The 144,179-nt window shown below is 46.6% G+C and overlaps 1 protein-coding gene and 1 pseudogene across 1 annotated transcript; one reads left to right on the top strand and one right to left on the bottom strand.

Moving 5' to 3' along the window:
- The first annotated feature begins 58,161 nt into the window (after positions 1-58,161).
- On the top strand, positions 58,162-60,589 carry LOC146184870 (uncharacterized; annotated as a pseudogene).
- A 16,669-nt stretch (positions 60,590-77,258) lies between these two features.
- LOC146184869 (high-affinity choline transporter 1-like) lies at positions 77,259-132,991 on the bottom strand. Its single transcript, XM_084608638.1, has 10 exons — positions 132,873-132,991; positions 130,678-130,781; positions 128,509-128,616; positions 125,702-125,857; positions 124,827-124,975; positions 97,236-97,379; positions 94,605-94,734; positions 91,705-91,922; positions 79,654-79,855; positions 77,259-78,133 (listed from the first exon to the last, which is right to left on the bottom strand). The coding sequence occupies exons 1-10, from the start codon at positions 132,989-132,991 to the stop codon at positions 77,259-77,261; spliced, it is 2,205 nt and encodes a 734-aa protein (XP_084464764.1).
- Positions 132,992-144,179: the final 11,188 nt, after the last annotated feature.

The raw sequence follows: 144,179 nt of genomic DNA, 5'->3' as shown, positions 1-144,179 counted from the left end.
GCCTTTCGCAGTGCTGTAGATATCTTGTGAGTTGCAGTTGGCAGTTGTGCTCTTCTTGCGACTGATTAGTGGGATAGGATAATAGCGGGGCGACAATGCGCACGTGCAGAGCGCTGCGATGAATAGGCGAGGGGTGCAGCAATCACCCTGGGCATGTGCACTAGTGCCCCGCTATTACCCTGTTCCCCTAACCTATAGGGGCCCCTATCCCAATTCTCTGTTTTCTTCGGTAAAAGCTAGCCAGAGATCCAGTGCTAGCTCGGTCGCTAAGGCGAACTTTGGGTGCCTCGGCACAAAATGGTGGACAGCGCCGCCGCTAAATTTGGGTGATTGTTGGCTCCGTCCATCCGCCAAACTCTCCCGAAGGGGATATACGGCTCTGCGTGACATTAACACCGCTGCTAAATGCATGCTTGTTTGTGTGACTCGCGCTATTTCAGGTCGAATGATTTTGCTTTCAAACGCGGGCGATGTCTAAAGTAGCAATTTCTACGTCCTAGAATTAATGTGAACGTTACTTACGACGGACAACATGCACCTTAATAAATAAGGATCCTGACGCTAATAGTAAAAAAAAAACAAAACAAACTGCTCAGTATTTAATTGTCCGGCTTTAGCATATCGTAGATGTGTGCAGCTCGGCAAATATGTCGTATTAGAAATTTTGGTTCGTCTTGCGGTCCGTTCAACCTTCCGACGTTTTCAATAGGTCTTTCGCAGTAATTAAGTGATTCGAGACCTTGTAGAGCGCAGCTCTTTGGCGCTTGTTCCTGCGTTTCGCGTCGTCGCTGTCGGCGTCATTCCTCGTAATCAGCTCTGCAGCCGGGGTAGCGCGTGCTACTACCGCCCCCGTTCGCCGCATCGTGTACTCCCCCCCCCCCTCGTAATCTCCGGTTGCTGCACGCTCCTGCCGTAAACGTTCGCCGCTGGGTGTAACCCCCCCCCCCCCCCTTCTTCTTGCGTGGCAGTGGCGGTGTTCTCCGGTTGCCGAAGCGCTTCTGCGCGCAAACTACCCACAATACGCTCCCTCCTTACGCGTCTAATGGCCAATTCGAGTAGGCGAGCAGGTGCACTCGAGAGCACTTCGAAAGTGCTCTCAAACAAGCGGGCGCCCTCCAGTGGGAGACCAGGAGTAGAATCACTGGCATCCAGTGGTAGAGGAGGAGGGCTTTTACTCCGCTTAGAGCAGCCGAGTGAACTCCCGGCTGCTCTCTCGTCTAAAGCGAGTGTAGAGAGTCACATGGCATAAAGCGTCATATCCGCGCCATCTCTTTTATTGCGAAAGCAATACTACTTTCACTTTCAAGCCTTTGCGGTGCGACGGCGGTGCACATGAAATGACCTTTCGCATGACCTCTGTGTGACGTCACGCCTCAAAGCTGGGCGACCAACTCGTGCTGTCCGTGAGAGACGGCGGTGCGCATGAACGGCGGCCTAACTCCCGCTCTCTCCGCCAGGAGCGCCACAGGTGTTGTGACGTTATACAGCTGTATAAAGCGGCGACCGACTCGCGCCGTCCGTGAGAGACGGCGGTGCACATGATTACGATGCCGCCTACTGCTAAGGATGCTTTCGCAACCTACCGGGCTTAACCAAGCTAAGCCTCTGCCAACTTTTTTCTCTTGAGTCGGCAACGCTGAAAAGGGTGGCTGCAAAGCGTCGGAGCTCGGCGAGCTCTTCGGAATCAAGCGAATTTGCTCAGGAGCGGAAAGCATTGCCCAGGTGCTGTATGCATGTTTGAGTGTCGCTGCTTGCGTCGAAAAGGCCAAAGGAGGCAAATCGCCGCGCTGTGAGAACAAAGGCATACAAAACAAGCGGCTCTTCACGTAGCGTTGGCCTCTCCTCGGGTTGCAACTGCCGCCACTTCAGGCAGGCGGAGAATGCTGAGAAGTGCGGTCACGTGGTCGTAGCCCGCTGCTCTCGACACGCATAGAGCGTTCCCGTGAGAGGACAATTACACCCTCGCTCGGCGTGCTCTTGTACTGCTCTGCAATGCTCGGCGCCTCTGCTCTCGTCCCCCCAACCGAATGCGCCATAACTCACCTCTCTGCAGCATTGCCAACAACAGGCAATGCGCCCAGACTAGAAAAGCCCTGCGGAGCTTCCCACGCAGGCCCCTTACACGCACGCCAACGCCCGCGATAATATAATTTCTTTTATTCCTAATGGCCTGCACTTCGCCCTGGCTTATCACGGACAGCGCCCAGCTCTGCTTGCGCTCGCCAGTAACTTGTTTCCGGGAATAAAGAAATTCCCACCGCGTGCTTCACGGCTGCTGTCTTCGTTTCCTGCCTGCACGGAAAAACACCACATAATGGCGACGAGAATCAACGCATCGACTGCAGGACCCTGGAGCTAAGCCCTGGTGCCGATACTGCAAGATGGCCTCCCAGCTCGGACTAATGGAACCTTTTGATGACTCGACGAGTGACTGGACGTCATACGACGAACGCCTCGCATCGTACTTGAAGGCGAACAAGGTTCCGGACGACCTTCAAGTCGACGTATTCGTGAGTCTCATCGGTCCCAAAACTTACCAACTCTTAAAGTCTTTGACTGCTCCTGATAAGCCTACTTCGAAGTCACTGACCGAGTTGAGGGAAGTTTTGAGCAAGCATCTGTCACCGAAGCCATCCGTTATTGCTGAGAGAGCGAAGTTTTATCGCGCCGTGCAGCGTGAAACGCAGACGATAGCCCAGTTTGTGGAAGATATACGCAGGCTGGCTCAAACTTTCGAATTCGGCTCTTTTCTGGACGATGCGCTTCGCGACAAATTTGTCTGTGGCTTGCGGCGAATTGACATTCAGAGGCAGCTGTTTGTTGAGGACAAGCACCTAACATTTCAGAAGGCAATTGACCGTGCTTTGGCCGCCGAGGCTGCAATGAGCAATGCAGCGACAGCACATGACTTATCAGATAGCGCTGAAAACGTTCACCGGATGCAGGGTGGGAAACAGAAGCCTAAGTACGCTAGCAAAAGTGGCAAATCCCAGGCGTGTTATCGTTGTGGTTCTTTCAAGCATGATGCACAAGCATGCCCGCACGTACGAGCTACTTGCTTCGAATGCAACCGACAAGGGCACATACGAAGAATGTGCAAAGGTAGAAAGGAACAGAAGAAACAGAAGCAGTGCATGCGCACGCTTGAGTGCAAGGCTCAGCTCGACCTAACTAAGCTAAATAGTGTCGACGTGTCCAGAACGTCACCCATAATGGTTGGAGTGAATGTAGAAGGAACTACCATACGAATGGAGCTTGACACAGGAGCAGCAGTGTCAGTTATGTCGCACCATCAGGCTAAAGAGTGCTTTCCCGGTATCCGTTTGCAACGTACAACAATGCAATTGAAGACATACACAGGGGAAACTGTAAAACCTGTTGGCGTAATGGATGTGCTCGTCCGCCACAACAACCAAGAGGCACGTCTGCCGCTGTACATTCTTCCGCAAAACGGGACACCGCTCTTAGGTCGCAACTGGCTACGGCATATCAGACTAGACTGGAGCGGAATTCAAGGTCTTTGTAAGGTGTCCGCTACACCAGGCAGCCCGCCGGCAGCATTGGAAGCGCTGCTACGGAGAAGCGCAGACTTATTCAGTGACGAGCTAGGAACCATACAGGGAGAAAAGGCAAGTCTCCAGTTCAAAGATGACCAAATACCACGTTTTCTGAAAGCACGAAGTGTACCCTTCGCTCTTGTGGAACGGGTAGAGGCAGAGCTAGAAAAGCTCGAAAGGTTGAGAATCATTTCTCGCGTCGCCAGTAGCAGGTACGCTACACCAATTGTTCCTGTGATAAAGCGTGACGGATCAATTAGAATTTGTGGCGATTACAAGCTCACTTTGAATCCGATTCTAGACGTCGAGACATACCCGCTTCCTAAGTTGGATGAGCTTTTGGCAGCATTAGCCGGAGGTCAGAAATTCTCGAAAATTGATCTTAATCGGGCTTATCAACAAGTCGAGATGGACGAGGAGTCAAAAGCCTACCTAACTTGAACACGCACAAAGGCCTGTATGTTGTTAACCGGTTGCCTTTTGGCATCGCCTCAGCACCAGCGATCATTCAGAAAATCATGGACAATATATTGAAAGGATTTGAAGGCGTTACTTGCTACATCGACGACATAATGGTCACCGGAAAGACTGAAGAGGTGCATCTAAGAAATTTAGAGGCAGTATTGAAAAGATTATCTGAGAGAGGCATCAAAATAAAGAAGGAAAAATGCAAATTTTTGAAAGACAAGCTGCAGTACTCGGGACATGTCATTAGCGCGCACGGAATTGAGCCGGCTACTGACAAGCTAGAAGCTATAGCACAGGCTCCACGTCCTACAGACAAGCAGCAATTGCGTTCACTGCTGGGCTTGATCAACTACTACGGGAAGTTTGTTCCTAACCTGTCAAGAGTTGTTTTGCCCCTCAACAGGTTGCTACGCCTCAATGTTCCCTGGTCCTGGAATGACGAGTGCGAAGAAGCCTTCTCAAACATCAAGGAGCTGCTGTCCCAGCCACCAGTTCCCACTCACTTCGACCCCGGTGCGCCCCTGCAGCTGTCGTGTGATGCATCGGCATACGGTATAGGAGCTGTCATCTCTCATGTGCAGCCAAACGGTCAGTTTCATCCTGTGGCGTACGCATCTCGCACCTTATCTGCAGCAGAAGTCAATTACAGTCAGCTAGAGAAAGAGGCACTAGCTTTAGTTTTTGGCGTGAAACGCTTCCACTATTACCTCTTTGGTCGTTCTTTTGTATTAGTTACGGACCACAAGCCCTTGCAGACAATTTTTGGTCCCAAAACGGGCATACCAACTATCGCCGCAGCACGACTGCAACGCTGGGCTTTAGTTTTGTCAGCTTACAACTTCACTCTGAAGTATAAGCCGTCGTGTCAAAACGCCGCCGCAGACTGCTTATCTCGACTGCCTCTGCAACGTGAAAGCGAAGAATGCTCGGATGATCAATTTTATCTCTTACGCTTGCAGTCCTTGCCAATCAACTATCGTGACGTTGCACGCGAAACTTCCAGAGATCCGATCCTTAGACGCGTCATGCAGCACGTAATGAACGGGTGGCCTGAGCGCGTTGACAGTGAAGAAATGAAACAGTTTTTCCACAGACGCTGTGAACTTTCGCCACAGCTAGGATGTCTCGTTCTTGGTATGCGTGTCGTTATTCCTGCTCAACACCAGCCTCAGATGCTCGATGAGTTGCATCAGGGACACCCTGGAATCGTGAAAATGAAAGAGCTAGCACGCAGTTACGTCTGGTGGCCAGGAATTGATCGCGACATTGAGACTAAAGTCCGTTCGTGCAATGCTTGTTTAACGCAAAGCGCAATGCCTTGTCCTACCCCTTTGCACCCATGGGCATGGCCAACCAAACCATGGCAGCGCCTGCACATCGATTTTGCAGGACCTTTCAAGGGAACCATGTTCTTGGTGGTTATTGACGCTCACTCCAAGTGGCCGGAGGTGTGCCAGATGCGCGACACATCTGCGGAAAGCACAGTCAATCGACTCCACGAACTCTTCTGCAGGTTTGGTTACCCTGAAGTCTTGGTATCTGATAATGGGCCGCAATTTACCTCAGCGGTGTTTTCAGAGTATCTTAAGAGCATTGGCACGCGGCATGTACGAACATCAGCCTACCATCCTAGTAGTAATGGACAAGCTGAGCGATTTGTCCAAACTTTGAAAGCGGCACTACGGAAAAGTACTGCTGCAAGTTTAACCACAACATTGGGAGAGTTTTTGTTGTCTTACAGAAACACCCCACACCGGACGACGGGCGAGGCGCCGGCTACTCTTCTGCTCAACAGGCGACTGCGCACCCGGCTGGACGCAGTCAAGCCCTCGCTGCAGCAGACTGTTTCGACAAGGCAGTCTGCGCAGACAGTGCGTCGCAAGCAGCGCACACGTGAATTCTCTGTTGGTGACAGTGTCCTAGTGCGCAATTTTAGGCGGGGTGAAAAGTGGTTGCCTGCTGTCGTGTTAGAGCGAACGGGACCTGTTTCGTACCGACTTCAAGTGGAAACCGGTCAAGGAGTGTTCATCTGGAAGCGCCACCAGAACCACATCATTCAGGCCGTGGGCTTGGTCTCTCGCTACACTCCTGAAGAGCAGGGTAACTCTGAGCAGCCACGTCCAGCGACGACGCCGGTTTAGCCAACATCGTCCCGTCCTCCATCCACGACACAACGGCGGTATCCGGAAAGGCAGCGCCGCCCTCCAGACCGCTATGTGCCTTGAACTAGTCTCTGGTGATTTTTCTTTATTGACTGTATGCACCCTATTCAAATAAGACTGGGGGAGTGTAGTAGTTGCGCGCCTACTTGTCTTGCGCGCCACGCCCCTTAGTGATAACGGCTATATATGCCGCCGCGCCGCGTGCTGCTGCGCACTTCGCCCTGGCTTATCACGGACAGCGCCCAGCTCTGCTGGCGCTCGCCAGTAACTTGTTTCCGGGAATAAAGAAATTCCCACCGCGTGCTTCACGGCTGCTGTCTTCGTTTCCTGCCTGCACGGAAAAACACCACACGTCTCTTACGCAGGCCCTTCCCTCTGCGTGCCATGTACCGCATCAAAACCATTCTACCCTCCCCCGACGAGCGTCCCGCCTTTCCACACCTAACATTTTTCCTCTGACCACGACAACAACCTCCGGCGACAACGCTTTCACTTCCCCCTTTCCTACCCCTACTCCCACCACGCGGCCCCATTGCGGTGTATCCCTGCAATTTCAAGAGACAGTTATAGAGCCGCGTAAACCCCCCGTCTTCATAATCCCCCCTCAACAAGAACCTCATTAGTGCCGAAGCGCCGGCTCTGCATCAGCAGATCAGGCTGCGTGCATCCCAAGCCGAAACACAGAGCCGCGTTGACTTGACCCGCTAGCGGCGTCAGCGGCATCAGTAAGTCGCTGCTATCTATTTGCTGTGCAACGTTCCTGTGGGCCCAAGTGCCGCCTCCCGCGACTTCCCGATAACTTAATTGCTTTCTTCGTTCCTCTTCCGATGCCACCCCTGTTCGGCGGCAATCAGAGCGCCGGGCTGGTAGTGGCGGATCTCGATATGAGCACCGCTTGAGCCGAAACGCATACCTCAATCTATCGAAAAGCTGAAACAGCTGATGAGCATTAGGAAGTAATGTAATCGTCGGGAATTTTTTATGGGAACTGCTAATAAGCCCTGGGCAGACGCTTCCAGATAAGTGGTAATGAACGTTTTCTCTTTGAACAAAGAAGTGACAGCGATAGCTATTGTAGACAGCCTTTTTTAAATACATGAAATACATTCTTGTGAGCGCTTGTTGGAAATGCTGCTCCGATATGCGACCTCTAACGCTGCAGGTGCTGCTTGGAAGGCACCCTCCACCCATGCAGTACATCTACCAGCTGGTCCAAGCCCTCAAGTTCTGCCACAGCCACACAGTTATCCACCGGGACCTCACTGACGCTGAGCCAGGAAACCTAGCCCCAGACATCATGGACGAGAGCAAGATCACCGGCTTCGGCTGGTCTGGACGAGAGCAAGATCACCGGCTTCGGCTGGTCCGTGGAGTCGCCTTCGATAAGGTGGGCACATTGGCCAGCTTTATATTGATATTTTTTGTTATCTGCAGACGCAGTGTGTGTTGACAGCATCGTGGTACTTTCTTGGCTTTATTTGCTTGGTACCTTGCGTAAGCAACCGCTTTATTTGATCAAAAATTACGGAATGAAGTCAATTAATGTTTGGTGAAGAAACTGTATGGTTGCATGGGGAGTCACAACTGAGGATGGTTAATTTAAATGATAGGACTAAATTGTTGTCAAGACTGCACAGATTCTGCGAGTGCAGGTTGATCCTTCGGTTGCTCTTTGTGAAATTATTTCACCCTTCCCAACATGTATGTTATAGTGCCTCGACATAGGCGAGAAAATGAGCAATCAAGAGGCCTCAAGCTGATATTAGGTCTTCGAGTAGTGATGGATGATGCAGAGAGGGTGCAAAACCATATACCAGTAGCTAAATTCTAATTATTGATAACTTATATGCACACAGTGCATATTGTCACAAAGACAGGGATGCCACTTGACGGTTTAAGGTAGCGCTTGAAAGAAGGAGTTGTAGACTCTCGCGCGTACAGAAGGATGACAAGTTCTTAGCAAAAAGTCGAGATACTGTAGAATCAAAACCCTCCAGATGATCGATCACAGTTTTGAGGCCTGGATCAGCCCGTTGCCGGGCCTTTAAATCAGAGGAACTGATAATGCCAAGAAAATGGGCGCCTTTGTCCGTACTGTCATGGGCCAACTCCACGGCTGTCGAGACAGTGTGTCAGCATCTACATGTTTACGTCCAGATTTATAAACGATAGAGTAATCAAATTCCTGCATACGAAGACTCCATTGTGCAAGACGTCCTGATAGGTTTCGGAGACTAGCCTGCCAACACAAAGCATGATGGTCTGTCACAACTTTAAATTTACGGCCGTAGAGGTAAGGTCGGAATTTCATTGTGGCCTAAACGACGGTGAGACATTCGTTTTCAGAAGTTGAATAGTTTGATTCTGCCCGAGAAAGGGTGCAGCTGGCATAAGCGATCACTTTTTCCTCGCCTTGCTGGTGCTGGACCAGAACAGCACCCAGACCGACGTTGCTGGCGTCGGTGTGAATTTCGGTGGCGGTGCCTTCATCGAAGTGTGCAAGAAGGGGGGGGGGGTTGTGCAGCCGTTGGCGCAGCTCGGTGAATGCCTCCTGCTGCTCGGAAGACCAGACATACGGGACATCACCACGTGTCAGGCGCGTCAAAGGTTCTGCAATCTTGGCAAAATCAGCCATGAAACGGCGATAGTACACGCACAGGCCCAAGAAACGTCGGACTGCTTTCTTTGTGGTAGGAATGGGGAAGTTGACTACAGCGGCTGTTTTGTCAGGATCAGGCCGGACACCGTCAGCGCTAACCACATGACCGAGAAATTTCAGCTTCTGATATCCAAAGTGACATTTTTCCGGTTTGAGTGTCAAATCGGCCGAGCGAAGAGCGTCCAATACCGTTCGCAGCCGTTTAAGATGTTGGTCAAACGTTTCTGAAACCACGATGACGTCGTCCAAATAAACCAAACAGGTTTGCCATTTAAGACCAGCAAGTGGCGCTGGACACAGACCGAAAGGAAATACTTTAGGGAGAAAGTGGGTTCACGTGACTCCTCTTACTGCTGCTGAAGCAGACTTTCTATTGAATTTGTGCGTTTCAAAAGCTACTAGTCGCGTCTATTTATGTAGTTTCGGTTTATATAAAGTGCCATGCAGGCTTGCACTTTTTGATCTTGTATCGATTGCTGAGGCTGCTGAAGTTTATTTAAGTTCTTGCTACGGTCCGTTATTGCTCTGTACCCGAAAGTAAGTGAGGGAACCCGGTGCAAGCTCCCATTGCTACCTGAAACATAAGCTCATAGAATTCTCTTTTCTTAATTAAATTTTCAATGGGCAAATCAACGAGTGATCATTCTCATGGTGTGCGCTGCAGACATTTCAGCGAGCGAGATTTTGTCCATAGAGTTGGCGCTAAAAGTTTGGTGAGCGGCAGAAGAAGTGGCGCGCGCGTTTTAATTTGCCCTTATCACTTGTGAAGCTAACGATACTAGTGCTGGAAGGATGGAAAAGATGCTGGCTTGTTCATGGAGCAGGCCGCGCCTAGCCACACCGAAACGCAGAGTGACCGTCCGGAGCACGCGGTCCCAGAGCCTTTCCGACTGCCCTCAGCAGCACGGCGGTAGCGGTGCGGGGCTAGTAAAAGGCGCAGCAGCGCCCCTTGCGGGAGGCGAGCCGTTTTGCTTCAGCCGTTCCGCTGGCGCGCGCCTCCATTCGCGCCACTAGATGAGTATTCTAGTTCACTATAGCTACTACACTCGACCAATCTGTTAGCAGGCTGGGATCTATTCCCCACGCGTCTAACCGTGGGGCACCCTCGCCCATGTCCAGCACTGCTGACAGAGGCCGATACTTTAAATTCATATAAGCCATCGGGTGTCACAAAGGCAGTCTTTTTCCTTTCGCGCTCATCAACTTCTATCTGCCAATAACCACTTTTTAATTCGATTGAGGAAACGAACTTGTCGTTGCGAATCGTCGATACGGGGCAATGGATATACATCTTTTTTTGTGATGTCATTCAGTTTCCTGTAATCAACGGCAAAAACGCAGTGTGCCATCCTTTTTCTTAAACAACACGACTGGCGATGACCACGGGCTTTTAGACGGCTGAATACCATCATCATTAAGCATTTCCTGCACTTGTGTCCGAATCGCCTCACGTTCTTTGGCCGAAATACGGTATGGCTGGTGTCGAATAGGTCGGGCATCGTCAGACGTTAAGATGCGATGCTTGGTGATAGAAGTTTGCCGGACTTTCGATGATGAGGCAAAGCACGGGGCGAACTCCAGCAGTAAGGCACGCAGGTCACGCTGTTGACAGCCAGAAAGGTCACTGCTAACATCGATGTGGTCTAGAACACCAGGAGTATCAATAATGTCAGACGCAAAGCATCCGGAAACTTCGTATAACAGTTCGGCGAAAGCGATGACAGTAGAGCGATAGAGATGGCGAGATTCATTCGTGAAGTTCGTGACGAGAAGCTCAGAGTGACCATTGCTGAGAATAATTAAGCTTCGAGCTGCACAGATGCCATGAGAAAATAAAAGCGAACGGTTGCCTTCAGCAATTATCGGCCCGTCACGTAGCCCGTCGCACACAACACTCACAAACACTTGGAGCGGGGAGGCAATAAAATACACTCGGCTGAAACTCTTAGGGCGCATGTACGTTGGCCGTCGGTGGGGCTGGCAGCCGCTTTCTCCGTTGAGAACGAGACCGTTCGCTGTCGGAGATCGATGATGGCGCCATATTCCCGCAGAAAATCCACACCGAGAATCAAATCACGAGAACATTCCCGCAGAACGACGCAGCTGACAACAAACGTTGACGTACGAATCAGGATTCTAGCCGTGCACTGTCCAATAGGAGTAATTACATGCCCCCCAGCCGAGCGTATCTGCGTGCTACACCATGGTGTCATGACCTTCCTAAGATGCGCTGTCAGTTTCCCACTCAAAATTGAAGTCTGCTCCGGTACCCACTAAAGCGCTGACGTTATGACCATCAATGCACACAGGGATGTCCAGCGATAGCCGGTCTCGTGAATCAAATGCTGTCGTTTCTGCTCCAAAATCCATATTTGTTTTCATTGGGGGGACTTCTTTGTGCTGACATGTAGCGGCCCCTCCCCCGGAGGTTGCTCTACTGAGTTTTCCCGGCGGGGGCTTGGGGAGCGACCAGGCGGTGCTCGCGGGAAGTCACCAGTTGTTAAAGGGGATGGCCGTCATGGGGATGGAGACCTGGATTGTCGGCGTGCCATCCGAAGGTTCTCTCGTGCGAAGTTGTCTCCAATGTCACGAGGTCGTTGACCGAACGTGCGTCTAGGTGCGTTTACGTAAAAACCCTCCGGTCCGAGTTTCCGATAAGGGCACCACCGGAAAATGTGACCAGGCTACCCACAGTGGTAGCAAAGGCGGCAGCTTCCAGGGGCCCACCAGACGTTCGTTCGTCGCATGTGTGACCGCGGTGGCCGCCCGTACCGCGTTGGCTGCTGTGCAGGAATGTATTGCTTTGGCTGCTGGACGGACATGCACTGGGTTGGTGGTAATGTAGACAACGGAGCTTGGACTGGAACAGGGCGTTGGAGAATGTCAGTGTAAGTCGGATGCGGATAATCAGGAACAGAGGTACTTTGAGCTTCAGCAACATGCAGAGATGGCTGCGTGACTTGCTGAATCTCTCCGTGGATCATATGTGCGAGAGAATCACCCCTGGTTTGGAACGTGCCACGAACCTTCTGCAGTTCCTCGCGTACAATTGCACGAATAAGATCTCGGAGGTGGTCAGTGTTGCTTACAGCAGCTGTAAGAGGCTTGGCAGCAGTCGTAGACAGCCGAGCGCTGGTGCAGGATCTTTTCCATCGTGACCGCCTCTGTTAAAAATGAGGTAACTGTAGTTAGTGGGCTACGCACAAGACCAGCAAAAAGCTGTTCTTTAATCCCACGCATCAGGTGGCGCAGCTTTGTCTTCAGACATGTTGGGATCCGCATGTCGAAATAGTTTCGTCATGTCCTCAATATACATCATGACGGACTCGTTTGGCATCTGTATCCGAGATTGTAGATCACGTTCTGCTCGTTCGCGCCTATCCAGGCTGACATACGCCTTTATGATAAGACGGGGGAACTGAGGCCATGATGTTAATGTGCCTTCTCGGCTCTCATACCATGTCAAAGCATGGTCTTCCAGGCAGGAAAATGGCGTTCCGTAGCTTTAAGTTGTCGTCCCACTGATTAAAGGATGCGACTCGTTCGAACTGAGTTAGCCAGTCCTCAACGTCTTCAAGCGCAGTGCCATGGAACGATTTCGGCACTCAGGGGTTTTGAAGGGGAACAGGAGTACCTTGCATGACCGACATAGTGCTTTGCGTGGCTGGCCGGAGGCTCGTTGTTGAAGTGGACTCTAAGGGCCCGTGTTCGGGAAGAAGGCCTAGGTTCCTCCGGCTGACGCGATGAACTGGCGTGTCCACAGGCGAAAGCTCGGTGTCGTTAGGTCGCGGAGGGGTGTGCGACATTGAGAGGACAATTACCCCGCACTTCCATCAAAACTGTCACGAAGACAGGGATTTATGGGAAACGGCAACAGGGGCAGAGACACATGGTCAAGACAGGGGTTCACGGGAAACGGTAACACAGAGACACATGCTCAAGAGTCCACAGTCCTAGCTAGCCGAAGCGCGCGAGAGAGTCTACAACTTCTTCGTCTTTCAAGCGCTACCTCAAACCGCCAGGTGGCAATATACACTCATACTTTTTGTAGCAACAATGTTCTGAGATGAAAGCCAGTGTGCGGCACAGTCTTTCTTTCGCCGGAAATGGTCGTGAAGTCCGAATACGACGAGAAGGGAGACATCTGGGGGCTAGGCGACCTTATGTACGAGATGCTGATGGCAGCCCACCATTTGAGTCGGAGACTCATCGAGCGTGTCAGCTCATCATGAGGGCCAAAGTTTAGTTCCTGGAGTTAAGAAAGACGAACACAAACGCAACTAGACAACTCCTTTGGTGGGAGATCAAGGCCTGCGCCCATTGGCCGTCCGGATGAGGCTGTCAACGCCGCCCAACAGGCACCTTTCCTGTTGGACGAAGGAAGAAATGAAGACCGTAGTATGGCTGTCCAGGTTCTGGGGCATGTCAGCATCCCGGATGACGTTGTTGGCGTCCTAAAGAAGGGACCAAAGTTTAGCGTCGAGCCCAGAATCACAGGACATGAACTCCGGTCTATCAATCGAAGGATTGCCAACGAGGATGAAGCAGAGGACAAGGAAAGGTGCCTGTTGGACGGCGTTGACATCCTCATCCGGACGGCCAATGGCGCAGGCCTGGATCTCCCACCAAAAGAGTTGTCAAGTTGCGCTTGTGTTCGTCTTTATTTACTGCGTGTCGTCTGGTTTGCGCACTGTGTTTTTTTTTTCAAATCATGCACCAACTAGCCCCCCAGAGCGTATTATTTAGTTCCTAAATCATGTCCGTGGCTATGTTCGCGACGACGTCCAGAAAGTGAGCATTTGCCGATTTTGTCAAGTGGCGCACAGCTGGCAGTATATATACAGGTTACATCCATGCTTGTCCGCAAGCCATGTGGTTTTGCTTTTTCCGGTAGAGCTATCTATACCTTTTGCAAAAAGTTTGGAGCTTAAGGGGCTTTGTTTTCAGCAACACCGTGCGCCTCTTAATGCATCTCATTCCTCGGAAGGTAATATTCATTGTCCTGTTCCATTTGTCAGTTATGAACTCCATGAATTCTGAAGGAACACCGATATGCTTCAGCTTAAAATCAGAGTTCCTAGATTTTATATTTTTTTGACGTAGAGTGTATGCTCAAGTCTACTCATAGCAAACTTGACAGCCGCGGGGATCGCGTTCATTGTATCCAAGGTTTCTAGTAAGCGAACACGTATTATTATTTGGCCTGGAAGGTAAAAACACGCAAACGGGGGTTTCTCGCTTAAAGATCAGTTAATCTCGTGTGCTTCTTCGCACTCGCGGAGATTCTTTTCTGCCAGCAACCTAGTTCTCGGAGCGTGTCATTATTTGCAAATCAGTTTTCGCAGCATTTAGCGGTATGTTAGTCTCCGCGACTGCGACGTCAAATCACGTTGTGAGGATGAAGCGCCGAAGCTATATATAGTGCGATGCAAGTGAATGCAAAACGTACTAATTGCATTGCATGCATGCCCACGGCCTTCACAAAGCTGGAAGTTAACCAATTGGGCAAGCGGTTCGCTTATATCTGGCTTGTGTACCCCATTTTACTGTGGCCCTGTGTTCAAGGGTCTGATCTCGCTGCCGATATATATCACAGACCGCAACCAAATCCATCTAAAAAGTACCCAAACTCATAAACACAGCTCCCGTCGACTTTGTGGGCCATCTGTGGGCGGTTTTGCCCACGGTTTTAATGTCCTCTTCTTTTGGGGAGGTCGCAAAAGTGGCTTTTCCAGGGAGCACAGGGAGTGGCACGGAACCATTATAACTCTAATGCAACCTAAGAAACCCTTTACGATCATCCTCTGCAAGTGAAGAGCAAGCGCGGACAAGTGCAAGGCACCTCTTCGTCCTCTTAAACCTTGTGCGCTCCGGTCGTTCGTTGTAGCTCAGGAGAATTTTCACTGCCCTTGTGCATTCTTTACGGTAGTATCATCGTCGTTCGCAGTGAACAAGTTTGCGTTGTAACTGCGACTTTTATACGTGGACTCACCCGTTAATGGCCCAGCCTAGTCTCTTTCCGTCCAAATTCGTGCTGCGCTTTTCACCTAGAAAAGGTGGGACTATTGGCCTCGAGATCGAGCAGAGTCGCCACCTAGCGGCACAGCGGCGAAACCTACCTAGTGTGGATGCGTGTTCGCTTCGCGTGCCAGCCCGCAGTGATTTAAGCGCACGCGTGCGGTATGTACAAGAGTGCTTTCTGTTTGTTTCGTGGTTCCTGTGCACTTTTGTTTGGCTATCGGCCTCTTGCAAAAGAAATATGAACAGTCTATAACCCCACGCTTCATTAAAAAGAAATACTTCTCCATATCGAGTATGTCACGTTGCAAAGGACATCATCAGTCACGGTCTTCGGCGATTGAGATTATTTCACAAGCGGTGTCTCAAACGAAGCGCTAGTGTCGTTAGGCGCTGTGTCAAAGCAAAACAGGTTGCTGCCGTCAATACAACTTAATGCAAACGCTCAAAAAATCATATATTCCCATTTCTGTTTGGAATACCGCAACTACTGAAACATGCGACCGCAGACTGCTGCATAGCAAAATCAAGTGTGAACAAGCCACTCTGTGCCTTCTGTATCCATGATAGAGTTGTCTGAGTACTTTTTTTTTGTGCGGTTAAATCTCTGTCGCGGTGTCTCAGTGGTAGGGCGCTCGATTGACTGCCGATTTCGAGAACGAGGGATTCGATCCCGGCCGTTTCGAAAGGAGCTCCTTGGCTGTGGGCTTTGACTGCACGTTAAACAATCACACGTGGTCAGCGACACCGAGCCTTGCCCCTACATCATCCGTCATATAGCCGATGTCACATGGAGCGTTGAACCAATATATGCATTTAATTTCTTCTTTTTTTTTTCGGTTGAAGGATTCTATGCATCCGTAACAGTGGTATTGAACTTATTTCGCTTTAGAGAGATGCTTGAACGTTTGAGAAACAAATCTTCGCAGCACTTACACTAAATATTGCATAATACACATAGGTCAATGTACACTACTTATAGCCCATTCGAATCATTACAGCCCCTTTTCGTATGTGCTGTCTTGCGAGCAAACTGGTTGTTTCTGACGAGAGGAGCAAAATAGCTCCATACGGGCTTAACCATAGGTGTTTAGTTCGGGAATAAATGCATATCTATAGTCACATGATAAAATGAACTCTTTCAGGATAGTTTTATATCCGGCACCTGTTTTGGAAGTAAACAGCAGAACCGCCACAAGTCACTGCTCAACAATAATTGCAATGATGAAGAAATTTCAGCCTTCAAAATTCCTTGCTGGAACATGACAGCGACCAAGCGCACTTTTTACGATGTCTTCGCGGCTACTGATTCGCAGCTTGCACTTTAACGTCACTGAAAATTAATCACGGATAGTCCTAAATTTTGTCAAGCGTGTAAAAGTTCTGCCACATGGTGAAAATCATCATCATCATCATCACCATCATCACCATCATCATCATCATCATCATCATCATCATCCTGATTATACCCACTGCAGGGCGAACGCCTCTCCCATATTTCTCCACTTAACCCGGTTCTGTGCTAGCTGCATCCACTTGACCCCTGCGAACTTCTTAATCTCATCCGCCCACCTAACTTTCTGCCGCCCCCAATTACATGTAATTACATGTCATTAAAAAGACATGTAATTACACTATACTAATTTACCATTTATAAGCATCACACACATAAGAAATTCCTTATACTTCTCTCGGTTTCTGGAAATCATTTAGAGTCATTTAAGAGTGCCACACCAGATTATCTGCCGCAAAAAGCATCCGCCTTATTGGGAGCTCGGCAAACTCAATCCACTCACCGCTCTGCACGTGAGCAGTCAGCTTTCCTGTGCGGCGAGGTTTCCTGTACAGTGTCGGCGTAATCCCATTTTTGGGGAATACAATTGTGCCTGATTGTCTCGCCAGAGTTGATGTCCACTCAATGTACGGCAACCCGCTGGGCAGTACGCTGTCAGGGCTGCATTTAACCTGCTTACTCCTCGAGTCAAGTACGACATAATGAGCCAGGCTGTCTCGATTCATTCTAAAGTACTGCAGGCCAGAGCCTGAACCTTGGTCTCCATAGGCTTGACACTAAATTTCCTTGTCTCACTCGTATAAGACGCGCGCGCTGTTGAAAAGGCGATATGTCATGTTCAGGCCCAAGTATCAGGCCTGTGAGCGCCGTGCAACGCAAAAAGCGTGCAAAGCGAAGCCAGTAAATCTAAAAGACGGGTGGTTGCGTGCCTTTTTTTCCTAAAATCAGAGCATCTTTTTTTTTGTTGCTGCATTGGCTTTTTTCTCTAATATTAGAACACTATAAACAGTAAATCGCTAATGCATTGTATGGCTCCAGCAGATGGTAGTTGCAGGTGACATAGCCGGACGATGATTGGTCGGCGGACTGGCTCACTTCACGAGACCACATAACGGGACAGTAGCTGCCAACACGAGCAGATGCCTTTAGATGGGGACACAGCATACCGGGATGTTTGTATCCCGAGTCAGACACAGTACCCCTAATTCACGCATGCCCATTCACACGGCTTGGTGGAAGCGGGGCTTTAGGTGTTATTTCACATAATGAGGAGGCCTACGACTGCGTACTAATGGCATGCCTCAGATGCAGACACTAATTAAGAGATTAACGATTAAATGACTAGAAAATTGCACGTACGCGAAAGAGCTAAGTTCCACAAAAGGAGCGGTAGCCATCAATGCGGTGGCGTCAGACCGTTAAAGTCAGAATTGAATTATCCGCCAAATTGTTTTCCCGCAGGAAGAATGAACTTCGCAAAATTCTGTCTTTTCCGTGTTTTTTAAAAAACCGATATTCATGTAACTGACGGAAATCTCAGAGAAGGCATGCGTTTGCGAGGGATTGGGTGCGCGCAGGTGGTACAGGACCCGGGTAAGTGGAGAAATGTGTGGAAAGGGCATTTGCTCTGCAGAGAGAGTAAAGGAGGCTGATGATGATGAGACAAAGGTAAGCATACAGACTGGTGGACAGGATGTCAGACAGCAGTTAGTATACTGGGGCGAAAACGCAGAAAAAAACAAAATGCTCAATTTTTGGTGTTCGATCGGCTATAATTATTTTTTTCTTTCTTGTGCAGCGGCTCCAGAAACGTTGGCAGGTTGGATTTCCTTGGATGAAGTACACTGGGCTATCCAAGGGCCGTGAAGAACACTGACACCACTCTGGTGTGCACCAATTTCCGAAAACGTGTGCCCTAGTCACTCTGATTGTGCACTCGTCTGGGTACCAAACTCTAAGCATCTAAGCATGCGAATATTAATATATAGATGTATAAATCGTGCTTTTTTCTCATGCATTTTAGTACTCTACGGCTGATCATTGAACGGGGAAACATTTACTGCATTGTATGATTACGTTTTACAGCATTCCATAAAAGCAAAGTATTTCAGTGCTCTAACACTAAAAGCAGCAGTCACCACTGATAGGCGTTGAAATGCAGGATCTTAAGCTGTTGTTTGGTTAAGACGCTTCGCTATTGCACTGGAGTACCCGGGTTCGATCCCGATCGCGGCGGCCGCGTTTCCATGGAGGCGAAACGCAAAGGCGTCCTTGTGCTCGGCAATATGAGTGCACGTTAAAGATTCCAATGGTCGAATTTATCCCTGAGCCCTCCGCTACGGCATACTTCTCTTTCTTCTTTGACTCCGACCTCCCTCACCCCCACCCGTGGTCCAACATCTTGGATTTGGAGCCGCCGACTGACCGAGAAAAATCGCAAACGTGAGAAGTAAGAGCTTGCGCTCTTAAAAAAAAAAAAAAAAAAAAAAAACCAATAACAGATTCTGCCAGTGCTTGCATGTCCAAAGATTCTTTGATCTTGGAAAAAAATTATTTTACAGCCCCGTGTGTTCTGATCCCGTGGCGATGCGAACAGATGAACATCGCTGGCCACTGCACTTCAAACCACTTCGTCATCGCCGCAGCCGAATGCCCTGCGTCATCATCATCATCATCATCATCATCAGCCTGATTATACCCACTGCAGGGCGAAGGCCTCTCCCATATTTCTCCACTTAACCCGGTTCTGTGCTAGCTGCATCCACTTGACCCCTGCGAACTTCTTAATCTCATCCGCCCACCTAACTTTCTGCCGCCCCCTGCTACGCTTTCCTTCCCTTGGAATCCAGTTTGTTACCCTCAACGACCATCGGTTATCCTCTCTTCGCATACATTTCCTGCCCATGTCCATTTCTTCTTCTTAATTTCCACTAGAATGTCGGTAACTTGAGTTATTTCTATGACCCACTCTGCACGCTTTCTATCTCTTAATGTTACCCCTACCATTCTTCGTTCCATAGCCCTCTGGGTTGTCCTCAACTTAAGTAGAACTCTCTTGGTTAGCCTCCACGTTTCAGCCCCATAGGTGAGCACAGGCAAGATGCAACTGTTGTATACTTTCCTCTTGAGCGATACCGGTAAGCTGCTAGTCATAATCTGCGAGTGCTTGCCAAATGCGCTCCATCCCAATCTTATCCTTCTTGTTATTTTCTTTTCATGGTCCGGATCTGTGGTTACTACCTGTCCTAAGTAGACATATTCGCCTACTACTTCCAGTATTTCGCTACCTAATGTAAACTGCTGTTCCTTCCCGAGGCTGTTGAACATTACCTTAGTCTTCTGCATATTGATTTTCAAGCCTACCTTTCTACGTATTCTGTCTAGGTCATCAATCATTATTTGCAGTTCATCCCCCGAGTTGCTTAGCAAGGCAATGTCATCAGCAAATCGCAATTACTGAGGTATTCTCCATCTACCCTTATCCCTAACTGCTCCCATTCCAAGTCTCTGAATACTTCCTCTAAACAAGCTGTGAATAGTACTGGGGAGGTTGTGTCTCCTTGCCTAACACCTTTCTTTATGAGAATTTTGTTACTTTCTTTATGCAGAACTATGGTTGCTGTGCAGCCACTATATATATCTTCCAGCACTTTCACGTACGGCTCGTCTACCCCCTGATTTCGCAATGCCTGCATCACCGCCGAGGTTTCAACTGAGTCAAATGCTTTTTCGTAATCACTAAATGCTATGCGTACTTAACGGCAAACATCTGGCGCTGCACTTTTCATGACATCCCAATCATCTTGCATCCTCGCGGTATGGATCCACAACATACTGCTATTGCATTGCGCTTCAAAGAAAGTTAGTGCTTTGTTTGTGTGTGTCATTTCCCCAAAGAACGAGTGCGTCCAAATACAAAGCCGTTTAATTCAAAATTGGGAATATAGAGCAATGTTTCCAGCCTGGATACATCTTTGATGCGTACGATAAGCGGCCATACTAACGCTACCAGACGTATGTCCGAAATATGCTCAGTGCTTTCGGAGTTTCCGAGACTTGAGCCGAATTACGCGCCGCATCTATCCAAGAGATGGGCCGGCTGATGCTGGAAGTGCCAGGTTTCGCAGTGGCTGACCAGGGACAGAAGATTGTGCGCATGTCAATCCATAAAATGACAAACTGACTCCTGGCATCTTCCCTTCTGAGCGAGTACTACAACTGGGAGTGACCCTTTCCTCCCAAAAGCGAGGCGCAGGTGGAGAACCACACGCTGATTCGGGCTCTTGTTTACCCTACTCGGGAGTAAGGCTGCGGACGAGAAGTGCTTGCTCTAAGCCTGGGCATTTATTTATTTATTTATTTGAACATACTGCAGGCCCTTTTCGGGCCCATGCAGGAGTGTTTACAATGCATCACTGTGCTCAAACAGAGTAAAAACAAAAAATACAGAGATGTTCTCTGATCCACACACAAAGAAAGTGTAGGAAAGAATTAAACAGAAAAGTCAATTTTTTCGATATAATTAAGAAACATTTCCACGGACGTACACTTCACCGCATCTTCAGGTAATTTATTCCAATATGATGTAGCATCTGGAAACAGGGAGTACTTGTGGATATTTACACGGCTGACTGGTTGACGAAGTGCTTTACTATGGTTAGTTCTAGACGAGTGTTTGAAAGGCGGGTGTAAGTATTGTGAATTGGTTATTTTGAAGTGGCCGTGAAGAAGTTGGAACAAAAACTTTAATCTTGAAATGATTCTTCGCTGTGACAGGCTTTGTAAATTTGACTGAGTTATTAGACTGGTAGCGCTAATTTGGCGTGAATACTTTGAGTAGACAAACCTCACTGCTAGTTTTTGGATGCGCTCTAATTTGTTGATTAAATTTTTTTGATGGGGGCTCCAGACTATATCTGCATATTCTAGGGTTGGTCTTATAAGAGTTTTATAGGCATTGAGTTTAATATGGGCCGGCGTGTTACGGAGCTTTCTCCTTAAATAATGTAGTTTACCTTCAGCTTTAGAACAAATAGATTTGATGTAGGGCTCCCAGCGCAGGTGAGATGTTAGGATGAGTCCCAGATACTTCACCTGATCATATTTTTTAACCTGTGTGTCACCAAGTGTGTATGTAAAACTTAGAGGCTGCTTCTTATTAGTGAATGTGATGCTTTTGGTCTTATCTGCGTTAAGTTTCATTCCCCAGGTCATACACCAAGCGTGGATTCATTGTAGGGAATTGTTGAGGAGAATTTGATCGTCTGATTTTTTTACAGCTATATATACGACACAATCGTCTGCAAAAAGGCGAAGTTGGATCGATGAACTAACACAGGAATGAATATCATTTATATAAATGAGGAACAAAAGAGGCGCGAGAACTGATCCCTGGGGTACACCCGAATACACATCCAGGTTCTGCGAAACGTATTCACCTATTTTAACACATTGTTTTCTGTTCTGCAAATAGCAGGATATCCATGAAATAATATTGCGATCAATGCCAAAAGATAGTAATTTTGTTATAAGGTCATCGTGAGGAACAACATCAAACGCTTTAGAGAAGTCTAGGAATATAGCATCTATCTGGTTGCCTTCATTAATTGTGTTAGCAATGTCATTAGTAATTTCGGCAAGCTGCGTTACTGTTGAAAGCCCTGTTCTGAAACCATGCTGTTTTTCATAAATGAGGTTATTATTTTCTAGATATGAGATTATGGCTTTAAAAATAATGTGTTCCATCATTTTACAACTTGTGCTTGTTAATGATATCGGACGATAATTATTCAGTTCAGTTTTAGAACCTGATTTGTGTATGGGAATTATTTTGGCACAGCGCCAGTCATCGGGAACTACGAGTGTTTGTAAAGATGTTGCGTAAATTTTATGCAGGTATTTAGACACCCAGTCAGCGTATCGGGCTAAAAATGTGTTCGAGATGGAATCAGGACCCGGAGGTTTTTTTGTGTCAAGTGTTTGTAAAAGAGAAAGGATTCCTGCTTCACTAATGATTATTTCTGTCATGGGTTCCTTGATTGTGTATGCAGGTAGAGAAGCGTGAGAGGCTCTTCTGGTGAAAACGGACTGAAAAAACTTATTGAATTCATTTGCAATATCATCAGGTTTACTTATGGTGTCGCCGAAATCTGTAATGATGGAACTAGTTGACTGCTCTTCAGATAAGTACCGCCAAAACTTATGAGGGTTGTGGGCCATGAAGGAAGGCAGGGTGAAATCAAAGAAGCGAGTTTTTGCATCTCGGACTTTGGTCTTTAAGCAGTTAACAAGACTTGCAATGTCAGTTTTGTTTTCTTTTTTTCGCCGTCGTTTTATTTTTCTTTTAAGTTGAATTATCTCGCGCGTTATCCACGGGTACTCCCTGTTTATGCGTTTTTTTTTAAGCGGAACATATCTATTTTCGCAAGTATTTACAATGTTCTTGAAACAGGACCACAGTTCACGCACATCGGTCAGTGCGCTGAATTCGGCAAAGCTATTCTCAAGTGCACTTAGAATTGCAGGATCATCTGCACGCTCATACTCTTTGACAAAGGTTGGCAGTGTTTTCTTCTTTTTGCGAGTGACTGATATGGGGCATGACAGTACTAGCAGTTTGTGGTCAGATATGCCGTCTTCAATACGCACTGAACACCCTGGAAGTGTACTGCTAACAAAAATTAAATCAAGGAGTGAAGAGGAAGACGACAGAACTCGGGTCTTCTCGGTAACCAGCTGATCTAAGGAAAAACTAAATGCTGTAAATAAAAGTGTTTCCACGCTTTGGGCATCTTTTCCGTCGTGTGAAAAGTCCGCCCAATTTATCCCTGGCAAGTTAAAGTCCCCTGATAAAATCAACTTAGATCTTGAGTTAGTGTGCTGGGACAGATAATCGTTCATTTTTTCAAGATAATCTGGCTGGGCGTTTGGGGGTCGATACACGCCTCCCAGTAATATACATTTACCGGAATGTGTTATTTTGCACCACACACTTTCGTGGTCATCAATACCCTTCAGGACTGAATATTTTATGTTGTTTTTAATAGCTATAGCTACACCGCCCCCTCGTGAACCCCTATCTTTACGTAGCAATTTATATGTTGATGGGACAACTTCCGAATCACGTGCCTCTGCTTGTAACCATGTTTCTGTTATAATTATAATGTGAGGATGGTGTCCCAGAATTAGCTGCTCGAGGTGACCTAACTTATTTACTATACTTCTAGCATTGAATGACAGGATTCTTAGCGTTTTGGTTTTGGTTGGTCAGATATGATTGCTTGTCGAGCTTGCTGCTCCTGAATTCGAGTTAGGCTGGGTGTGCCCTGCATCATCGGCCCTTCTTGTTATTTCGACCCTGGCTTGTTGTGTTTCATCCCAAATGAAAACCTTGCCATTGACCTTTAGCTTGTCAAAGGACAGCGAAACCTTCGCCCCAGCCGCCCTCTCGCGCTCCGATGAGCGCCATAGCTTAGTGCGTAAGTCTCGTACCCTTTTTGAAAAATCTTCAAATATGGAAATGTTAGAGCCTTTTAGTTTGAAACAGCTTGACATAATATGCGTTTTCTCTGCGGAATTGAAGAAACGAACTATGACTGGACGTGGTGTTTTGCCTTTAGGTTTACCTATCCTGTGAATTCTTTCGGCCGATTTCACTTCCATGCCTAGCTTGTTTCTGAAGATTTCTTGCTTAACGTGTTCCTCAAGCGATTTTGCGTCTTCCTCTGGTTCCTCAGTCACACCGTAAATCACTAAGTTGTTGCGTCGACTTCGGTTTTCTAAGTCATCTATTTTTGCTGTTATACCGTGAATGTGTTTGTTCGTACTTCTGTACAGTTTTTCACTTTCATCCAGTCTTTCTTCGCATTTCTTCAACCGACCTAAGTCGTTTTCAATTGTTTCAATTCTCAACCTTCGCATTCGTGTGGTTGGTTTGGATGGTAAAGAAATTAGACGCCACACTTCCGCTCATGGACCTTCCCTGGTTAGACCACACTCGCCGCTGCCTCGTCTGACCAGAAAAGAACATAGTCGTGGCTTGGTTAAGCTTCTTTTCCCGAAAAGAAGGCATAAAGGTTTTAGTTCAGAATTTTTGGGATATGCTGATTAGTGGTGCGAAAGGCGGTCGTTGAAATTCAACACCTGAATCTACTACCCGAGATCACGCTTTTTGGTCATCGGGAAGACCTTTACGAATGTCCATTGACAGTTGATGCAACGTTGCCTGACCAACTTCATCAGACACAGGCCCGTGCAAAGCCATACATGATGCAATGACCAATTCAGTGTCTCCGAAAAATACTTCGTACTCCCTGTGCATCACTCATACCTGCGTCAGCAGTCAACTACCATGGCACAGACAGAGTGGGGGTAGATGCAGCGACACGTTGGCGAAGGTATTCCCAGGTGTCGATGCTTGCAGATGACAGGGTCTTTTTCTTGGCCTCCTATTACGCCTTATGCTCTATAGCGCAGTGGTGAGTTGTACCGTGATGACGGCTGCCAGGGCGCGCTAGGAATATATGACGAAGTTTCATTGTCACCTTCGAAAACTTTGGTGCTGGTACAATTATAAGGGGATATTTCATTTTCTCTTCGTCTACTATGGGAAGATGGCATGGAATAGGCCGCATATTTAGGAAAATCCCCCAAGGTGGAGTAGATTTGTAATAAGAGTAATTTCTCACTCTCTTGAGTGAGTAATTACTCACCGCGTTTCCGGACCACCCGGAAATGCGTTGGTCCGGGTTCTATACTCGGGCCAGGACGAATTTTTCTTAACTACAAAGAGCTTCTGAGAAAGTTGTATAGGTTTCCTCTGTAGCCGTCTGGCGGCGCTTGGGTGGACGTGTGATGACTCGAGTTACTGAGCATGAAGAGATAGAGCGTAGACTGAAGATATAATTTTAAGATATAATTTTAAACTTATTGTTACAAATAGACGTAGCAAACAGAAGAACAACCAAGCTGGCCCTTTTATGTGCACTGACATCGTACAGCAAGGCGCCCGTGTGCTGTACGATGTCAGTGTACGTTAAAGAACCCCAGGTGGTCGAAATTTCCGGAGCCCTCCACTACGGCGTCTCTCATAGCCTGAGTCGCTTTGGGACGTTAAACCCCACAAACCAAACCAAGCCAAACTTTTTATGAAGCGAAGCTCGAGACAGACCAGGACGACGCTCAGCCACGCGCCAAGACATTCGGCCACTTGGTGGCGCCAAAAGATGGACAGCGGTGAATAAACCGGCGGTGGAAACTAGCAAAAAACGTCTGGAAGATTGGTGGCTTAGCTTAAATGCAGAGAAGTGACATACTGTTAGTAATGCAGAAAAAAATTTAATAAATAGAATGATGGTTTAGTTAATCAATCTAAATCAATAATTAAGATATAAGGAGAAAAATGAGCATGATAACTACTGCTACCACCCCGTTTCAAAAGGGACGCTGCTATATTTCATCCATCCATCCATCCATCCGTCCGTCCGTCCGTCCGTCCGTCCGTCCGTCCGTCCGTCCGTCCGTCCGTCCGTCCGTCCATCCATCCATCCATCCATCCATCCATCCATCCATCCATCCATCCATCCATCCATCCATCCATCCATCCATCCATCCGTCCATCCGTCCATCCGTCCGTCCGTCCGTCCGTCCGTCCGTCCGTCCGTCCGTCCGTCCGTCCGTCCGTCCGTCCGTCCGTCCGTCCGACCGTCCGTCCGTCCGTCCGTTTTGGCATTGCCTCCCTTCAAAAAGGCATCGGCACGATGCCGCAAACGTAGGGCTCTGGTTTGGACCCTCTCTCTGGCTCTGGTTTGGACCCTAAAACGGTTTAACGATTGTAATATGGCTTCATTCTGGCGACATGACTTCGGATGCCGAGAGGAGTGGACAGCGCCTTGTGGTAGCACCTCGTAGTTCACCATGCTGAGGCGGCGGAGCACCTCGTAGGGTCAAAAGTAGCGGCGCAGAAGCTTTTCAGAGCGCCTTCGCAACCGTATCGGGCTCCAACCCAGACTAGGTCACCGGGTGTGTAAGTCACCTCTCGGTGTCGTAGGTTGTAGCGCTGGGCGTCATGTATTTGTTGGTGCTGAATTCGCTGTCGGGCAAGTTGGCGTGCGGCTTCTGCGTCACGAATAAATTGGTCAGCCCCCACGACAGTGGAGGGAGCAGAATCCGGAAGAAGCATGGCATCCAACATAGTCAAAGGTTCGCGTCCATGGACCAAATGAAATGGAGTGAAGCGTTCCTGGAGCGTAGTGTTGTATGCGGACGGTGATGTACGGCAGAATTCGGTCCCAGTTCCCATGATCATCGTCTACATACATAGAAATCATATCGGCAATTGTCTTGTTAAGCCGCTCAGTTAGTCCATTAGTTTGAGGATGATAGGCAGTTGTCTTGCGGTGGGTGGTGCCACTTAGTCGAAGGACCTCGCTCGTGAGTGCCGACGTAAACGAGGTTCCCCTGTCAGTTAAGACGACTGTTGGGGCACTGTGATGGAGTACAGTGTTGTGAATGAAGAAATGCGCTACTTCCTCTTCGGTACCACGGGGTGCCGGTTGGGTGGATGTGTGACTCGAGTTAATGAGCATGAGGAGATGGAGCATAGACTCAAGATATAATTTTAGACATATTGTCACCAACATATGTAGCAAACAGAACAACCGAGCTGGCCCTTTTTATGAAGCGAAGCTCAAGACAGAGGAGAACGACGCTCAGTCACGCGCCAAGACATTCGGCCACTTGGTGGCGCCAGAAGATGGACAGCGGTGTGGCAATATTCAATTAAAACATCTGGCTCAGTTTCGCTTATGGCTCGCCGTCCCTGGGCTGCGTCGCCTTCGTCGGTGTGGTGCGGCACAGGCTCCGAAAAAGGGCTGGATTTTCTGCAAGGCCAGGTGGTGGAATGCTGAATGCTGCCGCTGCTGCTTTCGTGGAGGCGAGATCAGAGGGACCGAACTTGAACGGCGGTTAGACCCTGGGCTCTCAGGTCGTGGCGCAGCCCCAGTCTAGTGCCCTGCTCGTCTTTCGTTCGCCTTTCTCGTTCGCTGGCTGCGATTCTTTTCCCCCGCTCTCCCGTTCGCATCCTCTTTTAAGCAATTTCGCTCCACTGTTGCGCCTTCTTTTCACGGGTTGACCGTTTTCCGCGGCCGCCGGCTGCCTTTGTTAGCTACCCGCGACTTTCACCCTTTCGCCGGTCCCGTCCCAAGAGAGTAGTTGGTGACTGCCCATATATGGTCAAGTTTTCGTGCCGCGATACCAAATATATGGGCATGCATAGAGTTTGGCCACTCGACGCTGGCATGGCGCTGTCAGCCATGTCCGGGAAATGTCGCTGACCGGTGTGCACACGCTCGAGCCATCACAGATGTCACTCTGTAATTAGTCCTGTATTATATGGGCTGGAATTTGCGCGCGCCATTGTGTTTTCCGTATTGGAGCAGATGCTAAGGTTGCGGCTTGATGTACTCGTTTTCTTGCCTTTTGGGTACAGGACTGCTAGTCAGTCTACCTACATCCTCATCATCATCAGCCTGACTATACCCACTGCAGGGCGAAGGCCTCTCCCATATTTCTTCACTTAACCCGGTTCTGTGCTAGCTGCATCCACTTGGCCCCTGCGAGCTTCTTAACCTCATCCGCCCACCTAACTTTATGCCGCCCTCTGCTACGCTTTCCTTCCCTTGGAATCCAGTTTGTTATCCTAAGCGACCATCGTTTATCCTCTCTTCGCACTACATGTCCTGCCCATGCCCATTTATTCTTAATCTCTACCTTCTTCTACCTACATCATTGACAGGTATATACCTGGATGTAGAAGGAAAAGAGACGATAGCTACTGTGAGTTCCCCTGCCCTAGCAAGCCTTTCCTATCATTTCCTACCAGCTTCTGTATTTCATAAACATTGTTTGTTTTCCGTCTACCATAGATACAAAATTGTCGTTTCTATTCGGTGAGAGCTTCAGAAAAGGAAAGAAAAATGTGCCTGGAAATGTCATGATCAGAATCGCATTCTGAATGAGAATTAGGCTCGTTTTTCTAAGTATAAAACTGTTTCTCTGTATAGCTGTATGCGTACATTAGCACCTATAGACAGTTTTGTACATCATCATTGGGTTAAGTAAAACACCAGTTCTGAGCTGTCCGTCCGCACCATTTTCACTCTACGCTATTTCGGATGGAGATTTGTCCCTTGCTCAACAATGGACATGCCTGTGCCATGCTGTTGACATTACTGCTATGCGCCAATGTGCACTGCGCAAAATTTTGCAAGCATGCTAGACCACGTTTCACAAGTGTGCATAAAATGTCGGACCTGTCACTAGTGAAGACCTCTGGACTTTTGAATCGAAGTCCGCGGCAAGAATAACTTTTTTGAGGTATCAAGGAAAGCAATTGTGGTATTTCATCACAATATTCAGCTGAGCCAGCTTCCAGAGTTTGGCGTGTTATGCCTTACGGTTAACATTTTGGCAGATTTTTTCGGCTAGCAGTTCCAGCATATGTGGTAGGCCCGGGGGTGGCTTCTTTAAGATCCACGTATATGCTATTTTGGATGCGTGGCAGGCAGCCGCGGGAATGATGCAGTCTGGGAAAAAGGTGCGCTAGTACGTACACCACGCTTATACTCAGTCGTATACTGTCGCACGGGTAAAAAGCAGTCATGCTGTGGAGTAGCCACAGCTATTATCTACATACACTCCGTTAGATTCACTGCAAAGCATCTGTCATGCACCATTAAGGCACACTCCTGCATCGGCGTAATACGCGATCGATGACAGGGAAGTTTACGCAGTACTTATTTTACTGGCTTTGCGTAAGGTGTTTTGCTATTGCTACGTCAAATAGGTATAACTACCTCCTTCGGTTTCGCGCACCTGCCTCAGTACCGAGGAGCGAAGAAGGTGGCAATAATTTGAAAGTTTAACGGTGAAATTCACCAGCAGGTGCGGCATCCGTGTGCATGTGCACTTACTGCACGCCAAAAATAGGGAGAGAAAAAAGGGAGAGAGAGAAGGAGCTAGGCCAGGATATATAGCGAAATCATGTGGGGCTGGCGTTGGGCTGCCAACTCCTCTCCAACCCAACCTAATCCCATCGAATCCAGTGTAATCCAATCCAACCCAGTCTAATCTAATCCAATCCAATTCAATCCAGTCTAATAAAATCCAGTCCAATCAACTACAGTTCATTCCAGGGAAATAAAATCCAACCAATCCTGTCCAATTCAATCCAAACCAGTCCAACCGAGTTCAATTCAATTCAGTCCTATTTAATGTAGTCGAATTCAATCCTGGCCAATGCTGAGTACACGCTAGCCTAATTTGCGCTGCTGACTAGCCCTTCATCATCATCACTACTATCATCCTCACGCTAGAGAACGAGAATTAAGATGCGCTATCTTACTATGTCTAGCTATGTTGTTTCATTACAGACGAGACATCTTCTGGTTGCATCTTGAGTGTCAGATGGCGCGCCGAGCGCAGGGCGTTCGCCAGCTGCGGCGGTTGCTAGGCAACGTCTCTGTGCCTCCCGCCACACGAAACTCCTCGTTCGTGGCCAATGTAGCTTTCGACACAAAAATGAGAGCGCATCACCTATTCGGCTTTTGACTGAAGAGCGTTAACCTCAGCCCGCCTTCGCGTCCATAGCTGTCCTTGTGATAACGCGCTCTTAGCACCTTCACTTTCTTCATTGCGAAGTGCGTCCCTCTGCGGCCACTGGTTCGGCCACTATGGTTTCCGAAGGTATACTGCGACGAAGTGGTGTAAGATCGTCGGTGCAAATTTCTCACACACGCTAGGACTTAACTCGAGTATTAACTATTAATTCTGCGCTCCATATCGTACAAAATCGTCTGCTACCATACTGAACCCTCTGCGCCAAACGGCTGGGCCACAATTTTGACAGCAAAAATAGCTTTAAGTGTACCTATCTCTATGGTCCCTTTAAAGACTTGCTAGACTTCCGTCTCGCGCCCGCAGAGGGGTCGCCTCCGTAATGCATGCAGCGGTGGCGCTGTACGCAGTCGCGATGCGGTCGGCCGGCGGGAGCGCGCGCGGGCGAGCTGCCGGCCGCGCAAGGCTCAGTTAGCACAGCTCACGGTCGTTTTCAACAGTGCGCTTTCATCGGCTTCTGTTTTTCTTAATTAAGGGGGTTTTACTGGGCTTTAACAGGAAATATATCCCTCTGTAAGCTGCACTGCGAACAACTCAAGAACACGGCCAGTCTAGGCACGCACAAGCGAGCTCGGGCAGTGCAGCGGCACTTCGTCGTTCTCATCCTCGTCTTCGTGATATACTCGCATAGTTCACTAAATGAATAATTTTCGCACATGAATAGTGTTTTAGATTACCTGAAAAGTTTGCATTTGTACATTGCTGTTAATTACGAGTTTACCACATAAACGTTTTAAATGTGGATGCAGCATTCACTTTTTTTTTTGCTTTCGTACTCTGCACGGACTGAAAAACATGCGCAGGAGCAGTCTTTTTTTTTCACATTATCTTCGTGGCGTAGATGCAATCTACGCGTGATTACAGCGCATATGTGCGAACACATTTATTTTCGCCATTTTTTACTATGCATCGTTACGCGATGTCGGTGCATCTTAAATTTGGGAAACGTAACAGTGCAAAGGCATGCAACCACAGGACACATGCAACCACAGGACACAAAAGAGCACAACGTGACACAACGGTTGTGTCACGTTGTGTTCTCTTGTGTCTTCTGGTCGTATGATTTTGTGCTGTTACATTTCCTAAATTTACTATGCATCTTTCATGTTATGTTATCTACCCTATCGATTTTATTACTTGCACAACACATCATATATACAAGGAATAAATGGCAGTTATACCCCGGGCCGCACCAACATATATTTTACTTTTTTTAGTAATAGTAAATAGCACACCCCTTACTACTATACTCTGACTGCAGTGCACTAAAATAAGTGATTACACAGCAATACAAAGACGGAGTGTTCAATGTTTTATTCAGCACATTATATGTAACATATGTACTAAAGAAAGAAAAGTAGAGTCAAGTAGAATCAAGCGGACTCAGCGGAGCAAGAAGGGAAGTATAGATTTTGTCCGCGCGCACCATAGACTATATTTCGTCTCACAAGGTGTTTGCAGCACTGCGAAAGGCAGAGTCACCCCAGTCTAATCAGGATCACGCGCACTACAATAGACAATTGTGCTTCTACCCGCCTCCTAAATTGGCGGGGGTGACAGTAGGAGCACGATTATTTATTATAGTGTACAGGGGTGAGATGCACTGACCCCCAATTTTCAGTTTCCCATTCCGCACCCTATTACGAACAATCAACTATATTCTTCATCTAACAAGCTGTTTGCATCACTGCGGAAGGCAGAGGCTCCTTAACTGGCCCAGTCAGAATAACAAGGATCGCTTGACCGAACATGTCTTCCAAGCTTTCTAACGAAGGAAAGGAGGTTCTTATGTTGGTGTGCTATTTTCAAATTTACCCCCTCCGCCCCCAAAGCCCCACTATCTAGAATTTGGAAACCCCCACTTGCCCCTAGCTGATTGCAGCGTTTTGTTTTTAACACAGCATATGTGCTTGTAGCTCTGCGTTAGTTCATTAATTTCCTCTTTTGTGAATTAGGCTTCTTTAATTGACCCTCCTTTTTTCCCATTCTTATCTGTGTACTTTTTGTTCACCTTTGCGACAGGTTTTTCTAAATGCCCACATATACGTGCATCCCTGACCTCTCAATTTGTCAATTTGCTTGTTTTCGACATGGCGACCGTTTTCTTCCCCATCCCCCCCCCCCTTCTTCAGTTTTTCATTCTCTAAATTGGATACACTCGCCGTTCATGTCGTCAGGTAGGGTTTTAATTTTCCAAGGCATCTATTTACAGCAGACGACGAGCTGAAGTTGGCCGAACATGATTTGTTTTTCTGCTGGGCTGGCTGCGGAAAGGATATTCACCTTGTTGTCGACGATAATAGGCTTGAGAAATATAAGTACCGGAAGCATAGTTTCAAGCTCTCCCGTCGCGACCAGCAGAATAAAACACGCACGAAACCGGTTCCTGAGCAACGCAGGCTGGGGGGAAGCGACCGCATCCCGACTACGTGCAGCGCCATCGCCGCATGCATTATGAGAGTGGACACCCCTCTCCATAGGGAGGTGCGCAGAGACAGAAGACTAGCAAGTCTTTCCAGGGACCATACTATCTCGTCACCCGTCCGGCTGGCTGTATGTGGCCCGGCGGCGGCGCGTGCGCGAAGGGGCAACCTGTGGTGACGTCGCAACATGGCCACCTAGTCGTGTGATACAAATAACCTAGTTACGTGAAGACATCACAAAATAGCTACCCATGACGACTACCTGTTGCGTGATGACGTCAGAACATGGCTGCTCCAGTCATGTGCTACACACACCCCAATAATGTGATTAAGTCCCAACATTATACGCGAGGTGGTCACGCGGCTACAATGACAGCACTTAGGATAAATGCCACGGTAATTTGACCCCATGGTGCATCAGACGGACGGATGTACGCGAAATGCGCGAACGAAAGTAGTAACAGCTTACGCTCTTAAAACCGAGAATTTAGCTGTCTTTTAGAAACCAGTAGCATATATGCCAGTCTTCATGGGAAAGTGATTTGAGGAGAAAAAATATGGAAAAAGAACAGTGTGGAAAACGAAAGCAATAATGAAAGGGGGAACATAAAACGATGCCAACAAATGCGTACGCTGGTGAATCGGCGATTAATTTTACAACAGGAAATGATATAGTCTGGCAAATGGGCTGATAAAGTTCACTGCATGAAGAATGCGTGAGGGTAACATGCAAGGTGTAATTAGAGCTTCTCAAGATGTCCAATCTCAATAAACTATGTAAATATTCCAAACAGGAAGCGAAAAATACCGTACATGTGGTTCCTGTGGTTCGTTACTGTGGCTGTCTGTGTTTGATATTTCCGTTTATTTAAAGCAAGTTTCTACGTTCGAAATTATTGCTATTCGAAAGTGTTCCAATTACACAGGTGCGTTCTCATCACTGGCCGATGGAAACATGCAGCGTATCGTGTAGCGTTTACAGGAAATCCAACATTTTATGAATGTGTTGTGTATTTCAGTCATTCGCGCTTCTGGTCGACGTTAATTGAACCAGCTTTAGTTAAATCTACGGCTGCACTAAACATCTCCCGCGGCGCCGGGCTCCTTTCGGTATAGAGTGCGGGGTGGTCAAAACAAGCTCCTGCTGGCGGGCGATGGGCGAAGTCAGCACTTCCGATGTATTAATTTGTCTGAAGCAATAATGCGAGCGTTCATTTTGTTGTGAAGAGCAAGATGTAAGTTCCAAGATGAAGAAAAAGCTTCCGTGCGCTGTCGCCAGCGACATCGCTATCGGTGTGTGCTCTGGACCTACTCGTACATGGACTGTTCCTGACGGGCTCCTAGCTCGCGTCCCAGTACTTCTAATAAACCCCCAGCCTACATTTGGTGGAGTCGCGGGTTAGAAACGTCGGTCCTGGAGCTTCATAGCCGCACTATTCCTACACCTGCCATGCCAGACTACGTCCTACATCGAGGCGCCGGCTCCCTTATCCAGTGGGGCCCGGCTATTTTCAGCCAGACTGATGAACACGATGTTGAAGACTGTCCACTTCTTACGAACGGGTGAGCATCTACAGTAAATGGGACGACGAGACTAAATTGAACAATGTCATATTTTATCTCACCGGCGGGGCAAAATTGTTGTATCGTAACCATGAAAGCGACATCCGTACGTTGGCTGCATTTAAAACGACGCTCGTAGAAGTCTTTGGTCGCCCAGCTGTCAGGAGATTGCGAGCCGAGCAGCACTTACGTGAACGGTTGCAGCAGGTTGGCAAAATCTTTACAAGCTATATCGAAGAAGTCGTCCACCTGTCCAAGCGTGTGGACGCCAGTATGCCAGAGGCCACAAAGATCAAACACATCTTGAAGGGTGTTGACCATGACGCCTTCCAGACGTTGTCAGCGCGCGACTTGCGTACCGTCTCAGACGTCTTCACGTTCTGCCAGAGCTTCGAGGAGCTACGCAAGCAGAGGATGTTGACGCGTTAGCCCCAAGCACAGGTTGAATCGCTCTCCGGACTGACGCCTGCAGCCGACAACCCAACTTTGCTGCAGTAAATAAAGCATTTATTCGTGAAGAGGTGGCGCGGCAGCTTTCATTGCTTCATAGCCCCCAAGAGCAGCCACACCATTTGGCCTCGGCATTGCGGCAGGCTATCCAGGAGCAGGTTGCTGAGGTGCTGCCACCTGTCCATCCGCCATCAGTTGCGCTGCTGCTCCTCTGACTTATACCGACACGTTACAAGGCCTGTCGTCGCTCTTATGATATGACGATGCCATCCCAAAGCCTGTCGCTGGTCCTTTGACTTACACCGAAATAGTTGCACGACCTCGGCCGCCAACTTGCACTGTACCGTCAGTGCCTGTACAAGCGCCAGCAACCTATTTTCGACCGACCACGCAATCCTTGGCGCACGATCGATAACCGGCCAATTTTTTACACTTGCGGGCTGGCTGGAGATATTTCCCGCTACTGCCGAAACTGTCTCCCTGTGTCAGCAGCCCCTACTAAAGGATCTAGGTACTGGTCTTCGAAGCCTCAGTATTCCGCGCCTATTGAGCCTTCAGCAAGCTGCCATTTCTTCTCAGATCGCTCGGCCATGTCCGACCGCCGTTCACCGTCGCCGCGACGCCGCTCTGTCTCTCCGACGCGACGTCGACAGAACGCTTCACGTGATGAAAACTAGAGGCCGCAGTTCCTGAGGCGAGAACTGAGGCCCCGTTGAACTTCCCAAGTCCTCATCTATAGCCAGCCAACCTTATTGAAGTTTTTGTCGAGGGTGTTGCTGTCATGGCTCTAATTGACATTGCATGGTGCTGCGATTTCGGTAATGGACGCAAAATTTTGTAGCTCTTTAAATAAAGTGAAGATGCCAATTGCAAGACTCACTGCGAACGGCCAGCGCACAGCAAATCGAGAATTTAGCAGCGTGAACTGCTCGAGTAGTGATCCAGAACTGCCTTTATACAATTCAGCTCGTCGTGCTGCCAAGTTGTCCACACGCTGTAATTTTAGGCTGGGATTTCCTGTCGCGTCAACCGCTATAATTGATTGTGCTCGCACTGAAGTAAGATTTTCTGCGCTGCCCGAGCCCGTGTTAGACAACGCTACTTCTAGTATATGCGCTAAAGCCCTCGTCGCCGAAGACATCGACATTCCTCCCTCTTCTGCCCTTCTTGTAAATATCACTCGTGACTCTGTGTGTGACGAAACTCCTCTTCACGCCAGCACACACATTTCTGCGCCGAAAGTGCCTTTCCTTGCCCTATGCTGTACTCACCATTTTCGCTGGCTCCTCTGCGCTCTGGGTCTCTAACCCGTTTAACTATCCCCCTGCTTTGCGCCGCGATGAATGTCTCGGGAGTATACATCCATCGCATATCGTCTACGTGAAAAGACTGATGACGCACCGCGCCTCGCCATGACTGCGCTAAGACCTCCACTTTCTGTACCAGCTTCCTCTTCCACAGGCCTGTTCCGCCCCTTCAGTATTCCTGAGCCTCACTGAGCGCAACTTCTTGCCCTCCTTCAACAGTCTAGCTCCTCCTTCGACTCCCATCAAAATTCTCTGGGCCAAAGTTCAACTGCCACTCATCGGATCGACACTAGAAACCACGCACCACGCGACAGCAGCCCTACCGCGTCTCTGCAACAGAGCTCCAGGTTATTGAAGTGCAAGTAGACCAGATGCTCCAGAACGGCGTCATTCAGCCCTGAAACAGCCCTTGGGCTTCAGCTGTAGTGCTCGTTAAAAAGAAGGATGGTTCCATCCGCTTCTGTGTAGATTACCGCCGACTCAAAGAAAGACGTCTATCCTCTTTCGCGCATAGACGACGCACTGGACTGCTTGCAAGGGGCTGAAGTCTTTTCCTCCATAGATTTACGTTCCGTATACTGGCAGGTCCCGATGGAAGCGGCTGACCGCTCTAAAACCGCTTTTTTTACTCAAGACGGCCTGTACGAATTTACTGTTATGCCTTTCGGCCTTTGCTATATTCCTGCGACATTTGAGAGAATGAGGGACACTATTTTCCGTGGTCTGAAATGGAAGACCTGTCTTTACTCCTGACTTCGACACTCATATCTACCGCCTGAAGCACGTTTTGACCTGATGCCGGCTCTCAGCTCAACTTAAAGAAGTGTGGTTTTGCCACCTGTCAACTGACCATTTAAGGGCACGTTGTCTCGAGATCTGGACAAACTTGTGCTGTCGCTGCCTTTCCCAAGCCGAGACTCATCAAAGACCTTCGCAGGTTCCTAGGCAGGTGCTCCTACTTTCGTCGGTTCATTCAAAACTTCGCCTCTATTGCTGCCCCTTTGACGCAGCTTCTGTCGGGCGTTTCCAACTTTTTGCTCTTGTTACCGCAATACGATGATGCCTTTAATACGTTGCGCCGCGTCCTCACAACACTGCCCGTTCTGCGTCACTTCGACCCGACGGCCCCCAGTGAAGTACACACCGACGCCAGTGGTGTCGGTCTCAGTCCTGTACTCGCTCAGCGGAAATCTGGATTTGCTGAATACGTCGTCGCCCATGCAAGTCGAACACTCACGAAGGCGGAGTCAAGTTACTCGGTCACTGAAAAAGAGTGTTTGGCAATAGTTTGGGCTCTGACCAAATTGTCCTTACCTTTATGGCCGCCTCTTTGAAGTTGTGACTGACCACCACGAGCTGTGCTGGCTTTCCTCGAAAGATCCCTCCGGCCGTCTTGCTAGGTGGGCTCCTCGTCTGCAGGAATTGGATGTAAACGTAGTATACCGCTATGGCCGCAAGCATCAAGACGCCGATGCCCAGATTCCATTTCTCGCTGCCCCCTTTCAACTGACGTCGCCAGCCTTTCCACCTTGGATGCCTCGGCAATGTCACTTCACATCAGGGACGCAAGCCTTCTGTGTAGCGGAGAAACCCCTTTTATCAGCTACTTCATCAGATCCATCGACTACTTCTCCATCACGTGCGCTTCACCACCAAGCATCATACTTCGGCATTCGCGACAATCTTCTTTATCGTCGCAACTACAGTGTCGAAGGCCACAAATGCTTACTAGTCATTCCCCGCCACCTACGCACGCCAGTCTGCGAGTGCTTTCACGCTGACCCACAATGCGGCCATGCGGGATACTACTGGAAGGGCATGTAGTACAACTTTGTCTTCAAATACGTTCGCTAATGCCTCGTCTGTCAACGTCGCAAGTTTTCTACTCATCTTTCTGCTGGCGAGTTGCAGCCATTACCTTGCCCATCACGCCCCTTTAATCGCGTCGGTATTGATTTATACGCACCGCTCCCGTACACTGCCACTGGAAATTGTTGGGCCATCGTTGTAGCTGACTACCTAACGAGATATCCAGAAACCGCTGCCCTTTTATCTTCCACAGCGTCAGACGTAGCCTCATTCATTTTGCAGCGATTCGTCCTACGCACCTCGTAAACTACTCAGTAACAGAGGAGGCGTCTTTTTATCTGACGCTGTTAAAGCTCTACTGAACAAGGGCCACATACTAGATATTGTACGTGGTACTTATAGATTACTTATAGATTATACATTATAAATATTGACAATATTCATGTCATGGAGGGGGCCCCACCGCGATCGAGCGCACGTGACGGTTCTTTAAAGCCGTCATATGCAGCGCTAATTATAGGAACAGGAAGCGAAGTCGCTGGATGCAAGCGAAGCTCTTTGACAGCGGTAACAGACCGGCGGGCTCTCTCACACGTAAATGGTGCCAGCGTCAAGGTATGTGGGAAAAGAAAACTGGCGTACTACTGCTGCACACAGAATCGATTGCAATGCAGTGGGGACACAGGCAAATGGGAGCAGGTGCATTCATGGGGGCAGGCGATGGGTGCATTAATGATATTGACAATTTTCATATCCTGGAGGGTGCTCCACCGCGATCGAGTGTACGTGACGGTTCTTTAAAGCCGTCATAAGCAGCGCCATTTACAGGAACAGGATGTGAATGGACGCCAAGTCGCTGGATGCAAGCGAAGCTGAGCCTAATCTTCTATGATGTCGCTGAGCGTTGCAATGCCAGTTCTGCGCCATCTATAGGTAGCCTTTGGGTCTAGCGACAGAATGTCAGAGATGCCATGAATTTGTGAGGTAGATATGAAAAAGGTCGCATCATTCATCAATGTAGAACCATTAATAGGTAATATCGACTAGAAAGCACTAGTAAGTCTCGGACCACACGAAAGGCTTTTTGCGACTGCAAATGTCTTAGAATGGTGCATAGCTTTCCTGTGCAGCTGCGTATAGGTTGCCCTAGAGAGTAGTTACTCCTGCTGAGAAAAATAAGCTCTCGCGTTCCCGAACCTATCTTCATCCTTACATGTTTCGGTTGCTAGAACCGGAGAACCACACAACGACGCCTGATTAGAAGATGGTTCATCTCTTTATTCGTTACCTTTCGAGCATGTGCTTACCAGCACTTCTGACAATTATTTTCCAGAACTCTAAACACTTCACAGTGCCGCGAAAAACTCATGGAATGGGTGGTAAAGCGCGTCGATCTCTTTTATAGCAAAAAACCAACACACAAGAACTGCCAGGGCCGCTGTTATGATTTTGCTCGGAGAGAAGGCGGAAAGTACCCCTGAGCGTATTCAAGAAATAGCGTGTAATTTAACGCTCTCCGACCGTACAAACGGGAAGGCACCGAAGCCAAGATTGCCACACATGGTTTAGGTTAGCTGACGTCCCTGAGAGGGCAAGGTAAGTGACTCTAGAAAATTAAGAGTAGTGCACATGGCACCCATTAGAACACTGCGACAATCAGTCCCAAAAGAGGTTCTTCGTCTTCGTCACATTTCAACCATATCTTCAGGTAATAACGAATCTGGCCATCTTTTTTCCCTGAGAAGTGCTGAGGACGTCTTTGTTACTCTTCATCTACACTGTATATAGACGTCCACACAAAGAAAATGACCACAGTGGTGAAAGTATTACCCTCGCCTCCACACATAAAGCTTTATGGTTGAACGCCACACAGTTATATATTTAATGCCAACAGCGAGGAAATAAGCCACAACAAAGTGTTGTCGTAAAGTGATCACCCCAGAGAGATTGGTCTGCGTATTTGACTTGATTCTTTCACATATCCAGGGTCGCCCATCTTCGATGCTGTTGCCTACGCCTAATATGGCAGGGCCTCGCTAAGGTTGGGCTTAAAGTAATTTTTGCTCAGGGACGAGCACTTCAGAGGGTGCAGATGGCTCACTGCAGCAGTCCCAGATATCTGGCATTGCTCTGTATCTTCCTTGATGCTACTTCTTGGGACAAATCGAGAAAAGAGTTTCCCGACCTGCATTTGAAGAATTGGCGATGCTTCATGCACGTACCACGGGCAGCGCGCACTTGGCTAAGGTATCCACCCGACGAGTAGACGAGATAAAGCGCCTCCATCTTCACAGCGGGGAAGGTGTCGATGCTTTTGATGTGTCGGTGGCTGCTAGTCTTTGAGGTGGGGGTGCGGAGGAGTATATGACGAGTGCATCGTTCAGCGTCGGGCAGCCATATGTAGACGATGCCAGCTGCTCCGAATATAGTACATGGGAGTCCTCTTCCATGTACTGCTATGTGTCCTCTATTGCGATCTTATCAACGGCAGATCAATTTCGGATGCTATTCGGGGAAGCGCTAGGCCCACTACCGAATAATCGGGCAGCCATACCCCGGAGCCAGCAGGAGTGTACTTCTTCGCTCTGGCGCTCACCCCGAACACAGAAATTTTGGGATGGCCTCAGCTGCATCACTGAGAGGGCGACTGGCGTGGCACTTTGAGGGCGGCTAGGAGCCAGGCATTACTGTCAATAAGACAGCTGACGTGTTCTGAAGGCATTGGCCAGGAGCATAGCAATGTGTACCACATGCTGAACGTCTTCCATTAAATATTGGCGTGTAATATGGGTCCCGGACCGAACAACCCCACTCGAGTTCTTTTGAATATACCTGTAATATTGCTACTTTTGCACCACTTTGGAAGACGTCTCAGAAAATATCTAAATCCTCTAATTCTCCACAAGGCCATCTATCACATTTGTATAGTCAGCTGTTTTGCATGACATGGTAACAACTGGTCAAAGAAACTGGCAAGATTATTAATGAATTGGGCGGACCTAAACGGCACTGAAATTTTAGACAAGGGCAATGTAAATACCTGTAGTTGCTTGCACTGAGGCAAATGGTTGTCAAGCAAGAAAGCTTTGTGCGCCACAGAAATGGGAGAAACCACTCCAGAAAGAGGATAAAGATGTCGGTAAAAGGTACACAATGTTAGAAGTTCAAAACAAGAGTTCGTCTCTTACACAGGTTTCTAAACAGATGACTACACTCTCTACTGATTTTGGCAAATCAAGACATAGCCGCAGAGCATGCCCTTCAAAAGGCAACAAAGCCGAAGTTCTTATCTAGGACTACCAGATTAGAGCACATCACCGAACCCCAGAATTGGTGTTACATAAATGTTTTAGAGAAAAAAAGTGTCTGCGCTTACCCACTTTCTCATTGCTAAATCGCATCTGGCGACCAAAGGTACACTCACCTTTCAAGGAATCGCATTTGATATAAGGTCGCCAGCTTTTTTGGTGGCCGTATGTTACATCCAGATAAATTAAGCACTCAACTTGTGGGATTTGGACACCTCAATGCATCAGGGAGGTATAAACAGAGTATGCCGGCTTGAAAACGATTGCGTAACATTTGTTTACAATGAGAATTATGTTTACTTTGCTGAGCTAAATTGCTACGGAATTGCCGTGGGATTGCAATAATTGATATTGAATGTTTCTCTTTCCAATATGCGAAAAACGAAGTAACTACACTTTGATGTGAGGGTCAACAGAAATATCACGCATAAGTAGGTTAAAAAGCAGTGGAGAAAGGACCGATTCTTGCGGCACACCTCTTGTTTGGTGAGAAGTTCAGAAGTAAACGATCTCTACTACTAGAGAAGAATTGTCTACTTTGAAAAAATTCTTATAACCAACCAAAATGTAAAATGGTGATTTAATTTCTCCAAGCTTGTTCATGAGAGGGGAAGGCTCCACACTGTTATATGTTTAGCGATATCGAGTCTGACGAACGTGAATACCACTTTCTTCCCCATTGCTACCCTAATTCTGTTCTTCAAGTATATATAAGCTGCCAAGATCGAGAATCCTCCACAAAGCTCAATCTGGGCATCCTTGAAGGCGTCCAGAGACATGGCATGATCTTTGAGGCGTGTGTGGACTGTGCGTTCAACAGGTTTTACTAAATTTGATGAACGGGAAATCGGCGGAATATATTACAGATCGAAACCATTTCCGGGATCTTTGAGGAGTAGAGTAATTTTGCGACTTTCCAGTCTTGAGGCAGCCAGACTTCGCTAGTGTACTTTACAATACTCAGCCACTCAGAGGTGTTATCCTGGCCTAAAGTTTGCACCATACCAACTGTGCCACCATGGCATCCGGGAGCTGCAGGTTTTAATACACACACTGTAGGATGGATGTAACTCAGGTGAGTTAACCGCGATGACGTCAACTCATTCGTCGTAAAACGGGCGGCACCCTCTTCAATATTGCGCGCCAGTTGGTGAGGGCATTTGTGCAACCGCACCTTGCTTATCAAGCCCAATTTCAACATTTGACAATGGCACACCGGGATTGCCTTGAAGCTGTAAATCGAGAGCCAATGAGGGTTATTACTGGCTGTCCACGCATCACTCCAATCGTGGCGCTCCATGAAAACGCACAGCTGAACACAATATATGAACTGGTGCAGCAACGACGTGATTCTCGCGGGCATAAGGCCACCCTCTCGTATACAACGTGCGCTCTCAGGCAGCCGTCATCGTCAGTTCTTCCTCCATGACAATTTACACAGCTTAGTGACAACAATTCAGCGAATTGGCGACTACCAAGGACACAGGAATGGGCGTCGCCACTTCGCCACCGAATTATGGAACAAGACGCCCGTTTGTCACAAGGTTCCATCGTAATTTACGTAGATAAAAGTATTCAGGCCTGCAAAGTGCCTACTGCAGTTTGCTGTCTTTTCAAGGCTGCACTGCATAATATATCAATGTTTCAGTTACCGGAACCTCCATCTACCTTTTGTGCGGAGCGGATTGCTGTTTAAGAGGAGCTTCGCTCTATGAACACCATTCCCATGCTTCCCATGGCCCGTATGCACCGATGCCATTCAGGTGAGACAGTTACTTAGACGCGTCGTAGAAGCACAGAAATCTGCCAAACTATACGCGGTCTAAGAGCTCGCATTCCGCAGCCAATTCGCAATGAGTGAATTCCGCGTGACCTTCTGAGTCAGCAAAGCCGTACGAATTTTACGACTCGCCTCTTTACCCCAGCATTTCATCGCCAGAGCTCCCAAGGAGCACCCGTGACACAGAACACGTGCTCTCATACCTCCGCGCACGGTGAGCCTCCCCCGCGGTCTAAACCGTGCAGAGGAGGTTGCGCTTCGGAGGATCTGAGTTGGGGTTGCCCTAACTCCTGCAGTGACTCAAAATGGCCTCAGTTTGGAGGTTTGTATCCCCACCCTTGGTGTTCCGTCTGCAAGTCCCGAGATGCTGAAGCCAATATCCACCACCTGGTGAGGGAATGCCGAACGATGAAGCTGTCGTGGATCCGGCACCTGGTGGCAGCTGGTCTCTCCCCTCCACAATCCGTCGTCATATCCCAGCTTGGACGCAGGGACCATACCATCGTTCGCTACTGGACTTCATTACATCAGCTAACCTTTTTTCATTCATTTGACCATACCTTTAATCCATTATTATGCCCCGAAGTAATAAATAATGCAAAAAAGTCAACATGACGTAGGCCGAAATGATGGTCGAAAGGTCGAAATTAAAACCCCCAGAGTAAGGCCCTAGGCTATCTGATTAAGTTTATATTTTGCTTCTTGGGGCGATGTCACCACTAAGTGAGAGACGGGTGAATTGTGGCTGAGTACCATATGTCTGCACAAACTTTAACAATCACTTAATCAAGACTCTGGAGAGATAGGCTTTAGAGGAGCAGTATACTACTCCTTAGCTTTACCAGTAGCCTTTTTTAAGTTAGGACACAGAAATGTGTAACTTTTTAAATTTTGAGGGATGGAGTTATAAAAAAGCATTTTCCACACTGGTTTTCTACGACAGCATGCTTTTCACATTCCTCATTCCACCATGGGGACGGCATTTTGTTATTAGCCAGTGACGACTTTGTAAACACAAAACACTGAACAGTATCCAAAAAAGAAGACAGTGCTTGATGAGCTTCCATGATCACCGAGCGAAAGGCAGCGAAAGAAAGACGGCCAGAACGCGCATCTTTCGCGAGGTAAATATGGCAGCTAGATCGTCACCAACTCGCCTTTCAATTTGCCTTGCTTGATGAGCGTGGTCTGAGTTCTCAGCAATGGAGGGGAAAGATAAATTCACAAGCGTCTTGAAGGGTTCATGGCTAACGAATTTCTATTCCGAAATGGCCTCCTGAACAGGATAGGGTGCTATTCTGAACGTTACTAAAAAGGGGCTGCTGGACGTACCTGAATACACTGTAGCCCATAAGGAGACCCTCACTCCATGCGCGATCCACGGCGGTGGTGCAGAGAGGGCGTTCTTCTTCTGTGCCCAAGGATGCGGGATCGAATCCCGGCCGTGGCGGAAACTTTTCGATGGAGGCGAAAAGCAAGGAGCCCGTGTTTTGTGCGATGTCAGTGCAGGTTAATGTAACTCAGGCGGTCGAAATTTCCGGAGTCCTCTATACTACAGCGTTTCTCATAGCCTGAATCGCTTTGGGACGTCAAACCCCGCAAACCAAACAAACCAAACTCCATCCGTTGCTAGTGTTAAATCAATGACTGAACGAGAAGGGGCAAGGTGTAGGTTATTTTTGGAATATTTACTGTTTGATTCAATGAGACACGTCTTTTATTGAAGGCCTGATTGGGGACTTCCACTTTGGGCATATGGGCGGGCGTTCCAATACAAAGAAGTTGCCCACATACTTCTGAACGATAACCCCAAAGAAGGTGATGTGAATTAAAATCGACATTAGTAACCACTCTGCTGTTAAAACGCAATAAATAGCTTAAACAATCTATCGTTCGGACACTTGTGGGAGAAAGTTTTGTTTGACACCTTTTCCTAGAGAAGGCTTTGAAGAAATCATTGTTAGCCAGTCCCGACCCCTGCCGCTGCGATCGGCTCTAAATATTGGAAATGTTTTAGGGAAGAAGACTTAGTTGGTGAAAGGCAATTTTCTTGGAGTAAAATTACATCTGGGATGAAATTGACCTGAGAATATGCAAATCATTAAAAGAAGATGCAACCGAACGGCAATCTTGCTGTAGTAATTTTGATGCCACCATGAATACTGTAAAATAGAGATGCTGCAATAGCTTCTTTAGCAGATTGGCATTATGTGGGGACCAGAAGAGCGTTTCTTGGTTCTATTATATCAGCCGACAGACTTAGACAGGGAAGAACAAGCGTGGCATTTCTTGGAAGGACATGTTATCTCTACAGCCGAAGAGCAAGTGGTATTGAGATGCGTATAGTTTGGATCCTGCACCTGACGCAGCCCATGCGTGCACGCAGAAAGAGCAGGAGACTGGTACATCCGCCAGTGATATTAGAGGCAGGGCATTCAGGCGGAACGGGTTAGTAGGGCTCTGTGATGAGTTGCTACGTGCATTTGCTGGCAAGACTGTATTTAAATGATTACTTACAATTCATTTTCTTCCGAGGCTGTCCGACTCCTGCACGAGTCATCACATCCTCTGCGGACGCATTCTGAGTGCATATATTTCATACACACATTCCGTACGCGGCGCGCATGAGCCAAGTAATGGTATACATCAAAATGCGCGCCTACTTGCGGGCTTTATGACCGAGTATATGTAATGAACCACAGATTTGAGCACTGCAGCTGCGTTGATTTTGGAGGCTATTTGCCCTGTTTGTATACGTACATCTGTTGGGCTGCGTTCGAGTGCAAGTATTGTCTGAATCTCAGTACCTGTGTAACTGTCTTATTTTCTCTCATCCGAAAAGCAGCGCTCGAGTACTCTGGCCAGGTGTGCTTAACTGTGCTCCGTAAAATGCACTACCGGTTATGCTTAGGCTTTCCTGGAAGGGCAGGAGGTTGTACAAGCTAGAGTGTCTTCAAAAGCGGCTTACCCTATGTAGATACGTCAGCGACGTGATGCACTATCTTTTCACAGTACCGGCAACACAAGTGAGCGTAGCCTCACGTACTATCTGCTCATTCTAACCGGATGTGTCGTCACGGCGTTTTGCAAAGTTCCGGCAGTACGCAAGGAGTGAACGCAAACTATCATTAACAGCGTGCATTTCTTTGATTTCCAAAAATTAGCGCTCAGTATTGTACCTACGTTGTTCGTTCATATGTTTACTTTGTGCCCTCACGTACAAGTGCAGATGACAAAACGCTTTTCCCAAGCGGTCTGTCCTCGTGCTCTTAATAGCAAGCGTGCGATCCGGCACTACGCCTGCTTCATGGAAGGCAGGAAGTGAGCATGAGCGGCCACGTAACGGAATTATCTCTTTTCTTGGTTTGTTGGACGCAGCGGCAATAAGCATTGCTTGCCGGTCCAGGGCCCGCAGCTCGAGATTATGAGCTTTGTTTTTACGCTCAAAACAAGGCGTCTGCCTTTTGCAAGCTGCGTGCTTTACGCTTAATCGGAAATTCGTAGTGGTTACATCAGCGTTCCGCGATGTTTTAATGCGAAAATGAATATTCTCCGGTTGCTTTCCTTTTTCCTGCAGATTGAGTGAAATTTGCCAACATGTTACTGAGTTCAGTGTGTTGCCGAGAAAGGAGTAAAAACACCATCAAGCACAGGTGTACTCTGTGCCCCTCCTTGGTGTGCAGTGGGTAGGGCACTCGACTGCTTTAGCCAAATATGCGGGAATCAAATCCCGGCCGTGGTGGCCGCATTTCGGTGGAGACGAAAAGCTATACGCCCGTGTCCTATGCGATGTCAGTGCACGTTAAAGAACTACAGATAGTGAAACCTTCCGAAGCCCTCCACTACCGCGTCTCTCATGCGCTGATTCGCGTTGGGACGTTAAACACCATAAACCAAACCAAACCAGATTTATTCTTCAAGAGGATAGTTGCTGTAGAAGGTATAGAACTTTCTCTACTCACTAATTACTCCTTGCGCCTGTTTTGTTGAGCACCAATATACTAATATTTTATTCATGCTGAGTATCTCACATTTTTGCATGTCATTATGTACCCTGTACAAGAAGTATGACTGGCACAGTTACATTCGCATGGCGGCTTAGTCGGTCGTGCCAATTTATTTACAGCGTACTTCATAGTATGCACAGTACAAAGCGCAGTACACAGGTAAATTGAGTAATTTTTCATGTTTATCAGGCTAATTAATACCAAGCCAGTTGCACAACTGAAGTAATATATTCTATTTTTGATTACGGCAAAAAAAAAAAAAAACTGACTCCAAGAAACCCTTCGGGGAAAATTCCATTTCCGGAACATAACATCAACAATCCCACACGGGAGAAGACTTTATGACCCTTGCCACAGTGCTCCAGTTTTCGAGGATACACCGCCGTCTGACCACCTCGGATCACCACTCTCTAGCTTTCAACGTACTCTCAGCTCTGCAGTTTTACAGGGGCTTACAGCTTCTGGATGAACAGCGCCAGATAGCATTAAATATTAGGGACCTAAAGAAAACTAGCAATAGAGAAACTACAATGTTCTTGAAGATCTGAAATGTTGCGGCGTAATAAAAGCTGCTTAATAGGCTATTGCGTTTGAACTACTTTCTTTTTCTGTGGTGAATGACTGGCAACGGAGAGAAAAATACATTCCTGCGGTGCAATGGCTTAGCGTTATATCATGGACGTGAAAAACTGCGCTTCAAATTCGCCTAGTGAATTTATTCCTTCCTTAGTCTTTTTAGCTAGTGTGGTGGAGCCAAGGTCATCGGAGTCGCAATTCGACCTCAGGTGTGGCGCGAGGAGCCTGCGCCGCGCTTCTTCTTCGAAATCGCTGCGCGCGGAGGCAGCGGCACTAGTCGTTATTGTTGGCCTCTTGGAAAATGGTACGTACCCATAGCGATTGGCACTTGCTTCTTCTGCTGCTGCTCGCTTCTTGTACTCTTCTGCTGCGGAGATGGGTTGCTTCTTTCATCTTCTGCACACACTTCAAAAAATTAATTAGTACCGGTACATATCTGGACAACTACAACACCGCCTCATACAATGCCATACAGCCTTCCAGTCCACTACGTACCCATTCCCTCTATTACTACCGCGCTCTTTTGGCTCGCTTGCTGGAATCGTTTCCTTCAAAATACCGTTGACACCTTTGTTTTGTCTAGACAATTACGTGCTTCCCTTGTGGTTCGCAAAACCCTTAGGAGAGTTGCGTGCCGGGATCAATGCTTCGGCTGCGTTCTTTGAAGTTTGCTGACAGCAGTGGAGGGGGAGTTAAACCATAGAAAACCGTGACAAACCATTCTAAATTGAGCGCCCACTCTCTAAACTCGTTTCAGGTTTGTCCGAGTGTAATCTGGCTATAGCCATACAGAATAACCAAGCATAACAAAACTTTCGTTTGTATAGCCGGGCTTAGCCCAGCTAAGCCGTAGTTATATTTAAGAAACAAACAAGCAAAACGCATTCCGTATTTGATGGGTGCGTGTTACATTTTAGGTTGCATTATAGAAAGCTTTTGAATTGAAATGGCTTTGGGTTGCAATATCATCGCCTTTAAGGGCATAAGGCAACAGGGTTGATAGCTCTCATCAACCAGCTTCTCTTGCGGATCTTGGTTCGGGTAAATGAACTTTGATTGTCACCCAGTCACTAATCTCTTAATTGGGGCCTCTATCATCTCACACGTATTCTTTCGTATATATTCATAGGCTATCACGCAACGTAAAAAAGCTCCCGGCATCAATAGAAATCCCGCTTAGCCAATTACCCAAACGAAAGTGCCCGTGAGGCCTAGGTGGAACGTGTCTGACTGGGCATCCTAGAGCGCCGGGAGGTTCGACTGCGATACCCACTTTTGTTTCAAAGAAGATTCCTGAGCTGGCCACTTCATCCGGGGTATGATCCCATGACGTCACAGAGCTCGCCGCCGAGTCAATACCCGGTGAAATGTCACCTGCCAATTACCATTTTTCAGATGCATGTCCTTAATATTTCTCGTACAACGCCATCAACGCTGACAACGGAGACAACACCGATGCCTGATTTTCAAGACAATAGGACCTTTAACGACATCGCGTTAAGACACTTGTGGACAGCGGCGTGAGGTGAAAAACAAAGTTTGGGCATTGCATCCAACATCCAAACACCAAGGGTGTCAACTGCATTTTGGCAACTTTGGAATGTTTAAAAAAATGTCATTCACGCCACCTAAATTATTTAACATCTTTTTTTGGTGTATGTTGGATTCTAAGTTGTATTGAGAGACCCTTCTGAGCCGAAGCGGATTTTGGAATGCTGTCAGATAACCAGGGGGGAGAAATAGGAAGTTGCGCTATCGTACCGTTGAGAAATTAGACTTTGCGCCTTTTACCGCGTACTACGCAGTCTCCCGGACAGGGGAGCTCCCCTGGTCGCCTTTCACTCCGCCTCAGGATCTACCACTGGAAACTTTCCAACGCTCTGACGTTCCAAGCATTCCTGTAGCTCCAGTGCCTAAGGATGGCGAATTCATCAAAATGACCAATCCTGGGACTGTTTGAGCTGCTTTCCAAGTAGCCTCTTCCTTGTATAAGACGATTACAGAAGTGAGGCAGTTCGGACGTGGCGGGATACTGTGCCGATCACCAGACTTTGATTGCGTTAAGCATCTCTTTAATTGCCCTTCATTTGGGTCACTTCAGGTGAGCAGCTTTATCCCTTCTCATCTTGCATGCACAAAAAGAATGGTTCGAGGAGTAGGCTCTTCTTTAACCCCAGCTGAGACTCTCGACCTTCTCTCTGCGGTTGGTGTGGTAGCGGTGTATCGTTACAGCCGAGAGGTTAATAATACGCGGGTACCAACAATGTCAGTGATTCCCACATTTGCGGGAACTTCATGCCGTCAGAGGTAAATACATGACCATTGATTTTTCGTGTGGATCCTCTGCAATCTAAGCCACTGCAGTGTACCAACTGCTGGCGATATGGTCATACTGTTCATAGTTGCAAGTCCACCGTACGGTGTTTCAAATGCGGCGATGGTCATCATTCGTCATCATGTCCGAAACAAAACGCAAATGCTGCCTTTGCTGTGGAGTCCATGCTGCAAAGTTCTTGGATTGTTCATCTCGAACACAGAAATTTCATACTCTAGAAGTGATAGACAGAAAACGCTGTTCGCGTTGTGACGCTGTAACAGCAGTTTGTTTTGTGGGGTTTACGTCCTAAAGTGACTCAGGCTATGAGAGGCGCCGTAGTGGAGGACTCCGGAAGGTAACAGAAGTTAAAGAGAGATTATATGGTTATGCAGGTGTGTCGGCACAATCAGGTGCATTTCTGGATGCATCAATCTTAAAGGCAATGTTGACTGCTGTGGAAGCTTCTATGACTAAAATGGTGGACCAAAAGTTGCTACTGTCTCAGAGTCTTTTATTAACATTCTAGCAATTCAGCTTACAAAAGGCTTGCAAACAGAAACAGCCCCTGTCATGTTAAACATGCCTTCTGAACCTCTTGAAAGCACTATTGCTTATTCGTCTCTCAGGCATGCTCCTCCAGATGAGGATGGAGTCATTAATGACGCAGAGATGATGGAGTCAGATGTAAGAATTATAAAACGGTGTGGGTCTGCGATGTCCAAGCCTTCTTCTTCGCGGTCCTAGCCAAAAGCAAAGAAACATCTGGTTGGTTCTAAGCCAAAGGAGAATATTTTGGGACAGGCAGTTGCGGCCGCCCGAATTGTGGAATCATAGGGGTGCTAAAAGTTATCCAGTGGAACTGCCGATCAATGCTAACAGCTTTAACAGATTTAGGTTATATTTCTTCACAGCATAATTAAGATATAATTATTTTGCAAGGAACATGGCTAAGAGACGATAAGCATTTCCACCTACAAAATTATCGTTCATTCCGACAAGATCATGAGTCAAAAGGAGGAGGTTTAATTATATTTTCTCTTCGAAATTCTGTCACAGGACTAAGCTTTCTTTCCAGCTATCTTCTCTAGATTGTGAATTATTCATGCTAGACTAAAATTCGAGGGCACTGTCCGTTTTCCTTAGTGAATAGAGAGTTTTAGCTTACCGTGATCCGCGACCCGCTACCGTGATCCGCCACCGCGCGTCCCACTGCGCATGCCCAGACCCCCCCTTGACGCCGACAGATGGCGCCACATACTGGATGTCGGCACACAGACCTGCCGCGTCGGGACCAATCAGCTTGACCGCCCCGCCCACGCGCGGTAGAGGGCCACGGTGGCGGATCGCGGATCACGGTAAGCTAAATCTCCTAATGTTTATTTCCCTAGCGGTGTACAAGATACAAAACCTCTAGATCTGCTATTAGGTAATTGTCGGAAGTAAGTTTCGCGGACTGGTGAATTTATTTCGCATCATGTGTCTTGGGGCTACAAGACAGAAAGCTGCGGCAAGCGTCTTTGGTATTGGGTAACATATAATAGCTTTTCCTGTCGAAATTCGGGGTCGGCGACTTTCATACGGAAACACACTCAACCTGTGTTTGATTTAACTTTTACCACTCCCAGCCTTTCTGTCAATTGGCCGACACTTGATTGTGGCACCTCTAGTGATCACATACTAATTGCTTTTGTTGCACCTCTAGTGACCACATATCATTTGTATTTGATGTGAATTGCCCCGGAATTCCGGCGACTTCTCAGTCGAAGTCATTTATTAACTGTTATTTTCAGTTAACGTCACGCTGTACTTTTGATTTAGTGATTAACACGGATGAAGAACAAAAATCAAAACGCTTATGCTCGGTGATTGAGGACTGCCATAAGAAGTCTGAGATCTTGGTACGGAGTGCGAAAGGGAATACTTCAGCTCTTTGGCGGAATTCTGATTGTTCCCGGGATTGCAGATGTAGAAAGGCGCATGGAAGAAGTTTCTCCACAATCAGTGCCCGAAAACCTGGGATAATTATAAGTTCATCGCAGCTACATTTAAACGTACAGTTGCAAAAGCGAAGCAGGAGTATGACGTTAAACATTGCGAGTTCCTTTATAAATCTGGCAACTGAATTTCTCTTCTCGGTTTTCTGGCATCACAAAATCTACTTTCTCTTTATTTGACTCCCTATGAAGCAATAGACACTATGGAAACAGTTTACAAATGACTGGAGAAGTGTTTCTCGTCTGCGTTTTCATCATGCTGGATGTCTGTGGTGCCAATGGATGCAGTTATGTTACTCAAATTACTGTTTCTGAGCTTTCTCCTATAGTAATGAGATCACCAGCCGCTGCTCATGGTCCTTATAACGTAACTTCGAAAATGACAAGGATACTCTTTGAGGAGTCACCTGACTCGTTAGTAGAGCTAGTAAATTATTTCGTCAAACATGCTTGGATACACCCAGAATGGAAACTTGCCAAAGTGATTCCTTTACTTAAAAACAAAGGTGGTGCTTTTTCTATACATAATATTAGACCAATTTCATTAACAGGAAACATTGCAAAATTAATTGAAAGAGTGATACTTACACGTATTTCGGACTTCGTGAATCAAGAAAATATCCCCAGCCTTTGCCAAATTGGTTTCCGTCAAAAGTGTCCCATGTGGAATGAGCATGCATGCTGACTTTGAGAGTCGAGTTCTTTTAGCATGGCGCCAAAAAATGCACGCTGCCTTGATAACGTTAGATACAGCCAAAGCCTATGATAGCGTTGAACATAGAATTATATTGCAAAAATTAAATGCTATTCAGTGTCCACATTAATTAGTAGCGTGGGTATCTGCATTCCTTTGAAACCGAGAATTTTTCTGTGTATTAAATAGCGTTCATTCTGGCAGATACACGCAAGCCAGGTCAGTTCCGCAAGGAACGGTCCTCTCACCTGTGCTTTTCAACAGCTTAATACCAGTTAAACATGATGTCCATACTTACGTATATGCAGATGATATCGAGTTTTTTGCATCTGCGTAGGATATTTAATCCCTTTATCTCCGCTTACAAACGTACCTACGCTCTTTTGAGAATCGGTTGTGTGGCTTGCTTCTCACGTTTCAATATAAAAGATCCCGTAAGTCTGTCTTCAATGTATCAGCAACAAATAATTCCTCACGTTAGATATTTAAAGTATCTAGGAGTCATTTATGATGATAATCTTTCAAGGGAGCCCCCCCCATTAACCATATCTCCACGAAAGGGTCTCGGGCCGTGGGCATGTTGCGCCGAATAAGTCGTCCTCGGTCTGGAATGCGCAGAGATGCGCTTTTAATCGTTTATGTATTTTATGTCCGTCCATTTTTAGAGATCGGGTCAGTGTTGCTTTCTGGTTCACCAGTCAATAATTTCGCCCGCTTGTTGCCTCGGAACGGAAAGCGCTTCCTTTGTGTCATGGGCTTCCAAACCTTCTCGCCAACAATGTGCTGTACCTTGAAGCCCAAATTCCACCTTTGCTATGTATATTACCGTTTCTAACTGTTCAGATGTACCTAAGAATATAAATCAGAGTTTCACCGATCTATGTCTACATTTTTGCCGCCAAACGATCTCCTTTTTCGGTGTGCGTTGACCTAAATTTCACATCCGGCAGGTAGTTATGGTCCAAAATTTGCCAGACCCTTTTAAATGTTTCCATTCCTAGCATTCTTCCCATGCAAACCAGCGTTTTTTCCATCGAAACTGTCTGTGACGACATTTTCTCGAATAATGCTAAATATTTATCATTATTCATTCTAAACGGATGATTAGAATATTATTTAAAAAGCCTTTCTGCTAGCTTAACAATAGCAACCGACGCCTCTCAGTATAATGAAAGGGCAGGTGTATGTATATATTGTCCGCATCAAGACTGGCCTTTTTCTGTGCGTCTTCCGGACTTCACCCCAATATTTAGAGCAGAGTTTCTGGCGGTGGTACTCGCTCTATGGAAACTAGACTCCTCTTTTCTGCAGTGGCTGTAATTACCGACTGTTTATCCTTGTGTTCATCCCTCTCTTCGTCACTACATTCTGCAATTGTAAAAACCATCCTCTCCCTGATCTCTCGACATTTGAAACTTGTACACATGGTATACGGGTACCAGGTCACAGCAATGTGACTTTACATGAATATGCTGATAGCTTGGCAAAAGAGTCACTCAGTGGCCCCATATTATCTATCCTTCCGGCAACAGCGTATATCACCGCAACGAGGTTTCGGAGAAAAAGCTTTATTAAACATGCCAACTGGACCTCTTTAAGATCTGGCTACTACCTGCGTCTCAAGTATTCTTGAAACAGGAACTTATACCATTCACGGCAACTGGAGATTTCTCTAGCAAGGCTGCGCTACCGTATCCTACCTCTAAACTTCAATCTTCACAGGTCTGGTTTGGCACTTTCTCCAGCTTGCGCATTTTGCGGTGAACGGGAATTATTAAATAATTTTTTTATTGTTTTGCCGCCGCTTCACTATGTTGAGAAGATAATTGATGGTAAGGCCATTGCAACAGCTTGGCCTCAGTTTAAGTAGCCCGATATTCTTATCATTGGCGTCACCATCCTTGGAAACCGTCACAGGTCTGCTTTTACCGCCATGTATAATTTTTTACTGGAATCAAATCTTTTGCCTGGAAAAATTTTTCATCACTTGTTCTACAAATTCCAATGTCAATCTCCTGTGTGCGTTATGACTTTTAATTTTGTATTTTAATTATTTCACCTTTCCTTTTACTGTACGCTTCCAATACTTTTTTAACTTGTAAGCATGCTTCAAAAACTTTCTTTGTTGCCCAATTCTTGGCCGATCCTCCTGTGTGCATGTGCCATATAATGTTTGGACAACAACAACAACAACAACAACAACAACAACAACAACAACAACAACAACAACAACAACAACAACAACAACAACAACAACAACAACAACAACAACAACAACAACAACAACAACAACAACAAGACTCCCCTTGTCAATACCCGTTTCACTGTCATTCGGTGCGAGTGCCAAGAGATTTGCGTCGGACACTATTTGTGGAATTATACATGGCTACATTATAGCAACTGGTATAACCTAGACAGGAAAAGTAGAAATGTAGGCTTGAAAATCAACATGCAGGAGACTAAGGTAGTGTTCAACAGCCTCGGGAAGAAACAGCAGTTTACGCTAGGTAGCGAAGCACTGGAAGTAGTAGGCGAATATGTCTACTTAAAACAGGTAGTAACCGCAGATCCGGACCATGAAAAGGAAATAACAATAAGAATAAGATTAGGATGGAGCGCATTTGGCAAGCACTCGCAGATTATGACTAGCAGCTTACCGGTATCACTCAAGAGGAAAGTATATAACAGTTGCATCTTACCTGTACTCACCTATGGGGCTGAAACGTGGAGGCTAACCAAGAGGGTTCTATTTAAGTTGAGGACAACCCAGAGGGCTATGGAACAAAAATGGTAGGGGTAATATTAAGAAATAGGAAGCGTGCAGAGTGGGTCAGAGAAATAACTCAAGGCACTGACATTCTAGTGCAAGTCAAGAAGAAGAAATGGGCATGGGCAGGACATGTAGTGCGAAGAGAGGATAACCAATGGTCGCTTGGAGTAACAAACTGGATTCCAAGGGAAGGAAAGCGTAGCAGGGGCGGCAGAAAGTTAGGTGGGCGGATGAGATCAAGAAGTTCGCAGGGGTAAAGTGGACGCAGCTAGCACAGAAGCGGGTTAATTGGAGAAATATGGGAGAGGCATTTGCCCTGCAGTGGGTATATAGTGAGGCTGATGATGATGATGATGATGATGCGGTTAACCGGTTAACCATTCTCTAAATTTGTCCAAGTTATTTTTCCCATCGCAATTATTGCGATTGTTATTATTTTATAAGCACAATTGTTATAGCTGCATTGTTATATTTCTTTAAATTCTCACTTTGCGACAACCTTTGTGCCTGTAATTGAGTTTGTGGACAACACCACACTTTGGCCAATCCCTAATGGTGGGTAAGTGCCGTTTTTCAAGAGGCCAGCAACAATAACAACACCAATCGGAATTAAGTGTTTCAAAGGCCCAAGAAGAAGAATTAGGTCGTCGCGTGACGGCTTTTATTCCACGTGCTTACAACACTAGAGAAGACAACGAAGAGCGCACCAGCATTTCAGTGGCTCGCAATAACGTTTCGAACAACTTTGCTCACGACCCCCGTATCGCCTTACCATTTCACAAGAATGCAGTCCTCCCAGGAAAGCCTCGAGAAACGCCAAGAAGCAAGGGGTGTGGACATTGTTTCGCCGCCGACCCACCTGCTCCAGGACAGCTGGCCGCCCTCCGCGATGTTTTCTGGTCCACGTTTCCAAGAGGAGGCTGCATGGAGATCGTCGGAGGCTTCTGAGCAGTGCTACCCTACTTTCTGCTACAACGATACTGAGTCCCCCCTTCAAGCAAGCCGCGAATGCTTCAGTTTCTTGTTCGGCTTAGCATTCGCTGGCATGCCCTTGGTGCTGGGGATCCTCGCGGTGCATGGCCCACTGGCTACCCGCGACATAACCCCCTAGGACGATGGTGCGGCACGCGGGCATGAGGTGACTCCACGTGCGGTCGGCCGATCAGGGATACAGCACAGAATTGCTGCACCACGTGTTGGAGGGGCTGAAGAAAAAGAGCTGCACAGCGTTCTCGGATCGTTGTCCCGGTTGCTGGAAGGACAAGGCATGAACCGGGACTTCGTTTACCGGTGTTGAGCTCGACGGCAAAAATGTAGCGGACGACTGTCACCAGAGAGGCGGAAACGCATGACCCTGACGAGGACGTGGAAATTCACGTGAGTTACCTGATGCCTGCTCAGATATACACGCGGAGTTTATTGTGCGAAATGTTGCTACTGGGTGTTGCTCTAGGGGTGCATGTATGTCGCAGCGATAGCCCCGAGCTCTTTGCTGCTGAAATACTGGAAGTGCAAAATTTGAGCACGCATATGCGAAGTGCATCAAAACATTGAAGTTGCTCTATGTGGGCGCATTGCATTAAGATTCGAACCGCTCTTCGTCACTAATGCACAGGCGTGGCTTGGAATGAGAGGTTTACGTAACACAAATAGCAGGAAGTATTTGTAATCAGAAGGCTACTATGCGGCCGTTTGGTTAGCACCGAAGCACAGCATCAAAGCACAGGGTAGCCGACAAGCTCTGGAATTTTTCATGACCATACTCAGTTGCTCAAGGTTTGATTGCACGCGTGTCTATACCGAACTTACCTGAACAAAGTTTTCTTCAGGACATATTGGGAGTTAATCGACACGTTGCTGAAGGTGTATCCAAACGATGGACCATGGCATTGTTTTGGTCCGCGGAACAAGTGTCACGTGACGTCCCATTTCCGGTTTATGATGTCCGTGCCATGTCTGTGGACCCGAGAAGACTAAAATTCCTGGGCATTTTTCTCGGACCGCGCATCATGGGCCTGGCAGCGTCTGCGAACGTAGGGGACGCGTTGGCGCCCGATTGGCGCATGAGTCCACATCATCAACATAAAACGTTTTGAAGAGTTCCAAATACCATAGCCAGTGTCTAGAGTGGTGTCCGACGGCGTTTTTACACAGCCTTGTAGTATACACGCCGACGAAATACGTGCAGCATTACGTACTGCTCCATCGGGTCCCGGACGTGTCTTTTGCCGCGGCGTGTTTAGTGAAAAATTTCGTAGAAGGTCACGCCCCAGGTGCCTGAAGGAAGAGAAGATCGCAAATGAATACGTGGGACACCGAATGACACGAGTTTGCTGGAACGGTGCCGACGGCGCACTGGTCGCACCCTACTCTCTAGCCATCGTTAAGCCTAGATTGTTTCGCGTCGAGCCACAACGCTTTTTTGCATTTGACCTGTGCTATAGGTAATGATCTGCCAATTGAAAAAAATATCTACCCAGTGTTTTGAAACAAAAGAAAGATATGCACATTGCGGCGAAGGCTTAGCAGTGGATATATCGTACAAGAACACCGGGTGAGCCGGCGCTGCCCAGGCGCCAGCTGTGAACAGCAACTTGCTTGTTATCACAACCTACCATCCACAACCTACCAATACGAGTCAGAGATCCTCACGAAGTGGTCAGTTTGGATGCACCTTTACGCCGGGCTTATTAATCCGATGACAACTATTTCACTACAGTAGAATTTGTCGGACTAGTTGGTTCATAATCCGATGCAACAAAAGCACGCGCTATCGAGGCAAGGACGAAGGAAAGGCAAGGCGCCCAAAAACACAGTATGTGAGCGTATTGCCTTTACTTCGTCCTTGTCTCGATAGCGCAGCTTTTTATTGCGTCGTATTTCACTACGAACGCTGGCGGAAGGGATATCCGCCGCTGTCATAGTGATGATGACAGCTTGTGGAAGGCGCGTGGAGGACAGGGCATCGCACGATGCTTGAGGGCGCTATTGCCGCCCAAGCCTGAAGCCACTCAGCACACGGTTTGTATAAATAACTAAGGTATTTGTAAACGCAGTTTTGTTATGCCGATCGCCAAAGGGGCATGTAACAACGGTAGCTGCGGTTAAGTTCAGTAGCCTCAGTTGTAAGCGTAACCGCTTTTAAGCCGTCCGCATATGTGGTCTTTATCGCCTTCAGCTTTGAATCCAGAAATGAAATGATTAAATGGAGCGCTGCCAAGTTAGGTACGTTGTTAGCGCTGCACTTCATCTAGGTGTAGCCATGTTTAGATGTGGCCAGCGTATAGTTTAAAAATATCATCAACCATTAATTGCAGGCGGAATCCGAGCAATGCAGCCGCCACCTGTAACGCACGGCCCGCAGCACAGGAAGGAGTTCTTTTATAACGTGGACCGGCGAACCTGCGTGTCGGTGGCCGCAGACCCTGTGCACGGCTGCAACCGTGGCTCGAACAGGTTCGCCAGCTTCGACAGTTGTCTAACCAGCTGCGTCAAAGGCCGCCAGGCTTCGGACCGCTGCTACGAGAGCACCATCTTCTTTCCCTGCTCGCGGTAAGAGCGATGCGTTCATTCAATGCCTTCTCGATTCCAGACGAAGAAATGGTGCATTGCAAACGCCCGAGGCTATCTTTATCGCCGTCTAAAATTGCCGGTCACAACTGCTTTTCGGGGAATGATCGGCCTGGTAAAAAGCAGGGATGCGAATTTGGCGGATGTGAACCTCTGGTGCCATTTGTTTGATAAATGCAGGGCTTTGGCCGTCAAATTTCATGAGGTTTCATGCTAATGACGCCTGCAATGAGAGCAGTTGAAGAGCTTTCACCAGAGGAAAGATCTGCAATAGGCAGAAAATGCGGTCGTCATTGTGGAGTAGATAGCGAGAAATTTTAGGAAAGACAGTAACTACTTAGTAAAACCTACCTTAGTGGGTTAGATTGCTTTGGGTCTGCGTGTAGACAAAGCATGTTCAGCTGGTAAAGATTCTCCAGTCCAGGCCTCGTAGACATTGTAGATTTCCGTGGCACCGCGCTATGCGGTATGCAGGCCATCTATAGCAATATGCAGGCTAACACGTGGATATCAGGAGCGATTTTTGACAACGCACCCGGGATCATCGACCGCGTTTAGTCATGAGTAATCATTTGCCACTAACTGCCATGACATTTTTGTTTATTTATTTCACCCCTAGGGAGTACAGTACATTATAGAGGGGAAGGGCAATTCACAACAATAAAAATTTAGCTGGGGTTTAGCTTTAGTTAAACCTGGTAGGTTGCGTAAGCAAAGCCGACGTAGCTTCCTCTTTCAGTTCTTTCTTCTTCTTCTTCTTTTTCTTCTGCGGCGTGGCTTGGCTACCAACCAGGCTTACCTGACGGCTTGAAGAGGGACCCCTCTGCGGTCGCTCTATAAAGGTCAAACGTGGCTACCGGCCGGGTTTATGCGACGAGCTAAAACCTGGCGTAGTATTGCTTCCGAAATAAAAGAACACGAAGCATATCTGTTAATACACAATAGTGATAAAATATTATGGTTGTCAAATTTCTGAGAACGTAGAAGATTTGATAAAGTGCGTTTTAAGGACCTTTCTAAACTGAGTTTGATCGCTGATTCTAGTTTATAGCCCCGATAAGAAATTTGATACTTGGAAAATATAATAGTGCAGATGTTAGTGTATTGCAATGGCTTTCAGAGTTTCTGTTGGTGAATACGGTGATAAGAAATGAAGAGTGCTGGTTAAATCCATCAAGAACCCATAATGCTACACTTAGCTAAAATCTTAAGGAACGGGGAAATGCAGGAGTGCTTTCGGTGAGTATCTAGTGCGATGAGTTTTAAAGGGGAAATAAAATCAGACCAATGTTATATGAAGAAGAGGGCAGAGTCTGGGCTGGTTGTTACATGCTTGAAGGGAATTACAGACGGGACAGCGGATTCAGCGCATGTGTTTGGTCTTTTTCTGCTGTCCCGCCGCTAAGCGCTGTTTTCACCATTCTTTTCCAGCCATGCTATAAGACGTTCTACTTTTGCAAACTGAGTGTGGACTATGAGGCACCACGATAAATGGCTCTGGATGCATTTATACCACCACTGTGTTTTTTAACGCGCACTTGCAACCCGCAGCGTACACAATAAAAGTTCGGCATCTTGCTTCTGGCCGGATGCGGCCTCGATTGGTGGCATTCTGTATGTCGTCATTAGACGTATCTGAACCATCGCTGTGAGCCTCTTTACAGTGGCTGAATGGAATCATCACCACCGATAGTTTAATACATAAGCGTGTGATATAGCTCTAAACAAGTACTTGGCGACCACATGGTGTATAGGTATGCATTGCTTAGATGAGCAACATGTAGTACAATTGATGCTAATGCGCGTCGTGGCCACGCCTCCGTCCCTCGTGCAGCCAAGACGTCTTGTACGAGCCGTGGTTCTTCGATGGCAAGAAATGCATTTCGTGGAGCTTTTTTTCAGGGCAGTTGCCTTTCGGTAGGCCACCGCAGCTGGGAGGAATGCCACAGGCAGTGCTGCATTCGAGCCCGGCATGCGACGAGGCGCCCCCGCCAGCCGAGACATGCTCGGAGCGCCACGTGCGGCACCCGTACTTCGCCGACATGCAGGCCCACGGCACGGCCCGCTGCGTCAACGCGTCCGGGCGAACACTCCAGACGCACCGTTGCCTCATCGCCTCCAATCAGTTCTCCTCCACGGCGGCCTGCCGTAGGACCTGCGTCAGGGTCTTGCGACCCACGGCCTGGTAGCCATCGCCCAAGCTACTCCGGCCAGCCGTTCTGCACTGTGGGCCGGCAATAGTGCCGCCAGCATGGCTACAGAGTTCTTATTAGATGGTCCTGCGGAAAAATGATACAAAACGATAAAATTAAAGCATTTCATCAAACTGGTAAATAAAGGCTAGATTTGCTTTATCTTTCAGACGATAGTTGTGTGCTTTTCTTACAGCAGAAACCGTTAAATACGTATTCGCCAGCAATGAGGGCTGTGAAAAATAAAAACACAGTATTGAGCTAGAGTCATTTAGGAGCTCAGTGGCGAAAGCCGCTTCTCTTCTGCTTTTTCTGTCTACATCATCTGTGCTACCTCTGTTGCGTGTTTGTGTACTTGTGATAATTTAATTTCTTCCTTTTTTTTCTTTGGCTTCGTCGTCGGCAACAACGGCATCTCGTCGGCAACAACGTCGGCAAGACGTTTATCTGCTCCTTCTCCTCGCTACTGTGCTACTGTGCTGGTGTGCTGTTCTGCATTCTTCTCCTGACTGTTGGATTCTGTCTTGTCCGCAAGCCTGACCGTTCTCTCTGCCTGACCGTTTTCTCCGGTGAGGCCATTTCACGTCGGGGGATTGGCCAGTATTTGTTTTAAACCGAACTTAGAATTCATGTACAATTAGGCCTATAATGTCTCTAGCTTCCCCAGGTGGGGGTTCGGCATCCTGGTTTGCCAGTCTGCCAGCCCAAAGCTTGGACTTGGAATCTTTCGGACGAAATGGAATAAGTATAATACCGGTGGCATTTGTACCAATTGGGGATGGATTCCTGAAGTTGAAAAATCCAAAAATAATCCAGGAGCAGCTAAAGGCTGTCACCCCCCACTACCTAGAAATCTCTGAGGTGCGTCCGTTTGGCAGGAGAGGTATCCTATGTAAGTCCTCGAATATACAGTGTGTGTCGGACTTGCTTCGATGCACATCGTTTGCATCAATGCCTGTTAAACCTTTTATACCTGAACAGCTGGCATGTGCAAAAGGTATTATACGCGGCGTGGATTCGTCGGCTTCTCCACAAGAAATGATTGAGGAATTTAATGAGGCTGGCATTGGCATCGTATCCCTATTCCGTTGCAGCAGGGATGCTGGTGGCTCTAGGGTGCCGACAGAATCAATGATAGCGACGTTTGCCGGGGCTAACTGTCCAACAGAGATTAAAGTATGACCCATTGTGTACCGTGTAGATCCCCTGCAGCCTCGCCCTTTGCAGTGCAAAAACTGCTGGCGATTCGGACACAGCAGCAAGGCGTGCAAATCCGCATCACGCTGCAGACTGTGCGGAGACAACCATTCATCTGACATGTGCACTTCAGCTGTGGTAATTTGCGCACTATGTCACGCAGATCACCCTGCTGATGATGGTACATGCCCAAAACGTGCAGATGAACAAACTGTCCTTAACATCATTCAGCATAAAAGGTGTTCTAGAGCAGATGCCTATGCACAGCTAGACCATAAGAGGAATTCGTATGCAGCTTGCGCAAAAACAATACCTTCAGATGTGGAAACAGGCATAACAAAGTCGGTTGTCTCAGCTGTAGAGAAATCTCTTGAGGGTTTCTTCGAGCGTATGTTAAGCACGTTTACAGAAGCTGTGTCACAGGTCATAGCTACAAAGATTAGTTCGACCGAAATTGCAGCTTTGCAAGTTGGCAACCCTGATACAGCTGATTGCCATGCTCCTATGGTTGCTAGGGCTTCTGTTGAGGGAGATTCTACCCAGACGACGCCTGCTCCTTTTTTGTCAATGAAAGTACAGGGACAGGGTCCTGTGGATACCCACGTGTCCACCGTTTACCCATTGGATGTAGAGATGACATGTTCGTCCCAGAAGCGTCGCGCTTCTTCCTCTCCCTCAAAATCCGCCCATTCTAACACTAAAAGTAAAAAAGGTTCCCCTAATCCTCAGAATAACATTGATGTCTTAAAGGAGGCTGTTACAGCCTCCCGGATTCTACAGTAATCATGGAGAGGTTAAAAGTACTACAGTGGAATTGTCGTTCAATTGCATCTTCGTTTCACGATTCACAGAATCTTATCTCAAATTTCAACCCAGACATAGTTTTATTACAAGAAACTTGACTTTTGCCAAATCGGCCATTTTCTCTAAAGTATTTTAGAACTTTTAGATCAGATCGCACTAGCGGCCGGGGTGGCGGCTTGCTAACATTAATTTCGTCAAAAACAATTCATCGGGCCAAGGTGTCACACAAAATTCTACGACAAGACTGCGAACTGCTTGCAGTTGATATCGCAATTACACAGTCTGCTCCTCTCACTATTGCAAATGTCTACTTCCCAACAGGCGTCCGTACAACAGATGATTTAAGTGATCTTTTGAGTTCAACCAACGGACTGATTATTGCCGGCGATTTTAATTCACACCATGTTATTTGGGGTTACCGTTCAGATATATGTGGGCAGCGACTTTGGAACTGGATGTCTGTAAATGATGTGCACTGCTGTAATAGTCCAGGCATAACCTTCATGCGAGCAGCTGCTAGGTCAGTAATTGATTTAACGTTAGCAGCAAATGGAGTAAGGGTCTCATCATGGGCTACGGTGGATTGTGGTACATCTAGTGACCACTTTCCAGTTACGTTTAATATAGAATCTACTCCCCTTAGAGTAACTACTTGTGAACAAAAATTTGTCAACCATAAACTCTTTAAAAAGTTTGTGAACTCCTCTTTTTCCTCAATAGCATCATCTCAGCATTCTGAACGTGCTCAACAAGCACTCTCTTCACTGCTAGATGCCACTGAGCGTTCAGTGTTCACTGTGAGATCGTCTGTCCCTAACAAAATGTCATGCCGATGGTGGAACGAAGAATGTGAGAAAGCATTCCGTCGTAGAAAAGCTGCGTGGAAGAGCCTTTCCCATAACCAGTGTCCCCAAAATTGGATAAATTATAAATTTTATGCGGCTTCATTTAAAAAAACTATTCGTATAGCAAAGGATGAGTATAATGCTAATATGAATATTTATCTCTCTAACCCAATTAATCGGAAGGCATTGTATAGGTTCATGGAACGCAACCAAAGTTCTTCTCCACCACATGTAACCGAGTCAGAGGTGTTATCACCCAATGAAGCAAAAGCGAAACTTGAACAAATTGCGAACGGTCTTGCTATTCGCTTTCAAGCGCAAACGGTGGCTCCCTTACTTCGACCTACACCACGTGCTGATTTCGTTGCAGTGGAGCCACCGGAATTGCATTGTATAGCGGCTACTCTGAAACCTGCAGCTCCTGGGTGTGACGGTATTACAGTGGCTATGCTGAAAACTTTAGTGCAAGACCACAGCTCGGAGGTGTTGAATATTGTCAATTTTTCTCTGGAAAATGCTTGGTTACCTCAAGACTGGAAAGTTGCGAAAATTTTACTAAGCCTCAAAGATCCGAAAAAAGGCTTTGATTTGGATAATATTCGGCCAATTTCTCTAACTTCAAATCTAGTAAAACTTATTGAACGCATAGTTCACCGGCGCCTCACAAACCATGTGATGACCCTGAATGCATTTAATGATGCACAAATTGGTTTTCGTCAAGGGTGCTCCATTTGGACGGCTCATATAGATTTGGAAAGTAGAATTAGGTTAGCAATGAAGAAGAAAGAGGTGTCGGCATTTAATGATGCACAAATTGGTTTTCGTCAAGGGTGCTCCATTTGGACGGCTCATATAGATTTGGAAAGTAGAATTAGGTTAGCAATGAAGAAGAAAGAGGTGTCGGCATTGGTCACTTTGGATATCGCCAAAGCATATGACAGTGTAGAACACTCTATTCTGTTGAATAAGATAAATGAAATTAGGTCACCTTCTTACATGTTTGCATGGTTAAAAGAATTCTTAAGCAATAGAAAATTTTTCTGCACGAGAGGTTCTGTAACTTCTGAAACTTATTACCAAACTAGAGGCGTGCCTCAGGGATCGGTGCTGTCTCCATTGCTATTTAATATATTAATGAGAGATATTCCTGTTCATCCAAATATAAAATTGTACGTGTACGCGGATGATATTGCCTTTTTCTCTTCTGCACGAGATGTTCATTCCTTATATCAGCTATTGCAAGCCTACTTGAATGCCCTTGAAGTTTGGCTCGGTAAAGTAAAATTAACTCTCAACGTGAAGAAATCCTCAGTACTCGTTTTCCCACCGGCACACCCTCTTTATATCTCCCTTGCGTATTGCGGTTCACAAATCTCACAGGTTGAATCCTTAAAATACTTGGGTGTATTATACCACTCCCAATTAGACTGGCGGCCTCATATCAAAAGTAATTGCCTGAAAGGTGAGCGAGCCCTTGGTCGCCTGATTCGAATTAGCCATAAGAAATTCGGTATGCGTAGAGATACTCTTTTGTTTCTCTATAAAACTTATTTGAGACCAATTCTGGAGTTCGGCTGTGTTCTTTTCTCAGGCAGTCCTAAATACAAACTACGACCTTTGTTGCTACTGGAGAGGCGCGCTTTACGACTATGTTTGGGGTTGCCAAGAACAGTTTCAAATACAGTCCTCTATTTAGAGGCCCGTGTACGTGACTTGAACTCTAGATTTGAGCTGCTAACTGTGCGAACCTTTTTAAGAGCACTGGAATCTCTGTCTGGAGTGGCTTCTCCCATTTTTATTACACACCAATCTCAGTTTCTAGATTATCATTGGCCGCAATATAAGCAACCACAATTTGTATTTACTCAGTCCTTGCTGTCCAAAATTGCAGTTTCGCTTAGGTCAGTAAGACGGGTTGGCAATGTTCAAGCTACTTCCACACTGTGCTTTGACCAGGCGTTGCCATCTAATGCAAAACACTTGACTACCACGGTAATAAAGGGGCACCTTGAAGACTATCTATTACAATATCCAGGACACGTAGCTATTTTCACAGATGCCTCACAACGAAATGAAAAAGCAGCAATAGGGATTTACTCCAAAGCACTTGATTGGAGTTTTTCTGTACGGATCCCTGATTACTCACCAATATTTACTGCTGAATTGCTTGCAATTGGTTTGGCCCTTCAAAAAGTTCCTGGTAATGTTACTCACGTAATAATACTCTCTGACTGCCTGTCAGTCTTAGCAGCGTTAGAAAGTCCGAAAATGCGTCTTTTGAAACAAACCCTGATGTTTTTCCTTCCGATACACTTACAGGAAGTACGTTTTCAGTGGGTTCCGGGACACTGCGGCATCGCTTCTAATACAATGGCGGATTATTTAGCAAATTCAGCTCTCAGTGGGCCTGTTGCCGATGTTGTACCCAATATTATCTTGCTAAATATATCCCGTTTTGAACGATTTCAAACGTTAAACTCCTTGAGCCATGAGCCACTCCTTGCGACTACGGATTTTAACCATTTAAATTTCCATTGGAATGTCCGATGTTGTACCTCGAGGCAATGTGAGGTTTCCATGACGCTCATGCGTTGTAGAATTCCTTCCCTCAATCTTTATTTATGTCGCTCTGGATTCACGCCGTCGAATCTTTGTGCGTCATGTAACGACGTGGAAACAATCGAACATTACATCCTCTCCTGCCACAGGTATGCTACTCAGAGAAGACATTATCTAGAAATACCTCTTACTCGCCTAGGATTGCCATTTACAGTTCCTGTCCTCCTCTCCTTTGGTGCAACCGTCAAAGGGTATGCCCTAAAACCGGTGTGTGAATTACTTCATAATTATAATATTGCTACTGGAAGATTTGTGTGTTAGCGCTGAGCTGTCTGAATTGTATTTTTTCTTCTTCTTATTATTTTTAGTAATTTACAATTTTATTCCTTTTTTATCATTGCTTTCTATTACATTGCCTCAAAATTTCAAGTTATTTCAGCAACACTAGCTCCTAAGTATTAGGTTATCTGTATCATACAGTCAAATCGACATTATCAAAAATATTATGTCACCTACAACGAATTCTGGCCAATCCCCCACTGTGGGTATGTGCCATTACAACGAGGGAGAAGAAGAAGAAGAAGAACGGCATCTCAGGACTCCTCTCCACGACACGCGATAATAAAGGCCTAACTGCCCTAAAGAAGGAAATTATGTCGACGCCAGAACATAATGCGACGTTTCGCCGACACATTTCGCGAACACATCTTGCGATCAAATCTCGCGAACGCTAGATTTTCAACATGAGCCTAGAAAGGCCTTTGGCTGAATAACATAAACAAAAACTGCGTTTATTACGCGTCAGTACCGCAATAAAATTTACGAGACACTTTGGCGACTAAAGGGGTGAAAGGCGAGAGCCCGTGTGTCGCATTCTGCTACGCATTTGTTGCGAATATGGCGGCGAATGATGCTTCGAGTAAAGAGGGTGACTACTGTTTCACATTCGTTTCTTCCTTTACGGCATGGTAGATGTGTACGCGGAGAATTGTGACAGATACTGCGCCTTTTATATCTTCTAAATCAATTTCAAACCCCGCTGATGCTTGCTGTAGCAACGCCTCCTAAACATCTGGGTCTGCTTCTGTTTGCTGTGTGGCGCGGCGTTCGAGGAAGCGGCAAATGAAAGGGTTCACGGATGCCTAGATCGGACGCCCGATGGGATCAGCTTCGTATAGACCCTATTGTAGCAGGCGTCAGTTGCGGCAACCCTGTATTGCGGAGACGCCATAACGTAAGGCGGTTCGAAACTAAAAGCACACAAAAAGCGCTTCCAACGCATGCATCGGCGCCGGTCTATCGGCGTTCTTCCTGCGGCGCGCCGCTCATTTGTCGGGCACTTGAGACGCCGTTTGCAACGCCGTCCAACCAGAGCTCGGATTTCACCGACGCCGTGTAATGATTCACCATGTGCCCTGTCTCTTCTTTTTCTCGCTCTCTGATGTTGCGTTGTGCGTACAAAGGTTGCCAGTAATGCCGCAATGATGTCACGTGAATAAGCTCCATATGCAATAATCGCCTTTTGACGTCATGACCTGTCGTGACGGCACATCCCGCGCCCCATGTCGAACACAACCAGCATTTCATTGAACGCATTAAATTTCACCGGCGTTCTAAACATCGTTTACAGGAATGGAAAGGCGCAGTATCTGTCGCTCGTTTAATCTCGCTATCATTCTCACTGTAGACAAGGGGAATTATGAACAGCGTTTCACGATCCGAGGCGCGGCGCAGTGGTGAAGCACTGGGCTGGGGATCCAAGGGATGGAGGTACAATTCCCCGGTGGAGACAAGGCTTATTATTTATTTGTTAGTAAACGATTCAATCAGAGCTGCCGCAAAAGTATGATACTTTTGCTGACGACAACGATGAGCCATTGAAGGCTTTCGCCTTAATAATCGACGACTATGTGTATTTTCTGAACTGCGGTGCTAGATTTCTACCCTGGCCTAGCTCGGCACGTGCTTTATGCACAGTTTTCTTTTTTTCCTTTTGCAGTGAATCGGTTAATTATGCAATTCTGTGATAAAAATAAGAGCATTAATTAATTTATTAATGTCAAGATGGATACCTCGAAGTCAGTGAAGCCGAACGATACAACGCGTAAAATTAGTTTCCCCTGCTTGTCAAGCTTGAAACGAAGTTATTTTGGTTTGCACGAAGCGCTGAATCAGTGAAGAGAACAGCTGTGCCTGAGACTGTTCTGTTTGTAGATACCAATAATATATTGCTCAGGGGGAAGCCACTGTCAGAAAATCCATGAAGCTATAAAGTATGGGCTCCTGTAGAACAGCTGTTGTCGGGGAATGTGCAAATAAATACGGCCACGTTTGTTCCTAAATTTTTGTTTACCACTTCGTAGACTATGCATATAATGTTTCCAGTTGTATAAAACGGCGCGAAATAAAATGTCATACTTGCAGAAATAAGTAGGTACAAAATTTCATGTTCTATGTCTTTCAAGATGCAAACCTGCACGCACGTGAAGAGACAACTATCTGAAGAAATGTTTCTACTCAAAGCCGGGAGGAAACACAACCTCTAGACTGCAATGTTGGTACTAATGATGCGCTTCTTTGTTCCACGTAGCTTAATGTAAACTCCATCATCTTTTGCACGGAAAATATAGCAAGCGGGATACGACCACAGCTTGCTCCGGAAATGAACATTTGCTGAATTCGAGCTGCTGCTTACAAGGAGTGTGCGCTTACGTCACAGTAGCGGCCATTTGATATTGCACGATGCACGGCGATAGGCTGGAGGCATATCTCATCGGCTTATCGTCACCTGCTTCGGCTTGCATTGCTGAAGCTCTGCTCTACACCAAAAAGTGACGCCCATGACGTCACTTGAATTGTCCGCCATGAAGTAAACATGCTCCATTCCTAAAAAAACGTAGAGGGCACTTTGCCTAATGGGCGATGAGGCGAAAGCCATTATAGCGCGGTTAATTGCAGCCCTCCACTATGACACCTTTATCTCTCTCTCTTCTTTCACTCCCACCTTCCTTCCTACCTTACGGCATGGTAGATGTGTATGCGGAGAATTGTGACAGATACTGCGCTTTTTCTATCCCGTAAATCAATTTAAAACGCCGCTGATGCCTGCTGTACTAACACCTCTTAGACATCTGGGTCTGCTTCTGTTTGCTGTGTGGTGCGGCGTTCGAGGAAACGGCAAATGATAGGGCGCACGGACGCCTTTATCGGACACCCGGCGGGGTCAGCTTCATATATGTATGAATCGTCTGGTGACGTCATGACCTGTCGTGACGGTACATCGCGCGCCCCCTTGTGGAATACAACCAACATTTCATTGAACGCATTAAAGTTTCACCGGCGTTCTATAATTCGTCTGGAGGAAAGGAAAGGCACCGTATCTATCACTCGCGGAATCCCGCTATCATCCTCACGGTGAACAAGGGGAATTATGAAGAGCATTTCACGATCCGGGCGTTTTAAGTCGATGGGCCGGGGATCCAAGAGGTGAAGGTTCGATTCCCGGTGGAGACAAGCTTTATTAATTCATTTTTAACTCCCGCTCTCGAAAGCCAGACACTTCTGCTGACTACCTTCTGTCGACAACGATGAGGCATTAAAGGCTTTCGCCCTAAAAGTAACTTTTAAACCCCGAGTAGGTCAAGTTTTAGTCTCATATAAGTCTCGATGCCCGTTCCCAAGTGAGGACGAGCGCTGACGGCGAACGCATAGCAGTCGGTATTTACAGCCGTAGCGAGCTGCCCCAGCGCAAGGCTGTTTGCGCACTCGTGTGCGGTGCTTCCCGCGTCCTTCATTTGAAATTCAGAGCTCGTCAGGGTCACGGCAAAGGACACCCACGTCTGAACAGCTGTGTGCATGAAAGTGCCAGTTAGAAGATAGTTTGCCCACCCCATCTAGGTAAAGTAGCGGACAAGGTAGAAAACAGCTATAACAACCAAGCGATGCAAATCCATTCCGGACTGTATAATCAGAACGTTTCGCCTGTGCGATGAAATTTTTCTTAATAAATCATGAAGGGGGCTAAGTAAGGGGGGAGAACTGAAATCAAGGCCCCACCAATGAGGTAAGCTGGATGTCAACAAACATGAAATGTTGCACGGACCTTTTCACTGCCGTGAAGCTGGTCACTTGATTTAATAAAGCAATGTAGCCGATTGGTTTAGCCTCAAGCGTCCAGAAGTAGTCAAAACCGGTCGCGAGACGTTGCAGTTCTCGTTTGTACGAATCTGCACAAGGCGAATACAGCAGCATGCCGTGCATCGCACTGTTCTAAGTATTTCAGTAAAAGTACCTGACACAGTGTTTATGCAATGAAAGTGCTACTGTGTGCGTCTTGTTTCCACAAGTGGTGCAGGCAGCTTTCTGTGTTATGCGCACAACACTGTGACCTAATCTCATGCTTGAATGTAAAAAGCTGTGTGTGGCTTTTTTTGCGCTGCGTCAACAAAGGGCGACCGTAATGAAGTTCCGCTCATTAGGTTGATTTTCAGTCACAAAAATAATTTATAATTTGACACGTACAATATAACAAATGCATGGGAGAAGTTCTTTCGCCGTAGAAGCTGTAGTCCATATATTTCAGCAGTGAGCTACGCCAAAGCTTGTGACTCTTCTTTTATCAGCATGGCTGGAGCCGGAATGCGTGCCCCTTGGCTATATGATGTAGAATTAGTTTGCACTGAGGTTTTTTTTAAAGTCGTTCCCAACATGATGGTCAGAAGGGACATTTAATTTATTTGCATTTCTTGCCTCGTCGCGACGGCATAATTGCCGGGGGGATTCATACATACAAGTCAAACAAACAACAACATCATCATCATCATCAGCAGCAGCAGCAGCCTGACTATACCCAACAAACAACATGGACTCCAAAACATAGTTCCAAAAGATGCATATCAAAAAAGAGCTATAACCGAAGAAAAAGGAAAAGAAAGTATAGGAGCATCATCTGTGTATTCACATACGTAAAATTTCCTGGTGGCACCACCGCAAAGTGGGATAAAATGCGGTAAGCAGCAAGTGAGCATTCACGCACGCGCCAGACCCAAATAGTACTCAAAAATTAGTCTCAGATTTACAACGTCATGAGGCAGTTGGTTCCAATCATTGATAGCATGCGGAAAGCAAAAGCGCTTGAAAGCAGCAGCACGACATTGCGTCAGACGTATTTGCATTTCATGATCATACCTTTTCGGTATACATATTGTTACGGGGATGTACTTAATGTAACAGCACCGCGATGGGCTGAACTCGACGCTGAGACTTCAGTAGCCGTCCAGTTGTTCGTCCTCTTTCTCAACGCTTTGTCGTGCCCGTGTTCCTCGGTCGTCGTCTTCGTCAGTGAGCACATCACTTTGGTCCCGCGTTTCCAGGTAACAATATGGTGGCATCAGGTATATATCTTAGAGTTTATGGCTCTTTTATTGAAATAAACGCGGTAGAGAATTTCGAATTTAATTTGTAATTGGAGCTCCTCAAGAGTTTTCCACTCCGGGGCCTGCTTAATACAGCAACTATGGACATTAAAACAGCAGTTATTAGTAACAAATCGCGCTGCACGGTTTGAACACGCTCCCAACATAGCACCATTGGTTCCGATTTCAGGGTCCCATACAGCACAAACATACAGCACAACTGATTTGATGTTAACAAAATTCAGAGCTCCTTAACCTTTCCACCTCGCCGGGGTGGCGTAGTGGCTAGAGCCCTCGACTACGATGCCCAAGGATGCGGGATCGAATCCCTTCCTCGGCGGCCGCTTTTCGATGAGGCGAAAAGCAAGGCGCCCGTGTGCTGTGCGATGTCAGTGGACGTTAAAGAACCCCAGATGGTTGGAATTTCTGGAGCCTTCTAATACGGCGTCTTTCGTAGGCCGAGTTGCCTTTCGACGTTAAACACCATAAACCACAACCTTTTGAGGAGCATCCCTAAAATTTACTTTTGAAAAGTTTAACATTCTAGACGCCATTGTAGGTATGTACTTAGCCTGTTTTCTTCAGGTAAGAAACATCTAGGTATTTCTAATCTATCATTTTAGTGAAAAGCTAGTCATTTAAAAGATACACTCAATAGAAGTGCGCCTGCGTGTAAAGTAAACACGGTAACATTTTGGCTCGTTCAAAGTCATGCCCCTTTATCGCGCCATCGTTGAGTGCGGTCGAAGCTTTTTTGAAGATAGTCGGTGTCACTCGGCGCTTAACTGAGCGGTACAAAACACAGTCGCCGGCGTACACCCACACCCGGCATTCACGTTCATCATTATACCCCTGGCATAAATTAGAAATAGTAGTAGCATTAACACCGATCCTGCGGAACGCCAGAAGCGACTGTCGCGGTGTCTGAAAAATAGCCGTTGACCGAGACGCGTTGCTTGCCTCCTTCAACATAATTTTTAATCCATTTTTAATTTTAACCTGGCAATAGTGGAAACAGCCTGAGGTAGTGGCGCTTGGTACTTCAGTACTTCAGTCGGTGGACGCACTCGTGCATAGAGCCGCGTGCTAATGCTATAAATTTAATGAAGACCGCCGCTGATGAGCTTTGCGTTTCTTTACTTCTTTTATTGTATTGTTCAACGCGGCGTGGCTTGCTCGTCCCCTGCTTATTGTTCCTAGCCCTGCGATTGACGGCGACTGAATTCGGTCTGCTATTCAGCTTTCTATCCGCGTCAGCAAAAGTGTAGTAAGCTTGTGTAGTTTGCTAGTAAACTGGAAATATTTCAGCGCCACGATTTATTCATTTCGGAGGCGTTTCCGACAACATTAAAAATATGACTATGGCTTATCTCGGCTAAGCCCGGTTGCGAAGCGAAAGCTTTGTTATGCTTGGTTATGCTGCGTTGATAAGACAGGTTACACTTACGTAGGTCTGAAATTAGTTTACAGAGCGGATACTCGATTAAGCATGATCACGCACGATTTGCTGTGGTTTAAAAGCACTGGTTCCAACGCGCTTCCCATCCATAGTTGCGTGTGAGCCTTAAGGACACCACAGCCGCGGAGTCTAAGCGGCACAAAGGTGCCGAGGACATTTTGAAGGATGAGGCTCAAGAGGCAAGCCAGATGGGCAGCGGTGGCGGCGTGAGACTGTGCACTGTGTCAGGCAGTGGAGATATGTAGCGGGAGGAATAAAATTTACCGCGCCGATCATCTTGGCTCAACAAGGCCAGCCAAGTATTCGCTTTAAAACTAACAGTATTGTCGGTAATTGCTCTCACATGCGGAAAGTCTAAGTATTACAAACAACAGAAAAAGTAAATAAACGTTGACTTTTTTATCAGTCAACACCACGACACACTTCCCGCTGCTCGGATTAGTTTTCATAAAGAAGGTACTACATGGAAAACGCATGCGCGACAGTTATGCTCAGATGATCCGTAATGAATGTTAGCGGATGGTATGCAATCGCTGGCCGCTGGCTTCTGGGGCATCATCATCATAATCATCCTCATCGTCATCATCATCATCAGCCTGACTATACCCACTGCAGGGCGAATGCCTCTCCCATATTCCTCCAAGTAACCCGATCCTGTGCTAGCTGCATCCACTTGACCGCGGCGAACTTCTTAACCTCATCCGCCCACTTAACTTTCTGCCACTCCCTATTACGCTTTCCTTCCCTTGGAATCAAATTTGTTACCCTAAGATCGGTTATCCTCTCTTCGCACTACATGTCCTGGGGCCGTATTACGCGCCGCTCTATAATTGAGAGCGCTCTAAAACGCCCGCTCCCATTGGTCGCCGTCGCCATCTTGAAAAGTTGCGTCACGGGATGCTGCGATTGCGTCGCGGAGGCGAAAAAACAGATGACGTCACACACCTAATTATGCCCGTGGTTTTAGACTATTTTTGTAGAGCGCGATGAGACGGTCTAAAACGTTCTAGAGCATTTTTAGAGCGAAAATGGCGGCGGCGTCCGCGGTGGAGTGGTGTGAGTGGTGGCTGCGGCGCTGAAGCGGCAATGCCGGCGCGAGCAACGACGAAGGGCGGTGTGTGAGAATGTGTTCTACTTGTTCGGCTAGTTGTTCCGACGCCTATTTTGACTTGAAAATGCGAAAGCGGAATGGTGGTGCGACGAATGCGCCGATGAACTGTGATGAAGCTCGCAGTCGACCGCTCTTGACGGTGCGGCTGTAATGCGTGCTCCGATCTTTTCTTTTTTTTTTTTTTTTTTGCCTCCGGAGGATTTCGTCCCCCCGGGAAGTCGGCCTCTCATAAATGACGGTGAGCAAGTGCGTGCGTCAAATGGCTGAACTCAACTGCTGCAAAGTTGGCGCTGAAGGGTGGTTGGGCTCCGCAGTGCGCCCAAAGCAAAAGGCGGAGGCGACATACAGTGCAAAACGAATGAAAACGAGCCAGGTTGGTAGTGTACGCTCAACCGCGTTGCTTTCCCCGTGTTCGTTCTAACTGAAGCATTTGTGTGTGAGACGTTCATGTGGACATAAAAGTTTATTGTGCCTGGGCTCCGCTGTCGATCTTTTTTTTTTTGTTTCTGTTTCTTAAAGAAAAATAAACAAAGCCTCGATTACACTACTTTCGATATGATTTCTCCGCTCATTTAGGACTATCATGCAGTACCTTGAATCAGCTGTTTTACTGAAAAGCGCATTTTCACGGTTTGTTTACCTCTGCCAGCGCGCCCTCGCGGCAAAAGAAGCTACCCATGAGAGCGTTTAATTGCGAAACTGTAGCTGCTCCGTAATTTCTTTGATGACGTTGAACTTGAAATGCGGCTTGATGAAAAAATAAAGCTTTAGTTAATCTATTCACATGCTATATATATATATATATATATATATATATATATATATATATATATATATATATATATATATATATATATAAAGTTAGCAAACGGCTCCTTGACGTGCGAATAAATCTATTGCCATGAAAATAAGCGGCCCGGGGCGGCACCCGGGCGATCATTTGTTGATTCCGATTTTCGTTACGCGTCTCGCCGAGGCGTCACGGCGTCGTCATTTTGACGTCACGCTCTACAACTTTAGAGCGAGTCCCTTAATTCGGCCCCTGTCCCTGCCCATATGTCCATTTCTTTTTCTTGATTTTGACTAGAATATCGGTGACTTCAGTTATTTCTCTGATCAACTCTGCACGTTTCCTAACTCTTAACGTTATCCCTACCATTTTCCTTTCCATAGCCCTCTGCGTAGTCCTCAACTTAAGTAGAACCCTTTTTGTTAGCCTCCACGTTTCAGCCCCATAGGTAAGTACAGGTAGGATGCAACTGTGGCATACTTTCCTCTTGAGCGATACCGGTAAGCTGTTCGTCATATTCTGCGAGTACTTGCCAAATTAGCTCCATCCCAATTTATTCTTATTTTCCCTTCATGGTCGGGATCTGCGGTTACTACCTTTCCTAAGTAGACATATTCACCTACTACTTCCAGTGCTTCGCTACCCAACGTAAACTGTTCTTTCCCTAGGCTGTTGAACATTATCTTAGTCTTTATCATCCTTTGCAGTTCATCCCCTGAGTTACTTAGCAAGGCAATGTCATCAGCAAATCGCCGATTACTCAGGTATTCTCCATCTACCCTTATGCCTAACTGCCCCCATTCCAAGTCTCTGAATACTTCTTCTAAGCAAGCTGTGAATAGTACTGGGGAGATCACGTCTCCTTGGCTAACACCTATCTTTCTACCTTTCTACTTTTCCTGCCTAGGTCATCAATCATCCTTTGCAGTTCATCCCCTGAGTTACTTAGCAAGGCAATGTCATCAGCAAATCGCCGATTACTCAGGTATTCTCCATCTACCCTTATGCCTAACTGCCCCCATTCCAAGTCTCTGAATACTTCTTCTAAGCAAGCTGTGAATAGTACTGGGGAGATCACGTCTCCTTGGCTAACACCTATCTTTAGAGTAATTTTGTTACTTTCTTTATGTCTACTGCGGCATAACTGGTGCTTAACTTCAGTAAGTCCTTATTTCTAGCTATATAGACATGCAAAACATATCAGCTCCTCCTTTAAGAGTATGACGTGGGAGGGGTAGCCGCTTCCATCTGTGGCTCCCCTTGACGATCACTGTTCGAGTACAAACACTTTAATTCTCGCAAAATCACTCGTTTCTGTGCTCTTATCTCATGCACCCACTAGCATACACTCGTAAGCTACCACATTAAGTGCGAGACCGCCTGAATATAGCGAGGTATTAAACCTTGCTTTAGACCTATGAACATACCTGTGAGGCCCGTAAGCAGCATGCCTGGCTTCCTCGCAATCCCGATGGCTTGAATTTCCATCTCACTAGTGACATTTCAAGAGAGTTGTTCAAGTTGCCAGCTCCTGCCAGCTTGAGTCATTTCTTGTGGTCCCGTGACGTCACGCTACTCGACGACCCGTCAACACCCACGGTCATGTTTACTACCAACTATCATCCCATCACATGCATGCTCGTGACTTTTTGCTCCCGACACCGACACCGGAGCAAGCCTTTAACGCTGCCACGCTCAGATCGATGGCACGTTCAGATAATGAAACTGTAGTACTCATAAATTCATCCCTCCCGCCAATTACTTAGTATTTTTCGTGCTTAAAGGCCAGGTATTGATATCACATCAAATAGGTGACATTGTCTTTGAGCTACTTGGGTTTGGGAGTGTCAGAGTCTTAGTTGTTTGCTGTGCAGTACGTATATGCATTAATTCACAGCGCACAGTACAACAACGTACTGCATGCTGATGAAAGTGATGTTTTTTTTTGAGTGCAACGTAGCCCAGACTTAAATTTTAAATGTTAATCCAGTTCATCCCGGAAAAAGCAACATGACTGTCTTACTGAAGAGCCATATATAGGATTACCAATATGAATATTTCGAATGCTCACAGGTTGTACACGATGGGCAAGGGATTGTCACAAGTACCTGATTCGATTGCAGTGTCGTTGGTGATTTAGGGCACTATGCTGACTGACTGATTGAATGTCCTTTATTAAATGGGAAGGCTCATGGCCATGGATGGGGGTAAAGGGGAGTAGACAGAATCTTCATTGTTTGCACAGGTCGTCACTCGAATCATGTTGCTCTGACCAGGCCACTAAGGGAGCCATACTTGCCAGATATATTCTGTATGTTAGCTATGCTGAAATATTAAATAACATATCTCAGTCAACAGAATTTCGCCTCGGTCGAAAGGCAATCAAGTGGCGTTTATTGAACGCCACACAATTAGACCCGAGTCATGAACAGCAAGAATTAAAAACTCATGGAGACCGAAGGCGGTAGCATTAATGGAGATGAGGCATTATTTTCGCTTCTTGCTCTTTTGGCCCTTGCTCTTCTTGGCGGCAGCTGGAGCTGCCAACAAGCTGGCGCTCGGAACAACGTCCGAGGTGGGCGACGCGACAGCGGAGAGCCCTGGCGGCGCCTCCTTCATATGCTTCAGCGGCGTCTCCTTCGGATGCTTCGGCGACGTCTCCTTCGAATGCTTCGGCGGTGCCTCCTTTGGATGCTTCGGTGACGCCTCCTTCGGCTGCAGCTGCACCGCTGTCACAGTGGAAAGTCCCGACGACGCCTCGTTCGGCTGCTTCACTGGCGCCTCCTTCGGCTGCTTCGGCGGCGCCTCCTTGAGCTGCTTTAGCGGTGCCTCCTTGGACTGCAACTGCTCCGTCGTCTCCACTGTCGCTGCGGGGCTCGTGACTGAGGTGGCTGCTCCGGACGGCACGTTGCTCAGGGTGGTAACGCCGGTGACAGCAGCAGCACCAGGCGCAACTATGCTTCCGTTGCTGGCACCGGTTGCGGTGGTGGTAATGACGGCGACACCGGAGGCCCCCTCGCTCGCGGCAACGACGCCGACTTCGGAGACGTTGGCAGGAACTGGTGCTGAATCGCTCATGGTAGCTGCACCGGCGGCGGCGGAGGTGGGGCTCTCAGTCCGCGGACGGGGTTCGGCGAACGAGCGGCATACGTCGAGGCGCATGGGCAGGATCGCGCCGCGGAAGAGGTACCTGGCGACGCTCGAACCGAGTAATACGCCGATCAGGCTCAACAGCATGCATGCGGTGCGGAAAGGGAACTGCTGGCCCCGGTCAGCGTCGTACATAGGCAGCTTTATTACCGGCTGTAAGTCCATCACGGGCTCACCGCACAGCCCACGCGAGATGAGGCCCACCAAGAAGCCTGCAGACGGAGGCAACATAGTAGCATGATGCATCACCACAGAGCAGAGTGACGCATACCTGGCGCAAAGCTGGTGCTTTATTTCACAAAACTGTTGGTTGAGTAAACTGGTCAATGCTTAATGCAGATAGAGCGTTGCTATGTGCAGTAGGTAATCAGCGTAATTGACCCAATTCCACGGGTCAGCTACCCATAAGTCCGTCAGTATGAATGACGTCACACCTGAGCACACCGCGCGAACAGGATGCTCCGGAGTGAGCGCTAACCTAGAGTACGCATGACAGGAATAAACGAATGCTCAGAACAATTTAGGTGGTACATCCCTCGCTTGCCTTTAAGTGACGGTCGCCACTGCAGGCGGTGGCGCACCGGTCATGTACTGTGCACCAATGTCAGAAATGCCGTGAAGTAGGCAGAGTTAAAAGCAACTACTACAGATAACACATTCAAATTTTCTAAGACAACTTCTCGGATGTCAACAATTTATTCTGATTGAACGAACCTTTTATATATCGGGAGTCCCAGCTAACTTGACCAAGGTTTTAGAAGATACGGTTTGCCCTAGCACAGTGAAACAAATTCAGAGATGTTCAGGAGTCGCCATGCTAACCTCTAGTATTTTGTCCTTAACTACAGTCGATTAATTAGTAAAGACTAATTTGCTATGCTTAATTATTGGCTTGAGAGGAAAAGTGTCAATTCAAAAGTTGTAGATTCGACCGTGCAGGCCGCTTTTCGACATAGGCAGAAATAAGGCGTCCGTCTGCTGTGCGATGTCAGTGCTCGTTAAAAAATCCCATGTGTTCGAACTTATCTGGCGCCATCTACTAAAGCACCCCTGTTGGCCTGAGTCATGTCGGGATTTATCCAATAAGTAAAACCGCACAAAGGGCAAATTTCAATCACGATCAAGTCGGATTCCAAGCTTGACACCCGGCCTGTTCTTGAAGCGCGATTATCGGTTTTTGATCAGTATTGATGAGGTGGCTACCGTTGCTACCTGCTCGCGCAGAAAAAAAAAACAGAGTCCAACAAGTATTCAAACTACTCTTGAAAAAGGCAGCGGAGCAGATAACACCAACACAAAGCACAAGAGGCACACACACGCATACAAGGACTACGCTGTGTGCGCCTCTTGTGCTTTGTATTGGTGTTACCTGCTCTGCAGCCTTTTTCCAAGAGATGTGTGAACAACTAGCTCATCGTTCGACTCTATTATTATTCAAACTATTTTTTGGGCACTACTTGAAGACTGCAGGGCAGCATTTTGATCAGCGCCTTCGTTTCTGCTTTTTGTTTGCAAACCTGCATGCTTGTCACATGAAACTGTACAACCAAGAGTGCATGTGACCCCACCTGTGCTGTGCGAGGCCATACCTGTTACAATATACTGTTTCATGTGAACAGCTGTCAAAAACTGCTATCTGCGTCATACTTCAATGAGGAATAAGAGTGCTGATATGAACAGTCAGGCAATAAAACCTTCACAGCGCCGTCAAGAAAAGAAAGTGACGACGAACCGAAGACTGCGCCATAAGCGTTGCTCTTCTTGCGCATATAGAAGAGGGCGACGAACTGCGGGAAGAGGAGCACGTAGACCAGGTCTGACGACAGAGCCCACAGCCCGAACACCGACTCCACGCTGAGCGCTGTCACGGTCGCCGTGGCGCCGACCAGACAGATCATGCTCCGCAGAACCAGCGATATCTCGCCATCGGACGCCTGCGGGCCCGACAGCGCAGGCAACGGTCGTTCAACGAGTCGAAAACTATGGTGTACATTTACCATGATAGCATATTTTTTCCATTAATGCGAACAACGCCTTTCACGCTTCGAACTTTCGCCACTCAATCGAAATCAATTAACTGCTTACTCGATTAAACACGCTTTGCTTTGGACGACTTTGTTAACTTGACTAGCATGGGGCTAACACCGTTCTCACTTAGGGTTGATTATTAAATTTGTCCTCACCCTGCAGCGTTCTTGGCAATTTTATAAATTTGATGGGTCGACTTCCGTGGCGGTAGTCCCCTGCGTGTTTGAGGGAGGTAATATTTCTCCAACTGCCAGGTTTCTGCCTATGTGGTGTAGCTTTTCTTTTCATTTGCACTATAAAATATTTCACCACAGTGGCTATGCTGGATGGCTGTCCCAATTCCTAATCAATTTTAATTCCTGCTCAACAAATGCTTTGGCTCGGCGAGTGCCTGCATATACAGTGATATAAAACAATCGATAGCACCATTCCCACTATGGACAGTTGAGTCACCCTCGAGCTAATGATAGTGAAAAAAAAAATCGGTAGCAATACTGCTACTGATACTGTATCACACTAAATAACGCGCGTAACCATACAGACACCTGGCGAAGTTTCTCCGCGTCCCGAGCGTGCGCTGCTTTCCTTCCTCGATCTCTACGTGTTGTCGAACTTTACAGACGTACCTTCTGTAGAGTCACTGGATCAAGTATTCACAGTAGTGCGAGGGCCCTAATTGTGCTGGCAACAGCGACCGGCGTCATCCAAAAGAGTTCCAAGTGGTCAGAGGCACACAGCTGGGTGTGTGCCTGCTTCTGAGCCGAAATCGGATGTAACTATCACTTCAGCGGTTGCGTATTTCGACTTTGCCGCTCTCGGGAGTTAAGCCGCGGTTTAGAAAACAGTAAATCTCTACGATTACTCCAAGCGAGCTTGTACGAATCGTTCTGCGTCAGCACGTAGACGACAGTATACTGTTAGCATGAAAATTCCCAAAATGGAGTAAATGGCTTGTCCTCTAGCGCACACCCAAAATGCGGTTATTTTTATTTTATTTACTCTCTATTTAAAGGGAGGTATTCCAGAGTAAAAGGAATGAAAATTTCTGCTCATGTCTCTCTCTTTGGTATTTTTAGGTGGATTGAAACAGTTTTTGTTGTGCAAGCAACACTTCGACAGCCAAAGCGAGACCTCGTGCGGCCGTAGCTACGTAGTGAAGAGGTGTAGCTACGAGAAGACGAAGGCGAAAAAAAAAGAGACGACAAAGAAGAAGACCACGAAGAGAACGCTCGCTCACCCGCAGCTAATGCTTTCGCTCCACATTCGGTTCAGCAGCGTTGAACCTTTCTCATTCTTTTTTGCAACCCTCTGGGTTTTTTTTCGAGCAGCATGGGGAGTATATAATTTTGAATTGGGATTATTAAAGCTAATTCCTTTTTGGGGTTTATCGTCCCAAAGCGACTCAGGCTGTGACAGACGCCGTAGGGGAGGACTCCTGAAATTTCGACCACCTGGTGTTCTTTAGCGTGCACTGACATCGCAGAGTACACGGGCGCCTTGCTTTTCGCCTACACCGAAAAGCGGCCTCCGAGGCCGGGGCGGCTGCGTTTCGATGGAGGCGAAACGAAGTTGCGTCCGTGTGCTGTGCGATGTCAGCGCACGTTAAAGATCCCCAGGTGACCGAAATTACTCCGTGGCCCTCCACTACGACTCCCCTTTCTCTCTTTCCACTAACTCCCACCTTCATCTCTTCCCTTACGGCGCGGTTCAGGTGTCCACAGATCAAGTGCGACAGATACTGCGCCTTTCCCTTCCTGTGAACCAATTAAAGAAATAATTTAAAAAAGACCGGGATTCTATCTCGCATCCTTGGGAACAGTAGTCGGGTACACTAACCACTGCGCCAACCTTTTATAGAGCTTTCTGTGGTAGGGTGGAACATTGCATAGGTGTACAGAAGCAGCGTAGGGCTTTGCCTGCCACCTGTATGGTGCATGAATCCCGTTTCAGTGCTTCCGCGGGAAAAAAAGAACTTGCTGCTTGACTGTTTGAAGGGAAAATCGTGAACTTCAATGCGAAATACAACTTTGTTGCTCCAAAAATGTTAACATGACGCAGAATGATACGTACAGAACGATTCAGTGTTTTTGTCACCTGACTATTTGGGTTGTTGTGACGACCAGGGCGATCCCAGTCGAAAAAACTACAGAACCATGTCAAACATAAGACCAAATATGCTGTAGTTCTGTCGTAAATGTCCGATTTTTCTTTACCTATGTAGCACTTTTCTGCTTAGTCTTCTGTTGTCTGTAGTTCTGTAGTACCTTTCTGTGGTAACTACAGAAAATTCTGCTTTCACAACCGGTTTGCTGTTAAAACCCGCACAAAGATTTTGTCGTAACGACAGAGAATTTTCTGTGGATTTTTTCCGGTTGCGATGACGAATCAAATCTCTTTTTTGATCTCTCAACTCGTATATATCAACACTGGCCATAATGAAACCTACATAAGGTGCATGAGCATAGACAGGATTGAAAAAGATTTAAATTGTATTGCTATTGCCAAAAAAGAGGGCAAAATATTGTGCCAAAATAATGCAACCGGTAAACTAACGTGCCCACGTAGGATTCGCCGAACGCCGCAAGTTAAAAAGAATAGACTAGAGTAGCAGCAAAATAAATTGGAATTGCATTAAAGATGATACAGCAACGAATTTAAAATTCTTGAAACTTGGCTGTGTAATATGAGCGTATTTTTTTCACTGGGCCTGGAGTACTAGCAGTGAATAAATGGAAGATGCCGTTAACGGTTAACACTTTTTTTTTCAAGGTAGAAGCGCTTGCACTCCTTGTTTGTTGTGTTTCTTTTAGAGCGGAGGTAGAAGCATTGGCGAGTTTAAATTATCACGTACTGCGTGATGTTTTGCTCTCATCGTTATATATAAAGGATAAGTCGATTATTAGGGGTCTCGTATATATATATACATGATCTGCCCTACAAATACGGCCGAAATTTTTTTTCGTAAACAGTAATCGTTTTTGTCGCTACAGCTTTGGAGCTTGATTCATGTTAGCAAACCAGAATAAAATGTTACTTGAGTCTCATGTTCCTTAGCAGCAACAATTTTTAACATTCAAATGTTTGTGCCGCACCGTCGCTGTAGCGTACGTTTTTGCTGACAAAATTTTTAGGAAATTATATGCACCAGCGTTCTGGAAAGAAATTCTTGATTGCGTCGTCTTTCTTTTACTTTCGGGTTGCCATTGACTTCTAGCACAAATTTTTGATTCATAGCAAAGTAGTTGGTAACCTTTATTATTCACTTTTGAACAGTAACGATGCCCCCGTACAATATAGTCCACTAGAACCCAAGCTTCTGCAGTTATTGTCCCGCAGAATTAATCTGTAACGGAAATTACTCCGCTGTTAAAGCTTTTTTTTTGTTAGCTACGTAAAAATTAGGGGGCCTCTTAAGCTCCGCCGATAAGGGTATCACGCGATAGCGTTTCACATAAACAGACTATTTTTGGGCTTTTTACATTTTTGGTTTTGTTTAAATTTTTTTTTCTTTAGGCACTGATACTTCTCATCAGCAAACATTGGCTTTCCAGTCTGAGCAGTTTCACACATTTGAACGCATTCTGCATCATTTTAAGTATTTCAGTTGTTTAACTGAACAATTACAAACTCTAAGCCTTAATTAGCATCATAACGCATTGCATTTCCATTCTGAACATTTTGACACATTTTAACCACTTTTTCTAATGCTTAATTTCTTTAATTCAAGGTAGTCAATTAATTGCAATTGTTTCATAAACTCGACATCGTCTATCTCACACCTAGCGATCATAAATCAAAGAACCATAAATTACCGTGACACAATTTTTTTATGTAGCCCCCGGTTATTTCCGGCACGCCATGCGGACACTACTACTACTACTACTGCTGCTGCTACTACTACTTCTACTACTACTACTACGTGCTACGCACACAGCTTTCGACCGACCGAGCTATCGCTTAAAAGTTAAGCCTGACTGAATTATAACCTCGAGAACTTATAATGTCGTTGGCTGGATCGACAGGGGCTAACAGATGGGGTCAAAAGAAGGAACGATTCAACAAGGACAGGCGCTAGACACGATCAGCATCTGCTCGTTTTCCATCGTTCCTCCTTTGACCCTCTCTGTTAACGCTGCTAACAGAAAACTATAAATAACTAAGTAGCTCAACCTGCTGTTCTAGTTCCGAGTTTGGCTTGTTTGGTATCGACCAACACCGTGTTCACAAACAAACGGGGCGCTCGCGGATGCTGCCGCACACGGAAGTTGAAAAACAGGCTTAGCAGCCAAAGTAACACATGGCAGCCAATATTTTTAATTAAGTTTTCTGATCTCACAGTGTGTCTACGATGTCACCCTTTGGTACAGTGAAACCATGAACAACATAGCACAGATTGTAGAAGCATGTAACCTTATTTGAAAGGAGAAATGTTTTAAAATTGACCTGAAACGAGCGGGGATATGAATCGGGACGATGGCTTGTAACAACATATGTAAGCAAAATTTACCGATATATATATTTCGTTTCACACAGCACCAATGCAGACAGTGAAGAAAGTGTTTGCGTCATTTCGAATGTTATCTATATTTAAATGTTCTGAAAAATTCGTGTTGAGAAGTTGGACATACGCTTGCATGCCCTGGGCATTTCTGAGAATCACGCAAGCTTTTAGAGTAGTCCTACATACTGCCATATACATTAATTTGCTTGTTGACACTCTCATTCAAACTACGAAGCTTATACTTCTCAAACTACATCGCAAGGGAATGAAATCGAATGGCGCAGTGTAGCATTGCAGATGCCGGCGCCAACGATAGCTTGATTCGAGCGCAGGCGGATGGATGGATGGAATATAGGAGCGTCCCCTTTGAAACGGGGTGGTAGCAGTAGCTATCATGCTCATTTTTCTCCCTATATCCTAATTGTTGGTTTAGAATGGTTAACTAAACCATCATTCTACTTATTAAATTTTTTGTTTCTACATTACTAATATTATGTCACTTCTCTGCTTTTAAGCCACCAATCTTCCAATCGTTTTTTTGCTAGTTTCCACCGCCGTTTTATTCACCCGGCCACTGGTATCTCTAACCCCAGAGCTTCAGGAACAGTGATCGCGCCTGCACCAACTTCCGGATGGATACCATTACATTCGAGTATAATATGGTCAATTGTTTCACTGGAGTTTCCACATACAGCACATGCGTCATCTCCATTGTTAAATTTCTTTTTGTAGCTGCGTGTTCTAAGTCACCCTGATCTAGCTTCAAAACGTAGGGCACTGCCTCTTGAGTTATCAAAGAAATCTTCCTTCCTGATCTGCATTTTCCACTTTCTGTATAATTCCACACTCTGTTTCTTTTCCATCGAATTTATCCAATTTTTACCTTCTGTGTTTTTCACCTGTTGCTTAATGCTCTTTATTTCTCCGTCCTTTGACTATAGCATACTTACTAGTTAGTTTCCTAGTTCTTTTTCTCCATTGTGAGTCAACGATTTTTAAGTACAGGTATTTAAATACTTTAGCTGCCCATCTGTTACTGTCCAATTTCCTCAGGCGTTCCTCATATAATATTTTACTCTGAGCTTCCCGTACTTCGAAAGATGCCCAGCCCATATCTCCCTGTAGCGCCTCATTCGTGGTTTTGCCGTGGGCACCTCGTGCTAATCGTCCGACGGCTCTCTGATTTATTTCTTATGTCGAGTGTACCTGTGATTTTAGGCACAAAACCGCATTTCTCAAAGTAAGTCCGGGCACCATAATTCCTTTTCAAATTACCCTCAAAACCTCATACCTGTTGTATCCCCACAATGGCCTATGCTTCATTATCCCGGCATTCCTTCGTCCTTTTGCCTTAAGCGATTGCTCATGCTTTCCAATGTATGCCAATCCTTCGTTTACCCATACCCCAGATATTTGTATTCTGCTACTCTGGGTATTTCATGGCCTTGTATTCTAAGACCCTGAACAGTTGAGCCGTTGAAAATCATCAGACCCGACTTAACTGCGCTAAAACTGAAGCCTAGAGCACCCCCTTCGCCTCCGCAGTACTTAACCAGAGTTTGCAATTCTTCCAGACTCTCAGCTAGCAGCACAATATCGTCTGCATATATCAAACCGGGAAGGCGCTGCTCTACTGCCTTTTCACCTAATCTATACGACAGGTTAAAACCTAGGTTACTGTCTTGTATCCTCCGTTCAAGGTTTATCATATAAAGCATGAACAGCACCGGTGATAGAGGACAGCCTTGTCTTAATCCTTTGCATACTTTGACATCTTCCGTACTTCATATCCCTTCCCATCTAATTTCTACTGTGGTATCCCGGTATATTTCCTGTGGGAACTCTATTATCTCATAACCGATACCTTCTTCTTTTAATATGTTCCACAGGAGTTCCCTGTTTACATTGTCGTACACCCCATTTATGTCCAGGAAGGCCAAATACAAAGGTCTATTTTCCACTCTAGATATTTCGATGCATTGGGTAAGCACGAACAGGCTATCATCTAAGCGCCTACCATTTCTAAAGCCGTTCTGAAGTTCTCCGAGTATCTTGTTACTTTCTACCCATGATTGCGCCTTTAATTTCACCGCCTGAATAGCTAACCTGTACATAACAGATGTTATGGTAATCGGCCTGTAGGATTTTATGTGCATCCTTTCTCCTTTCCCTTTATAAATCAAATTCATTTTACTCTGCCGCCAGCTGTCCGGAATTCGCGTATTCGTTATGACTGTTTCCAGAGCTTTTAACAACGTTTCCTTACTTTTTGGACAAAGTTCATTAATCAGCTTGATCGGAATTCCATCTATTCCTGTAGATGTGTTTTTAGGAAAATTTTTTGTGCCTTTTTCCAGTTTAGATTGGTCAGTTCTAAGCTGCTTTGTATTCTGCTACCTTGTGTTGCTTTCTGATTTGCGGATATTACCCTATCGTCGCTTTTAAATGACTCGGCTATAACTGATGTAATGCAGTTCGCTGCGTTGTCTTCCTTTATACAATTTCCCTCGTTATCTTGAATCCGATCTTGCTTTCTTTGATTCCTTTTACCCAGTCAGCTTATAAGGTTCCAGAATTTTCTTGCTCCGCCTTTAGAGGCATCGTGTATGTCAGCCATCCAGTGATCAGTGGACTGTTTTATTTTAGTTTGAACAAGGGCCTGTACCTCAAGTTTCTTTTGTCGATATGATTCCCATTTTAGGTCGATTTCCTCCTGAGATACCTGTGCTTTCTTTCCCACTCGATGTTCCCTTGAAACAGCCCGTCGTTGTTCAATAGCTTCCCTGATTTCCTTATTCCACCAGCTCCGTGGCTTCCTCTTTTCATTCTAGTGGTTTGCTTCTTTAACCTCCTTAATTTTCCTCCTTATGAGTAGTTCTACCTGTTCATAATCCCAGTCTTCCATGGGGCTTTTCTCTATTGCTTCCTCTATTTCTGCTGCTATCTGCGCTATTCGATCGTCGTTTAATTTTGCGTGTACGTTTTGTCTAAGTTTCATTTCTCTTTTCATCAAGGGCCCCATCTGCAGACTAATACGTTTATGATCACTTCCCAGAATACACTCCCCTTCTTCGTCTATTTCCATTTTTTTGACCTTGCTATAAATTTTCTGCGACATTAGACAATAGTCAATGGTCGTCTGGCTGTTGCGGAATTCCCACGTGATTTGGCCTTCACCATTTTGTTTCCCTATTTACTATAACTAGATCGTGTCGCTCACAGAAATCTAGCATTAGCTTCCCGTTATAATCCGTGTATCCATTCAGATCGTCGATGTGGCCGTTCATGTACCCCAGCAGAATAATATTGGCCCCGTCTCCAAACTGGCTTATATCGTCACTGAGACATTCAACAAGATTACTGTTTTCTTGCCTGCATTGGTATCCTGGTCCTAAATAAACTCCCCCTAGCCATGTCCTTATGCCGGCAATTGTTCCTGATACCCAGATATGTTCTTTACAAGATGATTTAATTATTTGCCAATTTGTTCCCCGGTGTATCAACATACCTACCCCTCCACCTTTTTTTTTTCCGTTCTTGTTCGGTTGCACCCTTCCCAGACGTAGCCTTCTATAAACGGCTGATCTTCTAGATCCCTGAGATGAGTCTCGCAAAGAGCGTACACACCTATTTTGTCATCCTTTAACTGCTGTTCTATCTCTAGCCATTTCGCTATTTTTCTACCTCCTTGCATGTTTATGTAGCTGATCCTAGTACTAAATTTCGTTTTTTGTACTTTTCTTTCTCGACCTCCTCCTTGCCATTTTTGGGGGCTCAGACTCTGTTATTACACTTTCTTCTGCTTCCCTTCTAACTACCTCTGTGCACGGAGTCCTCGCGGACCCCCTAAAAAGGCGGCTACAGTCAGCAAGCGCCACCTGTGTTCGTAAACATTCTGTAGATCGCCTGGTACGGTGCGCAGTTCGTTACCGTGTTGTGTCAGGACGGCCTTTATCTTTTACTGGTTTATTTCGTCTTTTCAGCGAAGTAATATTCCACGTGACAGAACCCTTAGTTAAAAAGTGTTTTTTTTCTTGTATGCTTCTACGCTGTTTCTACATAAACAATATGTTACTCCATATCGCTACTGTTGGACTATTTTGCATAATAACTACACTTTATAACCAATTTATATATGTTTAACAGCCTCGGGAAGGAACAGCAGTTTACATTAGGTAGCGAAATATTGGAAGTAGTAGGCGAATATGTCTACTTAGGACAGGTAGTAAGCGCAGATCCGGACCATGAAAAGGAAATAAGAAGAAAAATAAGATTGGGATGGAGTGCATTTGGCAAGCACTCGCAGATTATGACTAGCAGCTTACCGGTATCGCTCAAGAGGAAAGTATACAACAGTTGCATCTTGCCTGTACTCACCTACGGGGCTGAAACGTGGAGGCTAACCAAGAGAGTTCTACTTAAGTTGAGGACAACCCAGAGGGCTATGGAACGAAAAATGGTAGGGGTAACATTAAGAGATAGAAAGCGTGCAGAGTGGGTCAGAGAAATAACTCAAGTTACCGACATTCTAGTGGAAATTAAGAAGAAGAAATGGACATGGGCAGGAAATGTATGCGAAGAGAGGATCCCCGATGGTCGCTGAGGGTAACAAACTGGATTCCAAGGGAAGGAAAGCGTAGCAGGGGGCGGCAGAAAGTTAGGTGGGCGGATGAGATCAAGAAGTTCGCAGGGGTCAAGTGGATGCAGCTAGCACAGAACCGGGTTAAGTGGAGAAATATGGGAGAGGCCTTCGCCCTGCAGTGGGTATAATCAGGCTGATGATGATAATGATGATGATGATAACCAGAAATAAAGCACACAGTTCATTCATATTTACTCCAGTATTCACTCAATGAGTTAAATTGGCGGATCGTTCTCGTTTTAACTCCATATCGATGGAGTAAATTATCCCATTCATGAAGTTGAAGGGGCGGCATCAACCATTTAAACCATCTTTTAGGTTGATTCTTGTTTACAGTGTAGATTATGTCAGCCCTTTGATTGCCAACACTGCGATCATTTTACTGATGGCAATATGCAAAATGTAGCCACACGGTTGATTCACTGGTGCAACCGAGAGGGAAGCTTTGCTAGAGCTCGTACCATGCAAGCTGCTTTCTTTAGCGCAGTGATCGCTTTTCTCCTCTATTTGTTTCTGCCATTTTCAAAAGCACCGGTACAATAAATAGCAAACGTCATCGAACAATTGTAACACTTAGGATAATATCGTAGTTTTTTTTAAATTTATGATAGATTGAAAATTAGCGATATTAACAATAGGCAACTTTTTGGCGGTTTTACATATCTGGAGTGCAGCCACCTGTCAGGAACGTTTCGAATACGCGCAGCTACAGAGTCGTTCTCTCTGTAGTTGATATCCTATTTGCCATATTTAATGTTTACAAGTTCTCATTTCAATAATAAATTTTCATGATTCATTGGCCATAAGAAACTGAATTCAACGCATCAATGAACTTGATACTCAAAGAGCTCCATTGTATCTAAGCAAAGTTTAAAAAAAGAAGGCTGTTTCTCCGATGGCTGTTAATGAGTTCGTTTCCCTTATGGCCTCTGTTTTTGATAAGAGAACGCCGAATGGATCTTATTTCATAAAGCTTTCGCTAAGAATGCGGAGAGAAATGACCACACACTAAGATTGCAGCGTGCTCGCAGTGCGAGCGCTTTGCTGAAGTAAAAGTTTTCCGAAATGTATACAGAGCGGCAGGTATGAAAGGGAAGATAGGGAATATATAGGCGGATATATTCGGAGACCATCAAGGCTGCAGTGTGCAAAAAAAAAAAAAATTTCGGGGAATAATGAACTGCTCTAGTATCCCATAAGTCGCGGCATATACGTATCCAAGTAGGGTGACATCAAACTTGTTTCGATAAGTGCAATAGCGCCAGCACGTCGCCTTGTTGTTTCCATCTAGTCAACTAACCTTTCTTAGTGTGCAAGCGGAGTCAACAGGTATTCCAATAGATCCCACTGAGGTGAAAAAAACAAACAAACTCGGGGCGTACTCTACCGAGTGATATGTGTATGCACTTATTTAAGACGAATGGGGAAGATCTGGATGGCAAGACATTCTGATGTTAGTCTCATTACCAGCCAGAACAAAGTAGCGAAATTTTGCACAAGACTCATGCTCCATTTCACTGTTGGGACACCAGCACACACCTCTTGCTTTGTATCCGACTTTTTGCTAGCTTGCAGCAGCTCCTACTGAGGCCGCAGTCTAGAGATTCATTTGCACGTTCGTAAATAGTTCTCGCCTGCAAGGTAAACTCCAGCAGGGCAATTGCCGTCGGAATACGCGCTTCTTGGCCGTGTCTTACCCATTCCCTGTTGTAATCGCAAATCAGCCTCAGTAAGTACACCCACGGCGAGACCAAAAGCCTCACCCCACACAATTAACCCGGTCTAGAGACACCTTATTCCCGCAAACATAATCTCATCCTCCAACCTAGCTTTCTGGCGTTTTAATGTAACAGCGTTAAAGGTCCCGTTCTTCATGAAATCGGTATACCTTGATCTCGGCATCCATGACCAGGCGTAGATAATATAGGAGGCTATGGGGAGAGGGGCGGGGGGGGGGGGGGGGTAGACTTTTGACGACGGCAACCACCCAAAGTTTATTGCAGTCGAGTAACAGATGTTTGAAGATGACTAAGATGGCCCTTCTCTTGCCGGAGTGCCATCATCTAACGAGGTTGCAGATGACGTTTTTTTTTGTTAGACAATTTTTAATGTATTGGAGTAGGATAGAAAAGTGGATAAAAAGGCTTTCCTTACTCTGGCAAGATACCAGAACTGCTCAACGCTTTTATTTGCAGACGACGCACAAGGCAGCATAGCAAACTTTATCATAGGCAGTAAATTTCTTATGTGGATACGTTTTCACGCTTCTTGGTTTCGCGAACTCCCTCACTTCACGAAAGTTTCGACAGCTCCTCGCAAATTTGTAAGGTCAGGTTATTTAACTCGATATGTGATAGAAACGATTTGCATGAAATTGTCACAGAAAAATAAGCGGTGTCCAGACCCCTTACAGTCGCTTAATCGCCTTCCACAGTCGACGTGGCTACTGAAAGAATGCCAGCCGGCACTATATACGTAACTCCTAACATCATTTGCTCAATTTAAGGTAGGAACAACGCTTTGGTATGTTTCAAATATTAGTGCGTTTTAGATGCCACAACCTGTATACACACTACAGCTGTGGTCCTAGCGCCGAGGATAAGTGGACGTACCGAGGGCCTGATGAGGAAGTGGTACACGTTCCTCGTGATCAGAGAGGAAGCGCTAAGCATCGACGAGTCCATAGACGACATGACGGCCGCGGTGATGCCCAGTTGGCCCGAGAGGGCCACCAGAGAGGGCGTCATGTAGTGGATCGCCTGCGGCATAACGTCCTTCCGTTGCTCCTCCGTCAGGTTGCCCGGGCCGGGGTAGCCCAGAGCCGCGAAGTCTGCGCGCAAGGCGACGTTGCACCGTTCACATTGGGGTAAGGTACAGGTGTCAATGGCTTTGCCTATTCTAAATCTATTTGTTAGAGTATCGAGCAATTCAACGAAATACGCAGCGCTCGTCATTCTATCCAAAATCACTCATTACTTTTCCTTCTCGTTATGACATAGATCTAACCCCGCACTATAACTCTAACGCTACGCGAGTGTCTACAGATGTTTAGCTCTGGTACTGTTTTCCGCAACTAGGAAGGCGTTGAGGCGAAGAGTCAGTGGTAAGACAAAAAAGCGACAAAAACCTGCTTTGTATTAGCCTCAAGATGCAAGCATTGGGCTATATAAGAGCATTGTAAGGAGTCTTTAGGCACAACAAACTGATTGAATTGTGGCGGTGAGCACAGCTCCTGGTTAGAGACTAGGCAGAGAAGCCATTCATACATCAGGCTCCCAGCATCATTCTGCAGATTCATTAAATAAAGGACACAAATCCTTATTTTGTACGATATTAAAAAAAACGTTCATTTTCCGTTAAACTCCCGGTAGCAAAACACCTCGGAACCGTTTGCAAAGGAAAATGAGGCGGGTAGCCCAATGGTAAAGAGTGGAGAGCGGTGGGAAGGAAGAGAGAGGATACGATGGGCGCTTCCGTCAGGACAAGGCGGAGCGGGGAAATTAGAGGATAAAAAGGAGCGTGGTAGCAAAGGAGAGAGGAGAGGAGGCGAAAGCGGTCCGTGGTAGCCGCTTTTAAGCATCGATTCGATGCCTGCTTAGCACACTTTATCCTGTTCTACGCACCACTTATGTAATTGTACACAAAGACCACAATATAATAATGTAGCGTACTTAAGCGCCTGTGGCACTACTACCAGCACACGACACGACGCCGACGCAGACCCGACAATGACACTGACGGTTTGCCAACTTGACTGAAAACCAGATTTACTCCCAGTATAACAGGTTTTGAGGCTGGGGACGCCGACAAAACAAGTTTGCCGACTCTCGGTGGCTGGGTCTTCGCGAGATCGGCCACCCAGCAGACACACTCTCGAAACACGAAGTCGATCTGTACACCGTGTCGACAACGAATACTTTTCACCACTAATATACATTAAAAACTATAACTGATGCATAATCCCCGACCTACACGTGAGCGCGGGACGCGAAAATATGCGGGACTTCCGAATGCGTGCAAAATGTTGTCAGAATTTTTCAGTCGGGGCGAGTAAAGTGTAGATCTGCAGTACGTTTCGAAACCGTAACCAATGTGAGCTACCTTTCCGTATTTATAAGGTGCACAGAGCAGCTCCAAAATTAACAAAGGATGAACTAAAAAAATGACGACGAAGAGATTATTTTTCAGGAGCCAGCTAGAGCTGCAGATCCTCCTGCACTTCGGAGTATGTCTGCAGTCATAACATCTAGTCGCTACGGAATTATGTGCGTCGCTACTTCGCAACTCCAACTCTACATTTCACATCATGCTCGAAATGTCTGCGACACGACTTACCGTGTTTCAAGAATAGAGTGCCCGAAGAAAGCAGAACTTGCATTTATAGCAGACCCAATCTGAAGATTTTACCAGCTACCGCACTGCACGGCAAGACATAAAATCAGCAGTTTACTCTCAGCAAGCTAATGAGTCCACCGTTAAGCGGTATACTTGATCGCTGCAACTGCTTTCGATATTTTACACTGCAAAAAAGACAGCAGATCCGCTAAAACCATACCTCGATTATCTCAAATAATGAGTTAGGCTTAGCTTTCGTGGTGCAGTAGTTAGCGTAGTTGCCAATGAAACGGGAGGTCATATTTTCCTCCCTTTTTAGAGCAATATCTATTGATTATTATTTGCCTACGCCTGCTTTTATTTTTCGAGCACTTGCTTTCTGATCCGGCGACCGCCACCGTAAAGTAATAGATGATATTCAGCCTGGGCCCATAATAACGACTGGTGAGGCATCTGTTTTGGTATATTGTGAAATTTATGAAACCGAATTAAAAATAAGGAGTCCCTACCTATGCTACTTAACAATAATGCATATCAATAATGGGATTAAACAGAGTAAAATAAAAAGGGAGTAACTCAAAGAAGTGAGAATTTCGCATGACAGACGAAAATAAAAGGATTAAGAAAAGGAACAGCATAATGACAAGTGAAAGAGAGTGAGAACGAAAGGGCCGACCAAGCGGGATGTTCCGCACGTTGTCTCTTTAGTGTAACGGGATATGGGGGACCGTCGGTGCAGTCTGACATAGACGCAACACAAAGACACGGTGTTCGCCGACCAAATCGGCGTCGTGTCGGGCTAGTGTGACAGGCCTTTTAGAGAACTAACGAGCACTCATACACCGCATCAATCACTTCGATCGCGTGCGAATTGTTCTCGGTTGTCGATTCTCCTCGTCACAGCATACAGGAAACACGATTACCGACGTTGGAAAACATGGTCACGGAAACACACGTGCAATTTTCCGACCGAAAGTCCCGCTAAAATGGCAGAAATGAATGAAGTGAACAGCAAACGGAGAGAGTAGGTGGTTTATGAGGTTTAACTTCCCAAGCGACCAAGAGAGGCCAGAGATTTTCAAAGAAAGTAGCCCTCACCCCCTTTCCTATTTATAAAGTTGCCGTGACTAAAAAGATCAGATCATATACTACTGCGCATCGAAAGTGAAAATCGTACTCGTAGTCCTGGCCACGGCACCAATGAGGACCGACGGAATTGCAGCCAGGATGCAGAATAGGGAGGACATGTACGACAGCATCTTGGCGCTGAATATGGAATCGGTGCTCAGCACCCGCTGGAAGTACACCTGCACGGAGGAAATTTCAAATAATGATATCCATGCATACTGGCATGCGATGATAGGCTCGGCAGAATGGTTGCGCTTCTCCCCTCAGCAAGACGGAACAGAGCAAAAGACCCGAGGTGGCATGCAAATACTGGAAAAGGGAGAGACGTGCTTTCACTCAGTGCTTCTAAACACAAAATGCTAGCAGATGCGCCGCGACAGGAAATTTTAGAGGATGAGACCATTTCGAAAAAAAAAAAAAAATAAGCGCATTGTCAGCTCGGATACATTCATCTCCCACTACTATCGTAACATAGTTGAACTAACAAAACAGTGCCTCCCGAGGTATGTAGAAAGTGTGTTAATGCTCTACCGTATACAGTTACCATCCGAGTCCCACACAATGGAAAACTGTGTTCAGGGCATGCACCAAGGAGTGGTTTCAGTGAGTAGTGGCACATGCGGCTTGAACGAAATGTTCCCCAGAAGCATTGATCATTGTCGCCATTAGCCTTTAACCACTGAATATTCGTAAAAAGTAACAGCTTGTAAAATTCTCATTTTTGGTTTGGTTCATACGTCGCAAAGCGACTCAGGCTATGAGAGACGCCGTAATGGAGGGCTTCGGAACTATCGGCTCCCTGGGTTTCTTCAAAGTGCACTGAAATCACACAGCACACGGATTTCTTGCCTTTTGCTTCCTGCGAAAAGCGGCCGCCGCGGCTGGAATTCGATCCCGCATCCTTGGGCATATAAGCCGAGCGCCCAAACTGCTCCTCCATCGCGACAGGGTATAGTTCTCATTTTAAGCTCCACAATTACTTATGCCTTCCTTAGTGCGCCTTTATAATTTATTGTTTGCACGTGCGTAGGTTTTTTCAAAAGGCTTTGCGATCTGAATTTCATATACCGAACTCTTCGTAAAAGTTAACAGTCACGTACGCAAGACTATGCGTTCCAGCTTCGTCATGAATGTGAACGCCTGTTATCCACAGTGTCCTAAATATCGCTTGAATAGACTATAGCCACCACGCTCGACCGCTATGATTCAAATGAATATATCGAGTTCGTGTGTCCCTATCGCCATCACCGAGCTTCATTTTGGCGCAGAAGTTCATCCGAATAAAAACAATTTTCAGGTTTACGGGAACTTCCTTTTTTTTTGTTTTCTCTAGTCTATGCAAGCTCTATTGAAACACGTCATGAAGGGAAGTAAACATCCGAGTGCAAATGTTTCTGCTGCTGGCGTTTACGCCCTGAGTTTAATTACAAGCATCTGCAATACCCTCCCAGCTTCAGTTGCGCAGACCAATACTCGCTAGAAACAACTATCTAAAACGTTCTTCTTCTGTGTTGTTGCTATCGTTCTGTTCAAAAACTCGGAGTATTTTTAAAAATCATCTTGCCTCATTATAATTTTCCCAGCTATTTCACTCCCGTGTTCCGAATCTCCGCTCAGTAGCTCTTGACTGGGATAGTAGCAGTTCCTCACTGCTTCCAGTACCTTGCTGCCTGCCGTTAGACACTGTTCTTCATATTTATTTCAGTCATGCCGTTCTGCTTTGAATGCCTTGGCCTTCCGCTGGGCACTCTCATTTCTCCCCTGAGTTAAGGCAATACCATCCGTTAGTAAGTTTTACTGTATGAATTTTATCGACCCAGCTGGAGGTGTTCTCGGTTAACGCGCGGTGAACAGCAGCGAAGAGATCTTTACCCTGCATGACATTCTCACTGATTGTATATCGTCGCCTTCCCTGCAGATGACTGTGGTTGCTGTGCAGTCCTTAGACGCATACATTTTCTAGCCCATTGAGATGTGTCTCCTCTCTGATCTGGTTACGCAATATCTGCATGACTGCGGCCCCTTAGGCTGGATCGAACGTTTTTCGTAACGACTGGGTACTATGTGTTGGAGCTGGTCATATACTGCAGTTTTATTAATTTTTAAATCTCATTCATGGTGCCTGGTATATTATAGAGTCCAGCTACCGAAAAGCAGTCTGCTCTACTGATGATAGCGTTAGAGATTGCCGTAATAAATACCTTGCAATCAATGAAGAGGAGGCTTATAGGTATGCACTATTCACGACTTCATACTTTAGGCTGCAAGACCTGTATTATGTCTGTCACCATTAAAACACGGAGATTAGATTATCACCAGTTGCGTACTAGTGACCTAAAATAACCGAATTAAACGTACTGCTGTTCCGGCGAGGATGTGAGGCGCATCATGTAGGCTAGAACGCCGACTTGTTTACGGCCACCTGTCGTTTGACTCGCTAGCCATAATACCAGAATATGAATGCTTTTGCATCTCGTACCCACCAAACTGCGGCAGATGCGGCAGGCATCTCATCGTCAATTTGTGATCAGCAGCACAAATCCACTGCCATACAGAGATTCCGCCATTTCCCTTTCTTGCCGTTCGTAGTAACAATGACGTAGAGAAGGCGCGCTATAAGACATCACAATGCAACGCGTACTGAATGCCTCGAAGCATTCCAAATAAAATGGTCCCTCACCTGCCACGGGATTCCTCCAAAGATCGTCATAAAGAGTTGGTCTATTACTTGGCTCGCGTCTCTAGGCTCGATCGCGCCGATCCAATCGCTGTCCCCAATATTTCCCGCGGCGGTGTTCCACATCACGTAGGGCACGCACGACCACTGCACGGAACAGCAATGAAGGTTAAAAGAACAGTCTCGTAACAAAAAAAAGCTATACATAGCGTTTCAGTCAGAAACAGTTGGGCAGCCACAACTGAAACCTTTTGTGTGTCACTGCTGATGAGAACATCTTGCTGCATTCACGCGGGAAAGCGGCCACATTTTTCCGGAAGCTGCACAGGAGCTACGATAGCGCTCCGGACTTGATGCAGGCTCACATCCGGTTCCTTTCGCCTGCCATACAGCGAGCGAGCGGAGAATAGTTTGCAATTTGTCCGGCTCTTTACCTTGGTCGGGCTAAAGACAAAAAAAAAAAAAAAAAAGAATCACGTGCTACTCCCCTTCGCTGCTTGAGGGCTGAATTCTGAAATGCTTCTTACCTGAGTGAGAACGCCTTAAGAACGGCTCGAATTCTTTCAGTCAATTTTTAAACACGCCTTACTGAGGTGCGCTTAGTGAGGCCTCCCTTGGAAGGTCTTTTCCTCTAAGTATAGGCACTGCACTACCTTCATGCTACCTTTCATCGCTCTTTCATCGGAACGTACGCTTCCCTGCAGAACAACTCGTTTTGCGCTTACGCAGTAGGGCTTCTCTGGTGGGTCGGGAGACGCCCAATGCGAGTGGAAAAGCGCGAAGAGCTTTCATTTGCTGTTGCTCCTGCAAAACTCCTCCGTTGCAAACAGTTGCATGTTGCCAACCAACGACGTTTTACTGTCAAGCGAAGTACAGCTTTCAAACAAACCGTGCTAGATAAAAAAGGAGAGTACAGAGGAGCGCACCTCGAAAGAGACATAACGTTAAAAATGTGTACTCGGTTTTTATTATTAGAACCGTTATATCTCAAACGTTCAGCGCATGGTCTCGATGCCAGACGGGATGCAAGAGGCTCCTCGTCGCTTTGAGGGCCTCCTTAGCCAAGGAACTGCTATAGATGGTTCGAAAGTTAGACGCCTCTCTTAGACGCCTCATTGACTAGAGGAAGCGTGGAGGGCTCCTCGTGGAAGAAGGAAATAGCGTAAGCCAAGGTGTGTTTTGAGATACGGCCCTGAACATAAATAGTAAATGCAGGATGACATTCGGCAGCTCACTCTCTTCACGTATCACAAGGGAACAAGAAGGGGGCTCTGCTACAAGGCCTCTGCTTCTGCGGGCGCCATCGACTAAAGAAATATTACTTCTGCAGGAACGGCTTTTACTTCCAGTTGTAATCAGCATATATCTGTTCAGTGGGATATGTGTTGCACGACGCAGAACATTTCAAATCATACGACGTGCAACTTTCGAGTGAAATACGCTGCCGCCCGAACATGAAGACTTCTATGCGAAAAAAATAATTTGAAGTCTTTTAGGCTAGCTTAAGATTTTTAACGGGGGTTGATCGTTATTTATCATAAAAAAGGCCACTTATTTTCATGGAGCTAAAAGCACTTTAGTTTGTTGATAATAAAACACGTCGGCTGTTCTGACGGAGGCTGTCGGTTACTTCATACGATGATACAGTCCAAGAATACTGAGACTTGTGCACCCGATATAAAAGGACTACACCGACATGAAGTGAAGTGGTGACCTTGTGGTAGAGCATCCGCCTCGCATTCAGGAGGTACCAGGTTAGATCTCTGGTGCCGCCTGGCAGCTACCGGTTTTTAAAGAGGTACAGGATTTCTCACCACCTTGCGCTCGGCTCTTCTGGGGTGAAATGCTTGGGAAAGGGGCCATCGGCCAAGAAGAGCCACATATGGCTTCTGCCACATGAGGGGAACTGATAGTTGTACGATGGCGGAACGAATCACGGACGCATCAAAGCAACTTGTGTGCCTTTCACTTTCTAATGCCCTGCTTCGTGTCTGCCACTCGCGGCTAGAGTGCTTGGCTCCAGCTTTCTACGAAGCGCCTTACTCGTGGCGCGGCGCGCCTTAAGGCGGGGGTCCCACTCCGGCAGCGCGAATGTGCCATTTTAGGCAATGTTTGCGTGAGCATTCTGCGCGTTGTTCTTTTTCGAACATCACAATGTAGGCATCATTCGAAAGCTTAATATGCGCTCTGTCAAATGATGTGCACTGCTTTAGCGTGCCAACGTTAACAACTGCATGAGAGGTGGTATTGCAGATGACAAATTCGCTAGCGTCGTTGATATACCCTACTTCGGATTATTTGCTGAAGAAACTGCTGCACATAGAACAGTTTCCTTTGGCCTACACATAGAATGGGTATTTATATTAGGGAAAATGATGCGTAATTAGTTTTAATTTAATCAGTATTTGATCAGCAGCCTTTTAAACATGGTAAAGTTTGGCTATTTTGGGCACGAATATCTGCGCTTTATCAACGTGCACAGCAGTAAAATGTTTACCACTTTGGGCGCACATTATAATAGTTGAGTGTACGAAGTTTCTTTGAAATTTATTCGCTAGTTCGTTTTTAATTACCTTTCCAATTTGAAGATTTCCGTAATACTGCCTCACATCGCATAGCTTGACCAGAAAAACCGCTCATTCTACAGCCTAGGAATCATGCATGGCGAAACTAGAATAGTAGTTATTTGTGAAAATGAGCGCAAATTGCGCTTTATACAATTAGCACGATTATACTGAGCCTTCAAATATAATCAATTTTTCCTACACGACATGCAATCGAGAAGGCCGTCATACTCAACAACGTGAGCATTGTTTGAGTTGGCTTTTTTTAATATTGTATTACTGTAAAATAAAGTTAAAATAAGAAGTACAAACCATGTTGATAATTAGTATTTGCACCTGTATTCGGTCATTAAAGGTTTTTTACTGCTAGCGCCATCTAGGTAAAAGCAGAAAAAGTGTGAGTTCATTCAATTGCCAGGAGAGGCGCGCGTGACTACACTCCTTCAAAGTATTGAAGCTAGTCAAGAAACCTAGAAGTCAGCTTCTCTGCAGTGCAAAAACCCCTTCACCATGGCGGCCAAACCTGTTTTGGGGGCAGAAATCAGGTGCAGTGCAGGAGACGTCTATTGTGGCAATAATGGCCATGTCCATTTCCTGCACCCCTCTTCTTTTTGTCGCAATTATGGGATTAAGAACCCCTCCGTTTGTGAGTGCCATTCATAACACCTCCCCTGCCCCTACCTCCTCCAGGCTCTCAATAGTGAAGGAATTCTGCTCAACATGTTTGCGCATGACATCAGGCTGGACATAGAAGTATTCTGCGCTGCACCCAACTTCTGCCCTCAAAACAGGTTTGGCTGCCATGGTGAAGGGGTTTTGCTCTGCTGACTTCTAGGTTTCTGCAACCCATCTATACTACTTTTGTGCTGTGAAGTGTTTTGCTTGTTGCTATTTGCATTGCTGTTTCTGAGGTGAGTGTCACACTTTTCAAAAATTCATTGCCTGTCGAAACAACTTCTTTCTGCAGCAGATCCGGTTTCAAACATTCCATAGAGGAAGAATTTCGACAACTCTCTCACTTGATGCAGAGGCTACAATTCATGATTAGAGGAAAACAGAGAGTGTCAGTGGAGTGAAAGGAATGAATGAATACCTGGAGGCACCACTCGATCGAGAACGTGGTGCGAGACACCACTGGTTCTTAGCACAAGGAGACGCATCTACTCAAAGTGGAAACACAAACAGTTCATTAGGGCAGGACCGCGGAGTGAAAGTTATTTTAGGTGACAAGACATGACACGCACACTGCGTGCGTGCACATGTTTTGTGCGTCTACACTGTGGTTTATGCGGGGGCTATTCGCTCGCACGAAGAACCTGCACATGTTCACCGCATCACCCTTTGCACCCCTGAATTGTGTGCGAACAGTGGACGCGCGCCTGCAGTGCTAAGCCGCTAACCTTCACGCCCAATCGCTGAGGGGCTTTGCGCTATTTTGTGCTTTTCTGAACATACTTCTGGCCCTGTACTTTTTCCCTCACGCATTCATATTTCGCTAGGCGCTTCAGGCTTGGATAGCAAGTGACACGGCTAGCAAAAACCAAACAGAATGCGCAGAATCTTCCGGTAAATTTACATGTCTCGGGCTTGCTTTTCGGCTGGCGACAAAAGTGCAAATTTATCAAAATTAAGACATGCCTTGACAGATTGCAGGTTGCTTGGACGAGGTTCTCCATCCGTGCGCGCAGTTGGTCCAGCGGCATTTTTCGCAAAATCTAGACATTATGTGTTTGACAGCGAGTGCTACGGATTTCGCCATGTTATGCTGCATGGTGTGCTGGCAAAATGCTCGCACGTGACATCACGATACGCCAGCTGGCGTATCACGCGTATGATCCCCCGTTTAGATGCTATGTGCGTCATGCGACTCTCAAATATTGGTCGAAAAAGGAATAGGACAGTAGACCAAAAGAAATAGTTTCGGCCAGCGGTATCGACTGGTTGTCTCCTTCACATCTTCGTTGGTGCGTGCTCTGTTCCCTAGAGCTTTCAGTGGCACAAGTGTGCTTAGGTGCAGCTGTCCTCTCGGAAAGCACCGTTTTGAATGTAGCTTCGCAGCCGCTACAAGAAATACAACTGCAAAAGGACGACGTCGCATACGGAGTACAGATGAAAAAAAAAAAGGAAACGAAGGAATTTGACGCTGCTGAACCGAATGTCGAGCGTTAGCAGAAATGAGAATGTACACTGTTTTGGTTCAGTGCTTTTCATGCTTATAAACATTACAAATATGTGCTCATAGATAATCAAAACCCAGACGTCATCGCCGATAATCACCGTAATGAAACGATAATGAAACGTAACAGCCGTTGTACGTCTGTCTAATTGTATTTGGTCACTTACGAAGCGTGTATGGACATCTTCGCAAAGGTGGCACAGTTGACCGCACTACGCTGCGTGGAAAGAGAGAAGTTTCGACTGCAGACAGCGTATCATAAACGAAGTGACGCCGAGAGGGCAGCTGGGCGCATTTCACTGTGACAAGAGAAAAGTGCTTGCCTACATGTAAACCGAATTACCGGATTCCTTCGGCGCACACGCAGTGGCATTAGTGGGGCCAAGTAGGGCTAATGCGCGTGCGCAGCCGGCACTCACTACTTCTCTGTGCGTCTACGCTATGCTCAAAATAGTAAGCCTCGAAGCCGTGGATTCTTGTTTCAAGGCCAGGGGTCTGTTTTAATAATAATAATAATAATAATAATAATAATAATAATAATAATAATAATAATAATAATAATAATAATAATAATAATAATAATAATAATAATAATAATAATAATAATAATAATAATAATAATAATAATAATAATAATAATAATAATAATCAATCAATCAATCAATCTTTATTTAATGTGCGCAGGAACAACCATGTGGTCTTTGTGCTGCAGCACAAATAAAAAAAAAAAGAAACAAAAATGAAAAAGCACAAACATGTTTACACACACAAAGAGAACACAAAAAAAGAAATAAATAATACATGAAATGAAACAGACGAAAAGTATCACGGAAAGTAAGCAAACAATGAGTAGCATCACTTATATACACAGTGAGAGAATTTTTTAGCACACCAGGAAATAAAGAAAAAAAAAAACGAACGGTAGATAGAAGACAAAAAAAAAAGAACAACAAATAACTGACATTGATTATAGTAATATTGAAATATACATAAAATAAACAACCCTTCCAGGCGCAACAAGTGCATGGTACTTAAAACACAGGCTAGAAATACAGAATAATACAATAAAGAAGTAAAATTGAACAAGGGGCAGTAAGATTCGAATATAAAGTTGAAAGTTGAAATATAAGTAAGAAACGGATAAAAAGTAATTCACGATACAGACAGCATTGAACAGGAGAAAAAGCAAAAAGTGAAGTAAATACAATTTAAGGCTAGAAAGTGGGAGTTTTAAGTGATAAAGTACTATTTAGAATACAACGCTACGAACATCCAATGTAAATGAACAGAGCGAGTTTTGGAAGATGTCAAGGTGAGGACAAAAAGAGTTAAATAACCACTGCATCCTGTCCAGAGGGGAGTGGGAATGAAGAGGAGAAACCTGAAATGGTCTGAATTCCCTCATGCTCTTTCGCGGAACGCGCAGTAGGATGTACTCTAAGAGCTGAGGGCACATAATGTGGCCATGAAGGAGTTTGTACAGAAATATGATATCAAGTCTGATACGACGGCAGTGAAGGGTAGGAAGATTCAGTTGGGCGCTCCTGGTGGAGCGAGAGGGGGAAGTTGCGCAAGGAAAGCGATAATGAAATATCTGTAAAATTTTTTTTTGTACTCTGTCAACCTTGTCCAAGTTCGATTTGCAAGTGCCATTCCAAACAACCGACGCATACTCCAAGACCGGCAGGCATATGGACAGGTACAGTTTTAGGAACGGAAGTGGAGTATGGAACTCTCTCGAAAGTCTGCAAACGAATCCGAGTGTGCGCATAGCCCGCTGAGCAATGCGGTTAGTGTGAGAGGAGAAGCTGAGGGTGCGGTCAAAAAGTACACCAAGGTCATTAATTTCATCAACCCTATCCAACAGCACGGAATTCACAGAATAATGGTAGAGAAAGCTATGTGTTTTACGAGTAAAGGACACAACCCTAGTTTTGGAAGAATTGAGGGTAAGTCGATTCATCGCACACCAATCAGAAAAAGCAGATATGTCCGATTGCAACAACACGCAATCTTGAAAAGAATGTATTACCTTGAATATTTTTATATCATCAGCATAAAGAAGAAACGAGGAGTTCTTTATCGCCGCGGAAACATCATTAATAAAAACGGAGAAGAGAAGCGGGCCTAGTACTGAACCTTGAGGAACTCCACTCGTTGCAGGGTAAACGAAAGAAGTCTGTCCATTGACACTGACAAAGCAGAAGCGATCAAGGAGATAGTTGCGTAGGAGGGCTACGAGTGAGACTTCAACGCCAGAGAGTAGAAGTTTTTCAAGAAGTAGTGAGTGAGTAACAACGTCGAAAGCTTTGCTCATATCACAGTACACAGTGTCAACCTGACCCCTCTGAAGGACTGCTGCAGAGGCATACGTCATAAACGTGACTAGGTTGGTGGAAGTAGAGCGACCCGACATGAAGCCATGTTGATTCGGTACTATGATATGTTTGAGACGGAAGGAAAGTACGCTGTGCAAAGCTAATTCGAACAGCTTAGTGGTTGCACATAGAAGAGAAATCGGACGATAATTGGAAACATCAGATTTGTTTCCAGACTTGAAGACAGGAAACACGCGTGCCATTTTCCACACGCGAGGAAAGGCAGCATTTTTTAAACAGCTATTAAATATGGCAGTCAGTACTGGTACGAAGATATAACTGAAGGCTTTTATTATGGCAGCTGGAATGCCATCAGGTCCAGGAGACAAAGATGGTCTCAGACGCTTAAGACTCTCAGTTATCAACTCCTCGTCAAAGAGAATGGAATTAGATAGTGCACCAGATGGGAGGCAAACGGAATCACAATGTGGATGTTTGTAAACGGAGGAAAAATGTTGTGCAAAACTGTCGGCAACATCCCGAACTTCCGAACCCTGAGAGTCAACTAAGCTGATACTTAAATCTGATTTAATGGAACGCTTGCGAACATAACGCCAGAACTGACTAGGACGATTTCATTCCGTCATAATAATAATAATAATAATAATAATAATAATAATAATAATAATAATAATAATAATAATAATAATAATAATAATAATAATAATAATAATAATAATAATAATAATAATAATAATCAATCAATCAATCAATCAATCTTTATTTAATGTGCGCAGGAACAACCATGTGGTCTTTGTGCTGCAGCACAAATAAAAAAAAAAGAAACAAAAATGAAAAAGCACAAACATGTTTACACACACAGAGAGAACACAAAAAAAAAAATAAATAATACATGAAATGAAACAGACGAAGAGAGAATTTTTTAGCACACCAGGAAATAAAGAAAAAAAAAAGAACGGTAGATAGAAGAGAAAAAAAAACAACAACAAATAACTGACATTGATTATAGTAATATAGAAATATACATAAAATAAACAACCCTTCAAGGCGCAACAAGTGCATGGTACTTAAAACACAGGCTAGAAATACAGAATAATACAATAAAGAAGTAAAATTGAACAAGGGGCAGTAAGATTCGAATATAAAGTTTAAAGTTGAAATATAAGTAAGAAACGGATAAAAAGTAGTTCACGATACAGACAGCATTGAACAGGAGAAAAAGCAAAAAGTGAAGTAAATACAATTTAAGGCTAGAAAGTGGGAGTTTTAAGTGATAAAGTACTATTTAGAATACAACGCTACGAACATCCAATGTAAATGAACAGAGCGAGTTTTGGAAGATGTCAAGGTGAGGACAAAAAGTGTTAAACAACCACTGCATCCTGTCTAGAGGGGAGTGGGAATGAAGAGGAGAAACCTGAAATGGTCTGAATTCCCTCATGCTCTTTCGCGGAACGCGCAGTAGGATGTACTCTAAGAGCTGAGGGCACATAATGTGGCCATGAAGGAGTTTGTACAGAAATATGATATCAAGTCCGATACGACGGCAGTGAAGGGAAGGAAGATTCAGTTGGGCGCTCCTGGTGGAGCGAGAGGGGGAAGTTGCGCAAGGAAAGCGATAATGAAATATCCGTAAAAATTTTTTTTGTACTCTGTCAACCTTGTCCAAGTTCGATTTGCAAGTGCCATTCCAAACAACCGACGCATACTCCAAGACCGGCAGGCATATGGACAGGTACAGTTTTAGGAACGGAAGTGGAGTGTGGAACTCTCTCGAAAGTCTGCAAACGAATCCGAGTGTGCGCATAGCCCGCTGAGCAATGCGGTTAGTGTGAGAGGAGAAGCTGAGGGTGCGGTCAAAAAGTACACCAAGGTCATTAATTTCATCAACCCTATCCAACAGCACAGAATTCACAGAATAATGGTAGAGAAAGCTATGTGTTTTACGAGTAAAGGACACAACCCTAGTTTTGGAAGAATTGAGGGTAAGTCGATTCATCGCACACCAATCAGAAAAAGCAGATATGTCCGATTGCAACAACACGCAATCTTGAAAAGAATGTATTACCTTGAATATTTTTATATCATCAGCATAAAGAAGAAACGAGGAGTTCTTTATCGCCGAGGAAACATCATTAATAAAAACGGAGAAGAGAAGCGGGCCTAGTACTGAACCTTGAGGAACTCCACTCGTTGCAGGGTAAACGAAAGAAGTCTGTCCATTGACACTGACAAAGCAGAAGCGATCAAGGAGATAGTTGCGTAGGAGGGCTACGAGTGAGACTTCAACGCCAGAGAGTAGAAGTTTTTCAAGAAGTAGTGAGTGAGTAACAACGTCGAAAGCTTTGCTCATATCACAGTACACAGTGTCAACCTGACCCCTCTGAAGGACTGCTGCAGAGGCATACGTCATAAACGTGACTAGGTTGGTAGAAGTAGAGCGGCCCGACATGAAGCCATGTTGATTCGGTACTATGATATGTTTGAGATGGAAGGAAAGTACGCTGTGCAAAGCTAATTCGAAAAGCTTAGAGGTTGCACATAGAAGAGAAATCGGACGATAATTGGAAACATCAGATTTGTTTCCAGACTTGAAGACAGGAAACACGCGTGCCATTTTCCACACGCGAGGAAAGGCAGCATTTTTTAAACAGTTATTATATATGGCAGTCAGTACTGGTACGAAGATATAACTGAAGGCTTTTATTATGGCAGCTGGAATACCATCAGGTCCAGGAGACAAAGATGGTCTCAGACGCTTAAGACTCTCAGTTATCAACTCCTCGTCAAAGAGAATGGAATTAGATAGTGCACCAGAAGGGAGGCAAACGGAATCACAATGTGGATGTTTGTAAACGGAGGAAAAATGTTGTGCAAAACTGTCGGCAACATCCCGAATTTCCGAACCCTGAGAGTCAACTAAGCTGATACTTAAATCTGATTTAATGGAACGCTTGCGAACGTAACGCCAGAACTGACTAGGACGATTTGAGGCATTCCTCTCTAAAGACTCAAGATAGGAGTCGTAGTCCCGCTTGTATAAGCGTTTGCAAAGAGAACGCACACGGCGAAACTCATCTGCCCAATTGTGAAACCCAGGGCGTTTCGCTTTACGATGGGCCCGTTCCTTGAGCTTTAACGCCGTTATTAGTTCCCTTGAAAACCAGGAAGGGAACTTCCTACGCGTAGGAGTATGCAAAGGTATGTACCGACGCATACCATCAAGAACTATTTCTGTAAAGCGACTGACTTGTCCATCTGAATCATTAATGTCATTTAAAAGGGACCAGTCGACGGAAGAGAAGAAATTGAAAAGACCGACATAATCACCACGTGCATACGCGAAACGGGGCGAATTCCCCACCCGATCTGAATTAGTAGAAGGTGAGGCAGAGAGAGCAGTAGTAACTAGAAGCGGAGGGTGAAATTTGTCACAGCGAGTCAGCGGTATGTCTGAACTCGAGACTCGAACACTTTCAAAATTCGATAGACAGATGTCAAGAATATTACCGCAACAGTTTGCAATGAAATTGTGTTGCTGCAAAGAGTTAAAGGCTATAAAATCAAGTAGAGCGTTACACTTACTTAATATGTAATGATTGTTGTGAGAAGAAATAAGTGAGTTCCAGTTGATACCAGGAGTATTAAAATCACCTAAAATAAGAAGTTTGTGTTTGCTATGACGGGTTATAACATGTTCGATTGAGAGCAGAACATCATCATAGGCTGAAGGAGGTAGATTCGGAGGAATGTAGAAAGCTGCAAGTAAAAGTTTTTCATATCGATTTAAAGTGAGCTCGAGCCACACACATTCTTCAACAGTTTCCAGATCGGAACGTCGAGCACACTTCACAAAACTGTCAATAGCAATGAGCACTCCACCTCCTCTTGATTTGGGACCTGTTTCAGGGCGGTCGCTACGAAAAACAGAGTAATTATTTGGAAAGAAATCATTGGAAGGAATATCACTTGACAGCCAGGTTTCGGTAACCACAACAGCGGTATAACAAGAGGACAAGACGCTAGAAAAAAATTCTGATCCCTTAGTCCGAAGACCTCGGGCGTTTTGATAATAGATATCCAAATTAGGGGCCACTGCAATTTTGCGTCAGTTCAGAGGGATGAAGCATATCGTCGTAAAGCTTCCCACGAAAGTCCTTGTATATGCAGCCCATCGGCCACATCGAAGGCTCAACAAGCTTACTGTAGGATTCTTCATCAATTTCAATATGGAAGGACGAGTAGGAGTCGTACCTTGTTTTCAGCTGCCGGCAGGAAATGGGAGTAATATTCACTGATTTTAGATGGTTGGTAAGGTCTACCGATGTAGTATCGGGACTGAGTTTAGAGACGAAAATAGTCTTCGGACGCTTCTTTTGGTAAATGGCAACGTTCAGGACAGATGAGCTCGATGCGCCAGTAATGGCTCGACTTCGGTGCTTCTTCATCGCACTGGGTAAGTCAACCGCACGGCGAGGAGCAGAGGCAGAAGATGAACAGGTAATATCTCCAGGAGTCATCCCTCGATGAAGAGCGGCGGAGTAGTCCACCGATGGCTGCTCCTCACGGGTAGGATTGCCCACGGAGACAACGAGAGGACGCTCGACGAGAGGACGCTCACACTGCGAAGCAGCGCACCGCACAAGCTCCTGGCGTAGGCCGTGAACATCGGCACGTAGAGAGGCGATAACCTCGGCTTGTTGTACGAAAGCCCGCGAGTTCTCTACACGAAGGCGCTCGTTCTCTTCCCGTAGCTGGGCAACCTCATCGCTCAGAAAAGAGATTCCCTCAAGCGCGTCGAGGAGGAGAGCCCGTAGCGAGGCAAACTCACCGCCATGTTCGTCGGTCGCGGCTGAAGGGGGAAAACCGGTCGGGTGGCTGGGCAGGAGCGGGGCACCAGGGACTCTAGCACCACCGTCGCTAAGCCTAACACCGTCAGACGACGACGACGCACACAAATTACACAAGAATGGCCGAGAGCCGGACTTCAGAAGTTGCAGCTCGTCATCCGCCCAGGTGACGCACTTCGTGTGAACACGTTTCGCACAGTCGGCACATCGTAAAAACTGCTGCTTGCCAAAAAACGGGCGGGAGCACAGCGCACATGCGTCCTTACTGGGCGCCATCTTGGAAAAAAAAAAAAAAAAAAAAAAAAATAATAATAATAATAATAATAATAATAATAATAATAATAATAATAATAATAATAATAATAATAATAATATTATTATTATTATTATTATTATTACTATTATTATTATAATTATAATTATTATATAATAATAATAATAATAATAATAATAATAATAATAATAATAATAATAATAATAATAATAATAATATTATTATTATTATTATTATTATTATTATTATTATTATTATTATTATTATTATTATTATTATTAAAGAACCCCAGGTGGTCGAAATTTCCGGAGTCCTCCACTACGGCGTCTCTCATAGCCTGAGTTGCTTTGGGACGTTAAACCCCACAAACCAACCAACCATTATTATTATTATTATTATTATTATTATTATTATTATTATTATTATTATTATTATTATTATTATTATTATTATTATTATTATTATTATTATTATTATTATTATGCGATGCACCGTAAACGCTTTCGCGGACATTTAGTGCATGTGGTGGGTTGACGGAATGAAGCGCGTGTCTGTATCGGGCGGTCGTGCAGAACAGAGTACTGATATCCACCGCGGCACACGCACATCGCCACTGTTTTAGACTGCCGCAATGAAAAAAATCGAAAGTATTTATTAGCACAATGACAGCCTCCCTTTACGAGCGCAGATGGTCATCCCCGATTAGTCATCGCGGTGGAATTCCAAGCTTTTTGGGTGTTTCTTGCACCTCATTCCGGTTTTGTACCGAAAAAAAAGTAAATAAACGTCGCGTTTGGTTTTGACATAGGACATCGTTTTCTTCACACCTTCGAACACGTCAGTTGGTTTTAGTAAAGTAAGTAGAGGAGGCTCAGAATTTTTGCCTCCGAACGGCTGAATGTCGATTGACACCACCGAAATGAAATATGCGACGATGTGTGGAGTGGAAATCACATGACAGTCTGATTCGGCGCGCAGTTTTGACGTCGAGGTCACCAGCGGCATTTTTCTTTTTTTACTGAAAGCATTTCCGATAACAAACATGCAAAGCAGTAAAAGAAAATAAAACCAAAGACTAACGCTAGTTGTAATCCTTACTGCTTAGCATCAAGGAGCCACGTGGTCTTACTCAAAAAGAATCAGAAATTAAGCGTAGTAGCACAGCTAGCAGTGCGAAAGCAATTCCAAGCAAACACGCAGAAGACACGCGGCAAGATCTACCAAGGCAGTAGTTGTTGCTTCCCTCAGGAGCTAGGAGCCTGAGCCTTGCACGAAGGCACATTCACTAACTGGGCTGAACCTGTTCAATCCGTTTCGAAATGAATTTTGATAACACTACCACGTCAATGCGATGTAGACAGCTATATGTCGAGACCTTGCGGTGAAACCCACAGTTGACCGCGTTGAGTTATCGCTATAGCTTCGTTCCCACGTGTAGGGAACATCACCCATTTTTGCTGTGCACAGATAACAAATGGCGACCACGCCTTGCAGACTTTTTTTTTTAGTGATAGGAAGGCAAATTTCCACTTCTTTGCAATGATAAAATCGGAAATAAATGGGAGAGAATGAAAACATAATGTTCAAAAAACAAAATGACTTGAAACAGCATCGCCGCAGAAGAAGCTGCATAAATAGTCGCAGCATGTGCTATTTTCTTGGTTTAGACAAATTGCTTCAAGGGTCTATCAACTTGCATCTTGAACGTTCACGAGCATACTTCAGCCGACTGATTGGAAAGTCATTCTAAGGAGTTCTTGTGTGGAGAAAAAACGCAGGAGGATAAGGGTTAGGTGCAACAAGTGGCCCTGAACCAGCTCTGCCATTGTTCAACTCTAATCCTGCTGAAACGCTGCATGGCATAGTGAAACAACAAAACATTGGGGTGAGGTCAATGAATTGCCACCATGATTGATCTCATGATAGAGGAAGAGAGAAGGACAGGGCCTGGACATTTTGGGCAAGGGCTAAAAATATACAGGCACGAGAGCAGGCAAAGCGCTTTGTCCCATGTCTCTCGACCATCCCTGCCTCTTTTTTGCGCTTTGTCAAAATGAGCAAACTCCACCAACTATACTCCGTTTCATACATCAAGTGCAACACTACCAAAGCTACAGCTCTTGTTCGCGCTCTGCGCATCCGCGATAAAAAGTAGTGCCTGCTCTTGACGAGAGAAAATAATAGTTGCTTTGTCTGCAAGCTTAATACATTTTACATTTGCTATCAACTTCATAAAAAGCACTTTTTTTAGGGAGAAAAGGTCGGATTCGGCTAATTTGTATGTTTTTTTATGTCGTTTTTGTTCGTGCCGCGTTTTGCTGCCCCGCAACCTTGCCAGCTGTGCCACCAGATGGCGCTGGCTGTGCCCTCCGCACTGCGCATCTCTTTTTGAGAAAATGGTTTTTTAATGGTTCTTTGGTGCGCATTTTTTCTATAAGATCCGCTCTGTGAAGATGTCTAAGCATGCGAAGCATGTTATTGCAAACGTGTATGCTCGGAATAGAGCCCGTTTCGGCAGGAACCACTCGCCTACAGAACGAGCGCGTAGTGATATGCCTCCTGTTTTTTTTTTCTTGCGGACTACTTGCGTAGCTTTCGCTGCGTTGCACCTGATGAATGAAACGGAGTATAGCCTAAGAAACAGCATTGCAGAGAGACAGTGTGCCTAAAGCTCACAACCGCTTTTTGTAAGCCTACAAAAGCTAGTAAATTCAGACTAGATTGACCAAAATTGACCACAATAATCTGGGCATGCACTGGGAAAATGTTTCGTCTAACATGAAAATGAACACATTCCGATGCCTGTGCTGCTTAGCATTCGTCAAGTTTTTTCTCTCAGTGTGGCGATTGAAGAAAGTATAAAGGCATACCACTTCCCCAAAGTACATCCAAAATTGCGTCATGTTGGGGGTAAAAGTGGCGTGAGGGGAAGGGAACTACTGGAATACATAAGCCCCGACTCCAAACACACATGCTTCATGCACTGCCGCGCTAACGTCGTCGCACGGGTCAGCCAAAGCCGGTCTGCGCATGCACGCAGCGCCTGCGTGCAAAGCGAGCTCTAAAGGCCGGAATACATGGAGCGTTATTGCCGCGTCAAACCGGCGTTTTACGCCCGACGGCGCACACTTGACGCCCCGCGTCAGAAAAAACGCGCGCCGCCACCGATCTGGCCCTGCCAGATATTTGACGTGCGGGCGGCGCGGCGTCCTCTCGAACCGGAAACTACTGTCGACGCGAGCCAATAGGAGCGCGGAAAGCTGGCAGTTCCGGTTTGAGCGCCCGCTGTCAACATGGCTAGAGTCCCTAGAAGTATTTGCTAGTCTGCCGTCCGAGCGTGGTTCCCTATGGAACCGGTTGGCCGCTTCCCGGATGAAAGCGCAGGGGGCGCTGTACGCATTCGGAGCGTGGTCGCGTTGTGTACGTGGTGCTGTGGCGGTTGTGCCGTACTGCGAATCTGCGCCGCGCTGATCCGTTTGTGCCGTGGCAAGGCTCGTGCACCACTTGCACTTTTTTTCGCTCGCGGGCCGGAATGCGCGCAAATTAGCTAGCATGTGTGCAAGTGTGCCTTTTTTATGGATATGTGATCGCGTCATGTTCAGAAAACGGGGTAAGCGTGATAGCACATGTTTCTTGCCCGGGTGCAAGACCGGGTAGCGCTCGTGCAAGGTGAAATGTTCTCTCTTCAGGACACCGAAAGACGCAGGGAAGAGGCAAGAGTGGGAGCGCAACATCAAGCGCGGCTGCAAAGGCAATAACATTGTTTATTGTCTCAGCTAGGGCATAAAGGAATATGCAAAACGAAAGTTAAAAGGCGTAATGAATGAAAGAAAATAGACTGGCTGTGTTCAAATAAAATTCAAGAGAGAGCGATGATAAGGCCCTTGCGTGCAAGCAATGTACGAAGATGGGTTGCTCGGTGAAAGGCCCACTGCCGTCAGGTGCCGATATTGTCGGCTTCAGTGGCGGGCAAACCCACAAGTGGTGAATATCTTCCTCATTATTTTGTGAGTTGCAGACAGGAAATCCTGGACGTTGATATAAATATCGGTATAAAGAAATATCGGATGATCCTGATCGGGGTTGCCCTCACATTACTGTAACACGAATAAGCTAGTGTCGACATTTGTGAGCGACACTTCAAACCCTGCTTTATTGAGCGAAGTTTTAAGACAGGTAAAGGTAATTGAGATTCCACGGGATGTTACGCAACTCACGAAGGATGCTATCTCAACGCTGTTTCCTGACACTCCAAAATACTTGTTGAAACCCCTGCCTCTCAAGAGAAAGGAGCGCAACTTGTACGAGCAAAAACAGTCAGTAGGGAGACCTGCAGAGAAAGAAAAAAAGTGCACTGATCCTGGAGCATCAGTGGAGCCAGTTGAAGAATACAGCGGTGGTGGATCGTGTGACGCGAGCCTGCCCCAGGAATGCAGAAACCTGCATGCCACCGCCACTGGGGACAAATGTCGATCTTTCTGATGTTGAACAATGAACATTCGAGGACGAATCTCCGGAGGCAATTGCCATCGGCGAGTTCTGTTCCATCGCAGTGGTGAAGCTGCCATGAATGCTGCTGTGTGCATTCGAGGAGACAAAGTCAAGGAGATAGCTGTAAAGTCGACAGAAGAGGTAATTAATCTTATTCAGGACATTGCGAAACTCAGCTTGTGTCCTGGCAGCGGATTGAAGCCTATTACCAAGACCTTTCCCACCTACAATGGGCGTTGCTTAATTTGCGACGAACTGTACCATTATTTCTGATGCAACATGCATATATAGCCTGCAAATACTTGCGAAAGTTAACTCAGAACACCCTGTCAAGAAGAAGAAAAAATTAAGAAACAGACTTCTATGTCTCGAGCAGTTTGTCGTACGAAGGACAATGTGGCAAAGCTGGTAAAAGCTCTCGGTGAAATGAAAAATGAAAATGAACACCTTCAAGGACAGAGTTTGAAAGAAGTGTTAGTGCCCTTCCTCTCAACTAACAGCTGGCTGTAAAAATATGTTTTAGAGGTTGCAAAACGGAAGTCAACAAAAGTGATGGCACATTCTGATGAGTGGCTACTAGGCTTCCTAAGTACATGCCTATCAGCAGTTTGCCTGAAGCGCGGTGCGATTTGAAGGGCTCGGGTTCCCATCTTGCGTGCTTTAATTGTGCATGCATCCGAAAGTTTCTAGTTCTACATACGTGTTATAACTTAGCTAAGCGTCCGAAGAAGTTAAGAGGAAACTATAGCGTGAATGAAAACGCCGGCGACAGCGCTCTGTTGCTCGCACACATGGTCCAATTGGAGCCTAAAATGTGCGTCTAGTATAGTTCTCCATGCAATCGCAATTGTTTGCACAAAATCCTCAGAAGTCTTCATTACAATACGGCACGGCGGTAGCTTCAGCAGGATAATAGGGTATAAAAAGCAGCTTCGTTTCTACATCGGCTCAGGGGCATGCGCGCAAAACTTCGCTCACGAAAAAAAAAAGTCGCATCCGTGGTTATGCCAACAACTCGGCTGCGAATTCAATATTACGACTAAACTGAAATCAAAGACAGAAATCAAAGAGCGGCATCGCATCTACAAGGCACCTGACAATGAGCATGCAGCGAATGCATTTCGAAGCGCACGGGCGCGCGCGTCGTCTGCTCCGTCAGCAGTGGCGCACTCCGGTTCACCGCAGCGCCACCACGGCGATCACTCAGCGGCAGCCCTCGCCGCGGCCGGCGGACGACAGACTAGCAATATTTCTAGGGACCCTAACATGGCCGCCATGGCTGACGAGGTATGGGGCAGTTTGGCCGCAGAAATGTGATTATCGTAAAAATAAACGCTTAATCAAGCACGGAATGTCGCTTTTTTGTGAATATACGACCTGCTCTCGAATCGTTGTGTGTTTGTTTGCTCCCTGGAGTGAAATTTGTAAAAATAAAAAAGAAAACCGTGCCGCTGGTATCCGAGCGGGCATTCGAAATATCTTCGTTCATTCGAGCGAGCCAAATCCTTGCGCACCTATGTAAGCTTTCTACATTTAGCACAGTAGCATTAGAATGAGCACTTTCGGGATTTTACCACAGGGGACAGCGTCGCTTCTCTCACGTACCTCGCTCTGCGGTTATTTCCAATCGCTGCTGCATTTGCTTTCGCAACCAGGGATCCGTGGCGGCGCTCCCGCCGCTTCGTCCTTCCATGTATCTCGAGCTGGGCGTCGCGTCGGCGCGGCAGTTTTCGACGCGCGAAAATCGTGGAAAAAAACGCCGCATGTATTCCGGCCTTCGAGCTGGGCGTCGCGTCGGCGCGGCTGTTTTCGACGCGCGAAAATCGTGGAAAAAAACGCCGCATGTATTCCGGCCTTAAGGCCGGAATACATGCGGCGTTTTTTTCCACGATTTTCGCGCGTCGAAAACTGCCGCGCCGACGCGTTAAGGCCGGAATACATGCGGCGTTTTTTTCCACGATTTTCGCGCGTCGAAAACTGCCGCGCCGACGCGACGCCCAGCTCGAGATACATGGAAGGACGAAGCGGCGGGAGCGCCGCCGCGGATCCCTGGTTGCGAAAGCAAATGCAGCAGCGATTGGAAATAACCGCAGAGCGAGGTACGTGAGAGAAGCGACGCTGTCCCTTGTGGTAAAATCCCGAAAGTGCTCATTCTAATGCTACTGTGCTAAATGTAGAAAGCTTACATAGGTGCGCAAGGATTTGGCTCGCTCGAATGAACGAAGATATTTCGAATGCCCGCTCGGATACCAGCGGCACGGTTTTCTTTTTTATTTTTACAAATTTCACTCCAGGGAGCAAACAAACACACAACGATTCGAGAGCAGGTCGTATATTCACAAAAAAGCGACATTCCGTGCTTGATTAAGCGTTTATTTTTACGATAATCACATTTCTGCGGCCAAACTGCCCCATACCTCGTCAGCCATGGCGGCCATGTTAGGGTCCCTAGAAATATTGCTAGTCTGTCGTCCGCCGGCCGCGGCGAGGGCTGCCGCTGAGTGATCGCCGTGGTGGCGCTGCGGTGAACCGGAGTGCGCCACTGCTGACGGAGCAGACGACGCGCGCGCCCGTGCGCTTCGAAATGCATTCGCTGCATGCTCATTGTCAGGTGCCTTGTAGATGCGATGCCGCTCTTTGATTTCTGTCTTTGATTTCAGTTTAGTCGTAATATTGAATTCGCAGCCGAGTTGTTGGCATAACCACGGATGCGACTTTTTTTTTTCGTGAGCGAAGTTTTGCGCGCATGCCCCTGAGCCGATGTAGAAACGAAGCTGCTTTTTATACCCTATTATCCTGCTGAAGCTACCGCCGTGCCGTATTGTAATGAAGACTTCTGAGGATTTTGTGCAAACAATTGCGATTGCATGGAGAACTATACTAGACGCACATTTTAGGCTCCAATTGGACCATGTGTGCGAGCAACAGAGCGCTGTCGCCGGCGTTTTCATTCACGCTATAGTTTCCTCTTAACTTCTTCGGACGCTTAGCTAAGTTATAACACGTATGTAGAACTAGAAACTTTCGGATGCATGCACAATTAAAGCACGCAAGATGGGAACCCGAGCCCTTCAAATCGCACCGCGCTTCAGGCAAACTGCTGATAGGCATGTACTTAGGAAGCCTAGTAGCCACTCATCAGAATGTGCCATCACTTTTGTTGACTTCCGTTTTGCAACCTCTAAAACATATTTTTACAGCCAGCTGTTAGTTGAGAGGAAGGGCACTAACACTTCTTTCAAACTCTGTCCTTGAAGGTGTTCATTTTCATTTTTCATTTCACCGAGAGCTTTTACCAGCTTTGCCACATTGTCCTTCGTACGACAAACTGCTCGAGACATAGAAGTCTGTTTCTTAATTTTTTCTTCTTCTTGACAGGGTGTTCTGAGTTAACTTTCGCAAGTATTTGCAGGCTATATATGCATGTTGCATCAGAAATAATGGTACAGTTCGTCGCAAATTAAGCAACGCCCATTGTAGGTGGGAAAGGTCTTGGTAATAGGCTTCAATCCGCTGCCAGGACACAAGCTGAGTTTCGCAATGTCCTGAATAAGATTAATTACCTCTTCTGTCGACTTTACAGCTATCTCCTTGACTTTGTCTCCTCGAATGCACACAGCAGCATTCATGGCAGCTTCACCACTGCGATGGAACAGAACTCGCCGATGGCAATTGCCTCCGGAGATTCGTCCTCGAATGTTCATTGTTCAACATCAGAAAGATCGACATTTGTCCCCAGTGGCGGTGGCATGCAGGTTTCTGCATTCCTGGGGCAGGCTCGCGTCACACGATCCACCACCGCTGTATTCTTCAACTGGCTCCACTGATGCTCCAGGATCAGTGCACTTTTTTTCTTTCTCTGCAGGTCTCCCTGCTGACTGTTTTTGCTCGTACAAGTTGCGCTCCTTTCTCTTGAGAGGCAGGGGTTTCAACAAGTATTTTGGAGTGTCAGGAAACAGCGTTGAGATGGCATCCTTCGTGAGTTGCGTAACATCCCGTGGAATCTCAATTACCTTTACCTGTCTTAAAACTTCGCTCAATAAAGCAGGGTTTGAAGTGTCGCTCACAAATGTCGACACTAGCTTATTCGTGTTACAGTAATGTGAGGGCAACCCCGATCAGGATCATCCGATATTTCTTTATACCGATATTTATATCAACGTCCAGGATTTCCTGTCTGCAACTCACAAAATAATGAGGAAGATATTCACCACTTGTGGGTTTGCCCGCCACTGAAGCCGACAATATCGGCACCTGACGGCAGTGGGCCTTTCACCGAGCAACCCATCTTCGTACATTGCTTGCACGCAAGGGCCTTATCATTGCTCTCTCTTGAATTTTATTTGAACACAGCCAGTCTATTTTCTTTCATTCATTACGCCTTTTAACTTTCGTTTTGCATATTCCTTTATGCCCTAGCTGAGACAATAAACAATGTTATTGCCTTTGCAGCCGCGCTTGATGTTGCGCTCCCACTCTTGCCTCTTCCCTGCGTCTTTCGGTGTCCTGAAGAGAGAACATTTCACCTTGCACGAGCGCTACCCGGTCTTGCACCCGGGCAAGAAACATGTGCTATCACGCTTACCCCGTTTTCTGAACATGACGCGATCACATATCCATAAAAAAGGCACACTTGCACACATGCTAGCTAATTTGCGCGCATTCCGGCCCGCGAGCGAAAAAAAGTGCAAGTGGTGCACGAGCCTTGCCACGGCACAAACGGATCAGCGCGGCGCAGATTCGCAGTACGGCACAACCGCCACAGCACCACGTACACAACGCGACCACGCTCCGAATGCGTACAGCGCCCCCTGCGCTTTCATCCGGGAAGCGGCCAACCGGTTCCATAGGGAACCACGCTCGGACGGCAGACTAGCAAATACTTCTAGGGACTCTAGCCATGTTGACAGCGGGCGCTCAAACCGGAACTGCCAGCTTTCCGCGCTCCTATTGGCTCGCGTCGACAGTAGTTTCCGGTTCGAGAGGACGCCGCGCCGCCCGCACGTCAAATATCTGGCAGGGCCAGATCGGTGGCGGCGCGCGTTTTTTCTGACGCGGGGCGTCAAGTGTGCGCCGTCGGGCGTAAAACGCCGGTTTGACGCGGCAAAAACGCTCCATGTATTCCGGCCTTTAATGCTGTAATCTGTCCCTGCCAGATATCTGGCGCGTGCTACACGCGTCGAAAACTAGCGAGGGGTTGGGACCGCGCGGCTGTCCCCTACTCCGTTCTTCTCGTCCTGAAGTTCACTTAGCTCCCCCTGCTTCTTTTCTTCACAGAATAGTTTTCTTCACGGTTTTCAAATTTTCTCAGTCCGCGCGAGAGGGTGAGCGAGCCAGCACCACGAACATGCAGGTGCATTCCCCTTTGGGACGCCTGCCGTGACGGCGGCGTTGACATCGCGGCGCATGGAAAGTGCTTTGGAGTACCCGCTTTATTTATGGCAGTTACGAGGGTTTACCTACAGAAGGAATGTGAGGATTGACAGCCATGTTTGTCAGTTCTTCGATTTTCCGTACTGTTTGCTCGGGCTGTCTTTCTTTTTTCCATCAATGATGAAACAAACCCTTCACACATTCGTGGATACAATGTTTGCAAACAGTGTAAGCTCGCCAGTACTTGTCTAAATGGGGCGATCCCCCCCCCCCCCCCCTTCTTCATTGGAACCGCAGATGAATCAACAATGGCATCTTATTGCACGATCCCCAGACATGTAAAAAGAATTCCGGGGCTGGTAAATTTCGAATTATGAAATCATTGTCAAGAAACACATGTGCTAGTTGCAAAGCGGCGCATATTTAGATAACTGCTCGTGATGTCTCCCTTTTCTGGTCGTCTTATTGCTCAGAATATGGTTATTTATTTTATTTACATTACCCCTCAGGGAGGCATTACATATATTTTGAATATATTTCAGAAATATCATGTTGCACTCACGCTCTCGAGGGCTGCTAGTATGGCAGTCCGCTTTCTCAATGCACCTTATAGCTAAAAATGTCGCAACAAGAGCGCAGACTGACTTGAAACTAGAGCTCGCGGTAGTTATTATAGCTGGAGTACCGTTACCAATGTACGCTTACTACCAGCGCTGGTGCACATTCGCCTTCAGCCCACCTGCTCATGTTGCTGTATATAGCTCAATGAGCTCAATCTAAAACATCAATCTATTCGTTGTGTCGTCTTCTGACCTGTGCTCCCGTCCACGTTCCGCGCTGTTACCTCAAGATGCATATTCAACACGCCCAAGCTGCTATTCTAAATAAAAACAAAAATGGGGGAGGGGGAGGGGCGGTTAGCTTACCGTCAACACTATATAGCCTCGTGTGTTTCAATGGAAATGCCTCCACCCCCCCCCCCCACCCCCCACCCCCACCAGGGAAAAAAGAAAGCGGTCAGCGCGTTATGAAAAGGAAAGTGCGCACACCCGCATATATCAGCGCGCGCGTTCTTTTTTTCTACTTTTATTACAACAGAATAATTACCGACGATTACGTTACTTCCTAATGCGAAATTTGAGCATATCTCATTGGCTGTTCCAGCTTTCGGATAGATTGAGGCAAAGACAACTTTTTTATTTTATTTTTCACACGTATTTCTTCAAGAAACACTCCACTAACAGTTCTTGACTGTCATGAAGGAAGCTTTGTGGATCAGGAGTTCGCGTAAGGCAGCGTGTGGACCTGTAGGAGCGTTGCGCAGCGAAGAGATAGCAGCGACTGACTGATGCCGCTGACGCCGCTAGCGAGTCAAGTCAACGTGGCTCTGCGTTTCGGCTTAGGATGTATGCACCGTGATCCACTTACACCGGAAAACACCGTCGCCGCCACAAAGGAAAAAGGTAGGGGAAGGGGGGGGGGGACACGCAGCGGCGAATGGTGGCAGGAGCGTGCGCTGCCCTGGCTGCGGAGCTGGTTACGAGGGACAACGCAGACGGCGACGCGAAACGCAGGAACGGGCGCCAAACAGCTGGGCTCTAAAACAAACAAAAAAAAAAAACGCTCTTCAGCACGCCAAATGGCCACATCAGGGCAGCGCGAGGAAGTACATGTCCGGACAAATTCTAGGGGCAGTAAGTAACCGAAGGGCGTCTTGCATTATTCTTTTGTTGCACATACAACGACAGAAACGAATCCTTTCACTCCAAAGAATGCCTCAGTGGCAGCCAGTTATGCATTTTACCATGGTTAGCACGAGTGATTGCCGTTCTATGCTTGTTATGAAAGCAGGTGATGCTGGTAGTGAATAAATAAATAAGTAAATAAATATATAGAAAGTACACTGGATTCGCAACGCAGCAAAGACGTACATCTAACCAATGAAGAGTACAGATGAGATTCAAAGGGGAAGGGTCGAGAAGGAGTGGTCTAACGCGTTTGGAAACTAACCCGCTTCTACTGGCGACATTGCCTCATAACTGCCTGCTACCCTCCCCTCTCCAATTCATTTCCCCCCAAATTTAGCCTGAATGCATTGCGGCAGCTGCCTGGTGCTTACCCTTTTGGTAGGTATTTCACACCTATTTCGCAATGCCGACTCTCCTCTCTAAGGTAAAATGAAATTGGCCATCGCCCTTTTCTCAGCTCATTAGGTTACCAACGTCAGTTTCTATGGTTAGAAAAGCCCGAACTAAAAAAAAAAGAAAAAAGAAAATGATTACTGTTGATTGAAACCGACTTTATTGAAATTTTATTATGTGGAATAACGTTTGATAAACGTAGTTCTGCACCAGAGAGCTCGCAAGAATATCCTACTATAAATGCTATAACTTCAAAAGTGATAACAGCTCAAAAGTTGGGTATCAAAGGAAAGACAATACAGGTGTCGATTTCAGCCAGAGTTCATGACGAAACCACCAAAGATGTATACTTCGTCTCACAAAATGTTTTTAGTACTGCGAAAGGCCGGGGCGCCATGGACCAAGAGCACTTGGACACTTGCGCGCGAGCGAGGCAAACGCGTTTCCCTTTTTTTTGTACTTTGTAACTAATGTACAAAGCTCCCCCTGTACTTTCTTGCTATAGCTCCCCTCTGCACTTCCCCTCGCTTTCCTCTCCCCATCATTTTGCTTTCCCACCGGCTGCAGCTTGGGCGCTTCAGATTTTAGATAGCAGTTGAAGCGGCCGGCAGCACTCTTTTCCTTCCTTTTGTTTGAATAACCACTATCCACACCACCTATAATAGGCAATTGTGCTCCCACTGTCGCCCTTGCCGATTCGAGGGGTGTGTCGGAGCACAATTACCTATTACAGTGCGCATTTGAATGGGCCAGGGAGCCCCCGCCTTTAGCAGTGGTTCAAATCTCTTGTGAGTCAAAGTATAGTATACAAGGGCCACATAAATATCTTCCATCATATCGCACCTTTCCATTTTTGGTATCCACTTGAGCTATCGTGAACATATGTCGACGATGTATGATCAACTCGCTCAAGCTTCCACTCTATCCAGAACAGTGAACAACAACAAAACGAGGTGGTACGTTTCATTTACGTTACGCACATTCGGTCATGGCCGAATCGAGCGGCGGCGGTCCGCGTCGCCGCTCAAGTTCAGCCGTGGTAAGGCAAGCTAGCACCCCGAAGTCCTGCTATCCGCTGTAGTCAAGCTAAGAACAGGTGAACGCTTCCCCCTGCGCACGGCGGGGAGAAGAATGGGGCTTTGAAAATGCACCCTCCAACAAAAGAAAGCTTCTCTACAAAGCAAAGGTTGGGTCCCTCGGCCAACTCGGGCCAATGCCGATAGGCACTTTCTCAGTCCTGAATCAGTGGCGTAGCCTGGTGGCAGAATTTGAACTAATTCCAAGATAGCCACCGTGGGACCCCCGCCAAAAATGAAGTGGGCTTGCATCGACAGAATACCAGCTGCTGGTTACAAAAAAGCCACTCTTACTGAAAATAGAGCTGTTATACGGTAGTAAAGAGGAAGAACAGGAATACAGGCATCGCCGCCACAGCCGAAACGGCCGAGGTTCGCAACTACAAACCACGTGACGCGCAAGAGATCCCGGAGGCTGACAAATGCGAATTACGATGACCGTTTGAATGCGGTAGTCGGTTTTGTCTCGAGTATGATAACATGCTTTTATCACACGTAAACGAAGGCGAAAACACGAAAAGACAACGTAAATGCTGCGAGCCAAATATAAAAATATACTCATTTCATCATCTTGTCGGCAGATGCTGCTTGTCTCGCAGCTAACACGGCGCTACAGGCGTCCTCTTAAGTTTCGGTTATGGTTCGGCTCAGGCACTTCGTGTGTGCTCGAATAGTTTGGTCTGGGCCTGCGGCGCCTGAAATATGAGCTCGGAGCAGCAGATGCACCTACCCCAAGTGCGTATCGAATGAAGATCATGACTCGGCACGCACCTGCGAAGTATTCTCCGCTTCGATCGCGCCAGCAATAACGGAATCTTTTCTTGCGTCATAGTGTGCGTCATCCTACCCTACTGCGTAGTAGCAAAAAACAGCTTGATATCGACCGGCGGGAACAAAAACAACCTCAATTTCTTATCGCAATATCTCAACCACAATTAGATTTTTTTGCTGCCGGATATGCGGCGACAGTGTCACCAAATGCCTTTTATCAGATTTTTGATAACATATTTGGGTGTCTTTAGTGTCCCTTTAAGGCCGCTACAGGCACGAACCAAATCCACAGTGAATGCTCCATCTGTATTTAAAACTGTGTATACCCGTGTGAACAGTTTGTAAGCGAAAGTCTCTTCTTTTCCACCCGAGTGACGTGACCTGTGCGACCCACGATGCCTACCTAGCCCACATATGCGCAGTAGGCTGCCCTGTAAGTCGCATAAGCAAAGAACCAAGACAGTCGTTTGGTAGTGCGCTCTACTGACTGCAGAATACCGGAACTTAAACGGCTGTATCCTGCTTCAGAAGCAGCCAGTGTTTTAAGAATAGCCCGATTCCAAACTGCTCACACCGCTTACCACATTGGGCAGTCTCGTTGAGTAGAGTCAAAGTGAATGCCTAGCCATAGGTGATCCATCATAGCAGCGAATGTCTCGGCCGATTCGCAGTGTTGTTTTTTGCACGCACTATTCTCGGCTTCCGGACCCTGTCATCAGCCCTAGACGCATTAAGCCATCTTATGAATTTTCCCCATGCGGAGAAAACGGGATTCGTTGGGGCAGAGGTGGTGTGAACAAAACCAGGCAGGATAGGAGCCGTTTTACTAGGCCTTACACTATTCAAAATCAAACGTAACGGATAAGAAAATATTACTTTAAAGTTTCTTTTTAGATGGCGACCTTAAGAATAATAGTCTTTGAAAGCACTGAGGAAGAATGTCGCGTGTGACGTCATAATTTACTTTACACCGATTTGTTCTGCATTAATTTTTTTTTCTCGCAGCATACTTTGGTTATTTTACTTTCGACCCCAAAAAATAACATAGCTTAGGTGAGAGTTGCATCTTCCACCATGCAGAAAAGCCAGACGTTTTTCAGCGGATACTCTACTGAATACAATGAGAATCCTACCAGGAGTGTGTGCCCATAACTTTGAATTCCCTTTTCAGGCAGATGAGGGGAAAGAAGGAAGCTACCGAACTGCTGCAATACACCTTGACAATACTCATTTGAGACTGACAAATTACTGTGCTTATTTTAAGGTTAAAGATACCCTCAAGCCATCATTTTAGCTTTTATTTTGCAGTCTAGTTCTCAGCCTTTTGGGAACAAAACTTCAACACGACATGCGCGGTCACAGTTACGCCGTGCAGCCTTCTCTTGGCTGAGGTAAAGATAGACCGCAGGGTCGACTTCTTAACTTCGGGCTCCATTGGAAAGAATGCCGTAAGAGACTCAGCATAATAGTTGATGTCCGGGGACACGCACGAGTCGTCGAATCGAGCTTGTTTCTGCAGCGAAGCGCTTGTGCACTCACCAGGCCGACCATTGTGCTGCCCATCTGGAAGACGTCTGTGTAGATGACGGAGAAGAGACCACCCAGCGCCGTGTAGAAGAGGATGACCACGGCGGACACTACGATGATCAGTTGGCTGTTGACGTGCACCACGGTGTGCACTGTGTCACCTGCAACGACCAATTTGGGCTCAGTTACTGGCAAAACAGGCGCGCTCGTAGTGGCGTTAGTTCTCTAACAATAGGGAAAACATGAAACCTGGGAGGCGCATAAACTCTTCCTTCAAAATGGAACGTGATAGCTTCGAAGGTCCTCGTCGTCGCCTTTCCAGCTTGTCGTTCGCTATCTCGCGTTTACCACGGGATTGACTCACACAACGACTGGTTGTGATATACTAAATTATTTTTTGCTTTTTTATTCGCATGTCAGCGTCGCTTTATATGTTATTACTCAATGTATTAAGCATACTATTATGTACAGTTACCATTAATATATGCCGTCTAGACACGCCAGTAAGACGGAGGAGGCCATACTGAATTACTAGTCCCAGTCCCTTCTAACACGCCTTCATCAAAGAGCCTTCGTGGCCTATTTTAGCGTATTCGCCTCGACACCAAAGGGCCCCTAATAGCCTCCCTAACTAGTTCCAATTTTATTTTTGTGTATTCTTGTTTGTCAGCATCACACGCCGCAGCTAACGCTCAGGTATCACCTTACACACATGTGACTCAAATTATTTGTTCGACAATAACTCTGTTTGTGGAAAGAAGGTTGGAAGAAAAAGAATCCAGTCCCCCTCAGTGGATCGGCAAACGCTGCCTTGCACCAACGCTATTTCAAAGGCGCGAGAGAAAAGCAGAGTTTGTCCCAATTACGCCCACACGCGAGCTCCTCACCGAGTGCGGAGAGTATAGAGGCCGTCCAGAAGACCTCGCCGAAGACGGCAGGCACGGTGAGGATGATCGAGATCCAGTTCCCATAGTGCTGCTGGAACGGATCGAGCATCGTCAGCGCCTTGGTGACACGCATCTTGCCCGCGAAAAACCAGCCGCCTGTAAGCACACGTGCTTTCGTTAAATCGGTGAGCGCCAGCTCTGAACGCGCACATATTGACGCTGACTGAGTGAGTTCGCGCTCGAGTAGGCTCTCGAAAAGTGCTTACCAAAAGACGTCGCACGTTGTATGGTTAGGTTCGTTGGGTTTAACTCTCTGAGGCGACTGATTAATGCCACTACTTCATCCCTTCCGAGCATTTCATTCATTTTGCGCATCTCACCAACAACATGCACTGTAGTGTGACGATTTTTGCTTCTTTCATCTAACCAGTAGAATAGTGGGTTTGACGTAGCCGCGATCGATTCATGATTGCCTCGCCACGAATAATAATGCACCCATCTGTCAAAAGTATCAGGCATATAACATCTCAATGTCTATACGTGATGCTTTTCTCGCGTGTGCTTCAAGATCAGCAAATGTGCAGTGACAAGCCATCGAGAAGCTGAGACAGGTTAATTCAATTTTGCTGCTCTTTAGTCGTGTTGTTAGAAGAGACACAGTCGCTTTATTTATTGGTAATAGGTGCTGTTCTTGGCATCTGAAATGTATCGACTCGATACACTGCGCTGATAACTGATGTTTAGCGTTTTTTCGTTGGCATAAATTTTCTTGATGTCCAGGCGAAATCTCTTAAACAACAGATGCCTTGCCAAACGAGTCATATTAAGAAATCCAAGCTCTGTTTTAAAGTACCTGCCTACCGCTCACTTTTTTCCCATCAGTGGTCGATTCACATAAAAGAAATGCTTCCAGAACTGAGGAAGAACATTTCTCAGTCTTTGCAAAAATGTGCTGAACTAATAATTCCAATTCACTATAAGCGCTCTCGTTTCTTTGCTCTATGAAAGTACACGTGGCAAGGTTTCGTTGTCGTCTAAGTTGAAGCTCTCCCCTGGTATCCCTGGAGTTAATTGGATGACAGCGCAAATAGAACTATCGCATAGCTCAATCAATGTCGTCCTCAAGATTGCTTGCATTAGGGTAGAGAAGCTTACGTGCGCACAGTTCTGTGGTTTGTGCCGTCTGCATCGCACAGAAGCACGTTCAGCTCAGCTCTCAGAAAAAGCATTCAATGTGAATTGTTCAGTTCTCCCTGGCGCATCTGTCTGACCGGTCTTGAGCCTGCTGCCTCGAAACACGAATGTTCGAAAGCCGTTGTGTTAACAGAAGATGACATAGGCCCTCGACCACTCAACAAGGGTTCGATCACGGCCGCGATGGCCGCGTTTCGATGGAGGCAATAAGCAAGGCGGCCGTGTACTGCCGGACCTCAATGCACGTTAAAGAATCCCATGCAATCTAATTTACTCGGAAATCTCTACTGCGGCACCCCAGAGCAGATTTAGGACGTTCAACTGTGTAAAAAAACCTAAAAACGTCGGGACACACACACGCACACACACATTTGTTAACGGCTCCCATCCGCAGCTCCCCTTTCGGAGGCATCTTCACTTACACGCACATCTCCACTCTATTTACTACTAATCTTTCAATTCGTAGTTATTGTTTTTCAAATACTGTTTAACATACAGTTGTAATTAGCCACCACCTTATGTTAAATACTACTCGAGATAGACATGAAGCCCCGCTTAACCAAGCCGTAGAACGTGCTTGATTGGTCGAGGGGTAGCATGTGTGAGTCGAAGCGCAATGACCCTGGAAGGTTCGATTTCCCTCACCTTCCCATCTAAATATAGGAGCCCGAGGTTGGCAAATCAGTCATGTCACGTGGGTAAATGATGTTTTACAACCCTGCAACGGATCGGTTCCCAGCAGCCATGCCAGCTGCCATTTGCTGTAGCCCTGCCTAACATTTTTGGCTCAGAACGTCGACGCCAAATTTTTCCTGTTGGCGGGGTATACTTATTGCTGGCGCGTTAACAAGCGATAACCGTTACTTTATAGCCTTTAGTTGATGCAGCTGTAGTGGTTGTTAAAGCCAAATATTAGCCTAGACTGAAAGCACGCACACATAAAACCTTGAAGTCTCCGGAAGAATTGTTTGATGTTTCTTTCACCTGTTTATCCATGTAAAAAACAAAACAAAAAAATTTTTTTCTTTCTAAAGAATTCTGTGTTTGTATTTCGGCCTCCACCTTACCGTTGATGGTTCAAGGTACGTGCCGGGCCCTGGACACTCAACAATAGCCGCCCGCAGTACGTCTAGCGGGCGTGCTACTAGCTAACAGAAGATAATTAAAAAACCAGCGTTGAATAAAGCATTAACAGGGATGCTTCTTATGGCCTCTGTACTCGTTACCATACGCATATGGTGCGTGCATCGTAACGAGTCACAGGTTTACATCTGAAAACCAGAATACTTAAAAGTGGAACGATGGAGCAAGAAAAAAATTAGCGCAGCGTATATTTATCTATTTTGCTACCTCTAGTAAAACACAACGTTTGAGCGAAATCCAGCACATGAAGAAATTAATGAATATGAAGAAATAAGCCTCTGACGCTGTGTGTTGTGACATACTCATTAATATCTACATTAATACGCTATTGCCGTCACACTCACATATGCCACATAAATAAACAAAATTTTGGCGCACCTTTACATCTGCACCTGCAATGACACTGGACCTTGGTGCATAATCTCTGCAGGCAGCCAGAGCGGTCCACACATGGTGCGGCGTGTACTTACCGACCATGAGGCTGAGCGCGTGGCCGAAGGGCGCTTGGCACCAGACTAGACCGCGCCTAAAGACCGTCTCGGCAGTGCCGTTGATGAAGACTCCACCGACCCAGGTCGCTGCATCAACAAAAGACACCACTAGTTTTTAGCGTGCGCGGGCACGAACGAGGAGTAAATAAATGTAGCGGCCAAATGTTTTCGGGAGATAATAATTTCGCATGATTACAAAAAAGAGGAAGTGGAGGGGAAGAGAGAGATTGTATACGATGATGACATAGGGAGAGGTACATGCAGTCATAATACTCATACGTATAGCGTCGGTAGCAAAAGTGGATGATTGTGCTCGTGACAACAGACTGATCGTAGCTCTGCCTCGCAGCTCAGCCGCGCGATATCGTTACCAGCACAGAGAGCATGCACGTGCTCGAGTAACTATAGGAATTTCTGGCAGCTGGCTTCCTTGGATGTGCCGAAATAAACTCCTTTGTCAGCACACGCATATCAACAAAAGTTCTGCTGCCCTCTATATCGCATCTTAAATAACTATCAAAGGACAGCCAGCGTTATTAATATGAAAGCATACTTACATCTCCCGCTGTTATCGACTCGAAGAAAACTATCCCGCCTCTCACTTTTTCATGCAATATACTTCCATAACTCAACATTGCACTCCTTATGGGTTCAACCACCATCCTACATTTTGTTCCGCCGTAACCACAGTCAAAAGATAATGATATTCCCCACTCAAACACAGTTGCTTATTCTAACTCGTTTCTTCCCCGCACCTGTAATGATTGGAATAACCTGTCTGTATCCCTAACAAGTATAACTGAAGAAGAAAAATTTAAATCCGCGCTACAAACTTTCTTTCTTGCATAGTATTAAAACCTATTGTATGGTTATTTGCTTATCTTCATTGTATACTATTTTGCTCATTCTATTTTTGTATTTTGTTATTTTTTTTGCACGTGTGCCGTCTTCCTACATTATCCATGTGCCTCGTTGTTCTTTTTTATGTGCTTTGTTTTTCAGAGATTTGTGCGCTTATTGTATTAACCTTCTGTTATATATATATATATATATATATATATATATATCCTCTATGCGCCTCTCCCCTCTGTAACGTACATCTGTACCCTGAGGATATTTTAAATAAATAAATAAAACTGCTGAGAAAAAGCCCTTTGGTTTCTATTACAATACATCGATGTGCTTGAATTGGTCAAGCTAACTGACAATAAACACGTGAGATTGAGAGTAAGCCCGCGGGCTCTTTGACAGTGCACAGTGACAGGGGTCTGGATTAAATTCGACCTCCTGGGTTCTTTAACCTGCGCTAACCTGTCATATCGCATCACACGGGGGTATTCTCGCAATTGACTTTGTATGAATTCGGCCGCTGAGACCGCGGTAGTCGAACCAGCGACCTTGTAATCGGCAGCTAAGCGCAAAAGCAAACGCGGCAAAAAGGGTCGGTGCGCTAATTTGGCGACAGTCTCACATTATGACACTATAGGCTTTGTGGCATGTGCCTGAAATGAAGAAAATGAATTGATAGTTGTCTAAAATATTGTCTCAATGATCCCAGAACCTTCTCTAGTCACCCTCCTACGGGAAAAATTAATACTTTAATGTGCACAGGAAAAGTACACAGCTTCACAACTCTATTCGCTTGGCCTATCCGTCTCATCTTCTGCCCCTGCAGAGTAGCAGTGGATTTGATATTACATCATGGCTATATTCGTTTGCTAGCGAGAGGCCGTGCGAAGATGGCGTAGATGATGCTATAGTCTAGGCTGCTACCGACAGAGGCCGTAATTTGTAACGTTCTGTAACGTTTCCCTTTATGCAAGCCCTCGGCGATTGGTCCCGCCTTTAAAGTGATTTAAGCCGGAGAGGGTGACCCCAGTAACAGAAAATAAGAGGAAAGAAAGAAGAGACATTTAAAAAAAAAGAAAGAAAAAACATCATTCGTTGTCGAGCAGCTCCGGCGATTTCGCAGAATTTCAGTAACCTCGCGGAATTCTGCGTCCACGAATTATTCTCAAATCAGCAAGAAGTGAAAGCTTAAGCAAGATAGTTCTGGGAAGTAAAGTAAGCCCTGCAGACGTGAGGGAAACGTCGGGGCTTTCGCTGCTTCGTATTTTGCTCGTCGCAGGAGGTTCGAAAGGCGCATACCTGTCATGGAGACGATTCCCAGGAGCAGGGGAACGTTACGGTTGGCGAGGAACAGGCGCAGCAGGTACTCATCATCCTCTGCTTTCTGTTCTCCTTTGCGCCTCCTGCGCAGTGTTCGGAAGGAGGAGAAGGGTCAATCTCCGCGCCCACCTCGCATGGCTCGCGGACAGCGCTGCACTTCTCGCTCCATCCTAACTTTACACCCAGAAGCAAACGTAGAATAGCACACGTCTGCCCAGGCCACGTGCGCACGTCAGCATTAACCCCTTTCGCGATTATCTCTATCAGCCGATGGACTTTACGTGTAGCCGTGAAGCGATGCCTGACCTTGTGATTGGCTGGCTACGTTAACTCGATCGTCTCGGATTATATTGTTCTGTCACAGCCATAAAATTGGCCGACGTTAATTTAGGACTCCGACTTCTGTGATAAAGAACCGACGCCCCTAAGAACAAACTTCGCAAATTTGCGGAAGCTCAAAAACGTAAATTGCCAGCTGCCAAGAATGGTACGAAGACTTCTCTGCGAGAGGATTCTATCACGGAAGACGCCATGGGCGCGCATTTGAAGTCATCCTGCACCACTGCTGGTGCGCCATAGAGAACATAATCAGTTGAAAAGAGCCCAAGGAGGCACCCAAGAAACACTGTATTCGAATTGAAGCCCCGGATGAGAACTAGGGTGCCTTCAGATGCAGTAAATATTTGCACACTTTTGAAAACGGTTTCCTGACGGCTGTTTCGTTTATCTTGACCACTTCTGCCCTCACAGAACCATCGCGCCAGTCGAGACAGTTTCTCATACTAGGAATTATAATTTCTTTTACAAAATTTTGATCGCAGTCTAGGATTCGCTACGTCAAGTGCACCAAAAAGTTTCGACACTGAAGGTTAAAGGTCAACGAAAACGCGACAACTTTAAAGGCGGCGTTATCCCCGCAATCAGGTGTGAGCGTTGTGAGCGAAAAATCCCGAGCATGCCTCTACAGGTCGCAGTTGGCTGATGACATGGCAGGGGTTATTCGCAAGATTGAGTGACGTCACTAGATTGGTTGGTTGGTTGGTTGCACAACTTTTATTTCCACCGGAAATGGCACTCCCGGCACGCCCACATTTTATTTCCCGGCACGCCCACATTTTCGTGACGTCACGACACGTTTAACCACACACAATACCTACCAAAGGGAAGTTGCGATGCAATTGGGTCTCGGTACTCTGTCGATGTCCGTAAAACGATTACTTCCCGCGTAAAGGCCGCCGTTTTCGAGAATTCTGTTAAACGCACAGAAGAAAGGCTCAGGAAGGAAGCATTCTGCCTGCTTTATTTTCCCACCCACTTTTCAAAAGCAATATATGGGTCAAACGGACAGATAAGTCAGTCCACAGCGTTAGCCTTGCACCCATTGTCAGTATCTCAGCTACCATGATTATCGCAGTCTTCTTATTAGTACAACGGCCCCTACCTGACGCAACAGCTTTCCATTCGAAGCCAGAAATTATTATCAGGCACCTGGCCACTCGACCAAGTAATTATATTTTCGGAACCGGCCATAAAAACGTGGACCTAAGTCTAACTCCTACCACCGGCGTGGCACTGCAGCCTATCTTATAGTCTGCTGCAGAGAAATGAATCACGGAGCTGGAATTGGGCTGCTTGGCTTCAAAGCACACTTTTGACATCAACCGAAAACCGGCGACATTACAATAAAAGAGGCGCGAGACACCAGGCTTACTTGTGTCGTCTTAAATTCTCCCGGGTTTGTCAGCCTCAAATCGCGTGCGTACTATTCTTAACTCTTCGTTCTTGGCTGTTATGAAAGCTACGATTCCAAAATGGAAGAATCGTCAATGCTGATCCCACTGTCAGGTTGTTCAACGATTAGCTGACTCTTTCTATTACGGTGAACTTATCGCGTTATCGCATTTGGCGAAGTTGCAGGGGCAGCAAACCTGCCCAGACCACTTCTTTCTTTCCGCACCTCCCTCCCTTCCGAAAACTAAAACGCTTTGATGGCTCAGTTCGCGGTACACTAAGGCATTTTCCAGCTCGCACCGAAGCGTCAGCAAACCCAGAAGTATAGGCAGCAGGCGCTCTGGGATAGCGGCACGCTCTTGCTGCTTGTGCCCCGTGACCGGTGACAAACCGCGACGATGGCCACTGCCGATGAAGAGAGCCAGACGGCCATAGTGACGTACCCACTAGAGTAGTTGTGTGACTGGTCTCCGTGAACCTTGCGTCCCGACCACACGCCTACGGAGAGGACGGCGATGTAGTAGAGGATGATGACCAGAGCTCCCAGGATGCTCACCGACATGGCTTCCCTGCGTCGTATTTGTTCGCCGTTTACGCCAGCCTTCGTGAATGGCTCGTGCACCCGACCAACGGCGCACCTTTGGCAACTTCTTCTTCTCTGATCGCTGTTCTTGGAATGTGTGCGGTTGTGTGCTCTACGCACTCACTGGCCGCCTCAGCATATGTCTTGTTACTTTTTGTCCGGATAATGTTCTCATTTTCTTTGACAAATCATTTGTCAGGCATTTTTCTAGCACCCGCTGCAGTAGCTTAGTGGCTATGGCCTTCGGCTGCTGATCCAAAGGACGCGCGGGATCCAACTCCCGGCCACGGCGGCAGTTTTTTTTATTGAAGAGAAATACCAAAACGCAATGTATTTTGTGAATGTGTGCTAAAATATTCAAAAATATTCCGGAGGCCCTCCTCTACGGTTTACCCAAGGTTATTATGATTGCTTAAGCCTCTAATGTGATTTAGACCATGCTGTACGGTAGCTCAAGCGACTGTTTGTAAGTTGTCCTGATTAATACATTTATTTGATCTTTTTCTTCCGGCTTAAGGATTATACATGGGGTCTTATAGGTTATCCTTCTGGTGACGATTGCCCGCAAATGACGAGTGCCTAATCAGTCAATGAGTAAGACTACTGTAACACATGGAGAACATGCTTATATCAATATGTATATGAACAGAACTAGTTGCCAGAAAAGCAAGGACACCCCCGCCGGGGTGGCGCAAATCAGTCAATGAGTAAGACTACTGTAACACATGGAGAACATGCTTATATCAATATGTATATGAACAGAACTAGTTGCCAGAAAAGCAAGGACACCCCCGCCGGGGTGGCGCAAATCAGTCAATGAGTAAGACTACTGTAACACATGGAGAACATGCTTATATCAATATGTATATGAACAGAACTAGTTGCCAGAAAAGCAAGGACACCCCCGCCGGGGTGGCGCAAATCAGTCAATGAGTAAGACTACTGTAACACATGGAGAACATGCTTATATCAATATGTATATGAACAGAACTAGTTGCCAGAAAAGCAAGGACACCCCCGCCGGGGTGGCGCAAATCAGTCAATGAGTAAGACTACTGTAACACATGGAGAACATGCTTATATCAATATGTATATGAACAGAACTAGTTGCCAGAAAAGCAAGGACACCCCCGCCGGGGTGGCGCAAATCAGTCAATGAGTAAGACTACTGTAACACATGGAGAACATGCTTATATCAATATGTATATGAACAGAACTAGTCGCCTGAAAAGCAAGGACACCCCCGCCGGGGTGGCGCAGTAGTTAGGGCGCTCGACTACTGTTCCCAAGGACGCGGGATCGAATCCCGGCCTCAGCGGCTGCTTTTCGATAGAGGCGAAAAGCAAGGCGCCCGTGTGCTGTGCGATGTCAGTGCACGTTAAAAAACCCCAGGTGGTCTAAATTTCCGGAGTCCTCCACTACGGCGTCTCTCATAGCCTGAGTCGCTTTGGGACGTTAAACTCCACAAACCAACCACCCAAAAGCAAGGACAACATTTAACGACAAATTTGTGAACGGATCAATATAGCACCAATACCAAGAAATACATGTTCATAACACAGCGTAGAGAAAAGGAATGCCAAGGATAAAAAGAGTACGGGAACAAAATGCAGCGAATTCGCCCCACACCCGGTACCGGCCTTTGGCGTGGTCAATTTCTTGCCCTGTCTCACCGCCACATGTCCCTTATCATGCACCCGTCATTGCTAAACTGGTCGCGTCCTATTCCAGCGAATGCGAGTAAGGAACTCCGTAGTTAAAACAGTCTTCATGCAACGGGGCTGCGTAGAGAACCGTGCCCGACACGATTTCGACTGTCATTTTTCTTTTGTACCAAATCCCGCCTCTTTGTTTCGCTGCCCATTCTGCTTCGTTGCCTCTGCGTATACTGCCGTGCTATTCGCACACAGTGCCCTTCATTGCGCCATGCATATCAAAGCACGGCTGGGAATTTTACCCTGTCAGAGTCGGAGCAGGAGTATTCCTGCTAACATCACTGACAAGTAGTCTGCCCCACTCTTCTGGGACTATTCTGTGCCCTCCCTTATATTGCCGTAAAGTTATCTTACTGCCGCCGCCATGTGGAGAGCTCGGGAGACTGGCACGCGCTCGTCTTCTTCGCTCTCGGTTCTCGCCCGCCAGTCGGCTCTGTGCCTCTTTTTGCCGGTGCCTTTGCGTAGGTGAACTAAACCAGCCTACCCAGTTTTACTGGCTTCTGTGACATTTTTGGTGGAGGTGCTGGGTGCATCCCATGTACGACACCTGTGCACAAGGCGAGCTGTCGCTTGAGAGGCTTAGCTTCCGAGTGTGGTTCCCTTGTTTCCCCACCGCGAACCACGATGACTACAGCGGCAAGCCACATCATTCAGCCTCCCGTGAGTGCCCAGCAGCTGATCTGCCATACTCCGCGTATGCCCACGCCGTTTCATGGCGACAAGTTTGAAGACGTTGACGACTGATTGACCAGCTACGACCGGGCCGCTGTGTGTAATGCATGGGACGAGGAGCGGAAGTTGCGAAATGTTTATTTCGCACTAGAGGATGCCGCCAAGATATGGTTCGAAAACCATGAGGCTACCATTATCACCTGGCAACATTGCCGGCGGCAACTGCTCGGAACATTTGGGAACGGTGCAAGAAAAGAGATGGCTGAACGCGTTCTGCAGTCCCGATCACAACGGCCTAATGAGAGCGTCGTCATATTGTCGAAGAAATGACTCGGCTGTTCAACCGGGAGGATCCGGCCTTGTCGGTGGCAAAGAAAGTGCGCCACCTATGCCAGGCGTCAAGTCAAGAAGCATCTTTTGCTTGCCTTGTACGTCACCCTCCATGTACTGTGGCTGATTTCACGAAGGAAGCGACAAGCATCGAGCGTGCCCTGAATCAGCGATTTGTGCATTTTGATCGCATTTTGAACATTGCTGCTCTGGTCTTCCGTTTGCCGATGGCCGAAAACGACAGTGAAGCCCTACGTGAACTCATCCGAAGCATTGTGCGCGAAGAGCTGCAAAAGCTGCCCTCTCTCGAGCAACACCCGCGTGTTGGGGGCATCTCGGATGTCGTGTGCGAAGAGCTCCGCCAAGCAGTGCCATCAGAACCATAACCCCAGCCTTCTGCGTCGTACATCATGACGTACAGCGACGTGTTGCGTACCCCTACGCCAGAACCATCGGCACCCTGCAACCCTGCTCCTCCCGCTCGTCCTGCACCCCGATATCCAGTTTCGACTGGTATGCCTGGCGCTCGACCACCCGTTCGCAAAGCACACGCGGGGCGCACGCCGGACAATCAACCTTTGTACTTTCACTGCGGCGAAGCCGGTCACGTACTGCGCCACTGCCCGTACCGTCGGATGGGCTTGCGCGGATTTTCACCGGATGCCCCTCGGTCGCGCTTTGTCGAACCACCTCGGGACATCGACCAATACCTCAGCGACCACGTCCCACCTGCGTCGCTCTAGCGACGCTAGTCCAGGTCAGAATCGCCGCGACAGTTTTCCCCCAGCCGCCGTTCTTCCTTCAGGCAGTCCCCAAGTCCGCGCCGGGAAAACTGAAGACGGCGACTCTCGGGGGTAGGGCCGCCGTAGATGAACACTACGACCAACATCCTCCGCTCACCGATTCGATCACACAGACCGACCTCCTACCCTTCGCTCTAAACAACAGCCCGACCACTTTTCGACGATCGCCGAAGCTTCCGCCGAACGAGTCCGACGACCTCTCGACGATCACAGAAGCTTACCTTCGACGCCGCAATTCGACACAACGAACGACGCTTCAGCCCGACGATCCCTAACACGCCGCGATTTGTCGACGGTGAGCTACCTTCCACCGAGATACCGATCGTCGTTGATAACCACCACACGACTGCCCTTGTAGTTACCGGCGCTGATTTTTGCGTTATGAGTCATGGCCTTGCTACCATCCTGTGAAAGGTTCTTACTCCTTGGCACGGAGCACCGATAAGGCCGCTCGAAGCGTGCGCCGCTCGCGTTGAGATTCGCCACGTAACTTTCTGGTGTTGCTTCGTTGTGCTAGCAGAGTGCTCCAAGGACCTGATTCTCGGCCTTAGAGAAAACGACGCAATCATCGACCTCCGTGACTTCATGTTGACTTTTTCCACTCACCGCGTAATTTCCGACGACGACACGCAGCACAGCGACGACTACACAGGCAGTCCAGTTTTCCGAGTCTGTGACGATCATGACCTCCACGCACTAGCTTGTTTGTTACAGTGCAGTGCGACAACCCTCTCGCCCTTCAAGGCCTCGCGGAAAGGAACGTGAATTTATTGTTGAGCCTACAAGTCTGCGTCGCTCGGCGGATCTTTGCCTTGAGTAATAAACGAACTGAACTGCTTTTAACGAACTTTAAAGCCGAATACCGCCATTTAACGCAAGGTACAGCCATCGCTTATTTTGATGAAGTCAGTGCGCCCTCCGCCCAGTGCGCTCTTTCGCTGGCCAACGAGAACCCTCCCTAGAGCACTGGACATACTGTTCAAGCTGACGTGAATCCTGCTTTGTCTCTTACCCAGAAACGCCGCCTTCAAGCAATTCTGGACACTTACCGTGACTGCTTTGCCATCACTTCCAAAGTGAAAGAGACGTCAGTAGCCAAACATCGAATTATAGTTGATTCCACCGAGCGCCCTATCCGCCAACACCCCTACCGAGTATCGCGAAAGAATGAGAGGCTATTCAGGCGCAGGTTGATGAAATGTTCCACGATGATGTGATCGAACCGTCCACGAGCCCATGGGCCTCACCAGTTGTGCTGGTCGATAAAAAGGACGGAACACTCAGATTCTGCGTCGACTATAGGAGGCTCAACAAAATTGCGAAGAAGGACTTCTACCCATTGCCTCGAATCGACGACTCGTTCGACCGACGCCGCCACGCCCGATACTTTTCATAGCTCGATCTACGCAGTGGGTACTGGCAGATTGAAGTCGATGAACGTGATCGAGAGAAGACCGCGCTCATTACTCCTGACGGACTGTACGAATTCAGGGTGCTTCCCTTCGGTTTGTGTTCCGCTCCAGCAATCTTTCAAAGAATGATGGAAACTGTCCTAGCCGGCCTGAAATGGCAGACATGCTTCGTCTACCTTGACAACGTTGTCAGTTTCTCTGCGTCCTACGAGGAGCACCTCAAACAATTGACGGCCGTGCTAAATGCCATCCGCGTGGCCGGGCTCTCACTAAAACCAGAAAAATGCCAGTTTGCATTCCAACAGCTGAAGTGTCTGGGTCACGTTGTGAGCGCTGAGGAAATTAGCCCTGATTCAGAGAAGACGGCTGCCGTAGCTGCTTTCCCGACCCCCACTGATAAAAGTTCCGTGAGCCAGTTCTTGGGCTTCTGTGCATATTACACGAGATTTGTGCGCGACTTCTCCCGGATAGCGGAATCATTGACTCGTCTAACAAAGGATGACCAGCCTCTCATCTGGGCCGACGAGCAGCAAAGGGCCTTCGAGGAGCTCCGCCAGCGCCTCCAAACAACGCCCGTACTTGGCCACGTCGACGAGGAGGTCGACACAAAATTGCATACCGACGCCAGTAGCGTTGGCCTCGGTGCAGTTCTCGTTCAGTGGCAAGATGGCGTTGAGCGGGTGATTGCTTACGCCAGCCGCACCCTGTTTCATTCCGAAGCGAATTATTCTACTACCGAAAAGGAGTGCCTTGCAGTTGTGTGGACGGTAACACAATTTCGGCCGTAATTGTATGGTCAGCCGTTTACAGTGGTCAGAGACCACCACTCACTCTGTTGGTTAGCGAACCTTAAAGGTCCTTCAGGCCGGTTAGCCCGCTGGAGTCTCCGCTTACAGGAGTTCGACGTCACTGTTGTGTACAAGGCCGGCAAAAAACACAGTGACGCTGATTGTCTATCCCGAGACCCTATCCCGTGTTCTTCAATTGAAACAGATGACTCCGTTTTTCTCGGCGCTCTCACGACGCCAGATCTCGCTCAACAACAGCGAGACGGCACCGAACTGCGGCCCCTCATCGATTACCTAGATGGAACCGCCTCATCGCCGCCTCGCCTTTTCACGCGTGGCCTGTCATATTACTGCTTGGGTGACGGTGTCCTCTACAAGAAAAACTACGCTTCCCCAGACATTATGTATCTGCTGGTAGTCCCAACGCCGCTCCGTACCGACGTTTTGCAGGCATGCCACGACGAGCTTTCTGCCGGACATCTCGGTTTTTCTCGCACTTTGGCACGAGTACGGCAAATGTACTACTGGTCCAAGCTTGCCGCTATTGTTCAGCGCTATGTTAGGACGTGCTGTGATTGCCAACGTCGGAAGATACCACCTGTCAAGCCGACCGGCCTGCTGCAGCCTATTGTTCCTCCGCGAGTACCTTTTCACCAAGTCGATATGGACTTGCTCGGGCCATTTCCTACGTCATCGTCGGGCAACCGGTACATTATAGTCACAACTGATTATCTTACCCGTTATTGTGAAACGAAAGCTCTTCCCAGCGGCCCGTCTACTGATATTGCGAACTTTTTCTTGTTTAATCTAGTCCTTCGTCACGGTGCCCCTGCGATCGTTTTAACTGACAGAGGCACGACATTTACTTCAGCTCTAACCCAGGAAGTGATGCGGCTCGGTGGCACTTGTCATCGCAGAACAACAGCTTACCATCCTCAGACGAATGGTTTTACTGAGCGACTCAATAAGACCATCGGCGATATGTTTTCTATGTACGTCAACGAAGACCATAAGAACTGGGACCAGATACTACCGTATGCAAACATTATCCTCATTCACAAGAAAGGGGACTCTAAGGACCTTAAAAATTACAGACCAATCAGCTTACTGTCTGTTACGTACAAGGTATTTACTAAGGTAATCGCTAATAGAATCAGGACAACCTTAGACTTCAATCAAGCAAAGGATCAAGCAGGGTTTCGGAAACAGTACTCTACTATCGATCATATTCATACCATCAATCAGGTGATAGAAAAATGCTCGGAATATAACCAGCCCTTATACATAGCATTCATTGATTACGAAAAAGCATTTGACTCAGTTGAAACATCGGCGGTGATGCAGGCATTGCGAAATCAGGGGGTAGACGAGCCGTACGTGAAAGTACTGGAAGATATATACAGTGGCTGCACAGCAACCATAGTTCTGTATAAAGAAAGTAACAAAATTCCCATAAAGAAAGGTGTTAGGCAAGGAGACACAATCTCCCCAGTACTATTCACGGCGTGTTTAGAGGAAGTATTCAGAGACTTGGAATGGGAGCAGTTAGGGATAAGGGTAGATGGAGAATACCTCAGTAATCTGCGATTTGCTGATGACATTGCCTTGCTAAGCAACTCGGGGGATGAACTGCAAATAATGATTGATGACCTAGACAGGAAAAGTAGAAAGGTAGGCTTGAAAATCAATATGCAGAAGACTAAGATAATGTTCAACAGCCTCGGGAAGGAACAGCAGTTTACATTAGGTAGCGAAATACTGGAAGTAGTAGGGGAATATGTCTACTTAGGACAGGTAGTAACCGCAGATCCGGACCATGAAAAGGAAATAACAAGAAGAATAAGATTGGGATGGAGCGCATTTGGCAAGCACTCGCAGATTATGACTAGCAGCTTACCGGTATCGCTCAAGAGGAAAGTATACAACAGTTGCATCTTGCCTGTACTCACCTATGGGGCTGAAACGTGGAGGCTCACCAAGAGAGTTCTACATAAGTTGAGGACAACCCAGAGGGCTATGGAACGAAAAATGGTAGGGGTAACATTAAGAGATAGAAAGCGTGCAGAGTGGGTCAGAGAAATAACTCAAGTTACCGACATTCTAGTGGAAATTAAGAAGAAGAAATGGACATGGGCAGGACATGTAGTGCGAAGAGAGGATAACCGATGGTCGCTGAGGGTAACAAACTGGATTCCAAGGGAAGGAAAGCGTAGCAGGGGGCGACAGAAAGTTAGGTGGGCGGATGAGATTAAGAAGTTCGCAGGGGTCAAGTGGATGCAGCTAGCACAGAACCGGGTTAAGTGGAGAAATATGGGAGAGGCCTTCGCCCTGCTGTGGGTATAATCAGGCTGATGATGATGATGATGACTACCGTATGAAACATTTGCGTATAACACCGCAGTCCAGGAAACGACCCGCTTCACACCGTTTAGTTTGGTGTGCGGTCGCGAAGCTGTCACCATGCTGGACGAAATGCTACTGCCAGATGTTGTCCACCCATCGATTGCAAGTGCTGACCGATTCGTGCAGCATGTCGATGCCGCTCGACAGCTGGCTAGACTGAGAGCCCGGACACAGCAAGCTAAAGATGCCCGACGTTATAACCTACATCACAGGGAGGTAGTTTACAACCCTGGCGATCAGGTTTGGGTGTGAACACCCGTTCGCCAGCAGGGTCGCTCAGAGAAGCTTCTGCGCCACTACTTCGGCCCGAACGAAGTACAACGCAAACTCAGCGGCGTCACCTACGAAGTGATCCCGCAAGAAACTGTTCGCTCATCCCGACGGCAAGCACAATCAGAAGTCGTACATGTCGCCAGGATGAAGCCCTTCTACTCGCTAGGTCAAGCTACATGTGTCTTTTTTTGCTTCCTTTAACTGCTTTATGTGAACGCGGCATCCTCGCAGACTACGGTTATCCTCGACCTCGCCACTCGGCATCGGGACGATGCCTTTTCCACCGTGAGGGGAAATGCCGCAATGTTTAAAGGGGTCGTGAAACGAAAATGTAGCTGCCCAGTTGCAATTTTCCTTGTTTCAGTAAACATTAGGTATGCCAATTCCAAAATATCTCGTCGAAATATTGCTTCTGCATTTAATAATACCATTCTGAAATCACAGCATTTTTGCGTTCCTGAAGCGACCATGCGACCCTGTAGGCCGGAATTAGAAGTACTCGCCTACGTCATGTTTAGCCGTTTGGAAACGCAGATATAATCATTATTTCCCATACAATAATAGTTTTCTGTTAAAGTTAGCAAATAAAAATATAGTATATCAATTATTCGCTCACGCAAACGCATTTCTTCAACATGTCACGTGACGCGCGGTCGGCGGCGGCGGCGGAGGAGGACGGGTGGTGTCTGCTTCTCGCTGCGCTCTGGAACAGAGCGAGAGGTGACGCTCAAGTTCAGATTTTCGGTAACGACGACTATACCTCGCTCCGCCGGGTACTCCAAATGACAATGGTTCCAATCTTATTTGTTGTTGTTGTTTTCTTTTTTTTTTGTGAACATTCGTGATGGAGCACAACGTCTTGAGCAGTCTCATACCACCGGTACAACTTGGTTGTGCGGCCGCTGCTGTAATTTTTTTTTTGTTCTTGGCGTCATTAAAGATACGATGTAAATACGGTTTCAGGTCAAAGAAATCGAGAAGTGTGTTCAATCCGAGTGGTAGGTGGAGTGTTTCAGGAGCGGGCGCCGCGGCGCGTACTCGTATATTAATTGCTCGCCTCCGCGCTGCATCATTGAGAATAGCGTGTCGAGCTTCGCTTCCTTTATTTCGGCTGGATGACCTGAACTATGGCACTACACGGAAAGCCGGAAACAGAAAAAAAAAAAGAAAAAAAAAGGTTGGTACAATGTACTTGGGTGGCCCTTTCACCCAACGCGTTGTCGCAGCTTTGCTCCCCCACCTTCCCGACGCCTCTTTCGTAACCTTTCTAAAAATACAACGTCTACAGTGCTCAGACTTCGCCAATTTTTCCTGACAACGTTAGGTTCTGGGTTTAGGCGTGTTGTGCGGGTTTGAGTGCTCGCTATGCCAACCGTGTGCGTCGCGAGATTGCAGCACGGCTTCTCCGAGTGGAAGTAACGTTCGCTTTCACAAGTTTTGGTACATCGATTGGGTTCATGTGTTCGTACTACTTTCTACTGGAAGTCCTGAATGAACCTCGGCGTCATTCAAAGCCTCGGCATGGACCGGAAACGAAGAAAGCTCACCTCAAACGATGCGTCGTACAGACGCAAAACCGCTGGCCCAGTGCATTGGCAAAAAAAAATGTAGGTCGCGTGATAAAGGCAGTAAAAGTAGTTGCGATTTGTAGCCTTACAGATATGCCTTTTGAGAACTACTCGACTGGCAGAAGCCACCAGTTCTATTTGATTGTTTCCTGCCAGACTGCCCTCATAGCAGTAATATGCGCATTTTGGATTTTTTTTTTATTTTGAACGATACCGTGAGGCCAGCACAACAGGTGCCCCTACCAGCATATCGTACCACCCAGAACAGGACCCTTGGTTCCACTTTGATCACGTTCTTTCCACAGCACTCACCTAGTCCCATAGAACCTGATGAAGACTCCGAAGAGGAGGATCATGTTGAGCAGAGCTCAGAATCCTTCACATCATTTAAAATACATTTCTAGGGTAAAAATTGTTCACCTGAAAAGCTCATACGCCCCATGTCCTTGCATTACGATGGTGTGATTACTAGATCAACCATCCAGAAGAAATGCATTCACGCAAGTGTTATTGATTGGAAAGGCGAATAGATTGGCTTAAAAGTTTAATATCTGACCTGCTACTCTGTACAGGGAAAGAGAAAGAGAACAAAGAGGGTCGTGACTTGATTAAAATATATGCAGGAATAGTAACTTGCACCACAGTCACGAGTCAAGTCCTGTGTCATGCAAGAAGCAGCAGAAAGCCTACACTGCCTGTAGAGCTTTCCATTTCTGGCCAACCGGCCAATAAGTCCTCTGAGAGAGGCCTGTTGCCAAAACACTTCAAAGAAGTAACTCGAGTTATTGTTTTGCACGCATATACTGGGACACACCACTAGTACACGCTCCACAGTCTCCATAATGTCACATGTGGAACATTCTGGGCAGTCCGCCTGTCCAATTAAGTATAAATATTTGTGTGTGGAACCACATTTAGATGCAGTCTATGGAGAAAGCATGCATAATGGCATATAATTGGCAAGTGGGTATGGATCCACTAAAGCACTACCTTGTGGCCTTGAGCACAAGTAGATATAAGGAACTCAGTGATGTGTAGTGCCAAAGGCTGGTAAGGGTGTGGTGTAGAAAACTTCCAAAAAATTGTAATGCAGGCTTTGAAACTGTGAATGCACACCACTTCTGAAGTGGTTTCCCACAGATGTGGAAAGCTTCTTACCAAGGGGCCACAAGCTCAGCAGCGATTGTGGAGAATTATGCCCTA

This window comes from Amblyomma maculatum, chromosome 7 (genome assembly GCF_055883805.1).
Source record: "Amblyomma maculatum isolate TAMU_Amacu chromosome 7, ASM5588380v1, whole genome shotgun sequence".
Lineage (NCBI taxonomy): Eukaryota > Metazoa > Arthropoda > Arachnida > Ixodida > Ixodidae > Amblyomma > Amblyomma maculatum.
Note: the sequence above shows the minus strand (reverse complement) of the source record. Positions and strands in the feature narration are given on the sequence as shown.

Bases quoted from the DNA above. Each gene is read 5' to 3' on its own strand.
- LOC146184869 (XM_084608638.1), bottom strand. From the start codon at position 132,991: ATGTCGGTGAGCATCCTGGGAGCTCTGGTCATCATCCTCTACTACATC. The intron at 128,617-130,677 runs GTATGCGCCTTT...TTGTTGATGCAG, and splicing joins GGGAATCGTCTCCATGACAG to CGACCTGGGTCGGTGGAGTC. The intron at 79,856-91,704 runs GTACGTCCACTT...TCGGGCCCGCAG, and splicing joins ACTTCCTCATCAGGCCCTCG to GCGTCCGATGGCGAGATATC.